General features: G+C 39.0%; 4 protein-coding genes across 6 annotated transcripts; 2 read left to right on the forward strand and 2 right to left on the reverse strand.

Annotated features, from left to right (window-relative positions):
- The first annotated feature begins 6452 nt into the window (after positions 1-6452).
- On the forward strand, positions 6453-30011 carry LRRN4 (leucine rich repeat neuronal 4). The gene is made up of 5 exons (XM_075204003.1): positions 6453-6570; positions 11414-12086; positions 12751-12955; positions 22745-22879; positions 25655-30011. The coding sequence occupies exons 2-5, from the start codon at positions 11453-11455 to the stop codon at positions 26832-26834; spliced, it is 2154 nt and encodes a 717-aa protein (XP_075060104.1). The 5' UTR covers positions 6453-6570; positions 11414-11452; the 3' UTR covers positions 26835-30011.
- Positions 30012-38304: 8293 nt separating this feature from the next.
- Positions 38305-49392, reverse strand: CRLS1 (cardiolipin synthase 1). The gene is made up of 7 exons (XM_075204004.1): positions 48845-49392; positions 47323-47460; positions 45260-45389; positions 44549-44634; positions 43575-43643; positions 40974-41065; positions 38305-39245 (listed from the first exon to the last, which is right to left on the reverse strand). The coding sequence occupies exons 1-7, from the start codon at positions 49172-49174 to the stop codon at positions 39158-39160; spliced, it is 933 nt and encodes a 310-aa protein (XP_075060105.1). The 5' UTR covers positions 49175-49392; the 3' UTR covers positions 38305-39157.
- A 3248-nt stretch (positions 49393-52640) lies between these two features.
- MCM8 (minichromosome maintenance 8 homologous recombination repair factor) lies at positions 52641-86234 on the reverse strand. 3 transcript variants are annotated; one of them, XM_075204007.1, is made up of 19 exons: positions 85819-86234; positions 83113-83302; positions 79400-79492; positions 77422-77504; positions 75631-75777; positions 74661-74764; positions 74386-74584; positions 73195-73280; positions 68454-68605; positions 66764-66962; positions 65141-65171; positions 63447-63587; positions 62000-62141; positions 60983-61178; positions 57990-58209; positions 57644-57853; positions 55341-55417; positions 53778-53853; positions 52641-52977 (listed from the first exon to the last, which is right to left on the reverse strand). In XM_075204007.1, exons 2-19 carry the CDS (start codon positions 83258-83260, stop codon positions 52885-52887), a joined length of 2397 nt encoding a protein of 798 aa, XP_075060108.1. In that variant the 5' UTR covers positions 83261-83302; positions 85819-86234; the 3' UTR covers positions 52641-52884. The 3 variants fall into 3 exon arrangements, with proteins under 3 accessions (XP_075060108.1, XP_075060107.1, XP_075060106.1); XM_075204006.1 differs by having other exon boundaries at positions 53778-53967; positions 83113-83297; positions 85819-86233; XM_075204005.1 differs by having other exon boundaries at positions 53778-53967; positions 85819-86233.
- TRMT6 (tRNA methyltransferase 6 non-catalytic subunit) lies at positions 85906-121471 on the forward strand. Its single transcript, XM_075204008.1, has 11 exons — positions 85906-86282; positions 94030-94154; positions 96555-96664; positions 100777-100868; positions 104998-105081; positions 106698-106822; positions 111838-112214; positions 116470-116555; positions 117195-117297; positions 119180-119266; positions 120066-121471. Exons 1-11 carry the CDS (start codon positions 86179-86181, stop codon positions 120231-120233), a joined length of 1461 nt encoding a protein of 486 aa, XP_075060109.1. The 5' UTR covers positions 85906-86178; the 3' UTR covers positions 120234-121471.
- Positions 121472-121896: the final 425 nt, after the last annotated feature.

Consider the following 121896-nt stretch of genomic DNA (forward strand, 5'->3'; position numbering starts at 1 on the left):
CGGCGCTTCCATTAGGCAACCTTAGGCAGTTGCCTAGGGCGCCGGGACCTGCAGGGCGCCGCTGTTTGCGGCAGAAGTGCAGCGGTGGCTGTTTTGTAGTGTTCTGGTTATTGCTCTTAAGATGCGCCCGGGCCGCCGCTCTCGCACATGATCACTGACAGTCAGTCAGTGATCATATGATCTGACTCTTCTCCATGTTCTCACACTGTCTGTCTGACAGACAGTGTGAGTAAAGTTATTTCCTGATGCCCCTCCCCTTCCAGCAGCCACTGCTCCGCTGGCAAATTATGTGGTAGAATTTCTCCTCTCCTCTCACCTCCTGTTGGACGTGACATAATCATCACATCCCAGCAGAGAGGAGCTGCTGTCTAAAGAAAAGTTAAAGGTAAGTGTTCCTGGTGTACAGGAGAGAGAGGGGAGTGGTAAGCTGCAGGGGAGGGGGACGCTGAGCTGGACGGAGACAGTGTGATACAGGGGGTGAGTGAGCTGGAGGAAGACATTGAGCTGGAGGGAGACACTGTGATACAGGGGGGGAGTGAGCTGGAGGGAGACACTGTGATACAGGGGGGGAGTGAGCTGGAGGAAGACATTGAGCTGAAGGGAGACACTGTGATATGGGGGGGGGAGTGAGCTAGAGGGAGACATTGAGCTGGAGGGAGACACTGTGATATGGGGGGGGGTGAGCTGGAGGGAGACATTGATCTGGAGGGAGACACTGATATGGGGGGGGGGTGAGCTGGAGGGAGACATTGTGATATGGGGGGGGAGTGTGCTGGAGGGAGACATTGAGCTGGAGGGAGACACTGTGACATGGGGGGGGTGAGCTGGAGGGAGACATTGTGATATGGGGGGGAGTGAGCTGGAGGGAGACATTGAGCTGGAGGGAGACACTGTGATATGGGGGGGGAGTGAGGTGGAGGGAGACATTGAGCTGGAGGGAGACACTGGGATATGGGGGGGGAGTGAGCTGGAGGGAGACATTGAGCTGGAGGGAGACACTGTGATATGGGGGGGGGAGTGAGCTGGAGGGAGACATTGATCTGGAGGGAGACACTAATATGGGGGGGGGGGTGAGCTGGAGGGAGACATTGAGCTGGAGGGAGACACTGTGTTACAGGAGGGGAGTGAGCTGGAGGAAGACATTGAGCTGGAGGGAGACACTGTGATATGGGGGGGAGTGAGCTGGAGGGAGACACTGTGATATGGGGGGGGAGTGAGCTGGAGGGAGACATTGAGCTGGAGGGAGACACTGTGATACAAGGGGGAGTGAGCTGGAGGAAGATATTGAGCTGGAGGGGGACACTGTGATATGGGGGGGTGAGTGAGCTGGAGGAAGACATTGAGCTGGAGGGAGACACTGGGATATGGGGGGGGGAGTGAAATGGAGGGGGACACTGTACTATGGGGGGACAGTGAGTTGGAAGGAGACACTGTGATACAAGGTGGGGCAATGAGCTAGAGGGGGGCAGTGTGATGCAGGGGGGACATTGAGATACAGGGGGGGGACATTGAGATGCAGGGGGGACAGTGCGTGATGCAACGCAGGGGCAGTAGTGTGATGTAAGGGGGGGCAGTAGTGTGATGCAAGGCAGGGGCAGTAGTGTGATGCACAGGACATATAAGTGTGATGAAGGGACATGTTAGGGCTGTCTATTCGGATTACTTGTCATTTCCCTTTGGACCAATAAAGGAAAGAAGATGCCCATTGCTTTTAACAAGTGCATAATACATAGACTAATTGTGTCAAGTTTTTTGGTCTGAAATCTAACACCTGGATACCTCCCCTCTAGAAATTCTGTGTCTGCAGTGAAGTCTGGACAGCGTTCTGCATCAAACATCACTGCATCTGGACTGCTGTAGGAGGTAAGGCTTATCTTTTTTTTTTTTTTTTTTTTGCAAACGTCAATTGTATCATGGTCTTGGAAGTGGGTACTTGATGTGTACGGGGAGGGTCGGCAGGTTGAAATTTTGCCTAGGGCGCCAAGAAACCTAGCACTGGCCCTGGCTCTGGGTCAGAGGAGATCATTTGGTTTATGATAACTCTGAGTCAGAGGAGATCATTGGGTTTATGATAACTCTGAGTCAGAGGAGATCATTGGGTTTATGATAGCTCTGGGTCCGAGGAGATCATTTGGTTTATGATAACTCTGAGTCAGAGGAGATCATTGGGTTTATGATAGCTCTGGGTCCGAGGAGATCATTTGGTTTATGATAACTCTGAGTCAGAGGAGATCATTGGGTTTATGAGAACTCGGATGAAAGTAAATTGTGATAGATTCGTTTAAGGGGGAAACCAAAGTCTCCCTGAGTAAGAGGGTCAGCTCTTCACAAAAACCCTTGGTGGTGGCATAATTGGAAAGGCAAAGATAGTGTGTGGGATAGATCAGGAGAGTTTTAATCATTTTTAAACAGACCAGATGGTTGCCTTTTTATTAACCCTTTGTCACACATACATCATGCAGACTCAGGTGAGTGCTGGATCGTGACAACTGTACTCAGCTGGCATCACACAGATGGGTTTGGACCATGTAGGGTCATTAAATGGGGTGTCCATGATTGGTTCTTTTCTTAAATATCAACCAATCTTTACCTGACAAACAGATCAGTAGGAAGATATGTCTTTGCCACCCTAAGCCCTATATATTCCCTATATATTTCTCTGTCATACCTGCTCTGACAATATGTCCTGAAGCTTAAAATGTGATGGATTTCATTAATTTAACTTTAAAACATATATGGTATTTGTTGCAGATTAAAGCCAGCACTGCTTATTTGATAAAAATGTGTTGATGGTTGATCTGATAATATTCTTTTTCCAGGAACGTAAAAACATGATCCTGCAGACCTATTTTGTGAGATAGGTCTACAGGCACAGTTCCAACAGCTTACTAGTTAATCCTCCAATTGCTACAGAACAGTATATTCTCTGTTGTGCATACTCATTTGTAACACTTCAGTATGATAACTGGGCTCACTAGGTGATTAGGGAAAGTGGGATGATTCAGTGAATACAGCCAAGAAACTTATTGGTACAAGAGTTATGTTATATTGCACAATAATTTTCCCATAGGACCATTACATTACTTGTTTACTGATATCATTAAGAGTTTAATTAAGGTGACCAGATAATATAGGGTATATAAATGTTTTTAAAAGTTTAATTAAATTCATGATGCCAGCATTTAAATATTTTCATTATAAAGCACTAAAAGAATAGTTATTTTAAAGGAGCACATTAATAAAATAATACACAATACACAGAACAATGTACTAAATCTCTATCTGCTATCTATCTCATATATATCTATGTATCTCATATATATATATATATATATATATATATCATATCTGTTAATCTATATTTCCGTCTCATATCTATCTCATATCTTTATATCTCATATTTATCTATGTCATATCTATCTCTCTCATATCTTTCTATCTCATATCTATGTCATATCTTTACATCTGTCTGTGTGTGTAAATAACTCTATGCAATTGTGACACCCAATTAGGCAATTTTATCTATCTAGCTATCTCATATCTATCTATCTTTTTAATTATATGTCTCATATCTATCTTTCTACCTATCCATATATCTCATACCTATATCATATCTATCTATCTCATATTTTTCTATCTCACATCTATCTATCTAGCTCATATCTATCTCTCTATCTATCTATCTAATTCTCTCATATCTATCTATCAACCTATCTATCTATCTATTTAATTATCTCATATCTATCTATCTATCTATCTATCTATCTATCTACTTGACATCTATCTATCTATCTATCTCATATCTATCTATCTGTCTATATGTCTATCTATCTATCTATCTATCTATCTATCTCATATCTATCTGTTTATTTATCCGTCTCTATCTATCTCATCTCTATCTATCTTATATCTAGCCTAGCCCTCAATTTTAACGAAATGAACCTAAAATATTCAAAAAACTAAGCCCCCCCCCCCTTCAGCATTGTGCCCTGGGTCGAACCCCTATCGCACAGCCGTAATTAAGGTGCTACCAATTAGGTCCTTTTAGACGTAATTAGCTTGCATGTGCCAAAAAAAGACAACACTGGGCTACATCTGTTCAGGATCCATCAGATATTTGTCAGGAAAGACAGTAAATGACTGTGTATGAGGTCGTCATCAAACAGCATTAGTGGTGGCCTGTCCGACCGAACAAACGGCTGGATCTGTCAGATTGACTCCACACCTGTATGTGTATGGCCAAATCTGACAGAGATCCAGCTACTCATCATCATCATCATCAGCAGCAGCAGCTATTTATATAGCACCACTGTGAGGCCAACAACTGATTGTTCCTGCATGAGCTCTGTGTTCTAATTGTCAAACTAAGCTTTAAAATAAGAACTGTGCAGGAGGAGAAAGAAGAAGAACTTTTTTATTTAATTTATTTACATTTATTTAGCGGGATAAGCTTGTGGTGCTGGTAGGGTGGGTCGCTTGGGTAGGGTGTTTTTGGGTTATAGCCATGTCCCTTGTGGTGCAAAATGTACATGTGGGCCCTTACAAAAAAATTCTAAAGGGCCCTCAGATGTTTATTTATGTCCCTGAAGCCACACCCACATTTCAAAATGACTTATAAAAACAAGGTTAAAAGTAGAAAATAGTCATAAAATATTTCACATTAATTATTTTTCTTTTTTTTCTTATTTCTTTTTCAACTGCAACTTTATTGATATTCTATGATGTTTGTTCCAGTTTAACAATACTAACCCCAGCCGAAAGTGACACAGGCTGATGACTAGTTGACATTAGGCAGAAGTTGTGAATACGTGCTGGAGGGTCAGTTGAGGGGAATGGTATGCACAAGAGTTATAGATGTAGCACAATAAGCTATAAATGGGCATAGCTAGAGCCATGTCTTTTAGACTTCTTTTTATTTTATTTACACTTTCATTTTATTTCCCATTTGTTCACCATTTCTTTTTAGCTTCAATGAAATAGAATGACCAGCATATAAGAGAGGGTCTCCTGAAATGTTGTCTTTAAAATCAGTATTGTTGTTAATAAGGTACCACAGATTCCATATTATGACAGATACAGACAATAACAGTGACATAAATATAATTACGCCTCAATGGATGGTCACGAGCTAGCAATAAAAGCATTAGTTAGCAGAGGATTCAGTTTTAAACATGACAACTAGGTTGTACGAGGGAGGCAGACATAAGGGGGATACTAAACCAATAAGACGTTTTCATGGTGTGGGGGTTTGTTACAAGTTCTTAAGTAACTAAGTAAGTGCATTAGTGAAATGGTCTTTGTCATTCCACAAAGCCCTTATCATTGGACTAATAAAGATAAGGGGAAATGATACAATGATCTGCACTTTAGCACCTGCTTTTAGAATCTATCCAAAATCCTTGGCCAGCCTGTGTTTCTCACTGTAGCCAAAATCACAAGACTTCCTAAAATATTTTTATTGCAAAGTTTTACAAATCCATGAATTCACTTTTAAATTTAGCTTAGTCATGCAATACTGGGCATCAAGTAAATATATATATATATATTAATGTAGGGATAAAAAAGAGCCAAATTATGTGATTTTAGCAAAAACAAATAGGGATTTTAGAAGGATATCGGGATCCAAAACCAAAACACATGAGGGCGGTTTTGCCAAAACCAAAACTCAAAGTTAATCCAGATCCAAAACCAAAGCACGGGAGTCAGTGAATATCTCTAATTAATGAATTAATTAATTAATTATATATATATTATATATAGATTTTATGTATAAATACATACATATATATATATATATATATATATATATATATATATATAAATTATATATGTATTTATACATAAAATATATATATATTATATATAATATAATATGTATATATATATATATATATATATATATATATATATATATTATATATACACATTATATTATATATATTTTATAAATATATATTATATAGATACTATATATTATATATATATATATATATATATATATATATATATATATATATATATATATATATAGTTAGTAGTCCCATGTGTTTTTATTACAGAGCCAAGTACTGTATATTTATTATATTTGCTTCACTTGACAGAAAGTGTGTAGTTCTGAAACGCTGTCTAATGCAATTGGCAAAAATACAATGGATCACCACATACTAACGTTCTTGATAGAACACAAAGTTCAGTATCTTGCCCTATAATACTGTAATCTGAGCTTCACAAGAACAACAATAACGGAGGGAGCTCCTGAGGAATTTTTAAAAAATACAAATTAAAAGCATGTGATACTTTTGGGGCTTTAAAAAAAACCATATAATTACTTTACACAATATAACACAAACCAATGTCCACGGTTCATAGTGATTAAAGGAAACAAAGACCTCCCACCGCATACCAAAGGCACCAGTGTCTGGACATAGGTGGGAGAGGGAGAAGGGAAAAGAATCACTATTTACAGAACCTTTTCCTCCACACCCCAGAATTATCGTCTGCAGAATTGTAAAGAAGAAGAAAGGAGATTCCTTCCCTCAGCGTCAAGAGCTGCTATCAGTATATTAACAGGTACTTTTTAAATCCAGATAAATTATGAGTGTCTTTTTCAATGTTGTTTATAAATCTATGATTGAATATATTCATATATCAAAGTTAATCTGCTTAATACTCAATCATTTTTAACATTTTTTTTCTTGTGCTGTAATATATTTTCATGCGCTGTGATCTTTTATTGCTATTATTTAGGGCTACTTGTATGTAATTACAGTTGCTAGTTAAGTATAATTGAGTGAGGGTGCAATTACATATTACAATGTATATGTATTGGAGGGACATCATTAAAGGTTGTGTGTAGGTGAGGAATAATTTCTATTTAATACATTTATATCACCTTGCTATATTACTGTTACTTAAGAGTGAATAATATTTGATAGTTTGGAACAACCTGTAGGTCTCCAGCTGTTGTTGTCAGAGACTATGTAAGACTGGTTAAGACTAAAGATCTAGTCATGGAAAAAGAAAACAAGTCTTAAAACCTAAAATATATACCCAAGCCTGAGAATGATTGCACAAATTCACACCTGGGTCTATTGTATCATCAAATAAATATGAAAATGTATTTATTCTGTAAAAACATATATAATTGAGCTTAACTGGTTATGTGATAATGTTTAAGACTGAAACAATGACGATACATCTTTAATAGTTAATTACATATTTTTTTATTTGCTATCCCTTTATAATAAGATTATGTCAAGGCAGAGGCAACAAAACATGCTTACCCAGTACGTCTGACCCCATTGTGCTGTTTGTTGCAAATCTGGTAACAGTATGAGATCTTTTTAATTGTGTGCAATGTAAACAAAAATACTCTTGGGGGTATATTTACTAAACTGCGGGTTTAAAAAAAGTGGAGATGTTGCCTATAGCAACCAATCACATTCTAGTTATCATTTATTTAACACATTCTACATAATGACAGCTAGAATCTGATTGGTTGCTATAGGCAACATCTCCACTTTTTCAAACACGCAGTTTAGTAAATATACCCCCTGGTCTGTCAGGTGACTTTAAGAGCACAAGCCATGCTTAGGGTATTTGGCAAAATACACAACATCTTCAGTATTTATCGTAAAAGAAGTATCTGCTACAAGACACTCTGTTAGTGTGGAAGATTATACAGGCTGGATGAGGACATTCATGATTATTGGTCAGTAATTAGATCACAGTTGCATCTATGCACATTAAAACTATTGTCTTTGATGTTCATAGCTGCAAATGTATGAAGTGTGTTCATGAAAGCTCCAACACACAGGTTGGTATTCTTCATAAAGGAGATGTCATCAATTTTCCAATTGATAATAAGATGATCTGTAATCAATAAGGCTCATTTACATTGAACAATAAAAGTGTAAACCTGCACTGCAAATGTTATTTTAACAAGTTATGTACCTACTTTTATGCAAATGGTTTTACAGGTAAGCGTATGCCTGTTTGTTAACACAGGTGCAAGAGTCTGCACAAGCAGATGAGATTAGTTGGGGCAGATGGGGGGGAAGGAAATTTCTAGCTGACTGCACCCACATGCTAAAATAAGATTTTGTTTTGCGGGATGATGTCATTTAAATGAGATAAAGATGACGAGAGAAAGGCACATATAGGGGGAGTTCTCTGCTTTGGTAGAGGACACTTTACTTTTTTTCTCCCTTAAAGGTTTTGTTTCTACCACCTCTGAGGTTGTTGAGATTCTCATACTATATTTTTAATAGGACACCATTTGAATCTTCCAGTTGTACGTAATTGGATTCTTATTTTTTACGGGAGGGCCCACAGCCTTTTTCTCCCTGCAAAGAGGCTTATTAGTATTATTACTATTATCATAGATATTAGCAATAATTGGATGCCGAATAAGCAAATTATTTCCCCAAGAACTGAGCTTTGTGGGACCCCAATAGATAGTGTAGAGGGGAGGATGTGCAAGAGGTAGAGGCATTAAATGAGTGGTTTGATAGGTAGTAAGTGATCTATGAAAGAACTGTGTCACAAAGGCCATTGGAGTGAAGGATGTGTAGAAGATGGTGATCAACAATGTCAAAAGCAGCAGAGAGATGAGTATAGAGGTTTTATCTTAGCCCCAATGATATTTGCTTATGAAATTATGATGAAAAATACCATAAATAAAACAGACTTCATTTTCTGTTTATACTGAACCATGCCCCATGGAATAAGATGGGTCTGAATAATATTTTTTAGAAGTAGTAGTAGTGGTATGAGTGGTAGAAGTAGTACTAGCAGTACTAGTGGGATGAGTGGTAGAAGTAGTAGTAACAGTAGTAGTGGGATGAGTGGTAGAAGCAGTAGTAGTGGGATGAGTGGTAGAAGCAGTAATAGTAGTAGTAGTGGTATGAGTGGTAGAAGTAGTAGTAGTGGTATGAGTGGTAGAAGTAGTACTAGCAGTACTAGTGGGATGAGTGGTAGAAGTAGTAGCAGCAGTAGTAGTGGGATGAGTGGTAGAAGAAGTAGTAGCAGTAGTAATGGGATGAGTGGTGGTGGTAGAAGTAGTAGCAGCAGTAGTAGTGGGATGAGTGGTAGAAGTAGTAGTAGCAGTAGTAGTGGGATGAGTGGTAGAAGTAGTAGTAGTAGCAGTGGTTGTGGGATGAGTGGTAGAAGTAGCAGTAGCAGTGGGATGAGTGGTAGAAGTTGTAGCAGCAGTAGTAGTGGGATGAGTGGTAGAAATAGTAGTAGTGGGATGAGTGGTAGAAGTAGCAGTAGTAGTGGGATGAGTGGTAGAAATAGTAGCAGCAGTAGTAGAGGGATGAGTGGTAGAAGTAGTAGCAGCAGTAGTAGTGGGATGAGTGGTAGAAGTAGTAGTAGCAGTAGTAGTGGGATGAGTGGTAGAAGTAGTAGTAGCAGTAGTAGTGGGATGAGTGGTAGAAATAGTAGTAGTGGGATGAGTGGTAGAAGTAGCAGTAGTAGTGGGATGAGTGGTAGAAATAGTAGCAGCAGTAAGTAGTGGGATGAGTGGTAGAAGTAGTAGTAGTAGTAGTAGTGGGATGAGTGGTAGAAGTAGTAGTAGCAGTAGTAGTGGGATGAGTGGTAGAAGTAGTAGTAGCAGTAGCAATGGGATAAGTGGTAGAAGTAGTAGTGGGATGAGTGGTGGTAGAAGTAGTAGCAGCAGTAGTAGTGGGATGAGTGGTAGAAGTAGTAGTAGCAGTAGTAGTGGGATGAGTGGTAGAAGTAGCAGTGGTAGTGGGATGAGTGGTAGAAGTAGTAGTAGCAGTAGTAGTGGGATGAGTGGTAGAAGTAGTAGTAGTAGTGGAATGAGTGGTAGAAGTAGTAGTAGCAGTAGTATTAGGATGAGTGGTAGAAGTAGTAGTAGTAGCAGCAGGAGTAATAGTAGAAGAAATAGTAGTAGACGGAGTAATAGTAGCAGTTATAGTAGTGGTAGAAGGAATAGTAGTAGTAGGAGTTGAAGGTGTAGTAGCAGTAGTAGTAACTGTAACAGGAGTAGTAGTAGTAGCAGCAGCAGTAGTAGTAGAAGCAGTATTAGTAGTAGCAGCAGTAGTAGTAGTAGTAGTAGTAGTAGTAGTAGTAGTAGCAGCAGTAGTACTGCCACCTAAATATTTGGACTACCAGAGATGTAAGTCTAGGCTTCCTTAACAGATGTGTAATTGTTTGCTTAGTGGACAATGTGAGCTGTAAAGGGGGTAAATGTTACCAAGCCTTTAGACTCTCCCGGGAGCCTTCTAGAGAGGACACATGCCTCCAATACGGGTGCCCCAAAACTTGAGAAGAAATACTACTGCTTTTTCTTTGTAACCTAATGTAATAAGTAATGTAATCGGAGAAAGTGAGTCTGTATTGAACCATTTCTGTATTTTGTACCCCTTATTACTGCAACCAACCTTCAGTGACAACCAGATAATTCGTCACTTTCATAGCTGTACTAGCAACCCTAAGAAACCTTCAGGTTCTGAAGTTAAACCCTATTATGATTCACAGATTATGTCAACTTCCCATTCTTTGCTACTTACCTGTAAAACTCAATAAAATGTTTACGCAAAAAAAAAGAAAGAAACCTTTAGGTTCTAGAATCATGAACCGGAAATGGAGATGTTTTCTGTAGGTGCCAGAGATACAAGAATAGAAGAATAACTGCAGAAATAACGAGTGAAGATTAGCACATGTGGAGGCAATTTTTTTTCTCTACCATGTATATGTGCGCTCAAGTAATGTTTCTCACTTTCAGTATGACTTCTCCATAACGTCAATCTTTATTGACTGTTCTCTATTCTAACAACAATTTTGACCTGGGTTCCTAACAGTAAAAGAAGTAATATTGTATATATTTCACACGTTGGTCCAATATGAAAATAAATGGAAATAATAAAAGCAATTTGTTGTGAAAATACAGTCAACTTTCTTGATCCACCTCTATATAAAGGCTTTTTTGTAATAATGTTTTATAACACACAGCTGGCAGCCATGACTGGCCCTTTGCTTATTCCCTCTCTGTCCTCTTTCTCCCATCATTCTAACCTATAGAGAGAGTCTGATGAGAAAATACAGTAATTACACCTGATGTAATAAAGGGTAGTTGAAGTGTGGGTCAGGAGGCTGTTTTATTTGCAGGTAGGGGAGGAGAAGGCGCTATCACAGACTGTACAGAAATATCTCTATACACATCTTTTACATGTATATATTTCTTTATAACTCCATTAAATAAAGCATCTAGAAAAATATTCAAAATGTCAGCAACAGTGCTTTAAATCACAGTTCAGCTGCAATTACAGTGCTGAAATCTGACAATTCACAAACATAATAAAAGTAAAGACTAAATAAATGTATTTGCTGTAACAAACTCCATCAATATTCTTATTTATGTATTTAAGTGTATTTATTTTTTTTGCAGGATAACACTTAACATTTATTAGCCAGATCTCAAAAGATAATGTTCCGCTTTTTGCTGGTTATAAGTCACGTGGGAATGTTAGAAGCACTACTCAATAGCACAGATCAAGCAGTGACTGTCTCCAAAAATCTAACAGATACAGAAAATGTTACTGAAACGATCTGTTGGAGACAATGCAATGAAACATGTCTTCTGCGCAATCAAAATCTTGAGAGGTTTCCAGCATGCTTGCCTAAGACTGTAGAAGTTTTGGATTTGGGCTTCAACAACTTAACAACAATTAGGGATGAAGATGTGGCTTACCTCACTGAGTTACGTGTGTTATCTTTATCACACAACCAAATCACAGAGATTCACTGGGGAAATCATGTACTGGCTGGTTTGGAGTCATTGGACCTTAGCCATAATCAATTATCAGTCGTTCCAAAGTGCATGATGTTGAAGAATGTCACATGGCTGTCCCTCGCTGGAAATCCAATATCACACATCTCTCCATTTGCCTTCTCTTGCTTTCCCAGCCTGGCATTTCTTAATTTATCTTCTACTTTCATTGGGAACAATTCATCTGAAGACATTGAGGACTCAGCATTTGCACTCAACATAACAGAAGCCAAGGAGGATTCATTAAAGTCACTGAAATCACTTGATCTAAGTGGCACCTATCTTACGAGAGGTAAGTCTTTCAGTGTTTTTAAGCTTCCATGCCAGATCTGATACATCTTCCGTCAAGATGTATAATATAAATAGTTGGTTGCACACACAATACTGTGGAATTTCTAGAGTTTGTAATACATTTTGGAGAACCTAATTTCAGTCTACAGATCCCTACAAGGTATTTTTCTCCAAGTCCTCTGATGTTGAACGCAATCTTCTGATAATCACCACATTTACGCGTTTCATGAGTTTAGGGACTTTTAATATACAAAACGATAAGTATAAAACTTAATTTTTATTACAAATATGAAACATGTCTGAAATCAATTATAATGTGAGTGCGTTTGTTACTTATTTGTATATAAAACACCATAGAAAACAGTTTGGGAACACAGCAGTTCACAAATTGTTTGACTGAGTAAACCACTTGTTACAAGTGCACAGATGGTGTGTTTATTTGCGGATATGAACTATAAAAATGAATCAATTAGTTTGACCATTTCTTTTCATCGATTAGTACAGGAGTTCCTGAAAAATATACTTTGCTCCCTTGCCATTTAGATGATCCAATTAAAAAAAGATAGTTGGTGAAATCTGTCATACTTCCCAAATAACAAAAAAATAATTTTTATTGTGTTTTGTAAGAAAATTTCTTACTTAGCAACAATTTCTATACATTTTAGTTAATCAGACGTGGACAAAAGATTTACCGAATCTGAAGAGGCTTCACCTCAGGAAGATGGTCAACATGGAACGTCTGGAGGATGAGCTGTTGAAATGGTTCCCAAAACTAGAACTTCTAAACTGCGCAGATTCCAGAGCACTCAGTTATGTCAGAACGGAGATATTTGAAAATGCAACACAACTGAAGTATCTTTATTTTCAAAAGTAAGTGTTTGTGACTAACACACAGTTTAGCTTGTTATACTTATTACTATATTGTAGTCAAATTTCTTTCTCTAACATCCAGGTCAAAATCCAATTACTGGATGTTTTTTACTTCTCTTGATTCCATAATGCTGTAAGACACCCATGTAACACTTTCTTTTTAAACCAAAGGTAGACTCTGTCACCACGATTGCTCAGTATCAATTAAACTATAGTTAAAAAAAACAATATATCAACCTATCCAGTTGTTACTGAGTTTAATTGACCTTTTTTATGTAGGTCTTCCCTTAAAGCCACAAATGTTAAAATCAGGTTATTTGGCGTGAGCCCCTTACTTCTGGATTTGTGCCAAATCTGCATGCATACGTGCATGGTCGAATTGAATAGGTCCAACTATTCAGCAATCAGGTCGAATGGCTGGAGACCATGACAGGGGAAAAAGCAGTATTTCTAGAGAGGGGTTTCCACACCACTCTGCCAGAGTAGGCAGGACCAGCATTCAAGGGGCGAGGCTATCATTTTAGACAGCGTTAGGCTGCTTTCCAACCCCTTGTCATCCCATTCAAATAGATGGTAATGCTGCATACACTACTGTTACGTGCAAGCAGCTGCCCTATCACAAGCAGTGCAGTGTTTAGCGGCACATATCTCCTCACTGTCCCTGCAGTCATTACATAGTACTAACTGAGTGGGACCAGAATCAGGACTTACTCCACCAGAACCAGGAGAGTTGGCAGATTGTCCTGCTCTTTTCTACCTGTTCTTGCAGATTTCTCTACCTGTTGCTGTTCATGCTCAGAAGCTGCTTGTTTGAATCCTGAAATGTTGAGACTCTGATTGGAAAAAGGAAATGAACATGAAATATGGAGAGCCTAGCAAGGAGTGAACACTCTACGGCTACCTCCTCTTCATCAGTATTAAATAGCATTCACATTTAATAAATAGACCTATATCCCCCCAACCAGCCCCAACTTTAAATTATTCGTAATTCAATTTAATAAATACACCTATTTCCCTCCTCCCTGACCTGACATTAAATCCATAGTATCCACATTTAAGAAATAAACCTATTTACTCCCAAGCAGCCCAGAAATTAAATAATTATTATTCACATTTAATAAATTGACCCCCATCTCCCCAAACTCAACCCTATGTTCCCAAAACATTGCACCTTTAAATATAAAGCCCCATCACCCAATTTTTACATAAGCCCCACCATTACCCCAGTGTTAAACTAAATAATACCCATCATCAATTAAATTATTAGCTCCCACCCACCATTAAATGATTAGCCACTCTCACCTTACCTTTAAACTTGTCCCTACTTGCGCTACATTGAAAGCACCTTCCCACCACACTTACATTAACAGCCATTCCCACCCTCCTACCACACTTACATTAACAGCCATTTCCCACCCACCCACCACACCTACATTGAAAGCACCTGCCCTGCCTCCCACCACATTTACATTAAAAGCCATTTCCCACCCTCCCACCACACCTACATTGAAAGCACCTGCCCTGCCTCCCACCACACTTACATTAAAAGCCATTTCCCACCCTCCCACCACACTTATTTTAAAAGCCTTTTCACACCCTCCCACTCCTACATTGAAAGACCCTTCCCCTGACAAACACCTTCTGCCGTGCAGTGCTGTACCTTGCTGTCTTCTCATATGCTGTCAGCGGGTTTTCACAAATCATGTTGTCGATCAATGTGCCAGTAAGGGAGAGCCGTTATCCAGATATATGAAACAAACTGTTACTCACATACTCAGGTGACCGCATAATTGTCATGTGATATAGATATATATATATATATATATATATATATATATATATATATATATATATATATATACTACTAAGGTTATCATCAGGAACATAACATGATATGAATCAGGATAAATATGAAAGAAATATGATACTTTGTAGTAGATTCTCTTCAAGATTGTGTGAATTACAATCTTTTTAATACACTATATATCTATTCTTTACAATTTTTCTCTATTCTGTTTTTGAATACAACATTACTTTGGATTAAATCAATTACAAGAATACTGTGGAATGTTAAATGATTGTTTTTTTTTTTTTAATTTATAAAATAAAATGTGAAAACTTTTTAACAATTGAATTATACAGCGCACTTATAGAAAAATAGTTATTTTCACTACATGCACTGGGGTTCCACCCCCCATAACTAGAGATGGTCACTGACCCCCGTGTTTTGGTTTTGGATTCGGTTTTGGATCTGGATTACCGTCGTGTTTTGGTTTTGGTTTTGGTTTTGCAAAACCGCCATTGCGTGTTTTGGTTTTGGTTTTGGTTTTGTTTGGTTTTGTTTTGCTATTTTTTGGGAAAATCCATGTTTTTGGGCCTAAATTAACCCAATTTAGTGCTCCAACTGTTTTAGAGACAAGTAATCTAATTGTTGAGGTAATAAATCATCCAAAAAAACAGTTTAATTCTTCGTTGGTAGGCCTATTCTACACACAAAACAGATTGTCTTCCTCTCCATCTATGCATATTGGCAATGCAGCCATCGTCTTTGAATGTATATTACACCCTACACTTATAGTTAAATATGTAAAGAAATGGAAAAAGCCAGTTTGGTTTCTGTCTCTCTAGGCCCCCCTCCACTTGTATAAAATACTAAAAAATTCAGCCATTATAGACTGTACAATATTAATTGACATGGAGAAAGACAGTTTGGGGTCACTCTGTCTCTCTAGGCCCCCCTCCACTTGTATAAAATACCAAAAAATTCAGCCATTATAGACTGTACAATATTAATTGACATGGAGAAAGCCAGTTTGGTTTCTGTCTCTCTAGGCCCCCCTCCACTTGTATAAAATACTAAAAAATTCAGCCATTATAGACTGTACAATATTATGAAAAATGGACAAAGCCAGTTTAGGGTCACTCTGTCTATGACACCCTACCCTTAAGGATAAATTGCCCTAACAGCAGCCTTTCAAGATGGTATGTGATATGGAAATGCCACAAGTCCCTTTCCTCTTTGGGGGTAGATTGCACCCTACACTTACATAGAAAGTTTTAAAAAGATGTTATCGGCATCATCTTCAGCTTCATCCTCACCCTCATCAGTGTGTACGTCATCATCACAGACTATCAATTCATCGCCGCTTGAATCCGCCATTAGAGAACAGTCAGTGCTTGGATGTCTTGGATGGTGAAGGCCTTCCTCGTGGAAGATGTAGTTCATTTTTATAAACATCATTTTCTCCACATTTTTGGGAAGTAACCTTCTACGGCGATCACTGACTAAGTTCCCTGCTGTGCTGAACACTCGTTCAGAGTACACACTGGAGGGTGGGCAGCTTAGGTATTGCAAAGCAAGTTTGTACATGGGTTTCCAAATGGCCTGCTTTTCTTCCCAGTAAGGAAAGGGACTGTCTGACATTTTCATATCAACTACCTCTTGAAAGTAATCCTCCACCATCCTTTGCATGTTTATACTCATATTGGATGGACTTATGGGCAAAGTGACACATTTTTTTGAAAAATCCTTCAAACCAGCCCAGATGTTAAATTGTTCTCGTCTGCCCCCTGTGTCTTCCCTGCTTCTTTTTTGGAAATTTAATTTTTTACGAGCAACAGCTTGAGAAAGTGAAGGAGGACACGTCGTCAAGCCGAGGCCCAGTTCAGCGGCCAACTTGCTGAGCAATAGCTCCTTGCAAAAGTTCACATCTCGCTCATTTACAAGTAAAGACTCAATGTAGGTTTTAAACCTTGGATCAAGCACAGTGGCCAAAACGTACTGATCCGAGTTCAAGATCTTAATAACTCGAGGATCATTGTGAAGCGAATTAAGTACTTGATCGACAAGGCCAACATACTTTGCTGAATTGCTTGCTTTCAGCTCCTCCTTCATTTTCTCAAGCTGCTTTTCCAATAGTCTAATTAAAGGAATGACTTGGCTCAAACTAGCAGAGTCTGCACTGACCTCACATGTCACAACTTCAAATGGTTTCAGCACCTTGCACAGCACTGAAAGGATTCCCCACTGTGCAAGAGTGAAATACATCCCCCCTCCTTTCCCAATGTCATGACTTGTGCAATATGCTTGGATGGCTTTGCGCTGTTCCTCCATCCTCTGAAGCATGTACAGGGTGGAATTCCACCGAGTTACCACCTCTTGCTTAAGTTGGTGGCAGGGCAAGTTAAACTGCTCTTGGAGCTGCTGTAATCTCCTACATGCTGTGGCTGAATGCCTGAAATGGCCTGAAATTTTACGGGCCACCGAAAGCATCTCCTGCACCTCACGGTTATTTCGTAGGAAGCTCTGCACCACCAAGTTGATGGTGTGAGCAAAACAGGGAATATGTTGGAAATCACCCAGCTGTAATGCTCGCACTATATTGTTGGCGTTATCTGAAATGACATACCCTGGGGAGAGTCCGAGTGGTATAAGCCATGCATCAATCACATCTCTCAGTTTGCGTAACAAATTGTCAGCCGTATGCCTGTTAGTGAAGCCGGTGATACAAAGAGTGGCCTGCCTGTGACAAATGTTACGTAGTGGTGTACATGCTGCTGCTGTTCCTGCTGGTGAAGGTGAATGACCAACCCAGTGGGCTGTCACAGTCATATAGTCTTTGGTTTGGCCACTTCCACTTGTCCACATATCTGTGGTTAAGTGAACAGTGGGCAGAATGGCATTTTTCAGCGCAATCTCTACATTTTTACACACTTTTTGGTATAGTTGTGGAATAGCTTTACGGGAGAAATGGTGTCGCGATGGAATTCTGTAACGCGGACACAAAACCTCAATTAACTGTGAAAAACCAGCTGCGTTTATTGTGGAGATTGGACGCAGATCTAACACTAACATTGCAGCCATGGCGTCTGTGATTCGCTTGGCGACTGGGTGACTGCTGTCATATTTGCTTCCCCTCGCAAATGATTGTTTCACAGTTAATTGCTGAAATGTAGGACTGCTCATTTTATTCACCTGCCTCTGGGATGACGATTCACCCCCAGCAGCAGCAACAGCAGCAGCAGGACTAACGCTTTCTTCAGAGGAATCAATAATAGTGCCGGAGTCATCCAGCCTTAAGTGGGATGCCGGGCTAACTCCGAGCGCTACTGAGGATATTGATGAGGATGGTGTGGTGGGTGTATTTTGTAGCCGTCGGTATGTCGGTGAGCGGAGGGTCTTAGCTGATGAGGGAGTGCTTGTATTCTTTTGGGAAGAACTTTCAGCTTTTCCCAACACTTTGCCATGAACTCTCGTTAAATGGCGTAACATAGACGAGGTTCCAAGATGGTTAAGGTCCCTCCCTCGACTGACTGTGGCTTCACATACACTACAAATGGCTATACAATTGTTGTCTGGATTTGGGTAGAAATAATTCCACACATAAGAAGTGGATTTTTTTGTTTTATGCCCAGGCATGACAATGGCCTTTTTCTTGTCACGTGCCAGAACTGCTGCCACTGGTGCAGGACTTACACAAACAACCTCATCCTCATCAACATCCTCATTAGCGCCCTCGTCGCCTACACAAATCTCCCCCTCATCCTCTTCTAATTCCAAAGTGGCATCCTCAATTTGGGTATCACCGGCTACACTCGGGCTATTAAGGCACACATCAGCAGAATGCTCACGATTAGACATCCCACTGTTGGATGGACTCTCCACAGGGATTGTTGTCATTTGTGAATCAGAGCAAATATTCTCCTGTAATGCCTCACTGGTATCTTGCAGCTCAGCTTTGACGCGTAACAGTAGTTGTGCACCAATTGTAGCCTGGGTAACTTTTTGGGATCTGCCACTAATAGCCAAAGGTGAAGGCCTCATTCTCTCTTTGCCACTGCGTGTGTAGAATGGCATGCTTGCAATTTTTTTTTTATCGTCACTTAACTTTTGCTCAGTTACACTTCTTTTTCGCTTCAATACAGTAAATTTTTTTTTGGTTTTTGTTTTTTGCACTAATTTGAAAACACTCTGTTGTTTGACATCGCCTTGGCCAGATGACGTACTGGGAACACTAACATCAGGACTGGTGACAGAACCTGGTTGCTCATTTAGATCATATGTGGACTGCTTTGAATCCATTCTGAGCGCAAACCACTGGGGAGTGCTAAAAATTATTGAGTAGATACTGCTGACAGATATGACTTTTGACAGCCAGAAATATTAATGCACAATTAGGGAGGACACCCCAAAAACACTGAGGAGTGCTAAAAATTATTGAGTAGATACTGCTGACAGATATGACTTTTGACAGCCAGAAATATTAATGCACAATTAGGGAGGACACCCCAAAAACACTGAGGAGTGCTAAAAATTATTGAGTAGATACTGCTGACAGATATGACTTTTGACAGCCAGAAATATTAATGCACAATTAGGGAGGACACCCCAAAAACACTGAGGAGTGCTAAAAATTATTGAGTAGATACTGCTGACAGATATGACTTTTGACAGCCAGAAATATTAATGCACAATTAGGGAGGACACCCCAAAAACACTGAGGTGTGCTACAAATTATTTAGTAGATACTGCTGACAGATATGACTTTTGACAGCCAGAAATATTAATGCACAATTAGGGAGGACACCCCAAAAACACTGAGGAGTGCTAAAAATTATTGAGTAGATACTGCTGACAGATATGACTTTTGACAGCCAGAAATATTAATGCACAATTAGGGAGGACACCCCAAAAACACTGAGGAGTGCTAAAAATTATTGAGTAGATACTGCTGACAGATATGACTTTTGACAGCCAGAAATATTAATGCACAATTAGGGAGGACACCCCAAAAACACTGAGGAGTGCTAAAAATTATTGAGTAGATACTGCTGACAGATATGACTTTTGACAGCCAGAAATATTAATGCACAATTAGGGAGGACACCCCAAAAACACTGAGGAGTGCTAAAAATTATTGAGTAGATACTGCTGACAGATATGACTTTTGACAGCCAGAAATATTAATGCACAATTAGGGAGGACACCCCAAAAACACTGAGGAGTGCTAAAAATTATTTAGTAGATACTGCTGACAGATATGACTTTTGACAGCCAGAAATATTAATGCACAATTAGGGAGGACACCCCAAAAACACTGAGGAGTGCTAAAAATTATTGAGTAGATACTGCTGACAGATATGACTTTTGACAGCCAGAAATATTAATGCACAATTAGGGAGGACACCCCAAAAACACTGAGGAGTGCTAAAAATTATTTAGTAGATACTGCTGACAGATATGACTTTTGACAGCCAGAAATATTAATGCACAATTAGGGAGGACACCCCAAAAACACTGAGGAGTGCTAAAAATTATTGAGTAGATACTGCTGACAGATATGACTTTTGACAGCCAGAAATATTAATGCACAATTAGGGAGGACACCCCAAAAACACTGAGGAGTGCTAAAAATTATTGAGTAGATACTGCTGACAGATATGACTTTTGACAGCCAGAAATATTAATGCACAATTAGGGAGGACACCCCAAAAACACTGAGGTGTGCTACAAATTATTTAGTAGATACTGCTGACAGATATGACTTTTGACAGCCAGAAATATTAATGCACAATTAGGGAGGACACCCCAAAAACACTGAGGAGTGCTAAAAATTATTGAGTAGATACTGCTGACAGATATGACTTTTGACAGCCAGAAATATTAATGCACAATTAGGGAGGACACCCCAAAAACACTGAGGAGTGCTAAAAATTATTGAGTAGATACTGCTGACAGATATGACTTTTGACAGCCAGAAATATTAATGCACAATTAGGGAGGACACCCCAAAAACACTGAGGAGTGCTAAAAATTATTGAGTAGATACTGCTGACAGATATGACTTTTGACAGCCAGAAATATTAATGCACAATTAGGGAGGACACCCCAAAAACACTGAGGAGTGCTAAAAATTATTGAGTAGATACTGCTGACAGATATGACTTTTGACAGCCAGAAATATTAATGCACAATTAGGGAGGACACCCCAAAAACACTGAGGTGTGCTACAAATTATTTAGTAGATACTGCTGACAGATATGACTTTTGACAGCCAGAAATATTAATGCACAATTAGGGAGGACACCCCAAAAACACTGAGGAGTGCTAAAAATTATTGAGTAGATACTGCTGACAGATATGACTTTTGACAGCCAGAAATATTAATGCACAATTAGGGAGGACACCCCAAAAACACTGAGGTGTGCTACAAATTATTTAGTAGATACTGCTGACAGATATGACTTTTGACAGCCAGAAATATTAATGCACAATTATGGGGGACACCCCAAAAGCGCTGGGGAGTGCCAAATATGAAGAAAAAATAATAAACCTCTATCCTCCTCTCTGCACTAGCGATTTTGGTTAGAGCAATTGCAAGAACAATATGGTATTCTCTGTCCCTGCTCTAATTAGCCTATGACTACACCCTGCTCTCTCCCTCTGTCAAATGGCGATGGATTGCTGTGGAGGCGTGTATTTATAAAGTTGAAGTATCGCGAGAACCGAGTCCCGAGATCCGACGACGTCACAATGACGTTCGGCCTCGATTTGGATTCGGAATGGGCGGGAGAGTACCGAGCTGCTCAGCTCGGTACTCGGATACCCAAAGTTCGGGTGGGTTCGGTTCTCGGAGAACCGGACCCGCCCATCTCTACCCATAACACTCACTTTATATAGAACCAATTTTTCTAAATAAGTTTCAAAAAAGGAGTGGAATCAGGTCACTCGCATTTGACATTATTCACTATAGGTTCTGTGGGGTTGTTCACCTTCCTATATATACTTTTTGGCGCCAGCTTTCTTTTGCTGAAACCCTATCCCCACAGTAAGTGGTAATCCATGCTGATAAGCATTAGGTGCCCTGAGCAAGAATTCTATTGGTTTAAAAATAAAAATAGTCCAATTAACAGTAGCTTTGTGAAGAGAAATGAAAAGGTGTTTACAACCCTTTCTTCCTGTTTTTAACAATCATTCACATAGACAAATAAATGTTCAATGACTCCAGCATGTTTGTATGTGGGGATGACTGCATGAGGGACCAGGAAATTAGTATGAAGAAATAGTGCAGTGTGACACCAAGCAGCAGATTCTCACAGTAGACATTCAGAAAGGAGCTATCAGTAGATCAAGGTGTTAACTTCTCTCTAATTTCATCATTGCTCAGGATAGATGGAACATTAGCTGCTATTAAATTACCCTTAGTCTCTCTCGATCTGTGTGTGTGTGTGTGTATGTTAGGGGATTTAGATTGTAAGCTCCAATGGGGCAGGGACTGATGTGAATGAGTTCTCTGTACAGCGCTGCGGAATCAGTGGCCCTATATAAATAAATAGATGATGATGATGATGATTGGATGACAGATGCTAATTACATACTTGATCTCAACAAACACTATGAATAGTACTGCAATGCTAGTTTCAATATGAGTTGCCTATTGGCATTATCCACTCAAGTGTCCTGTAAATCAAAGTAAGCCAGGCAGAACTGGCATGATCACTTGGATGCCCCAGGCAAGGTGTTCCGAGATGCCCCAAAGATTAGTATGGCCACATGAAATAAAGATAATAAAAATATAGATGTCCCATATAGCAAATCACTCCTAATTATGAGGTTTCTATCTCACAATCAAGTTAATTCTTAAGTAATTAAAATTGCTGTTACACATTTATTGTTGTTATACCTGTATAAATAGGATTTATATTACTGACCTATCTGTATACTTCGCATTTATTTAAAAAAAAAAAAATCTATATAAAAATAACTTCCTGCTTTTTTTTTATATGCAGCTGCAACCTGACAACATTATCCTCTTGGAACATCACGTCGGGTTCTTTAACTATTGACCTCCATGGCAATCCGTTAATCTGCTCTTGTGATCTTGACTGGCTGTGGTCAAACCATGTGAACATATCCCTGAACAGGTACTGTGAGAAGAGAGACATTTATGTATGAAAAGCAGGTGAAAAATGTCAAAAAAAGTATTTGCAAGATGTAAGAATATCACCCAGTTGTTGTGTGAGAAGTATAAAAAGGAGAGTGTAAAAAGTACTGTATATTTTGTATAATTTTAGGTTACATCAGCCATAGCTATCAAAGTACCAGACCTCTGCAGATTTGAGGCTTGTCTTCCACAGACCAATCCACAGTGATCCTCAGCTCTTTAACCTTAAGCTACAGACACATTTGGCCTGAATCTATATATAGTGGACAAACATAAAGCTTGTGGTCATCGATCCACTTTTTTTCAGCATTATGAAGCACAGTAAAAAATGGACATATTGCGGGAAAAATTTGCTGTGTGTGTAGCTCTACTCTTCCCTCACCATTACTCCTGAAACAAAGATGGTCAGAACAACAGATTAACAACCCTACCTAACTTGTCTATTTACAAGTCTTCTTGACAAATTAAATGGAAAAGGGAGATGTTAGATCTGCGCTTCCTGTCTCCTGCTGACATCTTGTCTTGAATTTTGTCTCCGCTCACAAAATGGCTGCCTCCACTGTGTGTAGTTGACAAACACACTTTATAATTTGATATTTCCTGGCACACATAATCTTACTTCTAGACTAGTAGGAGTATGTACAGTTGTAAGGTCCTTTGTAAACAATACATCATGTTTTGTGTTTTACTGGACATATATAAATTTATCAGGCAAAAAGGCATGCTAAATGTTTAGTACCATTACCACAGAAAACACTCCAATAAAAAAGTATATATATGAATATGTATATAAAGTATATCAAATATGTGCAATATTTGACCAATCATGGTAAATACTCCCAGAATATGACAGGTTCATTAAGACATCAGATCTACAGTTTGAATTGGCTTTGAGCTGCAGGTCTGGTGACCAATAACAATGCCAATATTTACATACAGTACTAGAGCCATTTAGTAATAGAACTAGGTGTTATTTAATTCATTGCACTGAGGAAAGCTATATGATATCACCTTTAGGCAATGCTTTATAAATAATAATTATCTGAAGGATGCAGTATAAACACCAGTTATAAATACAGATTATATTCCAATGATTTTTCTTACTAGCAAATGAAAGTTTAGAAATCACTTATTAATGTACTGTCCTCAGACAGAAGTTTTTATAATCCAGGAAAATTTGTCAGTGACAAGCAATACTCTAACTACAACTGTATTGCAGGGATGTATATTGCCTGCATTGGTGGTCAAATTAAATTTGTACAGCCAACTCACCATTAATTTATTCTCCTTCTTGTTACAACTTCTAAAAGTGAACAACTCATGCTTCCAAATAAAGTATGTACACACAGGTGTTTAAACTGAATTAACCTGCATGGATCTGGAACGCATGCACACAAACATGCATTTTACATACATATCAGATGAATTCTGCAATAATTTGCTACTATGATGGCACAGAGTTGGGGTCATGGATTCGATTCCAACCAAGGACTTATCTGTGTGGAGTTTATATGTTTTTCTCGTGTTTCCGTGAACTTACTGGTGAAAATGGACCTCGTATGTGTGATAGGGAATATAAACTGTAAGCTCCAATGGAGCAGGGACTCATTTGAATTATTACATATGAATTACATTACATGTGAATGATATTCTCTGGGCAGCGCTAAATAATATGGTGGCACTGTATAAATTAATAGTAATAATTCTACATGAACAGAGAGGAAGGATATACAGTATATAAAGATGGAGTGTAAGGATTTATTTATCTTTTATGTATATAGTGCACCTTATTAGGCAATGCTTTATGGAGAATGTTTAATCATTCACATAAGTCCCTGCCCCAGTGGAGCTTGCATTCTATTTTCCCTATTAGAAGAACCACACACATATACACAAACACTAGGGGCTAGATTTACTAAGCTGCGGGTTTGAAAAAGTGGGGATGTTGCCTATAGCAACCAATCAGATTCTATCTTTAATTTATTTAGTACAATCTACAAAATGACAGCTAGAATCTGATTGGTTGCTATAGGCCCCCAGTCCATTAACTCACTAGTATTTTTTGGAGTATGGGAGGAAACCCATGCAGACACAAGGAGAACATATAAACGCCACACAGAAAGTGCCCTGGTCAGAATCTAACCAATGGCCCCAGTGTCCTGACGCAGCAATGCTAACCAATGCGCCACTCTGGATGTGTAAGGCTAATTCTGTTTTAACTTTTTATGTATTCCACTCATCTCAAATATACATGGACCGCACCAAAAATACTTGTGAACAAACCCTTAACAGATTTTTACCACATCATATAATTGAGTTTTGAAAATATTTCTTCACAACAAATGGAAATGACTATTTAAAGAAATAATTGAAATAATTAATGATGATACATAAATAGAAAGACTAAAAGAGTAAACAAAGAGAATGATAAGCAGGACCCATTTTGGTACTGAGAGTGAAGAGAGACATTCAGGGCCTACAACACCTGAACAGCTGTTGGTTGGTGCAGATTGTGATTGCTTAAATAAGGATACATACATTAATGTGAGTCGTCTGGTCCGAAATCCAAAACATTTCTTTTGTATGCTAATTTCTGACACAGGAGCGGAGACAGAATTCAGGCTGAGAAATACAGTATGAGAGTGTCTATTGAACTTGACAAGTGATACTTCAGAACACTGACTATTACTGTAAAGTAATTTATGAATCTGTATTTTATTAAATCTAACGTGTCTTGTGTTGTTTTATCATTTAGAGCAAATGAAACTTTCTGCAGCAACCTTAAAGGAAATGTGCCAAACGTTTCATTATTACAGCTACATGAGCAGTGCTTAAATGAAACAGATAATGCAATCCAAGCTCTCAAGACCTCCAGTTCCACAATCATAAGTCCTAATACTACAGCGGGAACACTGAGTGAATCTTTGGAGACTACACTAACCCCAAATAAAGGACAAAAAGGTTTTCTCCCAGAAAGTGTTACAGTTTTTAAGACCACATCCGTTGACTCAAACTCTACAACCGCATCCTCTAAAATAGAAAGCGGATTTGTTACTCAGAAAACTAGCACAATAAGTCAACGTGATGTTATCTCTCTAGTTAGTACAGTTTCCATTGATAGTGTTGAAGCATCGTCAACTGAAAACAAGTATGCAAAAACATCTACATTAATGTCTACAGTGATGCCTTCTACAAAGTTCCTAAGTCAAACTAGTACCTCAAAAGCAGGATCTGGTCAGTCCATGCCAGAGAATGACAACTCCAATGAGGAACAGTCTGAAATTCCTCGAGAATACCCAGAGTATGACGAAGAAGAGACTCAACCAAAAAGTATGACAGAAAGCATAGCGATGAAAGCTTGTGACTATGACCATTGTAGACACCTGCAAATAGCTTGCTTTGAGCTTCAGCAATTGGAACCGTGCTTATGCCCTGGTCTTTCAGGAGAGGACACACTCCCAGATCCACCGTATTTACAAGAAGCGTCTGAGATAACAGAAACGTCAGCACAGATACGGTGGTGTTCCTCCAATTCTATAGTTGACAAGTACCAGCTTGTATATCAGCCTGAAGGAGGCAAAAACGAGACTGTCAATAATATTTACGTTACAATGAGACAATACACTCTTTACAACTTAGCACCATATACAACATATAAGGTATGTGTAGTGGGCTACAATAAGAAAGGACCCAGTGATTCAGTAAACACCTCCTTAAGATCGCCTTGTGCGGAATTTAAAACCAAACCAAGTAACATTCTTATACTTTCTATATTAAGTGCCTTAGGGGGGTTGTTTTTAGTGATTATTACAGTGCTCTCTGTGTACCTATACAAGACATGTAAAAATAACATGATTAATCAATACGATACGCATCTTGTATCCTATAAGAATCCTGCATTTGAATATCAGTTGACTATCCCATCATATCATTAAAAATGTGTTATTAAAGCCTGTCTGTAAACACTCCCTCCTAAACACACATCACTACACTGTTCTAAAAGATGCAAGAGGATAAGTGACTCAGGGGCCTATTGATCAACCTATAATCCCCTGAAAACTGCAATTTTCGTGGGATTAACACATAGAAATAGGAACAAGAAATAGTAACAGGGCTATTTATTGATAGAGGACTGCAGCAGATATCAGAGGAATTTGCTGCGGTCCTAGAATCTTCAATTGCAAATCCAGTCTGACAAAGGTGTCTATGGGGACTGCTGTTTTGTCCTACTTATCAAGCTCCAAAATTGGTAGCGAACGCCATTTGAAGATGGCCGTTATAACCCATGGGGAGGACATCGCAGGGGAGGGATCTTCACATCCCTCCTTTGCAGGCTTTGTGCACCCCCCATCCCAAATTCAGACATGCCACAGAAACCTGTAAGTAATGTGATTGCAATTGCGATCACTTTACGATAGATTATTCCCAGGGACAAGCTGTCTCTATCCAAGCTAATCAATTTTAATAAATTGACACATTAATTAATTTCTTATCATTTTGATAAGAAATTAAAATAAACGTGAGTAATTTGCGTTTGGTCATAAATAGACCTCCTCAATTACAAGACGCATTTGTGTAATGTACTTGATGTAATGTGTTCCTGCTCAGACCTTGTGACCACACGGAATGTTGGCCTTCCTGAATAATTTACTATTCTTCTCAACAAATCCAAATTATAATAATTTAATTAAAACAATTGCACAGGACAGCTACTAATAGTAATTCACAAACATACATATATGTATCAGATTCCATACATTGCCGGAAAATGAAGTATTTAACATTGATATATCAGATTAAAAGAGACCAATTGTCATTTATTTTAATGGGATTACCGACAGCAGTGTAGGCAACCTATCTCCCCCTCCCCCTGGATCTCACCTGTATCCTAAATATCGTCAGTTCTGATAAGCTGCTGACATTTTTACATATATAAGTGTGAATATTATTAGTAGCTCTTTTATATAAGCCAAGTTGTGCTGTACTTTAGACTTAGTGGTTCTTTAAACCAGAAGGACGGACGGTAGCAGATATGTTCATTTTTCACATTTCATAGTAAAGTCTATAGAGCTTATGTATTGGCATTGCATTTAGATACAACCAATCAGCATCTAGCTTTTATCTGTCTAGTGCGAGCAGCACAGTGAAAGTTCAGTATCTGCTATGGTTTCGTACAAATCCTGTACCTAAATGCAATCTAAGTAAATGAGTCCTTCTGGCCCAATGTTCATCCAACACAAGCAGGAATCTTGACGGTCTCTCACTGTGTACAGTGCTATTCTATATCTCTGCAGACATCAGAGAGTACACTGCTGAAGGATTAGAATGAGCTAATGAAACTATAAAATACATAGATTATAAAATCTGTATAATATAAATGTACCTTGGATAAGTAAGGATGTATGAAATCACAGATACAAAGCTATTTATGATAACTTTGTGAAATATTCTTATTTTCCATACTTTTTGTTGATAGACATTTTCATAAGACATTTACATAGCTCTTGCTGTTCACTCTAGACATGTGATGTCAGACAATATCCATACCTCCCAACATTTAGTATCCTGAAAGCGGGACAATATTAACCACGCCCCAGTTCTAAACAAACTTCGCCCAAAAATGAATATATTTGGAGACAACCCCACCCACTTTTCTATTAAGCCCTGTCCCTTTTGCTGCCGACAAATCAGGATGTCCCGCCAAAATCAGGACAGTTGGGAGGCGTGCAGTATCTCCATCAGAAAACAATACTATACAAACCATTAATTTACACTGTAAGCAACATGTCGCATGTCTGACCTCACAGTCCTATGTTTGAAGTATAAAACATGACTTATTGGTTGCTACAGTAGAAAACTACAAGAAACGGATATGTACTATCAGCAATTTCATAACAATTGTTATAAAGAGAGCTGTATGCTCAATGTCAATGCACAGGTAACACGTTTAGGGGGGAATTCAACTACCGTGTGCGGTGTCAAAACTATTACCGTTATTATGGTAGTTTTAACCCGGCTTTCTGCTCGCAGCTCAGGGAGCCGAGAGCAAAAAGTCGGTGTTGAAACTACCGTAATAACGGTAATAATGCACAGGGCGCGTTACTTAACGCGGCAATTGAATTTCCCCATTAGAATCATTTTTGAATTTTATAAAATTGTAATTCCATTTGGGAAGTATCTGAAACACCATGTATAGGACGATAAACGATGAGTCAGCGATCGCTCTTTGTAAGAACATATAAACCACATACTGTTGCATATACTCCTTCATTTTCATGTCCCCGGGCAGCTGCTGCTGTCACAAGGCAGACGTGTGCAATGTGTTACTTCAACTGGACATTATAATGATCCCTATCTTTGCATCTCTTTATTGTTAGAATAGGGTTAGGTAGTTAATTCTTAACTGAAAAAGATCAATTGTACATTATATGAAAAATACTTTTAATATTTCCAATAAGTGATCTACTACTAAGAACCAGACAAAGATGCACACACAAATGATATTGTATGATATTAGATTTATGATGTTAACACAGTGGTTCCCAAACTTTTGCAGTTCACAGCACCCTTAGAGTCTCCAAATTTTTTCAAGGCACCCCTCCAAAATAATTACTGAGCAGTCCTGTTTTAGAAGTAGTTGGGTCAAAAAATTGTAATAAGTATTTAGGTCACAACAAAAATACTTATTTAGTTGTATGCAAAAATGCCCCTCTGCATCCAGAGACACTGCCCCCTCTGCATCCAGGCACTCTGCCCCCTCCTCTGCCCTCTGTCACGCTATTCCCCCTCCTCTGCACTCTCTCACGCTGCCCCCTCTGCCCTCTGTCACGCTGTCCCCTCCTCTGCCCTCTGTCACCTCCTCTGCCCTCTGCCACGCTGTCCCCCTCCTCTACCCCCAGGCACGCTGCCCCCTCTGCAGCCCTCTGTCACGCTGCCCCATCTGCAGCCCTCTGTCACGCTGCCTCCCTCTGCTGCCCGCTGTCCCCCTCCGCTGTCACACTGTCCCCCTCTGCTGTCACACTGTCCCCCTCAGCTGCCACACTGTCCTTCTCCGCTGTCACACTGTCCCCCTCTGCTGTCACACTGTCCCCCTCCGCTGCCACCTGTCCCCCTCCGCTGCCACACTGTCCCCCTCCGCTGCCCGCTGTCCCCCTCCGCTGTCACACTGTCCCCCTCTGCTGTCACACTGTCCCCCTCTGCTGCCACCTGTCCCCCTCTGCTGCCACACTGTCCCCCTCTGCTGCCACACTGTCCCCCTCCGGTGCCACACTGTCCCCCTCCGGTACCACCATCCTTTTCACTCTGCCCCACGCCAGACATAAAAAAAAGAGAAGACAGAAACTTACCAATCAGCACGGCGTCGGGACCCAGCAGCCTCCTCTCTCCCGCAGCTGTCACTGAATATAGATGTCAGTGACAAGCTGCTGCGGGAAAGAGGAGGCTGCTGGGTCCCGGCGCCGCACTGATTGGTAAGTTTCTGTCCTCTCTTTTTTTTTTATGTCTTGCTCGCGGCACCCCAGTGACAGCGCCGCGGCACCCCTGGGAGCCGCGGCGCACACTTTGGGAACCGCCGTGTTAACACATAAAAATCTGAGAAACAATTATATAAAGCCATACAGATTCCTGTAGATACTGCACAGGTTGCGTTGGATACCTATGGGAGCTGTCTAAGGTTTTGAGGGGTCTATGCATCACTAAGATGCGGTACAGCTAAATATGCATCGCAGTGATGCATATTTACGTAAAGCCAAGATGCACCATGCCGGGGCTACACAAAGTGACCCCTATGATGTGATCTTTTTTTCCTGCTTACTGGCAGCTTAGCGCTGCCGGTGACAGGTGGAAGTACTGTGCGCATGCGTAGAGCACTTCCACTGTACGGGATTCTGCAAAGCCAGAGAGGCTTCAGCAGAATCCCATAGGAAATAAAAAGGTATACCTGTCCGTGCAATGCGGAGCTTATCAAAGCTTCATGCATTGCAGAACATCGCAGTTCCCACAGTAATCTATGGGGACTGCGATGCTGCACACTGTCAGCCTAAACGGAGGAGATTTCTATAAAATCTCCTCCGTTAGGCAGTTAATACGTAGCAAACTTACTTAAAAGATGCGGAAACAGCCGTTTCCGCATCTTTTAAGTAAGTTTTTGCTTGATGCATAGACCCCTGAGTGTTGTCATACAAGAACTCTCCACTCAACAGTAAAGGAAATAAGTTCTTTAATATTCCATAGTATCTGCCACCAGGAAAATGTTGCGAAAAGTTCTGCACAGTATTGAAGAAGTTTTACAGTGTTTAACTCGCTTGACAGATGTGGAAGCAGGAACTTGTTTGCTACAAGCCCTAAACGCTACATGCAGTTTTTTGAACAGCTATCACAGCAGAAAAATGTTTTCTGTGACATACTATAAGCGAAACCCATTAATTTAGATTGGACAGCAGATTAACAAAAAATACTGGAGGGAAAATGAGGCAATAAAAGCTCGTGAGACGCCAACCTTAATTCATTCTTAATAAATAACTAATGTCAGTATTTATAGCATTAACAAAACATTGGGATACAAAATAAAATTCCATAGAATTTATGTTTTATTTAATTACATACTAATGTAATTAGAGGAGAACAAAAGGAAAAAAAAGGTCAAATCTGAAACAAGAGATTGAATGCAGGCTCTACATGTGCATCACCCAGTTATGTATTATCCACTATGTATTTATTTTGATATTTTGTAAATAAATAATTTTGCATATTGCTGCAAATGTTGATGGCGATTGTCTTTATTAACCAAACGTATATATTGGTATTATTATAATTGACTGCATTTATTGTAAGTTTCCTAAAGGCTATAAATATATATATCAAATGTGTAATATACCTGTAGCGCATAGTGGTTAACCTAAGCAGCAGTAACAAATAAACAAAGCAGGAGATATTAAGATAAAGAAAAATAGTTTATTACATTAAAATACTTTGTTCACAGTAGTTTTTTTCAGATTTACACAAAACACTACTTTCATTAAGGAACAGCACTAGCAGAGTAGATGTACTAACAATTTTTTTTACTGTGTTTGAACAAAATTAGTTAAAGGTCCACTATAAAACTTTCCCTTAATTTATTTTTTTTAGCTGATGATGATGAATAAAAAGAAACTGATGTGGTTAAAACTAGAACAAGCTAGACTGCTAAACAAAATAAGTCTAATCCCAAAATGGTAAAATAGTCTAATACTGGGCCAGTACAAGAGTGACCTGGGAAAGTAATTAGGGGTGACAAAAACAGCATTCACAAAAGAAAGAAAATCCTTAATAATGTATTAAATAATGTACATGAATAGATATTACTTGTTTAACTCAGGAGGAAGTAGACATATGTTTAAACAAGCTTAAGATAGATAAATCCCGTAGCTCGAATGTGTTCTAAAGTAATAGCGTTTAGTAATAGATATACCACTATATTTATGGACTCTAAGTACTACATGACTGGAATAAGCAGATGTGGGACCAAAATCTGGTCTATAGACTGGTAAGGCCGACAGCAGTTACGGGTAAAATAAGAAAAATAATTCTAAGGGATGCTATTCAGAAGTATGTAATATTCATTCATGATATAATAGATAATAAATATATAACACTACATCAGAATGGGTTCATGAAAAACCGGTTATACCAAATAAATCTATTTTATGATGACGTAAGTTGCAAACTGTAACTGGATAATACAGTGGATGTAATGTATTTGTAATTTTGAAAAGCATTTCATACTGTCTCATGTAACAGATCAGTACATAAAATGAGAATGCTAGGACTAAACGGGGAAGTATGTATATTTCTAAATAACTGGCTTGGGGATAGAAAACAGAGGTTTGTTTTAAATGGGACACTAACTGGGTTAAAGTTATTAGTGGGGCACCACAGGGCTCAGTATTGGCCAACGTATTTGGAACGTTTATCAGGAAAATGTTAGATGAACTTTAAATGTATTGCCCATAGTATTTTGGGATGCATAAAGGGTGTAGATACATGGGATGCAAACATAATTTTAGTGCTGTATAAGGAACTTGTCAGACCACATCTATGTTTAGAAGGACATAACTTGACTGTTCAGAGGCAAGATTCCATATTAATTAGAGAATGGAGTAGTTCCATTATAAAGACTACACAAATTGGACTTGTTTACATCGAAAACACAACTCCAAGGTAAGCTATTGAAATGTATTCATGCGATCCGATTTAGATTCAGGCATTTAAGTTTCATACTATAAAAATATTGTTATGTTTATTATGACTGATGCTTTTGCATAATACATTGTTTTTATTATATATGTCCAATGCCACAGCTATTATTTTCTATTTTCCAACGAAAGTACATTAACAGAAGTTTACCTGTGCTCCTAGTATTCTTCTGTAGTAATGCCATACCCCGGACTGTGTAGATGACAGAGGAGTTACACTTTGACTGGACGTAAGATGAAAGGTCTTCCTGAAAGGGTAGTCAGACTATGAAACTCTTTATCTAGGGAGGTTGCGATGGCCAATTCATGTCATGAATTTAAAAATGGATTGGAAATATTTCATACAGGAAATGGTAACTATAGCTATGATTACCACTAGATACACACTACACTGTTTTCAGCCAATTATCGGGCCAATCAGATGATAAACGACTGATTGACTTGATATCACGGTAGTGTGTACCCTGGAACGATGAACGATCATCGATCCAAAGCACAGATTATCGTTTGAGCCGATTGGTCGTTCAGCTAGGAACAATGTCGGTCCAATTCTGCAGTGTGTATGCACTCTGTTATAATGCATTATTAGTATTGGTTGATCCCAATTGCCATTTAAGGAGTTACGAAAGATTTGTTTTTCCTACAGCGAAGATAAGTTGGCTGCCTTCTTGGGTTTTTGTTTTGCATTCCTCTGGATCAACACAACGAATCAACACTATACTTAAACTTGATGGACATCTAGTAGAGGTTTTTTTTTTAAGAAGTTTATTTATATTTTTGAACACAATGCAATAAAAGTAAAAACAACCAAACACATTGACCAAAGACCAGAATAATATACAGTGCGAGGAGGAGGCGAACTGAAATTACCAAGCAAGCTGCAAAACATTGCAGGAAAATAAACAGCTGGTGCTTGTACATAACTGGCAATGGTGGGAATGAAATACATACAGAAGTAAATAGAAAGAAGTATGCAACAGTATTTTTGAGGGGGATTGGTGGAATAAGAAGGAAGGGGTAATAGAGACCAAAGGCGGGGACCCCTGGCATCTACAGGGATACTATGGGAGAATAGGAACTAAAGGAAAAGGTCTGAGAGGTCCTGAGAAGAGCGTAGAGGGGCTATTATATTATAAATTATAAACCAGTCACATCAAATTTGGGGAAAATTGTGGGTCTTGTTATTCAAGTATGCAGTAATTTTTTCCATAATTACACCAAATGTTATTGAGAATATGTTGCCAGGAGGGAGGATCTGTACACTTCCATTGTTTTCCCGTTCGTCTTTTTTGTTACCTTTCAATGCAACAAGAGATCTATACAGATTAAGGACAGATTAATGAAACCTTCAATATTTCACACATTGAAAACCTGATTGTAATTAAACATATCACGAACATGCTAAACAAAATGGAATTTTCAAATACACCAGGGTTTATAAATATTATTATTACGTTTACAGCTCAGGAATAATGTATTGACAGTAATAATATCATATAATATGAATTATGCTGTTCTTCCTGTTGGACATGCTTATTATTAACATTTATATGATGTTTGTATGTTCTCCCCATATCTGCATGGATTTTCTCTGGGGGTTTCCACCCTCAGTGCAAAAAACACTCATAGCTTAATTTTTGACTTCAGATAAAAAAAATGGACACTGGGGCAGCACAGTGACTTAGTGGTTAGCACTTCTGCCTCACAGCACTGGGGTCATGAGTTCGATTCCCGACCATGGCCTTATATGTGTGGAGTATGTATGTTCTCCCCATGTTTGCGTGAGTTTCCTCCCACAATCCAGAAACATACTAGTAGGTTAATTGTCTGCTATCAAATTGACTCTAGTCTGTGTTTCTGTCTGTCTGTGTATGCTAGGGAACTTAGACTGTAAGCTCCAATTGGGCAGGGACTGATGTGAGTGCGTTCTCTGTACAGCGCTGCAGAATTAGTGGTGCTATATAAGTTAATGATGATGATGATGACACTAGTGTGTGCGTGTGTTCTAGGGATTTAGAATATAAGCTACAATGGGGCAGATACTGATTTAAATGATTATATGTCCTCTGTACAGCAGTGATGGGCAACCTGAAGCTTTGGGGGCTGCATTATCCTGAATCTCAGTAATACGTTAAAATGATATACTTAACAAAAGAAACATACCAGCAGGCATTTTAAACAAGTGTTACAAGTTATAACAGCACGGCGGCACTTTTGCCTCCCAGTACTGGGGTCATGAGTTTGATGGTAATTATAAGTATATTTGAAGAAGTCACCAAGACTTTTGGCAAATAGGTTTTAGAAGGTTCCAAAGAAAGCACTATTCCTGTGTATGTCCCAGGGTGAAGTCATGGTCACCGCTGAGAATCACTTGATTAAGGTGTTCTGAGAGTATGAGGAGACTTGGTTGACTGCAGAGAGGTTAAAGTGGTAAAGGAAGAATTACAGGTGATGGTCAGGAAAAGGTAAAGGAGTGTTAAAAGGAACCAGAAAACTGAACAAAGGTCAGGAGAACACAAGATCAAAGCAGTGGCCATCACAATGAGTAGGAGAGATGGCCCATCGGGGGGAGGCAGAGAGAGATTAGAGTTGTTTGAAGGCAGAAGGACAATGTGTATCATCAATCAGAATCCCTATCTGGAGGAAACAGGGGCAAGCACAGTCTTAGTTTTTGAAGGTCAAAGGGGTTTTACCATTTGGAATCGCATTTTGCTCCAATTCTCTCCTTTATTAGTACTTTGGTTGGGGTCTCTCACCAGGAAACCCAGTATTCATTGCAAATTAGTTACTATTTTACACATAAGATAAATACTGTCTATTTTTCATGTAGCACATAAATACTTTATTTCTACACTGAAATTTTAAGTTGATCTAGTGCAGTGTTGGCTAACCTGTGACACTCCAGGTGTTGTGAAACTACAAGTCCCAGCATGCTTTGCCAATATATAGCAGCTTATTGCTGGAAGGGTTTGCTGGGACTTGTAGTTTCACAACATCTGGAGTGTCACAGGTTAGCAAACACTGATCTAGTACATGCCCTACACCAACTATAAATCTGTGTCCACATTTTTTTTTTTTATGAAATACATTTTATTGAAGTTTTTCCAAAGTAGGAGGTACAGAAAGAGAGAAGGGATCAAATCCCAGCATTTAAGTACATTAAATATGGATACATTACAGATAAGTTCAAAATAACAGCACAAATATTTTGTATATATCAGTCTAGAGCAAAACCATGGGGATCTCTCATCACATTTAAATTTACCTCCCCCTCCAATGCAACATGGTTTTGCCAAGGTACAAAGAGACTATTTTGTTTTTTCTTTACATACCTTAATGCATCAGGCCCACTGCGTCTATTTTGCACATTTAATGACTAAGGGAAAACAAAAAACCCATGACATGCTTTTAAGGGAATGAACCAATCGCTGTAATGTTCCAAGTACTAGAATGTATTTGGGGCAATTTGTTAAATAATGGTATAGAAGTGCTGGAGTTGCCAAACAGAATCACCATTGTAGCAAATATACAATAATTAGAAATTGACCTGTGTGCAACACAGGCTCCTTTTTAGGGACGGTTCAGTTTTCTGCTTGCTGCAGCTTCAGACTGCTACAGTGCACCCGTCATGTGCCAAGTACTTCTACTATAGGAGGCCCGATGCTTGATCATACACTTTCGTAGGTGGGAGAACAGTGTCCCGCAGATCATTTTCTAATTATTGTGTTGAACAGCATCTATTGTCTGCGCACAGTGAGGAAGTCATTTTATGATCATCATCACCATAGGGAGTTACTATTTACCTCTTACTTATTGCAGATTACTACAATAATGTCAACTGCCTACTAAGGTATTTAAGTGAAAATAAAAGCACTTCTTGAAGTCCACTAAAAAAAAAAAAAATGAGAGAAAAGACTTGAAAGGCAAGAAGAGGGAAAGGAGGGCAGATAATAGTGAGACAGCGTAGATCACAGGGCTCAGAAGATTCAAATAGAGCGCATGGGGGAAGTGCACAATGTCCCGCCTGTTCCGTTATACATTTTCATCTTCACAAACGCTTTTCACAAGGTGCCGGCAAAGAAGTTTCACTACAATTAATATCAATAAGTTGATGAGTGTGCCTATGGATTAGATTGACTGGTATCTGTTCTTGGTGAGCAGGTCAGTCATTGGTGGTAGGTAATAGTTCTAGAACACAATGCTTATGTGAATTTGTTGCTCTGTCAATTTTTCTACTTACATTAACAGTCCAACAACTATACAATATACAGATCTGAGTAGGAGTAGCACCACTGAGGTGTAAAGAGCATCGAGAGAAGTTTATCCTCTCACACGACCATGCAGAACGGATAAACTGGCCCCAAGCTACCTATATGGGCCAATTGTCATGTGACGGCTGTTGCATTGCAATTGGCACAGTGTTCTTTTATTTCATTGTGTTTTTCTGTGTCAGGACTGAATACATTGCATGTATATTTCAGTTAAAGCCAAATTTCAGAAAATCATATAACTTTCACATTCAGATGTATTGATTCTCACATGTTCAAAAGGATGTCCATATGTGATATTCAATATATTAAACTCCTACACTGCATGCATGTATATTAATACTGGAGATTATAGCTGGTCATAAACACCATTTATTTGGTTTTCTAACAATCAATGACATTTTTATATAGTCAGATTAATATATAATTAGGGCATACACCTTGCAATAAGAAAACATTTAGATCAGATCAGTGGAAATGTAAAAATAATTTAAAATATTGATTTGAGAACAGAAATAATTTATAGTGTATATGAAACATAGGGCAGTTTTAGGATTAGACATTAATAGTACCATTACTTTACATACACTATTACTAATTAGTTTTAATTCCATCACTTTCAGATTAAAATTTTCCACCAAAAGTGGTCAGATTGAATTATTAACAAGCGATAGGATTGCATTGGTGTGTGTGTGTGTGTGTGTGTGGCCACTTTAGAAGCTTCATGTAAACTAACTTATTAGCCCTTCTCTATATGAGAATTTACATTGTGAGGCTATTAATATCTGAATCATCTATACAAGCAGTATTACACTTCAAAATGTGTTGTATACCAAAAACAAACAAGTAGCAGTGGAGAACATTAAACTTGTATTTAGCGATTCCCTAAAAACCCACTGACACTGTTGGATGGTAGACATTTTTATTTATTGATTTCAAATTCATAAATAGTTTGTTTAAAGGACTATGATTCTATTGCCAGAAATTAAGGGGAACTCCAGTAAAAATAGATTTTTAAGCCTGATCCCACTCCTCTAAATTAGTAGAACTGGAAAGTCATCTGTTATAGTCATCAAGGAGGAGGTATTCCCCAGTCTAGAACATCCGATGTTTGGGATATACTCACTCAGTTTCTGCAACAGACAATTATCAGAGTACGAAAACCGAATTGTTGTGTGAGATTATCAGACACAGTCTGACAGCACAAACTGTGGTCCTGACCAATTAATTTCTGTCTGACAACCTTATACAACACTGGTACCCTTGCAGTCCTACTATTTGGGGGCAGGAGTTTGAGGTTCAGGTATAAAAATATTTTCGTCAGGAGCGCCCCTTTAAAAAACCTCCAGATTTTAGGTTTCCTGATGCCCCTTGATATGGTGTTATTTCAATATCTTTCACATTATGTATACAAAAATCTCAATATATAATTAAAAAAAATAATCAAAAACTCCCTTTAAAACTGTAATATGAGCTCACATCCGGCCTGTCAAAAATTGATCAGATGTTGACGCTTCACGTTCCAGGTGATTTCTGCCAATGACTCCACCAACTCTTCTAAATCCACCATATTTATTATGCCAAAATTCAAATATTGAATATTAAGTGTATAAAAACATAATTAAACGTTGATCCACTTTAATCCAGTCCATGAGCCTTATTGTTAAACTTCACAGCTCACCAGCATCTAGTGAAATGTAATGAAGAGGAATCGTATCCTAGATGGATGTGATGGTGGCCAAGAGAATCCTGCAGGATTTATTTATTGTTCAAAACCTTAACTGTTTTTTGTCCATAATGATAATAACTATACCCTGAGGCAGCTGTAGAGAAAGCAGTGATACACCTGTGAAATAAAAAAATAAAAAGGTTTAACAATATATTGCTATTATTTAACATAAATCACTAAAATGTGAGACATCCAAGTCCATAATTCAAGCTATCACCGCCAGTCCTACAGATTTATTGTCACTTATAATTCCAGTCCAATATCCCAATGCTATACTTTAGCCTCAACTCACATTGGAAGTTATATTCCAAAGTGACAGATTTTCTACTTTTCTGTTCTTTCTACAGAAATTAGGAAAGGAATGCTGCAATTGCTTTTTGTAATTATTTCCTTTGTTAAAACAAAAGTCTGTGCATTTTGCTGAATGTATTAAATTTATTCAAAAGGGGACTTTCGCCAATTTCACACTTATAAAAAAGTTGTTTATTTTTAGTGGTATTTTATCTTTTTAATATTGATGTAAAAGTTGTTTTTATATTGTTTTGTTTAAGTTTTTGTATTAAAACATTTTTAGCTTTATACATTTAATTAATAACAGCTACATAGTAAAAACTAGTTTGTCATCTAGAACATAAAAAAATGATTCAATTAATATTTATGTGCATTTTGTAAGACTATATAGTGAAAAAAACCAAAACATGAATATTGCAGCTTGGATTTACAATAGCAATAAATTATTATATAACAATAGGAATATTATTAATGTTATAATTTTATTATCTGTGTATCTTAAAAAAAGAGTTATTGGGAGAGTCTTCAAAAACATATTTTTTTCTAAAGTTATACCATTACATTTTCACAAGTTTTTTGTTTGTTTTTTAATGTTGAATGTTCACAGCATGTTGTGATTTTTGTTCCTAGATTTGTCAAGAGTAGAAAATGTATTAATTACAAGGATTTACATAATATTGCTAAATACAATAACAATAATAATCTCGCTGTGCAAACTGAGTCTTCGTAAATGCACCGATTTATACAAGTAGACGCAGAAACAGTCGCTGCAAATGTCTGCTCCTCCCACAAACCTATAGACTCCGTGGAAATCTAGGAGCACCGATGCTCAGTAGAGAAGATCTTACTCTGTACCTCGGCCATTTTGAAAGGGTTTGTTTTTTTTCTTCAACATCATTTTGCAAAATATCCTCCACTTTAAGAAATTAAAACTTATGATGTCACTTCAGTTCCAGTCTGTTTTTCTCATAGTAAGACTGCACAATTCAATTCAGTAATATTACCTCAGTCCAGTCACGCTAACTGGTCACAATATTTTATAACTCCAGTCCCAGATCAAATTATCCATACATGCCCACTTTCCCAGAATGTCCGGGAGACTCCTGAATTCCGGGTAGGTCTCCCGGACTCACGAGAGAGCAGGCAATTCTCCCGCAACCTGCCCGTCAAGAGCATAAATGACACGTTTCGCATCATTTTGCCCTCCCCCTCACGTCGTGGAGCGTGGCCAAAATAATGCTCCGCCCCCTTTTATCCTCCCATCACACCCCCCTTCCAGGATCTCCCAGAGGGCAACAATAGCAAACTGGCAACTATGATATTATCTAACAATAATACGCCTTGATTCCATTCATATTATCTAATAATGAGACTTCATGATTTCAGTGACCAGTTATAGTATCCAATGGAAATGATTCATGATTCCAGTCTCTAGTCACATAATCCCAACACATTTTTTCTAAGGGTAAGTAGTCTAGTTTTTATTAAGTCAAAGCAATGTCTAAATCATTAAATTATATTGTATTTCAATTTAAAAACAGCTTGGTAACTCACCATAATACTTGAAGATAGACACTATCCACATAATTAAACACAGGAGCGGCTAGTGAAGCTGCCACCAATGTTAATTGAACTGCAGTGTTCATCTAAAAGAAAAAACAAAGGTGTACTTCTATTGAGAAAAACATACCACAAAGAAGAATGTACCATCCCCTTTATTTCTAAGCCATGCTTATTAAAACCTTGAGGGAACCATAAATATATAAACATATTTTACTGATGCAAAAAAAATGTTAAAGCAACCTTGGCAAAAAACTAAAATTGTAGCTTTATCGCTTCTTCTCCCCATCAAGTAGAACCGTGAGGACCTGTGATCTGTGACCATGCTATATGAGGGATACCCAATATTAGCTGCATGATCAGTGACTTCTCCCGCCAGAGAAGTATGAAATAATATTTATTTATAAAGAGCAAGCATATTCCGCAGTGCTTTACATTAGAGAAGAAACAGCAATGAAACAAGACTGGGTGTTGGTAGACAAAAAATTAAGAGGCAGGGAATTCCACATAGTGGAGGCAGCCTGAAAAAAGGCCTATAAGCGTGAGTAGGTGCTGGTAATGAGTGTGGATGAGAGGCACAGACAGAGGTCAAGTTGGGAGATATTTTGAGACAAGAGAAGAGATGTGTGTTGGTGCAGTTCTGTTAATGACTCTGAATGATAGTAGTAGTAGTATTTTATATTGGACGCAGTAAAATACAGGCAACCAATGGAGGACCTGATATAGCAGAGTAGCAAGAGAACTTTTTGAAAAAAGAAAGTTGCAATAGTCAAATGATGACAAGGAAAGAGTGGGTGCAGGATAGGAATGGAGAAGGTGGTTCCTTGGAGAAGAGGATACCACTTTATGTCAGATCTTATCCTTGAAGTGGAAAGCAAGATTTTGGGCACTGATAGTGGTTGGAGCGCTTGGTTTGGGGCATCACGCCCTGACACAAAAAAGCACAAAGATAATAAAGTGCTTGGATTTCAAACTTCTCTTACCTGTTCTAGGGCTGAAATTAACTGAACTGATTATTGATCAAGTGTCAGGGGAAATCTCATGAATTGCAAGGTTCCCTGCCGTGGTTCTGCTAGTTTTGGATACCGGGGCATTAAATTACAATTTTAGTTCTGGGGTGAATGTATTAAACTGCGGATTTTGCAAGTCGCCGATATTCTACAACTTTGCAGGGGAAATTTAAAACAGCAATATCTTTAGAGGCAAAACTATACTACTGCCGCTTTCCTCTGGAAAGTCTCGGCGACTTTCAAAATCCGCAGTTTAAAACATTTACCCCCTGAACTGGTTACATCTTTAATGGTGTGTGCACATAGATATCTTTAGGTTGATCTCTCCTCTACAGGTCTGAAGAGATAGATGAAATACCTCCACATATGTAGTTACAAGTAAAAAATATCACAGATGCAAAAGAAGTTTTTTTAAAGAATGGAAAATACAAGCTATGCATTTATGAAAACTCACTCTCAAGTGACACTTGGCTAGAAGTGACATTTAACTTTACGTGCAAGATGTGTAAGAATGGCAATAAACACATGTTTTTTTAATTAGGTTTCCAATTGTTAATATAAAGTAGGCAAACGGTATGCTAAATTCTGCTGACTTATTAAAGATAATTGACTGCAATGTGCTGAAACATATGTACAGGATTGTGAACGCTAAAGGTTGCAATCCCACCAGACAGCATGTGACAGCATGTTCATAGATGATTTGGGTTACAAATCAAACCAACCTTTTTTTTTTTTTTTTTTTTTTAATAAGAAAAATGAACAGGAGACAACTGAAATCAAGGCATTATTGTATTTAAAGTTACAAAGTGTTATTAGGGTTATTTGCAGCCATTGTTCAAAATATACAGGACATGGAACTCCTCTGTAACTTCTAATATTAGTCACAATTTATTTATTTATTAGTCACATTTTAAGAAATAAAATAAGAAACAAAACAATTGCACACAAAAAATAAATAAAAATCTACTTAACGAGACACACACACACACACACACACACACACATCATGAAGATATAGAAAAAGGGGGGAAAAATGAATTAATTTACTTTTGATTTTTGCATTCCCCTGCTGTCCCTCGCACACTACAACCCACCTTTCTGCTATAAAATGACATGCCCTGATCTCACCTGTTGCACTTACAGTAGAGAAGTACCTAGTGCTGCTGCTGATGTTATCGCAGTCGTCAGCCGACAATCAGAGATGTCACAATTTCCTCTGCACGCCTCATACTGGCTCTAGGTCCGGCAACTAAGCGACAGTCTGTGCAGTCTGACAGTGTGAGCCGGCGTGCCAGTCTCTGACAGGCAAAGTATGTGTACTATGTCATATATGTATCTCTTGTTCGTATTAAAACCTGTGTATTATAATGAATGTTTTATCTCCTACTTTAAATGGTTATGCGTATTAGAAGTAACCTTGGTTTCATAACCTATATAAAAGCACAACCAGCAGCCATGTGCTTATACGTGGTTTAGGAATTTCCACTAACTCATTTGGCTCAAGAAATTAATATTACCAGATTTGACCCTAAATTTATAAAAGGCAATCAGAACACTTTCATGCAATGGATAGATATATTCTTACCTTACTGATAAACGTTGGCTCTAACTGAGCGGTTGCATAGCAAGGGTTAAAATATTTACCAACTGTTCTCTAGAGAGCAAAAAAAATAATTAAAAAAAAATAGTAAAATGTTACTGAAAAACTTCTGCCGAGACAGATTCCTTTTACTTTTAATTATTACTTTCATATTTGAACATGGTTTGACCACCTAAAGCCGGAGGATTCTGAACACTTTCTACAGTTTCCCCCATTCCAGAGTAATGTAAGAAAGAGAATCTCCACCCATTATCCAGATTTGTAGCATGCAATATCTCCGCAAACAAATGAGAAAGATTGAAAACAGGACAGTTGAGCTTAGTGTATACCCTTTAGCTATAGTATTTAGTCATAATATTATTATTAATAATAGTGGGCCTGATTCATTAAGGATCTTAACTTAAGAAGCTTCTTATTTAAGTCTCCTGGACAAAACCATGTTACAATGCAAGGGGTGCAATTTAGCATTCTGTTTTGCACATAAGTTTAATACTAACTGTTTTTTCATGTAGCACACAAATATCAACTTTAAATTTCAGTGTACAAATAAGCTATCAAGTATTTGTGTGCTACATGAAAAAACAGTCAGTATTTAACTTATGTGCAAAACAGAATACTAATTTGCACCCCTTGCATTGTAACATGGTTTTGTCCAGGAGACTTAAATAAAAAGCTTCTTAAGTTAAGATCCTTAATGTATCAGGCCCACTATAATCAGTAGTATATAAACTTTTAAAATATTAAATAGTTTCATCCTGGCCTGAATGAAGAGGGCTTTAAGTTATTAAACGTGAGCAGTCACATAACAGTTAAATCCAATAACGTTACAAGCTATTCGACCAACTGCTTCCACTCTATACTGACAGGCTAATGCTGTTAAATACTATGAACGGAAAAAAGAGTCCAACACCTTTAATTTGTTCCTAAGCAAAGGCCTCAGACGGGAAAGATATACTCACTGGTGGTGGGAGGGTTTTATATCGGACGTAGAAGACAGCAGCAATCAAGGCAATGTCTCTCAAAATGATCATGACAGTTAGGGGAACTGGAAAACAAAAGAATGAATTATTTAAGCATCTTGTGGATGGGACATAAAAGTAAAAAAAAAATGATATATATTTTTACTTTTAGAATTATGGGCATCCTTCTGTTCCACCATTTAATCTCCTATTACTCACATTAGTCTACATCAGAATTACAGCAGATGTGGTCTAGTATCTATTTCACTTGCATTTAACTTCTACTTGTAAAACTATTTACAACAATTTTCAACAGATTATATTAGCAATTGCTCCTACATCATTGGCGATGAGTGTGTGTGTGTGTGTGTGAAACCACTTATCACCGCAAAACATTTCTGTTACCTAGGAGACGGCAAGACACTCAGAACTTCCTGCGTTCTTTAATGGTGACGGAAGATAAGTTCAACTTAACGACCTTTTAAAGGTATCAAATGGCAACAAGGGGACAGGGTAGATCGCATACTAAACAGATTTATTATAGTATAAACATTTACTTGATTTCATGTATTTTATTAAGTGTCAGAAACACTAAGGCATTAGCAAAATAAAAAAACAAAATAGTGGCGGACAACACATATGTCAAAGCTTATGTTCGACTAATCATATATATTTGGACCAGTAGAAAATAATGTGTTTGTATATTCTTACCTGGGATCAGACTTGCATATGTTAAACTGACATATAGGACACTGATAAGGATTTTATCTGCTAGTGGATCAAGTGCGCTTCCTAATGCTGACTTCTGATTGGCCCAATTCCGTGCAATATATCCATCCAACTAGAAGGAGAGAGGTAATTCATCATTATGAGAACCTAATATTGCCCATTATGAGCTCTGCAGTAACTTGCTTAGCATCTCTGCCAGCTGGCATTTATGCCAACATGTTCCCATGCCTTCTTTTTCCTAATGATTCCTTAATTCGTTTTTATAAGTTTTGTTATAGCAGACACTATCAGCTCACTTATCTAATACAGTGACATTTAACCTTTTTTAGCCATAAGATCCTAAGCATCAATGTGGAATTTGGTCTGGGACCCCAAAATAAAATATGCTGAATATCTGACAACCTTGTGATGGCAAAAACAGACTCTGGGACCCTAATTGGGGTCTGACCCACAAGGTTGCGCACCTCTGATTTAATACAGATGTTTCTTTATACACTCAACCACAAACGCATTTGCTGAATAAACAGGTGTTCTGCATATTTGGAAATTCATCATAAAATAAAGTTAAATAGATGTAAACATCCACTTAATGACAAAACTGTACTTGAAATAATAAAAATGGTAAATAAAAAAAAAGCAATCTAATTCTGTGTTTGAATGGAGCCACCAGCCCTTGAACAGTTAACCTAAATAAATATACAAACAAGAAAACCCATCACTTTCCAGGTACCAGTGAGTCTACTCTGGAAGTGCCATGGTTAACCTGTGCTTTTGATAATTTGCATATATAAAAGCATGTCTTTCACTCAAAGAGAAAACATACCAAATATCTTAGACTGGTATGCTTCATTCTTTTCTTCTATAAATGTTCACTACAAAAATATGGCCATATTCTGAAAAAAGAACCTTAATTATTAATAGTATCTTTAATTTATGTACATAGGACCAACATAGAACGTATACCTGTACAACAACAGAATTTCTTGGAAATTTCAATTTAAAAATAAAAACAAAATGTTTTTCTCAGATTGGTAAAATAAATTATTAGTATCTTTTAGTTATGTAAAGGTCCACAGTGTCCTACAATGAAATTAATCCAGACCAGTGGCCTTTATATGAGAAATTGTAAAATGCATATTTGGCTTTTAGGTTTATGTTTGGTTAATGAACTCCCTTCCTCACTGTGCGATTGTTTTGTCAATGTGCTTCTCTGTTAATATATTTATTATTACTTTCCATGTTTTGTATCCTGACGGTTCAGTGCTGCGGAATTTCTGGCGCCTTACAATTTAACGTTGATGAAGATTGCTTAGTAAAACAAAGTATTCTTTTTATTTACTTATTATCATTTATTTCTATAGAGCCACCATATTATACAGCACTGTACAGAGAATATTTAATCATCCACATTGGAGTTTACAGTCTAAATTCTCTACCACACAAGCACAGAACACACAAAGTCTACAGTCAATTAGCCTACTATGTTTTTGGGCACAGCACGACCTATACACTTCACACATTTAGAGCAGTGGTCGGAATCAAACCCATGACCCCAGCACCGTGATAGACAAACTCTACTCACTGTGCTGCACATCACTTTCCACTACAATTTGTCCACTAGGGAGCACGATTCCACCAGAGATATTAATTTATTTTATCTTATGTTGGCCAAGTGGACAGCAGAGGTGCTGCCACTCATGGATGAGGACCACTAAGCTCTAACTTCATCATTTTTCATCCCACCCACCCTGACCCCCACCCCCAATATACTGTGTCTTAATAAGTAGCCCTCCTGAGAAAACACTTTTACCCCTCTTTTGTGTCTTAACCTGGAGGGGGTTGGGTCACAATGTGGCAGCGCTCTTCTGTTGGGATCCAGCAGTAGTATTGTGAACTCAAAGAGCTAAACATTGTGGCTGTCATTATACCACGGCAGGAGTTCAGCATTCAAAAAACTTAAGACCCCTGTAGGTTTCACAGAAAAATTAAATAAATGTAAACTGACCAAATCGACCCTGTGATTACTATATAAACTGCTAACTCACCAAATCAGTTATTCCAGCAAGAGCAAAAATTCCAATTGCAATGTTAAAATCCTCCTTAACAACAAGGTAACCCAAAACGGGTGAAAGCCCAATCCTGGTCATGGACAGGAAATTTGGTATCGTCCATGGGTTTTCATACTGCAAAATACAAGGGACACAGATTTGAAATGTTTGAGACATAAGGGTATTCTGTTTAATTCATAATCCTCCCACAATTCAACAGTTTGCATCCTTATAGCAGGGATCCGGTGTTACATTATAAAAGGCAGGGTCAGATTCTTAAGGACTTAATTGACCGAGATTAGGCAAAGAGAGGCACACATAGCATTTCACTGTGTTAGGCACAATGAAGTCAAGAAAACATTTAAGGTTAGAGCACCATTAAAGCAGAAAGTTGTTTACTCCACTTTCCTTCCAAGAAAGCACTACCGGCCCTGCAAACCAAAATCAAGTTGAATATAGGAACTGAGTTTCATATAGAGGTGTTTTTGACAACACAATCTTTCCGGCATCAGTCTTGCAATCACTATCACTACTGTTCTGCTGGAAAGGAACCTGCACCTCCCATTATCTACAGTAACTATCAGTCTTAGCTTGTCTACATTCCCCTACTCACATCATGACACTGTCAATGTCACATCCTGCCCTGTCCTTACTATCATAATCACACCAGAGGGCAGGACAGGTCACCACAGTCATCTACCGAAATAAACTGTGCTGCTGAGAGCATTCTGATGCTCTGTTTGGCTATACCCACCTCAAAGCTGAGGGAATTTTGACAAGCAAAAATAATATCTGACCCTACTTAACCGCACCTTAAAAAGGAAATATAACATTCACTTGTGTGGATTGAAAGTTATTTCCAGTGCATGTACCACAACAAAAGTTCTGAAAATATATCTTTATAGCATAGTATGCTTATAGTTTTGCTTCAAAAAGATTTTGACACATTGATTTCCAAAGCAAGTTAGGTCATTTAACGGTTGTGATTTGGTTTATGTACATTACAAAGGACGAGGGCAGGTTTTAATTTTGCTTTTTTATTTCACAATTGTGTTTAGAAACAGACTGCTAATATAAGTGTTTCAGGGTACATCATATTGATTAGTAATATATTTAAAAACCAAAGTAGACTATGTTAATAAAATAAAACAAAAATAGTCAATATGTAGATCACTGGATCACCTGATGTGGAACTGCAAGTCCCAGCATGCTGTACTATCCTTCATGCCCATATTTTATTAGAATGTACCTGTGTGCTTATTGCTAGAGGTTGTATATACCACCTGTTGTCTAGTAACTATAAGAATACAATTAGGAACAACCCTTGTGGGGAGTAAAGTAATATATGTGACCCCATATCTCAGTAGTAGGAAGCAATAGTCAGTAATAGAAAGCTGGGGAGTGTGACCTTGTAATACAGCCAAGTCTCAGCCCTGTATAATACACACAACACATTATGGCAGTGTAAATAAATGAAGCTGGACAGGTGCAGAGAAGTTATGGCTGTCACCACCAGTACCAATGCAGAGAGCTGTTCTTTATCGGGGTCTCTCCTCTCCTGTCCTGTGCCCGAGGTCTCCTGGGCTCTCCCAGACTGCAGGCGGCTCCCCCCGCACGGCGGTCCGGCCGGGGGTCGCAGATGGTGTAAGAAGCGGCTCAGGTGAGCGGAGGGCGGAGTGCCGGACCCCGGCCGTCCTCTCCCAGGCCCTGCAATGTCCTGTACACCCAGCACGGTGCTCTCCACATGGCGGCTACGGGCCCAGACGTCGCGGCCTCTCAGTAGCCTGCGAGCCGGGCAGCCCAGTACATTCAGCGGGGAGCGGACCAGCAGAAGAGCCAGGACCGACATAGCGATCTACACCACGAATCCAGATCCAGGGGATCACCGCTCCCCATGCAGCCTACGTGCCCACACTCCCATTCCTGTCTTTACGACACAACTATGTATGTCTTACGGCATTAACCCATACAGGCCTGCCTGTCATACCAAGAACATATATGTACAGGCCAGCCTGTCATACCAAGAACACATATGTACAGCCTGGGAACTATGTGACAGGCCAGCCTGTTACTTGTTATATCATATGTACTATGATTTATACTGAGGAGGTATTCTGACTAACCTCTGTAATGCGCACTAGCAAAACAAAAACAACAACACAATACAAGTCTTTTTATATTAAATAGTATTTTTAATATTTTCTGCTTCTCAGTTGCGTTATTATAAATATTAAACCTGAATTATTACATATCCAGGGTAATCTTAGAAAACTACAATTAAACCTATCTAGTTCTCCAGAATATGGGGACAGAGTCATAACTTTGAATTTGAGTTCCTGGGGTGAGAAATAAACATGCCACCCACCTAGCCCTCAATTTTAACCAAATGAACCTATAATATTCATAAACTGTGCCCCCTTTCAGCATTGGGCCCTGGGCAGTCACCCCTATCGCACAGTACTAGTTACGACCCTGTATGGGGATAACAAATATATATGTACTTTTAATCAGGGTGATAGGGAGTTAAAGGTACAGAATTGGGGATGTGTTTCTAATATGGGGGAAAAAAAATGTGCAATTTTTTTTTAACCAGCCTCACTGTGATTAGGGGCCTAGATATGAATGGCCTCATTACCCCCCGTTAATTATCATCACTTCTTGCAACAATAATGGACATTACGTGGCCATTTTTAAAAAAAATCATCCTGGGACAGCGAATCCGATAGGATGTCCCCGCGATGTCTTTAACAATAACTCCTTAGGTCACACTTGCACTGAGCCACTTTTATTTGTTAATGGAGGGGAGAGCATGAAAGCTGCTGGAGAGTGATCTTCTGCAGTCTTCTCCATTGAGAATCATGGGGACTGCGATTGAATGTGAAACTTAGCCTAATGTAGGAGATATCTATATTTCCTGAGTTTTACTTTTTTTAAATAGCTGACATACTTAAATATGCCTAAACCATACAGAGACAACCATTTCCACATGGTTTGAGGCTTATTAAATAGTCATGTAAATGAGAAAAAACATTGAGTTTGTGAGTAATCTCATTACATTTAGCACCCAAAGAAACAATATAACATGCCTGTGTTTATTTCATTGAGCGTTTTTTGGCAATAATCACCTAAGATCACTTGCAAATCACTTATTCCATAAAATTCTAAGTTCATGTTATGGTCTTAAATTGCAGCATTGCATGGCTAAGATCATCTCTCCAGCGACTAAAAATCACTTGTATAGCGGAAAACTTAGGATACAGCAGGGGTTGGCAACCTTCTTCTATAAATGTGCCAGCTAAAATCTAGTCAAGTCCAGGTGTGCCAGTTGTGTGTGTATATATATGTCTTATTTTATGATGCTAATATCATATTATTAATAGTAATGGGACCAACAAATAAACGTTGTGCCATACAGTAGTGTCCCCAATTGTTACCATGTCTCATAATTGTGCCCCAATTTATACCATGCCTCACAATTTTGCCCCCGATTCATAGTATGCCACATAGTTGTGGCCCAATACATTGTATGTCACAAAGCTGTGCCCTAATAAATAGTATGCCACATAATTGTGCCCTCAATACACTAAATGCCACTTACACATGCCCCCCAATACATAGTATGCCACTTACACTTGCCCCAATACATAGTATGCCACTTACACTTGCCTCCAATACATAGTATGCCACTTGCCACCAATACATGTTATGCCACTTGCACTTGCCACCAATACATGTTATGCCACTTGCACTTGCCACCAATACATGTTATGCCACTTGCACTTGCCACCAATACATGGTATGCCACTTGCACTTGCCACCAATACATGGTATGCCACTTGCCCCCAATACATAGTATGCCACTTGCACTTTCCCCCAATACATGGTATGCCACTTGCCCCCAATACATGGTATGCCACTTGCACTTACCCCCAATACATGGTATGCCACTTGCACTTGCCCCCAATACATAGTATGGCACTTGCCACCAATACATGGTATGTCACTTACCTTTGGAGTCTTCCATTCCACTGCTGGGAGCTGCTGCACTAAAGCAGCCTATGATGGCCGAAACTAAGCTGCTGCGCATGTGCAGCAGTTCCATTTTGGCCATCCTCAGCTGCTTTAGTGAACCAGCTACGGAGCGTCTGCGTGACGCGTATTTTTATTAGAAGCCAGTCAACTTACCACTATGAGTTTTTTGACTGAGGGTGGAAACCAGAGCACCCAGAGGAGACCAGGGGGTAAATGTATTAATCTCCGGATTCTTCAACTCCCGCGAGTTCGCCGTCTTCGGCGCTTAAATTTAAAGCGGCGCTGCCTTGTAAAGGGAAGTTTCCCTTTACAAAACAGCACCGCTTTAAATTTAAGCGCCGAAGACGCCGAACTAGCGGGAGTTGAAGAATCCGGAGATTAATACATTTACCCCCAGGAGGGGGCAGAGGAAGGACATACAAACCACCACACATATAGTGCCCTGGTTGGAATTGAACCTATGGTCCCAGTGCAGTGAGACAGATGTGTTTCCAGTGTGGCTTCTATGGGCTTAAATCACAGTGAAGGATGGTAATTTTATGGACCACTATTCTCTATAGCAACTGAAGGACAATCAATGTCCTGTTCTCATGTTTGGATGGCCAAAAAAAATATATATAAATTTCGTCACAATATACTTTATATATTTTAGTACAGATGATGTTATAGCTTACCATACCACTCCTAAGTTAATGCTCTCCTTGTAACGATGATAGAAAGGTTCTCCTTGCAAGTGGATTTATACAGATACCATAAAAAAATGTTTGTCATTTGCAACAAAAACAAGATATTTATGTCTGCCTCACTTCAAGAAGTTACATATTTAAAGTAAATCACACTACAAACCATAAAATATGGCCATGCATCTAAAAAGGTTGTAAATATGTTTTAATCTGAGGACAATTACCTACGGGATTTGAGGCACTTCTCCTTGTAGTGCTGTGGGGCAGTAGCACATTTTATACCTTAAGGCTACAAACTTTCTGTGTATAAGTGTAAATGTCACAGTTAAGTTCCTATAATCATATGATGTCAGAATTCGAACACTAGGCAAAGGGGCAGATCAGGAGAGAAAGTGTCACGACTGTTGCTAAATTTGGTGCAAAAGCAGTGAAAAGAACACTTTCATATTAAAAGTGGCAAAACACTTTTATACAATGTACCATATTGCACTGTAATGTAACAACATATAATTTTAACATTGTATTAAAGTACAATTTGTCCTAACAACATTGCAAAATAAAATAAACACAAGCAAAACACAGTTTATATATTTTTGTTCCACAATATATTAACTGTATATAATACATACATTAAGAAAATGCGAACATAACATTGTAAATACATTACACCAGCTCAAATCTGTAGATCACTAGAGTCGCTTACAGTAGCAGAACATTGCTACATGAATACATTCAGGATTTATATTTACAGATATTTAGAAACATTATATTGCAGCTGAGCAGCTTTGAGTAGTTAATACTTCATATCCGAATGAATATGGTGGAGCAGATATATAAAATCATCCTACATAGTTTGGAGTTGATAAACTTTGGGTCCTTTCTTTAGGAGATAACCTTGGTCGTTCAGTGAGCCCACAAAACTTTCAAAGTCTGAAACCTGAAAGGAAAAGAAAGGATGTTGAAAGTATAAACTTTGTTTTATACAGAGGTGCAACTGACAGCACAACTATTCTAAAATGTGGTCAAATACTGCTCCTTCCATTATGTACAAGTCTATGGTGTATTATTACTAAACTCTTGGGTTTGAAAAAGTGCAGATGTTGCCTGTAGCAACCAATCAGACTCTAGTTATCAATTATTTAGTACATTCTACAAGATGACAGCTAGAACCTGATTGGTTGCTATAGGCAACATCTCCCCTTGTTCAAACCCACAGTTTAGTGAATATACCCCTATGACTTTTAGACTCCACATCATGACACTAAATGACATGCAGCCCTGCTCTCACTAGCATAATCACATGTGTGGACTGCTCACTGCCTCCCATAAGATCAGCACACTCATCTCCATCTCCTGCTGTGAGCATTTTGATGATCTGATTGGCTACATGCTGTTCTATCTCCGCCCACTTCAAAATAAAGGACACCCCAGGTAAGCAGGAATAAAATATTGTATACAATAAAATGATCAGTCCCTGGTCAAACACACCTTACAAATTAATCAGAAATAAATTAAATATGATAAACATGATAATACCATCTTGCCAATAAGAAAAAAGTATTTTTGTAGGTTTAAGGCTATCAGCTGGAATTTGTAGCAGTGTCATATTTTTTCAATTATTTTATTTGCTGTCCATCCTATTGGTGATCGATAGCTTTGTTTCTCATTTTGCATAACATTTTTCATGATTACCTATTTCAGTACACAATACTGTATTATACTGATGTAACGATCTACCTGTATCTGCACTTCCTTCGCAATCTGCCGTAGCTGTTGATACTCAAACAGATTGTTGTAGGTTCTTTCGGCAATTCTGTTAAGAGTGGAAACAAATTTTTTTGCTTGTGATCGATTACTCATTCCTGAACCATGCTGAGATCTATTGAAATCCAGGTTCCCAAACTCATCTGAGTAAGTTCCAAGCATGCTGGAGAACATAAAAAAGCAGGTGTTGGTTTACTCTGTCCTTCAAGTCTGCTGCCATGGGGTCATCCTCAACTCTTCCCTCTCCAAACCTCACATTCATTCCTTATCCAAATCCTACTGCATCCAACTCCGGAATATGTCTAAGATCTGGGTTCTCTCACCACGGAAGCTACCAAAACTTTTATTTACTCCATTATTATCTCTCATCTTGATTACTGTAACCTTCTCCTCACTGGCCTACCCAACTCCCACCTTGCCCCTCTTTAGTCTAGCGTCTACTCTCCAGGGTTTCAACTGTGCCCTTAAAACTGATCTATTCAAGCTCTCCTACTAACTCCTTGGCCCGGCTATCCCATCCACTACCCAACTCAATGCCACCTTATTTATGTCTTCCCCTGTTATTTAGGATGTAAGCTCTCACGAGCAGGGCCCTTGCCTCGTGATCTCGTACTATTGCATCTCTGTACCTCTTGGCCTGCTTCACTTGCCCTGTTTTCTTGGGCCTAAGTCTACTTCACATTGGACGTTACTATTACTCTCAAATAACTTGATCTGATATACTAAGCTGTCTGTGTGTAATTTGTTAATTATTAGATATCTGGTCTTTCTACTATTGCAGATTTTTTTATAATGTATTATGGATCATTGTATATTGCATACTACTGTAAATTTGATGTACGGCGATGCTGACTATTTTGTGGCGCCTTATAAATAAAAGATAATAATAATAGAATCCTCCCAATCCATCACCCAGGCCTCCAAACCCTGTAGAATTTTTGAAAAGTGACAGGGGTTCAGACTGGGTGTTAGGTCACAGCTGATATGACATGCAGTGCCCCAATACTCAGCTTCATTCACTTTACAAATTCTCCTGGCATTGCAGCCTGGAGAATACACAGGACAGGTGAACGTCAGTGGTGAGTATCTGGCAAATGGTAAGATTCTACAGTGAGGGACCACTGTGATTCTACAGCACTAGTAGGGGTAATATCTATATATAATCTATGATAGGGCTACACTGTAGGTCTAAATCGCATGAGTTCGCTTGTATAAAAATACACTTGTCACCTATGAGACCTGCTACATCGGCTAAACCCTCCTGTAATTACAGCAGCAGATCTTCTAGGGACCAGCTGTAAAATTTTGCTGACTATGCGATTTTGTCCTGCTGTTGCGAGTGCATCCAAATCCCCCTCATAGCCAAGCCCTTATCACCACACTGAACCAAAGAACTTTTTATTGTTCTATATAATTGTGCAATATAAGACTAAAGGATTGTCAGACGGACAAATAGCCTAAAGTAAAATCAAAACAAATTAAATACGTTGAAGTGTGGAAATTAAAAAGTAAAGATTTTAAATTAGAGCCAATCACCTGTACTTCATTATTTCAACAACATCTTCAGCATCTTCTTTGGTGGCCTCCTCCCGGAGCTCCAGTTTGGCACGGGCCTGGTTAAAAATACAAAACTTTTAAATTCAGTAAACAAAAAAACAAAACAAAAGAATACTACTTGAATAAATATATAACTGTTTAGGTAAATTCAGACAAGAAATGGACCAGTCATAACATGCGTTCAAAGGAGGAAAATAATTAACACTGTACAGTGACATCATTTTTTGTGCAGTCAACATTTTATCTTATCTAATATATAAATACAGTAATAAAAGTAATAGGAAAGAAATTACAAACCAATGCAGTTTTCTCCCAGTGTAAACCTATGCTGCAAGAGTGCACACACAAAATACAGAAGTATTGAGTGCACTCACTTCCCACAAACAATGATATACAGATATTTACTAATTAGTAAATAATAGAATATAATCGGTAACAAAATAAAATGAGTGCTATGTTAAAGACCAATGTTAATTATTGAAATACTAATTCCCAACGAAACAAGGCTGAAAAATTAGTTCTAGACAAAAATAAAACTAACCAATCACTTTCTCATAGACATATTATTTGTGTATAGTTTGGGTAACTCATAAATTGTGAAAATAGTGAGCATATGACTTATGTGATACTTAAAAATGGGCATCGCTATTTTAACTTCGCCTTTATGTCATTGTATGTTATTTGTCTGCCTTATGATTCCCACATTGCACAGCGCTGTGTAATCAGTTTTATAAAAAAAAAGATAATAAAGATCATTATGCCTCTCTTTGAAGCATCTTTGCTGTCAAGGTTTTACCCCTATGTAAGAACATACCTCCTACAATGTGCCAATGTAATTCATAAACACTATGGGCCTAATTCATTAAGTAAAGTAAGGCAAAAAAAAGGAGTACATTTTCTCCTGGACAAACCATGTTACAATGCAAGGGGTGCAAATTAGTTTATTATTTTGCACACAAGTTACATACTGGGTTTTTTTTTCATCTAGCACACAAATACTTGAAAGCTTTATGCTTACAATGAAATTTAAAGTTGATCTAGGACATGCCCTATCCCAACTGTAAATCTGCCATCACATTTTAAATTTACCTCCTTTTCTTCCAATGCATCATGGTTTTGCCAAGGTGCAAAGTTACTCATTTTTTTGGCTCAACTTTGCTTAATGAATCGGGCCCTATGTCTTTAAAATGCCCAGCCACAGTAGCTTATTTAAAGGTTTTATTTTCTGAAAGGCAGAAATCTGCCCTCTCTATTCCCAGGGAGTATATTCTAATGTAAAAGTGATGTTCATTCAGACTGAACATAACAGCTCTGCTAATTGGATTTATAACCATAAAACAATAGATTCATAAGGCCTGAATACCAATTTCAATTTCCAGTGCTTTCTCTGAAGTGATTTCCTTTGTTTTAGATTCATAGGGGGGAATTCAATTGGCCGAGTTACTGTAGAAAGTAACGCGGGGGGTTGATTTTACCGTAATAACAGTAAGTTTTTGCGGCGCTAATCTGGGGGGGAATTGAATTCCCCCCCATAGGGTTAACTGTATATTTATTTTTCAGATTTCTAAGTTGCATTATAGATGGCAGTTTGGTATTATTGTTAGCAGTCACTCAGTTAATGCTATTGCACTTTTTGAATAAAAAAAAAAAAGATGTGTTCCTCACTAACTTCTCTGCTCTATGAACTTGTGCTTATCATATAAATATGTATACTGTAATATCATATAAAGATAGTGTGCATGTCTATTACGTTGTACTGATGCCATATTTTGTTGCCAATATTTGTGATTTAAGTAGTTTCCGTATCACTGGTTATGACTTGCAAAAGAAGGATTTACTCCGAAATGTCTCCTTTAACTGTGTTTTTTTATATTAATAAGTGAAGGATGATTGTTCACTACATATGGGAGGGATGTTGTTGGTTCATTGTTTGGATCTAATGAAGCCTTGCAGCGAGTGTATTTCATATGTTTGAACATACACGACCAAGTAAATAACCCCAAGCACACAGTAATTCAAACAAAGCAGTTTACTGATAGAAGTCAATGACTTCCACAAAAATATGGTATATATTAAAAACGACAGGCATGGAGTATTTCCATGGCTGATCTGGGAACCCACAAGTATATGTAGAACTTTTCTGTAAACTCGGTATTTGCCCAGTAAACTAGTATTATTCTCGTACTAATAGATCCTCTGTGTAGAATCCCCAGATATATAATTATATGGGAAACTGTTTCCTAGCAGTTAATTAGAAAGCAATGTTTTACATGTTTCTGTACCTCTGTTAGTCGGATTAAAGACTCCAGCTGTCTGGTAGTTATAGGAGTACTGTCTATACCCTGCTTCTGTTTTCTGAGTTCCAGGTAGAAGTTCTGGAGAACCTGAGCGGCATCCAGAGAGAGCTTTGGCTGAGCATACTGGCGAGCGTACCCTATGTACTTTCGTAACAGCTGGTGTGGTATGGCATCAAAATGTTCCCCTGGTCGGATCTACAATAAATCAGAGCAGTTGTTAGATCTACAATGTAACAATATGTACACTACATGTAACAGATCAACGTACGTTACAGAAAAGAATATCCTGCACCTTTCATATGATTAAATAGTGAATAAAAAGTAAAAATACCTTTAATCTCTCTCTTAAAGGCCTCTCAGAGGGCACTTCGAGGATAGATGTGTTGGAGTCCTGAGAGTCTAAACGGGAAATATTTGCACTGCGTATAATTTCCTTTGAGCCAGCCCTCATAGCCATCACATGCTCCGAAAGCAGATGATCATGGTCTTCATTGGGGGTATCGAGCAGGATGAACACCAAGTCAAATCGTGACAGCAAGGCGCTTCCCATTCTGGAAGGAGAAACAATAAATATTGTGTTGAATGTGCAGTGTCTTCTTTTATCATTTTTAGTCTATCCACAAATCTTTGCCTCTGACTAATGAAAAGATTGTTTGTGTTCTCTGATTGGATGTCCGCAGTTCCAGTACAACCAGGGGCTGCCATTCGAACCCCCAAACCAACTAACAGCAATGTTTATTCATCTCTCTTCCTGGTAGCAGGTGGAGACTTTTCTAGGGTTCCTGGTGTGAAGGCAGTCACAGTTTATACTACTGCAAATCTGACTTGGGATATTAATTTTCTTATTATTTAGAAACCATATGAACCACGATTAATGTAAACTGTTAGAATGTGATCTTCTCTTTTATTACATGTGACACAAAATGATATATGAAAATACAGACCAATCAAATGTCATCTTTATATCACTCTGGATGTCCTGGTTTTCTGTTTAAGTAGAATAAGAGCCCCAGGTTCGTGCCTCTGCCTCCCCTCCCCATCTTTAGTCTATACGGCACCATTTGATTTTAACCTCTAGATGTCACTGTTGTCATGCTTTGCTGTACCACAAGCAGACACTGAAGAGGGCATAATGTTCAAACATGTACTGTCATCAAGACATAATAGTAATACATTGTCAAGCGATGTATCGTTGGTGTCTTTTTAAACCAGCCAACTATCAAGCATCCATGTTACAGCAGTTTATCAGCATTACATTGTGTTACTGTGTATACAGTTAACAGACTGGAGTCTGTTTGCTTTTACAGCCCTTGTATACAATTATGATTACCTAATTCAATAAGAGGCCCTCTAATGTTATCAAAAAGTTGTTGGGACACCTTCTGGGGTTATTTAGATTTCTTGTATTGAAGCCCATTATTAACTTACTCCAGGCACGTGTTTTCATAAATGCTCATACCTACTGGCTTTGCTAACGCATGTAAACATGTCTGTTTTTAGTGTTACCATAGCAAGTGGCATTATAAAAATGCAGCAGCGTTTTTCAGAATGCTACTTGTTACATTATTTGCCTTTTATGGCATCAGGAATCCAACAGTGATCTCTACTGTGCTAGTAAAAACTCCAGTGGATATGAGGCCTTTTTATATTTAAGATACAATAACTGAACATAGAATACAAAATTGGAAAAGTGTGAATTTATTTGACCATTGATGAATAATACTAGTTATGTCAGTGAGGGGCAACATGAAAGAAGTGTAGGTTCTTCAAGGGAGCCGCACGAAGGAGGGAGAGTAAAGTGCACTCCCTCCTCCTCCGGTTAGGTCACATGACTTCCATTGCACAGTACAGAGGTCACCCGACTTCCCCTGCACTGTAGAGGTCACGTGACGTGTAAGTCGGCTGCCCCCGTTTTGATAAGATAAGAAGCTGGTTGGGTGGTAGGGGGTGCTGCCCACCGCCGATTTATATCCTTAATAATCATCAGGTCATTGACTGAACATAGCCTTCACAGATATGTGGGTGGATTCCTAGTGTGTGGTTATAATATAGCAACGTATATTAAATGACAAAGAGACATTTATGAAAACTGCTCCCCTGGTAACTATAAAAGGTGGTATTGCCCGTAGCATCTGATTTAAGTTGTGATTTTTCTAGTGCAATTTAGAAACTAAAATTTTAACATCTGATTGGTTGCTCTGTATTACAACTACTTTCCTTGAATTAATTATTGAACAGTTTTCATAAATGTCCTAATTTTTGCTAACTCAAGAAGATATAGAGGAACATACAGAGCCTGATCATGTTCAGACATAAGTCCCTTTAAGTGCCGTATCCTAAGTGAAATAGCTCTGCGCATGTTCAGGAAGCGGCCATAGGCCAATGAACATAATTGCATGCAAATGACACATGACGACTGCCTATGACTTGAGTGGTGGAATATCGGATAAATGAACGCCATGTACAGTAAGGGTGTGTCGATGCAGGTGTGGTTGATTCAACTCCTGTGTTTGTCATAAGTTTGCCTATTTTCAGCCGTGTCACTTGCACCAGCTATAAGTGCCGACTAAAGTGATGACTGGCTCAGCATAGTCTTTAATCTTTAAAAATTACACATATGTGTGCCACTAGATAGCACCGAACATGTGTATGCAAGAAAGACTGACTATATAAATGCATTGTATGTATAGAATGCATTAAAAGCTTCTTGACTTATATATTTAATTTGAAGAAAAAAAATTTATATTTTTGAAAAAATTCATATTTTATTAATTATATACTGTAAAAAGTTGTTCATTTATATTAGAATTTTATGTGTGTGATGTGACTTTTATTGAACAGATGCTTGTGCGTATACTGCAGTCTGTTGTGTGTATTGACATGCAGCAAGTAACGTTTAGGCAGAGAGTACTTAACCCAGATTCAAATGAAAATGTATTTTGAGATACCTTTGGAGTTGAATACTACGGTCAGAACTACGCACAAGGTCTGTGCTCCAGTTTATAACGTAAGTTGCTTGCTAGTTGCGTCCGAGTATGAATCAGGCCTTAGATTGTACGCTCCCTTGAGCAGGGACATCTCTCCTCCTGTTTCCACCACTTCTAACTCTGGTCTCCAGCTACCTAGCCCTCCTCCTCGAGGACCCTCTGCCCTCCGACCCCTCTCACTTCTCTCCTCATCCCTATGGGGGTCTCCCTGTCATCAAAATAAACCGTGTTTCCAGTTGTACATACTGCCCTCATCATTTGCTCAAAGCAATCTGAAATCATTTAGATATGGCTGCGGCTGAAGTGCTCCTCCTCACCCTATTACCCAGCTACTTACTTTAAATTCTCTGAAACAGTCTTGCCCTTGTTGTAGTGTCCCCCCACTGGGTTAGCAGCAGCAATTATGGACGTCCTGGCTGGTAAACTGCAGACAATCCCAGCCTTGGCAAGACTAATGCTCTGTTGCTCCATAGCTTCCAGTAGAGCCTGGTGCTGATTACCCATCTTATCAAATTCATCTATTCCACATATACCTATATGTAAAACACAAGAACGTATACAGAATGAAGGAGGACACAATATAATAAAGCATATACTTTCCTGACTTACTTTATTATTCATAAATGCATTAGGGACATAAGACTTGCTGTATAAAACCAGAATTTCTAACACGTGTACTGTACATTAACAGCTATATATTGTGAGCTCAACAAAAAGTGAAATAAAATAACAGCCATAGAATCAAACTGTACAGTGCCCTAGTGGTCAAATGAAAATGACAATGACAGAATACTTGGATCCCATTACTAAGCAATAGTTAAGCACAAATTGTCTCCCGGACATAGAGGTACCTTTATTTTATTTGTCAAACAGCTCTAGAAAACATGTAGGGCCTGATTCTTTAAGGAATGTAAGGAAAAAACAGGAGTAAGTTTTCTCCTGAACAAACCATGTTGCAATACAAGGGGTACAAATTAGTTTATTACTTGATACTACTGGTTGTTTTTTCATGTTGCACACAATTATTTGATAGCCTTATTTGTACACTGAAATTTAAAGTTGATCTAGAACATGCATTACCCCAACTATAAATCTGCCATCACATTTTAAATTTACCTCCCCTCCAAAACAACATGGTTTTGCCAAGGTGCAAAGTTACTCCTTTTTTTTGCTTTCCTTTCCTTAATGAATCAGGCCTGTAATGTTCAAGTAATAAATAATATGCCAGTAAATCGACCCATAAAATATGTTTTATTTGTATTAATCTTCCAGGATGCCGGATTTACAGATAATAGAAGCTATACCTGTATAAATAATTTGCTTTAAATTTGTATCCATAGAAAAACATTTATACCTTGATCTCCCAAAACAAGTGCTCCGGCTTCCAAACCAAAATCTCCAGTCGCGCTGTCTCTGGATAGAGTTACTGTCAGTCCAGAAGTTGTAGTGGTATTTCCACATACATAGATACCACGGGGGGCTACATTACACACTGCCTGCAAACACACAAGGTTTCTATTTGTGATATGACAACACAAGATTCAGTGTTTTCTATGTCTATGTAAATATGTCTAATGTTGGCCACACATGTGCAGACCTAACTGGGCAGTTTTAGTTCTTTTCTACTACATTGGTGTGTCGTTTCAATGTGTGTGCCAAACAATGGTTTCATTCGACAAAAATCTGATCTGAAATCCTGACTATCCAGTGACCATCATAGTTGACCAGAAAGAGCAGTTCTCTGGCCTTAAGCACAAATGACTGGATAGATCCATGTGTGGTCAAACTGACCATGTATCCAGTTTCTCATTGCTAGTGAAGAACATCCAGACTGTACTATATTTCAGCATGAGCTTGGCACCAATAACAGACAAAGATGACAGAAATCCAGTGTTCAAAAATGGGCACAGATGTCACATCTAAGGTTAATTGCAGTGCCTCATATTCAATGAATAAAGTGCATACCAATGGCCACATGTTTAGTGTTGTCTTTCGAATGATCTTATTGCAAAGTGAAGTAGATCTGCTATAAATTAAGTATATCTGTTGTAAGTGACGGGGATCTGCCAGAAGTGACGGGGATCTGCCAGAAGTGACGGGGATCTGCCAGAAGTGACGGGGATCTGCTAGAAGTGACGGGGATCTGCTAGAAGTGACGGGGATCTGCTAGAAGTGACGGGGATCTGCTAGAAGTGACGGGGATCTGCCAGAAGTGACGGGGATTTGCCAGAAGTGACGGGGATCTGCCAGAAGTGACGGGGATCTGCCAGAAGTGACGGGGATCTGCTAGAAGTGACGGGGATCTGCTAGAAGTGACGGGGATCTGCTAGAAGTGACGGGGAAACCAGATTAATAGCAAGCAGAGATTGTGTTTTTATTATGAATATTTTGTAACAATTTAACTAATAAAATCAATCTCTACTGAGTATGCAAAACGTATGGCACTTTCTTTGATACTATGGTGCGAAAAGGTGCTACAACAAAAAGTAGGAAATAAAGTCAGTATCATTCACTCATTTCTAAAAGCACAAATATATATTCTTCTTTCTACTTTAGCTCCACTCCAGCTCAAAGTCAATGACCAATGTCCTTAATATGTTGTGTTCTTTCTGTAAATTATGATAACAAGTAACGATGGGGAGGCGGACCCTATTGGCTGCATAAGAATGCAACATTTGTGAAGACTCATTGTGTGAAGTGCTGGTCACTTCAATGCAGGTCTGGACAAACTTCTCCAAAAGCTCAGAGCTAGGGACAAAATCGGTGAGTCACAAAAAAACTCAAATGAAATTTATCTATACCTGCAACATCTGACTTTTCCCTAAGCCAGGATCTCCAACCACAAGTATATGAGGATCTCCACGAATTGGAATCCTGTTTTTGTCATCCACAAATTTTTGGCAGCCTCCAAAAAGTGCAAGTGACAGTCCAGCTTTTACCACCTAAAAGAAAAATAGTATTGTACTATTTTACCGTAGAAGAAATTGACATTAACTTTGTTCCTAGCTCACAAAATAAGACCAACAGTTTCAAAATACTTGTACCATACAAAATATTTTTGTAACAAGAAGCTTATTCTATGCACAATTTTTTATAAATCAAACTATTTAAAATTCTGTAATAACTCAGGGTAGACAAGTAAAAGTAACAGACAGACTTAGCCTAAGCAAGTATTAATGATATAGGCAAAATAACTTGCGATATCCTGTTATTCCTCTTCACCTAGCAATGGATATTTCCCATAAAATCTATTTATTATGTGTTTCTTAAAGCTTTGGCATTTTATCATGTTATATTCCAGGGAATCATGGATTGGCAACATATGTATTATTCAATATTAATTGTTTTTAATGAAGGAAACCTATTTGCCAGTTGAAAAATGTAGTTCCATAAAGGCATAGACAAGTTTGAACAAGACACAGTGATCTTGTCGCTGAAATAGGTGAAAAATAAAAATATACGTTTTGCGTATGAGTTAGAAAAAAACATTGAGTAAGAAAAATCAGCAATACCGCAATACCTACCAAGAGGCAATCTTAGGTTGTATACAGTTAAATCTCACCGATTTTTCTATTTTACCAAATGAAGCCAATGAGTTGACATTGGACACAATGTTTAAATTTGCAATGATAAGTACACACAATCAGATATGAATATTCTAAATTATGAAAAATTAAAGTAATTTCTAAATCAAACATATATTTCAAAATACAGGTATGGAATCTGTTATCTGGAGTTTCTGTTAGTTTGGGTTTTTCTCTATTTAATTTGAACCACTTTGCCCAAAATACATTAAAAAAAATGAACCTTTTTCCTTGCACTGTCCCTGACATTTCCTTTTTTATTAAATTGTTTAGCAGTGCTTCTCACAGTGCTGCAGGAGGAGCTGCTCATTAATCACGTCTGCGTCTATGACTGTCAGAGCTGCAATACTTACTTTTTTCTTCAGGTTTTCGGAATATTGTGGATAATGGATAGCTAGATAAAATATCAGATCAGTATACAAACTATATAATCCTTCGAGACACAGCCTGGCTTCTCCTAGTACATCTCTGCATAATCCATTGGGGCCCTCTCCAAAAGAGAGAAACTTGGTGGTATATAGGATGCTTGAAGGGGCCAGGTTGTCACGTACGAGTTGTTTTGTGCAAGAGATCTTTTATCCAGGATGCCTGATTTGGGGGCTTTCCAGAATTATTTTTTTTTGTGTCATTTTGAGCAACAGGTTTAAAATTTACTAGATGCCATTTAACTTCCTCCTTTCTCACCGTTTTAACAGATACCTTCACTTTCTCATTAAACTGTTCATCAGCACTCCTCACAGTGCCATCATGTCTGTGTACATGACATTACCACCAAGCTGCAGCAATTATTTACTTTATAGATAATGGATTTCCAGATAACAGATCCCATAGTTGCACCTTATTTTATTTTCCGTTGAGGAGGGGAGCATTTCACATTGAGGAATATATATATATGTATAATTACAACTTACCTCATGTCCATATATTGTAGGGCAAAGGGAGCTAAAATAATAGGAAAAAAAAATAAACAGAAGTCATTGAGACTCTCTTAAATAAAGAACAATGACTTCCCTACCTCTCACTTTCTTCAAAGTATTTGCATAGAAAATATTGTAACGCATATTAAGTATAAGAGACAGCAGAAGTTAATCAGGAAATACAAGAAACAATATACGTTTTTATAGCGGATTTGCTATAGAGGGGGCTAGTTCTTACTTTTTCTTGAAACACATTTGTATAATTCTGTGAAACTACACAATGAACAGTAAATGTAAATATATTTATGCTAAAAAACACCTTTTTAATTTTACTACTTTTCATCTTTTAAATATAAAACGTTTTTTTAAATAGGCAGCTATGTATACTATTATACAAAGTTCTTTCCCCTTAGCATGTACAACACATTATAACCCAAACTAAAGCCTCCCCATGACTCTCTTAAATCTGATTTAAGCCAATATATATTATGTATATGTATATGTATATGTATATATATATATATATATATATATATATATATATATATATATGCGACAAAGCAATAGGCCTCAGTGGGAACATATGCCACTGAGTTTAAAAATATTATTTTCAGTTATTTCTGCTTTCATAATAAGAGGAGTATTATTACAAAGTACAATAGTTCTGATTTATCTGTATTTACTCAGCTTTCAACCTCTTGTAAAAACTAAATTCTAACAGGGACATTAAATGTTCAGGACGTGTATTATGCAAACATGAAGATCCATAACATGGCTGAGCAGCTTAGGTTAAAAGTATTTTGTCCTTAGAGCTATTTAATTAATCCTGTAGTGGCTTGTTCCCAAAAACATGTAAATATACTTAATACAAGTGAGTAATTCCAAGTGTTTCATTCAGTTCTGCTTTACGTATTGATCACCATGCCTATGTGCTGTCCTGCCATTGTGGTACATATGTAATCCGGAAGCAGTATGTATACAGAAAGCGCTATACACAGTACCTGAACACTAAAATCATCTAAAAACAATAACATAGCTTTCAGTAATTTGCAGTACACAGGAAACTTACTTGATCTAAAGTAACCCCCCCCCCCCCAATAATATAGTCCAATTTTGTCCACTTAATAAGGAAAAACATTTTGTCACCAAAACTACTTGAACCTTCTGGAGAAACAAAGGACTGGTTAGAATGAAGGAAGGGTGGTCCTATAGTTACAGTAGTAGACATTTTACCTCTTTCCACCAGGCCCACTTCCATCTAGTCCCAGAAGCTCACAAAAGGTTGTGCAACGTGTTGTATGGGAGCCGTTCCCAAAAGTGTAGTGGAGGCATGCACCTAAGTATGTGCTAGATGTGCAGAAGTAAAAGGAGTGAGGGTCTGCCCCCGCGCCTCCCCCATTTGTAAATGACATTCACTGCGCTCCTATTTGTATGAATCTAGCTCTATTATTAGACACTTCATTGATTTGCATCATCAGCAAAGTATCTAATCTGTCAGTATAGACAATAAAGCCAGAATGTACAGCCAAATGTTACTAAGTGGGCAATAGGGACACAATTCATTAATGCCAAATCACAACCAGAAGCCATAATGGTAGCAGTAACAAACACACCTACTTGACTATTAATTTGAAGAGATTTTCTTGAGCTTGGATCTCCTGAATAGCATAGAGGTCTTTTAAAGAGAAGTCCATAGACGTCCCGTGGCTGCCATCCCCGTCTGTGTCTTTACCCCTGTTGCCTTTGCTGTTACTCACAGAATTTGCCTCAATGTACAGCAGGAACATGCATTTATTGGTTTTGTTTTTAAACCCTCCTGTACATAGGAAATATAACAGATAAGTACAGCTTGTAGCTCCATCTATGTAAGTGGCTTAATATACAATGCACATAAAAAAAAAACATTAAAACCACTGGGTTGTCCGTTTTGTTTTAAAATTGTGTGAAAAATAAAACTCATTGGGTGACTGGTGCACAAGTACAAAAATTGGGGTTTGGGTCCACACTCCCCAATTACGGGGTAACTAAAACGAATGCTGCCTTAGGGGTGGTGGGATAGCAAAAGGAAGTTGTGTCGTGAACATAGGGAACTTACAGTTATTTATAGGGATGAATCATAACTGAAGTGTTGTAAATATGTTATATCAAATGAATCCATTGATAAGTTTAGTTAAAGTGTAAAATGTGAAGACAGAGAGTCTGATGTAAATGTGGTATTTGATGGCTCTGCACATTCCAGTGTGAGAAGATAGGAGTGTTACCTGGGGCAGCTTTAAAAAGCCCCTGCAGTGATATATAGCCTGGTTGTGACACCTGAATAGACATTAAGGTACCGCTCAGCATGTGGTCTGGCTCAAAGAGGCCATGTGCTGACATAGGCTATATGTAATATAGACAAAAAGAATTCAGTTTTAAAATATGCCACTTAAAATCAATAAAAATAGTGATCAACCACATATTCCTCAATAGCATGATGAAGAGCAGCTCATATGTTGAATTAAGAATTCCGCCCCACAGAGAAATGAAGGAAATGAGTGTAAGCTCTGCGAATACACTGTATTTACTCGTGTTTGATATCAAGAGATGGACAGATTCATAAAGGATTTATTAATTAAAAAAAACACTCAAGGATGTTACTGTTAGACCTATTTATTTTCTTCACCCATTTGCACCAAGGGGAGACATTTTTTCTATACTGCTGCACAAGTGTTGTAATCCATAGCAACCAGATTGTCATTTATTTTCAATGCAGTTGCTAAAATGAAAGCAACCATTTGAGCGGTTGCTATGATATACAGCTCCTGACTTCCATTTTCATAAAAGCCCTCGACTGTTCCCAAAGGCACCGTTCACACAGCATGAATATTTCATGTATTCCTCAGTGTTCAAAAGAAGAAATGGATATTCTTTTCAATTATTTTTACCAACACCATCCTCTAAACTTAGTAGCAATTTGGCCATTGGCGAGTCCTTTTCCAGGTTTCCAATATATCCCTTTTATTTCTGACACATGTATAATCAAGGTGTGCCAGTAGCTAAAAGGGTGAGTTGGCAAAGAACCGCCAGACATTAAGGCATGGAGATGTTTTCAGCCTCCCGCAGATGGCTACATGCTATTGAGAGAGTGCTGGATGAAAAGCTTCACCTGATCAGCTCTGTATGCCAAGATTTTATAGATTTTCATCCTTCAATATCAAGCTAGTGAGGAATTTTGATATAAAAAAAACAAAACAAAAAAAACCTATAATGTATATAAAAGAAATACAAAAATATTTTACATGTATGAAGCCACAAAGGTGGCACATACCATCTTTAACGTTAGACACTTTAACAATTCCATTGATTGTCACCATATCTCCGGGGACACAACTGTCCACTAAATCCTGAATCAGTTCACACTCAACTGTTCTTGGAATTCTACCAGTTTCTCGCTGATCATCAGACATCAACTCTTGGACTCTGTAACGGCAAGCACAATCATATAACAGATTACATAGCTTACAGCAAAACTATGGTTGATGCCAAAGACATTATTAAATAAAAATAATATTTTCATTGATAATATAACAATTCCTGAGAATAAAAAAGTGTGTCTAATTACCTTTTAATCATTTATCAAGTGGAGATGTCTCAATACTCCAAATGAAAAATAGAAAACTTTTATATCTTCTTCATTGCAGTGATACACAAAACAAAAACATTACTTTCTCTTTTCTACCATTGGGGAAAACTGCAAGACATTGGGGTCTAGTAGTGGGTGTAGGAGTCTAGGCACTTATCAACTTCTTTGGTCTTCACTCTCCTCTCCTACTATTCCCCTCCTCTCCTGTGGATACCTCAGTTTTTTTTAAGTGCCTAGGAGATAGGAACACTTCTGTATAGGCTCCTACCTATACTTGTATTAGTTGTAGGATTTTCATGTTTTTATTTTACTTACCTTTACAGGTGCAGCGCAGGGATCAAACTCAAGACCCAGAGGAGTGAATAAGACTGCAGCTCTGTTCACTCTGGGTTCCAGCACAGGTAAGCAGCAGTCTGGTCTCTGTTACCTGGCACCTCTGCCGGCAGCCTGTCCATCCCCTAGATTAACGAGCAACAGGGGGACATAATGTAAGTCTGCCATAGAGGCAGCATTTATTTTCAGGCACCATAGTGCAAGGACACACATTGTAAGTTGCTAGTCGGGCAGGAGTAAAGCTGTAGCAGCCTCTCCTTCCCACCCGACGGACCTGCCAGCATGCCCCCCCCCCCCTTTCCCCTAGAGAACGGGGACAGTGATCGCGCTCATTAAGAGGCGATCCGCTCGCTAAGAGCACACGCAGCCTGGGCACTTTACTCTGCATTGGTGCATACTCTCTCCCCTTTCTGAGCTTCCAGGCGCAGACTGCGCCCATTCTAGATACTGCAATTGCTGTTTGCCAGACAAAGAAACCAGTGATTCAGGAGGGCAGCCATTTTTTGGGAGGGCTCTAGGAAGGACGTCCTCCCTACTTCCTGGTGCGGAAGGGGCCATCTTTCATTATGAAACACGGAGATTGTCGTGCTGCACGCAGTTCCTCTGCTCTGCCTCTCCTCTACTGGTATTGTTGCAGCTTTATTGTAATTGTTGACAATCCATTGCATTACTTTACTAGGCTGTTTACACTATCAGGACTATTATTCAGTGTCTTGGGATTGGTGTATTTACTAGGATTTACCTGGTATTGTAACCTGGCAAGATCCTTTTCTTCTTTGTAGTCAGACTTTAGTTCTCAGACTTTACTAAATGTTAAAATACAAACTTCTACAGTGTATATTGCTCACAGCTTCACACAGGGCCAAGAGAATAATTTCCAATGCATCTCAGGGCCACGGTCAGGATTCTGACCATTCCTCAGAGAAAGGTGAAGCAGACTTTGATCTGCAGGAGGATGACTCACTCAGTTCAGCAGATTCCTCCCCGCCTAGAATGTAGATAACCTTATTCTTGGTATCAGACATTCTTTAGGTTTTGCTGAACCCGAGCCCATGGCCCTTTCAGGGTTCTCCCTGTTTAAGAAAACTAAAGAGCAAGTACCATCCTCTCAGATGATGGAGATGGTATCTGACGCATGTCAAAGGCCAAAAAAGCAGTTTATGATGCCGGGTAAATATAGATCTTGTTACCCGCTTCCGCCAGAAAACTCCATTAAATGGGAAGCTTCCCCTAGGGTGGACACCCTGTGGCACTATTGTCTTCCTCTTCGGCTATTCCGACTCAGGAGCAGGTTCACTAAGGAATAAGAAGTGTGGTCAGACCCTCCGTTCAGTTTACATTGCGGTAGGCAGTATGTTGGAGACCTCTTCAGATTCAGTCAGACAATGCCATGGCATATTTAAATCACCAAGGGGGAACTCGCAGTGTAGGGGCCATGCGGGAAACAGCCAAGATCATGGTATGGGTGGAGCGCCACGTTCCCCAGATATCAGCCGTTTACATTTCAGGCGTGGAGAATTGGGAGGCTGACTTCCTCAGCAGGCAGAGGGTTCACCCGGCTGAATGGTCTCTCAACAAGTGGGTCTTCGCCTTCCTAGTGGAACATTGGGGCATGCTAAGAAATCGATCTCATGGCATCCAGACTAAACCATCAACTGCCCCTGTACTGTTCAAAGTTTCGAGACCCTTAAGCACTTTTCAAGGATGCCATTACAGTTCCATGGCACTTCCGGCTAGTGTACCCGTTTCCCCCGATAACCATGCTTTCGCGGGTACTAAAAAAGTTAAAAAGAGAGCGGGTCCCCACCATTCTGGTAGCTCCCCATTGGCCACGCATGGTTTTCAGACATTCTGAAACTGGTAACGGATCCCCCCTTCCATCTGCCAATGCAACCGGATCTTCTCGTTCAAGGTCCTCTTCTCTGCCACGATTTAGATTGGCTAACTTTAATGACGTGGCTATTGAGACATTAATTCTCAAGGTCAGGGTTTTTTTTCACCAGAGGATATTGGTACTCTGATCAAGGCCAGGAAATTGTCCTCTTAAGCCATATATTATCGAGTCTGGAATACATATATTCTTTGGTGTGAGGGCCAGGGTTTCCACACATCCAGCTGTAGTCTCCCTAGACTGTTAGCCTTCCTGCAGGCCGGCCTAGATAATGGGCTTCGTCTGGGGTCTCTTAAGGTTCAGGTCTCGGCGCTGTTCATTTATTTTCAGCAGAAGCTGGCGGTCGTCAGGGATGTTCAGACCTTTTTGCAGGGGGTCCTTCATGTGCAGCCCCCCCTTTGTTCATCCAGCAAAGCCTTTGGACCTCAACCTGGTGCTTAATGCGCTAATACATACGCCATTTGAACCTCTAGATTCAGTGTATTTACGACATCTCACTTGGAAGACGGTATTCCTCTTAGCGATCTCGTCAGCTCGTAGAGTGTCTGAATTAGCAGCGCTCTGCTGCACCTCTCCATTCCTGATTTTTCACGAGAATAGAGCGGCCCTTCGCACCAAACCCTCTTTTGTTTCAAAGCTTGTGTCCAGGTTCCATTTAAATCAAGAGATTGTGGTCCCAGCTTTCCATCCTACGCCTTCCCCGCGTTCCCTCTACTTCAAGGGATGATTTAATGTTTCTGATTGTGGTTCGTGCTCTTTGGTGTTATGTATATGCACGGCCTCGGTTCGTAGATCCGAGGCCGTGTTTTGTTCTATACGATGCTCAGAAGCGGGGTTGACCAGCTTCAAACAGTCTCTTGCCCGCTGGATCACTTCCACTATTAGACTGGCCTATGCTCGGGCATATCTGCCTGTCCCGATATTGTTGAAGGCTCATTCTACCAGAGCTGTTGGCGCTTTTTGGGCGGCGCGTCATGGGGCTTCCGCAGAGCGGCTACATGGTCATCTGCCCATACATTCTCGAAATTCTACAGATTGCAGGGCTTTGCATCCTCTGATGCAAGCTTTGGGCGCAAGGTATTGCGTGCAGTCGTTCCAGAGCATTCCCTCCCTCCCTTAGAGGCAGCTTTGGTATGTCCCCAATGTCTCACAGTGTCTCCCAATGGTAGGAAAGAGAAAAGAAGATTTTTACTTACCATAAAATCGATTTCTCTTACTCCATTGGGGGACACTGCGCACCCTCCCTTGCTCTGTAAATAGTTCTGTTGTGTGAATTGTTATGCTTATGCTCTTTGCCGTATGGGGCTCCCCTTTCCTCATAAGGTTGGTTAGTCAAAACTGAGGTATCCACAGGGGATGAGGGGCATAGTAGGGGAGGAGAGTGAAAATCAAAGAAGTAAATAAGTGTCTAAACTGCTACACCCACTACTATACCCCCCAATGTCTCGCAGTGTCCCCCAATGTCTCGCAGTGTCCCCCAATGTCTCGCAGTGTCCCCCAATGGAGTAAGAGAAATCGATTTTGTGGTGAGTAAAAATCTTCTTTTTTGTTAAGTGAAAGTAAAATAAAAATAGGTTTATTTGGAAGCAGAGGGCTGGGTTATGTTTATAAAAATAGAAAACCATTAAAATTAGGATAATTTAGTTTGCGTCAGCAGTGGAACAAATCATGACACACAGTGAAGAACACTCTTTAGTTACCTTCATAGAAACAAAATATGAATGGGATATTAAGCAAAGAAATACCAAATATACAATGCAAGTATCCTAACAATAGATAAGAATGGATGCTTTGCATTTAAAAGCGGCTATATTGTTTTCATCGATGAACAGAAAAAACACCTGGATGATTCAATAGAGCTCACTTAATAAACACCATGAACTCTGTACATTTGGAAATAATTGTATTATCGCAATATCTTTCAAATGGAAATACTGGTTGATATCTGCTTTTATGATTGAAGAAGCCACTCTGTATAAGTCTGAGATACAAGTGAGGCCACATTATAGGAGACAGGCAGTAAAATACGTATATGATGATGACTAACAGCTGTATTGTTCCAATGCTTTTATTACTGTACTTTGATCTCTGTAAGCCTTCATAAAGAACAGACATGTACAAAGATAGAAAATCTACGCAAAACAGATGAAGAACACCTATTAATACTCTGCTGTAGATCTGTATAAACCACTATCTACTTACTTGATGGTCTGCCAGTCCACGGTCACCGTTAGCGGAGAACCTCGATTTGCTGTAAATGAACGCCCCCGGCATTCTGGTACTGGACACTGAAACACCAAATCCTTGATATTATTCTCACTGTTACTTTATTACAGCAACTGTCACAATGAAACACACTGATCTACAACTTAAACTGGTTTAAGCCACTTACCCACTGCCGTCAAAAAGTTTATATAAAGTTTTTATGAACCTATTATTTCCAATGGCCCCATACCCACTTGTGCCTGCGTCTTCTGGACAAATGAACGTATTGGGGTCATTGGAGTATCATCCACCGTCACTTCCCCCATCTCAAATGAAATCGCTGGTCACTATCATATGTCAAACGGGATTCTGATTGACATTCGGTGTTAGTAGCATTTTAGGTAATGGGTAACCAGCCTAACAGTAGCATTTCTAATATATATATATATATATATATATATATATATATATATATATATATATATATATATATATATATATTAGTAATGCTACTGTTAGGCTGGTATGTTTCCCTTTAATTTACCTTGAATGCCCTATACAATAATTCGATATTTGAATTGTTTGTGTGTATAAATATAAATGATGACTGATTTATTGTTTGCCAAATACAGTGCAAACACTTTCTATAGCAAAAGTGCAATGTACAGTAAATTGTCACAATCAATTTTTAGGTTAGCCAGGGGAATGAAATAGAGAAAAATAAAATAATAAATTAGTGATAATTTCTATTTAAGGCAAAAATACATATTTTCTCAGTATGGGAGAAAACATTTTTGAGTTGGGTTCTTTTCTTTTTATTTTAACCTAAACAGACATGCAGAACTTTCAAGCATCCTGCCCCACCCCCCTGAACCTTAAAAATACTTCATCTTAATAACAGTTACTGAAAAGGGAAGTGACTTGATAAACTGTTGATTTATTACTAAAACATGACAAATACAGGAGTTCAGAAACACTTTACTAACACAAGTGAAATGATTGGAGATAACCTCTGCAGTCAGTTAATTTAGGAGATGATGTACCAATAGTTTTACTTTCCTTTTCTCAGAAGATGGGCGGGTGGGCTGCGTGGGGTTCATATTGGACTAAGACTGATTCACTGTCAACTACTTTGTTTGTTTGTTTTTTAAAATAGCTTGTGTAGAGTAAACTGAGACACGACATTACCTTTGTTGGAATGGTGTACTTCCCATCTGGAAGGGGAAGGCTCTGTACATCACCACACATGTTGCATAAAAAGGCCATTTTGTTGCATAGTGGTTTAATGTTACTGACTCGAACCACTGTGCCGCGTAGAGCAACATATTTTCCATACAAATTGGCCCGGAGGTTTTTTAGAGGGGTCAGCGGCTCATAATTGTACACCCTAAGAAAGAGTAACACAGAATGAATATCACACGGAGTATAGTACTTATTATACATTGTAGGAAGTATGTAAGTACCTAGCATGTATGTTCGGCACATTGACTATGGGAGCCTCCTCTAAGGGCAGGCCTTCCTGCTCCTGTAATTCCACTGCATGTCTCTCAAGGTCCTTGGTTAACACCTGCAAGCATAATAGAAGCATATATAACCTGATATAGGTATCGGTTACTGATAAATATTGCTTGGGAATACAGGAAAACTAGGTTGACTGATAAACATGTCTTTATATCCAGTATTATAACACAGTGGCGAAGTGATTAGCACTTCTGCCTCACAGCGCTGGGGTCATGAGTTCAATTCCCAACCATGGCCTTATCTATGAGGAGTTTGTATGTTCTCCCTGTGTTTGCGTGGGTTTCCTCCGGGTGCTCCGGTTTCCTCCCACACTCCAAAAACATACCGGTAGGTTGATTGGCTGCTGTCAAAATTGACCCTAGTCTGTCTCTCTGTCTCTCTGTCTGTGTGTGTGTGTGTGTGTGTGTGTGTGTGTGTGTGTGTGTATTTAGACTGTAAGCTCCAATGGGGCAAAGACTGATGTGAGCGAGTTCTCTGTACAGCGCTGCGGAATCAGTGGCGCTATATAAATAAATGGTGATGATGATGAGTTATGTGCTGTCCACAATGCATTAGTATTTGCAAATAAAGTCTGTCCATTTGCCAAGAAACCCAATGAGAGAAAAGTGAAAGTGAAGGGGAAATGCTCTCCCCTGGCATATGGTAGCAATTGAACGCTAACACATTTGTAGCACAAGAATTCTAGTATCCAAAATGCCCATCTCACACCACCTGCAGGGATTACCAAGTGCACTGACCTATGCCAAGTAGAGCACAACAAGGTGTTTATGTAGACCTGGTACACTAAAATGTACATTATAATTTAGAAACTATCCATAAAGGCATGATCAGCATTGTTTTGCAGTACAACTTCAATGTTAAACTTTAATTGCCAGTAGGCGAATATAGTCATAGTAAGGTAGTTACACTCACCTGGTGTATTGCTAGCCCCATACAATCAAATATCTTTTCAGGCATCTCTCTCAGCTCAGTAGAGAGGGGAACAGATGCCATAAGTTCATTATCTTGCAGGAGTTCCTTATAGTCCACAAGTATGCTGCCTTTTCTTTCAATTTCATCCTGTGAAAAAGAGCAGGTTTACTTCTGCCTTAAAATGAATAAGTACAGTACACTAAAGACACAGATTAATTCATGTTTCAACCACAAATGAACATATACTTGATAATAGGAATTTAATGGTATGCAGTACTGCCACTGGAATCCATTTATGAAGCTCGCCAGACATGGCGCACACCTAGATGGTCTTTTCAGTGCACTGCAAGGTGTTCGCTCACTAGAAGTGCACATAGGTTTCTGAGGAGGCTGAATAATCTGAAAAGGTGCATTGTGCAAAAATGAAAATGTGACATCAAAGTCTAACCACCTTAGTACTACCCAGGGCCGTAATTAGGGCTGTGTGACAGGGGCGACCGCCCAGGGCGCAACGCTATAGGGAGGCGCAATTTAGAAATATTTTAGGTTCATTTGGTTAAAAATGAGGGCTAGGGGGGCGGCATTTGTCTTTCTCGCCCCAGGCACTAGAATTCTAAGTTACGGCTCTGGTACTACCCTTTAAATATACCAAACTTTTCTCTTATCATACCAAAATACTGCTTAGTTTAACCTCAATTATGGCTTAAAAAAGTCAGTGGAAATAATGTGTCTAATATTGAATATGTGGGGTTTTGTGTGTGGGTGCAACCTTCTGACCCCCCCCCCCCCCTCATTTCTCGTGCCCACCCCCCCCCTCCTCATTTACACTTGATTTTTGGATCCATATCATATGGAGGAGATGGAGGGACATGGACACCACTGACCACTATATTATAAGCTCATGTGATGTCTACGGTCGCCTGTTGTTGTTGTTATTATTTTGTGCTATATGTTTTATTCTACCTAAATGAATACTTCCAATTTTCTTATGTGACATGCCAATATATCTCTATTACCACTAGACTCACTTCTACACGCCCATCAAATCAGTGTCACAACTTATAACTTTTTAGGCTGATCTTCATTAATCTTATGACATGAAGATCTAAATATATATAAAGTGAGTGAACATTGATCACCAAAGTTTGTAAACAAGATATTGTTCAAACATCTGTAGCACATTCATGTCATTGGATATATCTTGATTGGATACTGTTTGTCAGATACCACTATGTAATTGGAAAGTTTTCTAATAAAAATTGTTATAATAAAAAAAAAAAAAAGTCAGTGAGGGGACATTAGAACTGGCACTTCCGTGTTTTTTAGGTTTTTTTTGTATCCTATCGAAAATATACGATGAGACCCCGATCTGTCGCATCTCTGGTGCAAAATTCAGGTCTCTATGCAGAATGGAAATGGCTGTGCTCCTCTCACACACCATGGAATGCTCCTACTAATGCACCCTCTCTAAACCTTTATCTCACTCATCAAAATGATTTTTGCTCTGCGAAACAAGGAGCAACATATTCATCACTTAGCAAGGGAAGCCTTTACTGTAGCCAATTTCTGCTCCTCTGTAAATGTTGCAATCTTGCTCCACAAAACCACGCTCTTTAGAGGAAACCTAGTTGCACTTATGCAAATCGAGATGCACTGCCAAAAAAGAGGATTTTGCACTAGTCATGGTGGTTCTGTTTCAATAAACTAATAAAAATTAGCAATAATGTAGTTTGTGTTAAAGAGATGTGAACACAGAGTTCTGAAAAGGAAGATAAACCAAGGTTTACTTACCTTATCATACAATTCTATGTGCTTTATAAAGAACTTCTCAAAGGCTTGAACTTTCATCACAAACGGAGAATTGTCGCTGTAAGCTAATATACAATGTAAAGAGTAAAATTGTGCATTGTTAACTATAAGAATTTAAGCTTTATGTAACACTCAACTTTAGTATATGAAACATGTTCTTATCATATTGAAATTTAGAAAATATGTGCTACAGCACACAGTGATTGTGCGTCCAGTTTGGTGTATGGGTAAAAACGCCCATTTAACCAAGTCTGGCATATAACTGAATTTCTACCTGCATTAATAGAATATCCCTTGCAGTAAGCAATTTGGTGGTATAGAGCCAGTACTGTATTTTATTTGACAAGACTCTTATTTTATATTCATGTATGGTGTCCTAGTTATAACTATATATAAAGGGGCACAAAACAGGATAAGAAAAACATGTGTCCTGAGTCTAGTTATATTTGAGGGAGCATATGTACGACATAGCAATGTTGCTTGGACACAGCTAATTTTACAATGGGGCAATAGTTCATTAAAGAAAGAACTGAGCTCTGCTTAGATCATAGTCCCAAATATGGGACAGTAGAATATCAATTCCACTAGGGATAAAAAAAAACCTGAAGTGTGTCTCCCCAGTGTTCTACAGCCACGTTTCATACACTGGAAATTCTACAACTTTGACAAGTTAGTTTACCAGTCACATCAGTAACACGATTGGCGACCTCAAAAGGTGTCAACTTTTAAAAATAAACTTAATCCTTTTTTGTGTTTTGTGAATATGTTTTTCCATTTTCGAAATGACATCAACATAAAATAGGTGGATAAATATGAACCCGGTTGTGAGGCTAAATTTAGGCGATAAATAAAAGGTCTACAAAAATAGGGTTCCAGTCGTCAAATGCCATCGAAACTTTTTCCAAAACTTATATGCGAGTACAATATTACCAGACGTGTTACACAAAAATAAAAATTCCAATTCTATCCTATCATATTGCCTGTCAGGTGCCGTCCCCGCTGCTCTTCCGCTTGGCGGAGACGGACGCCCTGTTGCATAGTAACAGGGAAGCCGCGCCCCCAGCTCCGTCTGGCGCATGCACCCAGGTCCGTCCCGTTGCTATTATCGGCACTCTGCGTGCCTGAATCAGCCCTCCAATCCCTGCTCCTATTTAAACCTGGCTCTGGCGCCATTAGGGTGCCAGAGTAACAGGTTTCTGCCTATAGCTATCCTGTGAGTGTTTTCACTGTTGTGACCCGGCTTCCTTGACCATCCTCCTGTGTATCTGCTCTCCTGCTGTGACCAGGCTTGTCGACCATCCTGCTATCTGCAAGTCCTACTTTGTTCCTGCGACCTTGGCTTGTTTGACTACCCTCCTGGATTCTCCTTTTGTACCTTGCATCCCGATTTGCTTGACCCGGACCGTCTGACCCTTCTCTCACTACACTGGCAACTGGCTAATAGGACCGCAACCTGCGTGCCCTGTGCAGCGAATTACAACTGGAATACAAACAAGACCAAGGGATGTTCTTAATACGAACACATTTCTCTTCTCTTCATCTGACAATCCCAACAATACATTCAGCCTGATCAGCTCATGTGTATTCAGCTGCACAAAGCACAATCCTTACAAGAGGCCTACCAGATTTAAAGATAAACTGTGGTTAATGTAACCTTTTCTTCCAGAGATTAATATCCCATTTGACAGTGTCAGGGTTAAACACATGACCGGTATCAGATCTATTCTATATGTTGTTGGTGTTTTTTCCCTGACTTCTGACACCAGTAATCATGAGCACAAATTGAAAAATGCGGCTCTGTAAAATGTATTTGATGAAACACAGAGGAGGAATATAGACAGAGGATGATGGATAGCGCACTGAAAATAAAGGAATCTAGATGGCATCAGTGCTCCCTATCCTTCATCATATGGTAATGTGTGAGCTATTACTTGTACATCTCTCACGTTGCACACTGTACCTTCAGAGAAGTAAAGCTTCCAGCCCTTGTACGGAATGTACTTATCCAGCGTAGTCTGGGTTAATCGAGGCCTAGCACAGGCATCAGAAAAACCTGGAAAATTAGTTATTGTTCATATCGTTTCATTTATATTGAAGAATTTTGGAAATACTGCATCTTATATACTAAAATGTATTTTAGCATAGGAACAAGATCACAATTTATCATACAAAACAGCGACATAAACCATGTGTGATAAGCAGTAGACTTGAAGCAAGATCTAAAGAAGGGCTTAAAAGATAATTCCATCCACACAAGAAAATTCAGTTTTGGGAGGAATATCAAGTTTTGCGTCATCCCAAAAAATTACTGATTTGGGGTCCGGCGATCACAGGGTCCGGTCGGTCTCCCGTCATCTTCAGCATACCCGGCGTTACTCTGCTGGCTTTAGTCTGCTCAGAGCAGGCAGTGTAAACCTTGGGATTGTATTACACTAGAGCCGATATACTCTATACATATAAGCAATGTTCCTGGGCCTGTTATATGCCACGTACAAAGCACCTGTATGCCAATACCTTTAGGTTCAAAAGGGGATGATGTTCTGGAGTAAGTTAAATTACAGGACAAGGAAAACTATGGTAGGGCAAAAGCTTAATTATCAATGAAATTCACTTTTACCTATGTCAAACTGTGTTATTTACAAGCTGTGGTCATATGGATCAGTAATCAGTGAGGCCATCAGTTTTCAATGATTTTTAATGCTGTACTGTTAAAACATAGAACCATGCAAAGACTTCACAGCTAATCATATGTGCAAATTAACCCTAAATCTACCATAGAAAGTTTGGGAAAAAAATATTATTTTACAGAGAAAGTACAAGATGCTGAGAGCAAGCTACGGAGTGGTGCAATACATCCACTGTGCGCTCAGCTAAAGTTTGAGATTAGCGTAAAAAGAGTTCCGATACAACAAACACTTTAGTTGGACTGTTCCACAATAGGGATTTTCTGATACTGACAAATAATGACATACATATCAATGACAAGGCAGCACAGATAGGCCCAGTGTAGGTGATACTGATGTGTTTGCAAAGTTAGCTACCATCAGTTTTCATGGTGCTTCTGACAAGGGCCTGAGTATCTCACTGTATTCAATCTTTAACACTTGCTTGATTTAACACTATGCAAAGTTCATAATTCAACTTGTTCTAGATGGAGTTTTAAAATGATGCAGATTATGCATTTTAAAGTCCGGACAAATTCCATTTGCTATATCAACAAAAATATACACACTAGCAGCTGGACCAGATCCAGGGACCAAACACAATACCATATATACTATTTTATATCTTTTTTGATTTTGTTTTTTATTTGTATCTATGCACACTAATTTAATATGACAAAGGAGAATTATAACTCTTGATCTATTGTTTTAGTATTGCAATCATGCAATTTTTTTTTTTTTTTTAAATATCAATAAAGTTATTTGACAAAACGCGTTGGTAACAGGCTACACTAAGGTGTTTTGATCTATTCAGGCTTCCATACTAGCAGGAAGTAGTATGCGTTCCACTTGTTTTCCAGGAACCTCCAGACAGAGGAGGTCACACCGAGTGAATGTTGAGTGAATACTGAAGAATCTATCTTTCAGAGGAGCACCATTAACGGGCAAAACAGCAGGAAACAACCAGGAGGACCAAGTACAATGCATACTCAGGGAAAAAATAGGGTAAGAACTCCTACTTCATTTTCACTGCTGAGTGCCATACAAACACATCAAAGGAGCATAAACATGTTTTTATTGTGTGTCATGTGGATATTGTAATATGTGTGCATAGATCTATTACTACTGATATAGTGTCCCGTGCGCTTATTATTTGATAATTGAATACCATTGCCAATACCAACCTGCAGTGACTTCCTGTCTGTACCAGGTGCAAGACCTTACAGCCTGGACAAGAGGAAGCTTTAATAAATGTGTTCGGAACTCACTGTGGGATGATGAAGCATGAAACTATGCGATTCCCCCCTTCTCTGCTTACAGTGTCCCTAGCTACTAATAGCAACTACTGTGTTTGGTATGACATTGTACTGAAAACTACTAATGGCTTAAGGCAATCCAAGCAGAGCCTAGGGAGAGGCATTAGGCATCTGGTAATATAGCCTGACCACTCCAGGCACATGCTGGGCACCACAGGTGGGCAAAGCTGCCAGGAACAACAAGCTGGGTGGTTAACAGGAGGATAAATGTGTTCCTGCTGAAACAAAGCGGACATAGGTTGGTAAATGTAATGGTCACTGCAGGCACATGTGGCTAAATATAGTAGCCATTTGCAGGTACCAAACAGGTTCTGCTGGATAAATCTGTGTGACACTACAATTACATGATTGCCAAATATGTTGTGTAATGCAAATACATGCTGAGCACTGCTGGATACAGGTCACGCTTTGCTGGTTCATTCTGGGCATGCTGAGTTGATGTATTAGGCATTGCCAATACATGCTGGGCACTACTGATATATTCTAAACAGTACTGGGATCATTTGTCGGGCACTGCTGCATCATGCCAGGTAAGTTTATAGGACACAACCACCCATAACAATTTTGCACATTACACAGTGTGCACCAACATTTTCTTTCATACACAACTGTTGGCTCCTAAACTCATTTTCCAACACTGTCTTGCTATGTTATACAAAATTGTCACGCGTGGCTTACATGAATGTGTATTTCAATAAAACACATTTGGAATGATCAGCACCCAAATTCTAAACAAACACATTTGATAGATAAATATGAATTTATTTCCAATATTGTAAGTACTGGAAAAGAAACATTTCCATAGCACAATTTTGTAGAATATATCTGTACTAAATTACATGTAGATTTATTTTTTTCCATCGTTAGTTTACATTATTTATCACTAATTTGTGTTCTATGTTGGCCCAGCATTCAATACACAATTTAAACTACTGGCAAAGTACATTAAAAATCCTGGAATTCATAGAAAACAATCTATGAGCCATTACAACTATTATAGATCAAACTAAGTAATGAGTATACTAGGCTTCTAGTAAAATGACAGACTAGGTTACGCCTATCTTTCAAACCATGTGGCCATGAAGTGACACTTGTCAACGCACTCTATTATTTAAAGATATCCGCGTCATTATGAGACGGTAGCTCTATATACATATGTAGCACGGCCGCTAAACTGTCCCTAATTTTTAGAGATAGTCCAAGGTTTTAAATATTTGTCTACTGAAGATTGTGTTCCTAATATTATCCCTGTGGTTTTGTTTTTTTTAATATTAACCAACTTCTGAGTATTAACCCTTTCACTGCTAATGCTGCTCCATCTCTGCTTCAAGGTAGCTAAGGACACATACAGTCTGCCATGACTTCCTGCAGCTGCGACTATAGTATGGTCATGTCTGAGCGCTAGATGCAGACGCCTATAAATGGAAATCTTCTTCAGCAGTCTCTAGAACACATATTTTAATTAAACTTACATAAGGCTCAGTTTGAATTTAATTAGTATGCTTCAAATTTTATCTTCATATAAATCTAAACATAATTAGCCTTTGTAAATTATTTCAGTAGGTAAAAAGTCTTGTGGGATCCATTACAAGGTACAATTATATTCAATTTTAAATAAAATGCTTTTTTGTGGGGGGGGGTTTTTTTTTTTTTGTTTTTTTTTTAAATCCTTGTTTTCAAGATTTTTCACTTACTTGATGGATTAGGAACAGTATTTTTGTTCCAGTTTCCACTCTGTCCGCTTCTGTTGCCTCTCTGCTTCCAGGGGCGACCTCTCCATCCCCCTGAATATTGATTTCCTCCTCCGCCACCTCTCCATCCTCCTCTCCAGGTCTGACTCATTCCATAATGTTATCTATGACTCACACACAAGAAAATACTGCTCTTTTTAAATAAAAAGGCAGAAGAGAAGAAAAGATAAATGAATGTGCTGCACAAGGACGATTCAGTCCTGTTAGCAGGTTGAAACTTTTATGTACTCCTTATTACATGCAATATTAAAGTCAATGAACACACAGGCTTACGTTAACTGTAAAGAACTAATGTTGTTTCAGGTAGTATGTATAGTTTACTGACATCGTTTCATGGTCAGGGCAGTGCAGATTGTGGGTCTTCCCTGTGTCATTATCAAGTTATAAGGCTCTAGTATTTATGGCATAGTGATCATATTACCCATCATGCTTTAGAAAAAGTTTGACAGCACTGTCATACAAAGCAGCTAGACAAATTCCAGATTTCAGGGTACAAATTCAAGATTCTGGATAGATCACCCCTTACAAACTAGAATTACATTTTGCTATTCAACATTATAACAAATCTACCCACATCATACTACCCAAGGGTGGGACAGTGTGTACCAAAATTTTGCAATGGGGCTTCGCAATGTTGATCAAGCCTCCCAGGCCCCATGCTCTGCAGATTGGGGGCTTCTTTTTAGCATGATGGACAGGTGCATGCACAGCAGAGGCATCTTCTGTGAGAGGCTCTGTTCTTTTGAGAGCACCTTTGGGCCCCAAAGCAACCACACCCGCTGTAGTTACGCCACTTATACTACCAATTTATTTTTAAAAAGAAAATATTTTTTTAATGAAAACTATAATGCAGAGACAGATTCAGAAACATACATACGTAGTTTAAAGTGAAGCAAAAAGCCCACAAAACTATTTAGATTTGCTGTAGAAAGGGTGCAATATGCACTCTGGTCTTGTCCGCAATAATTTTGGACATGGTCCATTACAATGGTCTCACTTGTAAAATGGGCAAATCAGTCTGGCTACATAATTGCCTGGTGTGGCCATTTGAAAGCTGCATTGCATATTTAAATGTCAGAGATCCTCCACCTGGATATATATTTTACACCTTGCTATATTAAAATAGTTTGCATTAAAAATATACAGCACCCAACCTACATCTATTGTATATGTATTGTCTGTGTGTTTAGCTGCTGTAAATTGCCACCTCATTATATTATTGTTGTGTTTTCTGTCAGTATGTTTGTTGTGCATGATACAGAAGCACCAAAAATTATACTTTTTTGTACTCCTTATATAAGCACTGTGACTGGATGGGCTTATTTCTTATTATTTATGTTGGTAGAAGAAGGATAAAAGAATGTCCTTCCTGCACAGTTTATCTGGGTTTCTTTCTCACCGTCAGTAACCGACTGTTACTGATCATTCCTACTGGTGTCACCTGCAACTAGCCGACTTGAGAATGCCAACTACGCAATAGATGTAGCAGAATTTGGCTGCCACTGGTTTATTAGTACTAGTGATCACCCAGAAGTACAGTTGGAATAATAACATAACATGGTCAAACAGGGCTTTTTTTTATACAGATTCTGACACACGTTGGCAGGTGGTAACAAAGTCCCCTTCCAAGCTGGCACCACAATGTCTGATGTATTACAATGAATGTTTTCCATCAGAATATAATATATTCTCTAATCTTGCATTTAACTTTACAAAATTCACATCAATCTGTGAGTTCCTAAATTACTTGCTGGTTGCATTATTCAGACAGGTTCTAAGATACAGAATGAATAAACTACATAGGAGAGAAAGGTAACGACCTGCTGTGCATTCAGACTAAAAAGATATGTTGGTCACTTCTGAGATGAAAAGACTTAATTAGCATGATGAGAACTTACAAAAACAAATTTCCTCCTAAAGAAATCAATACATTTCCAATACAGAAATACAACACAATATCAAAAATCAGTAGATTTGCAAATATATATAGCGGCACTCTGCGCCCCTAATTTAAATAAACATCTACAATAAGTTATTTCCACATGATCCAGCCACAAGCAGTATGGGTAGTTATATAGTAGACCCTTCTCTAGCTAAAAGCCTCTGTTTAACGATTAATAAACAACAGTAATTTATGGTTCTCAAGTTTCCAAACAGTGACATACGTATCCACAGTTACCACGATTATTTTGTTCCTGACACGGCAGTGTTAAAATGTTGTAATGTAATATAATGCAATACGAAGGATGAAATACAACAAATTGTTTAATTTGTTAACTTGTTTAATTATAATTATATTAAGTGGTTGTAGGGGAAACTTAGAGGAGGTGGTATAGAATATGTAAGTGAATGGAATTTGATAGTTTTACAATAAAGACAGTGGCGGCATGTCATACCACTATATACCAGCCCACTTCCACCACTGATTACTTAAGATCCCTTGGTGACATTTCACTTATTTTCTAGAGTTTTGATATCACAAATGCACAACACACAAATGTGTCCTGGCACACTGGTTGGAACCCATTGTGGTAAATAAACAAGTGACCTCAATAATAAACTTTTAGTGCTATACAAATAAAACAATCTAAACAAAGCACCATTGGTTACATAGTGGATGTAGATAATAGTGGGAAACTTCCACCTTACCTTCCACTAAGTTCTCCAGTTCTAGTTTAGCGCCCATGTGACGTCACTTCCGGGAGCTGTCCTGGTCGCCATAGCAACGCGGCCTTGTTTACATCAGATTATTCTACCTATACCCTAAATACATTCGTTTTAAGGTTACAGTAACCACGGCGACTTATTATCAGTGTCAGGCACTCGGAGTAGGGTCAGATAGGTAACATGAGGACGGTATAATGAGAACCGAGGTGTCAGGATGTTTGATATTCTCTACGATCGACTCCTCTGGCCTGGCACTGGGAACCCCGGAAGTAGTGTGCGCGTGTCACACGTGGGGTGTGCGGGTGTGAGAGCGGAGACTGAGTCGTGCTGTCTGTAGTCACCATGGCGGATTCCGTGACTGCCCCTGGCCAACTGATCAACGACGGCGACTACGTGGTGCTGAAGAGAGAGGAGGTGTTCAAAGCTGTCCAAGTGCAGAGGAGGAAGTGAGTCCCTGCAGAGTCTCCTCTGCCAGCAACATACTTGTTAATGTTACAGTAGCAGAACCTCAGTATAGGAGATTAGCAAACACCATTCACATCATAGGTTAACACAGCTCTGTGCCCTCTTCTTTTTTGGCTAAGATTCTTTCTAAATCTTTATTTCGTGTTTCACTTTCATACTAGTCCCACCAATGATTCCAAAGTGTTTTACTCCTGAGCTCATCACAATAATATTCACCCAATGTATTACTATCTTTCAGTGATTTAAGAATACACTTTAGAATATGACTTGTACACTTTAGCATAAACAGAGCAGCATATATCATTTTAATGTCTTTGTTTACAAAAAAACAAAACATGTTTATCTCAAATAACTGAGAGATGCAGTAAACTAAATCTTTCGCCTGCAGTGTAAATTCTTTGGTCAAATTTAGCATAGCAAGTAACACAATAAGAATGTAGTTTGATTGAAATGTACAACCAAAAAATGCAGTATGGTAGATGCACTATGGCAAAAAGATCCAGTTTTGAATACCTACCAAATACAGTACATAACAGCCCTATACCAACATCTGTGGTGCCATGTCCAACCAGAATACTGAGCCTCAAGTCAGGACCCCTCTGTTGCTTATACTCTATTTTGGTGGCAGCAATATTAATAGGACAGGCCTGGCCAACCTGTGGATTCTGAGGTATTGTGAAACTACAAGTCCCAGCATAACCTGCCCGCTATGAACTGGCAAAGCATGCTGTGGTTTGTAGTTTCACAACACCTGGAGAGCCACAGGTTGCCCCGGTCTATAATAAGGAACATCCTGTGCTAATCTTGGCTGCAACACCAGTGTTTTATTTAATTTTACTGTTTAGTTTTAGTTAATTCTGTTCAACTGACGTTCACTATAAGCAGTGTAACCATCTATTTCATTTGAAATCTGGGTCTTTTTTTGTTTTTCAATTGATGACTGAGCTTACTGTGTGATGAGCTCCCTTACCTGGGATTCAGTTGAAGCAATGCCAAATCGTCTTGTATCGGATCCTTAGATGATTTTGTCTATTTCCTAAGAGCTTAATCTATCCTATCACCATGTTATTGGCCTCATTTTAAAGTCCATTTATATGTAATGATATCTAAATATTGTGATTTATTTTCAAAACAACATCTAACTTATCCAAACCAGCCCAGAATTAATGGATTGTTATTGACTTAGGAACAATAGACGCTTTAGCTTTTTTCAGTTTTTAGTGCATGCTGCAATTTTTTGTGGCCGAGTGGAAATGGAGCTTTTGTTTTGTCGTCTCAGTTCAGTTCCCAATGTATAAATATGCACAATATTGTATGACACTCTTTAATACACTTGAAAATGCTCATGTTGACAATAGTGACTAATACCCCTTTCTCACCAAAATCCCCGGTCAGACATGGGATAATGAACACGCTTTCAACCCGTGTTGCTACTTTGGTCCTGGGTATATCCCTGGTTGCTGTTTTTCACACTGGACCTGTGTCTGCCCTGCATTTTCAAGTTGTCATTAAAAGAGGACAGCACAGACTCGTGTAGATGACATAGCAGAGTCAAATGAACTGCTTTTAACAGAACCTGGGTAGGATAACCTGGGAATACCTTTCATAGCGCAGCGTATTCGGCTCCAACACAGGAATAACCCTGGTCACAGCCAGGGTTGCATGACCCGGGTTGACTCATTCATACCGACACACTAACTGGGTTATTCCTGGGTCCACGCCTCGGTATGAAAGGTGGTATTAGTAACTTCAAACTCACACCTACTAACTCTTTAGGGTCAGTACCTTTATTCATTTCAAATTTTCTGTTTTAGTTTTAAAATACTATTCGGTTTAGCTTACATTTAATCTTGAGTGAGGGGACTGTCTTTGTAACATTTCACTTTTCTGTGTTTGTAGATTTTTATTACATTGGTTGAAGTTCACCTAGAAATGCAACTTTTCCATAGAACTGCAGCCAGAGGTGTAAAATATCTCCCACTAAAAGTATAGGGCGAAACTGAAAAAAAATATAGTCATTCTGCAGAAAGTAAAAGACTGCGTCCCCTCCCACAAAGCATAAATGTGGCCTCTCCGTCCCTTTGTCTTACTTAAATCTAGCTCCACAAATAAAATTGAATTTTTGTATGTTGGTGCAAAAGTAGGTGAATTTAAGTGCCTGTTCTATGCTCAAATAGTAACACTTCTGAACAGATTCCGTAACGTGATTTAAACATTTGTATACTCACAGATGTCGATATTGCATTTAAATTTGTGCATAGCCTCATCAAAGAGCAATTGTGCTGTAGTTTTGCACTTTTGCAGTTCATAATTAACAGTGACTTTGTGAAGATGGCAGGGTAGGATGGTCAACTCAAATACTCCACTATTATGAGAGGTTACCCCAGGTAGCCTGGAGAAACAATTGCCAAGCAGGGTACTGTTATATACCCTCTAAGTTAGCATGTATCTTCTGAGGTTTAGAAGGAAGGGCTTCTGCACATGCATACACACATCCACACATTCTTTACCTCCGCAATGCAGAAAGAGGAATATGTGGGGTAGTATCATTTAAACCAGAATGTGCCAAATCATGGCGTAAAGCTTTTAGTACCAGAGGTTTCATGTCTGATAGACCATAATTTTGACAGCGAAGCTGGTTTGCATCATGTGTCTAATATTTTCTGTTTACTGTGTGCCAGAAGATTCATCCTTGCCTTCAGTTTCCTCTGTGTCAGCCCTCTAGTGCAGTGATGGACAACTATCGGTGGTCTCATGTGCGGCTGGCCATTGCCTTTAATTTTGTAAAGAAAAAACTGCCCTAGTGTGACCTCTGCATCCCCACACCACGCATCTCAAAATGCCCCCACATGCCTGTCAAACCACCCATCGCCATAAAATGCCCTCAAATGCCACACACACTCCTTCACTTACCCCCACATGCCCCTTGGACCTCCTCACATGTCCCTAATCTAGTAACCTTTAGGGGTTACTAGATTAGGGAGAAGGGTGTTTTTATTTATTCTCCGCAGCATAAAAAAAAAAAAAAATTCTCCCGCTTTTTACGACAATAGCTACCGTTTTGAGTTAGTGCAGCGGGGAAAATCGTGCAATTCAATTGAAAGAGGGAACACTGCCCCCTCGAGGTAAACATTGTGTTTGCGAGATTTTAGGGGAGTGAAGGGGAGTTTTAACGCTGTCATGTATAACACAAAAAAAAAGGTTAACCCCCCCCCCCCCCCCCCTTAAAGTCTCAGAGAGGGAAAAGATCCCAATAAAAAGACCATAGACTTTCACACTTCTCATGTGGGTCAAAATCTTGATTTGATCAATTGTTTGACACATTCTGGTTTAAATATTTTACTGCATATATCCCTTTTTTTTTCTGATATTGTGTAAATAAAGAAGTGTATGTTTAATTTTGTGTAATCTTGGGGTTTTTTTTGTTTCCTTCTGTGCTCAAATTTTAAAAAATGCAAAAAAGTACTCACTTTTGCTTATTAATATATGTAGCCATTCCTGTAAAATGTCAGTGCTTTCAGTGAGCAATGATATCATCACTTGCATTGGGATGCTTAGTGATGTCATTTGGCTCATTGTGAAAGTGTTCCGTGCTGGAACACACAACAGTCAGTGATGGCAAAACATCTTGTTATGAGAAGCACTTCTTAATTCAAGTAACTTGTTTTGTTTCGCATTGGTATGAATCCTACTGTAAATTAAAAAGTATATTCGCAATTGTTGCATCCCATAACATTTATAAAAGCACTCATATATGGTCACGGAAAGCCTTAGTGACTTTTAATATTCTTATGTTTCACAGTAGAAGGTACATTATTCTCTGTATCATTTGCTCAGAAAAAGTAGAAAAACAAACTATTGACAGGCAGAAAAACTAATAGAAGGGTTTTTGTTTTTTTTTAGAACAAAACAATATTTTTTGTTCAATTTGTTTGTTTTTTAATATCGCCAAAGGAACAAAGATTGTATTTGGGTAAAAACCTACACTCACAGCATAGCCAGTTTTTATTATACTGACTAGCCCGTTTGTCGCATCTCTACAGTGATTCTGAAGCCAGTTATGGGGGTTATGAATTTGTGTTACAAATTGATACTTTTATTTGTATCACTGAATATCTTAATAGTATAATACAGTTAGTAGTATGTAACATTTTTATTTTGTATTATTTTCTTTTGTCTTTCTCTCCCTGAGTTCAGAAGTGACAGTGATTGTATTTGATCATATATAATATTTCTACTAGATGAATATAGCATATTTCTCTAGCAGTTTGGAGCAACAGGTCTAATTTTCTCTGAAGTGGAACCATCATTATATATTGTAACTCTTTTCATATTCTGCCTTTTATTTCAAGCCAATTATGTGTTTCTTGCTCTGTCGGGCCAAATTATTTGCTAAAACACTTTCTACAAACAGTATTACAATAAAGATTTTTATATATCCTAGATTTTTTTATCTTTTCTAAGTAAAAGCAGACCATCCTGGTATATATACAGATAGTGGGCCAATAAAATAAGAACTCCAATTTAAAGTCACTTAATACGACATGGGGTCAATGCGGACTGAATGGGCCGTGGTGTTGAGTCTGCCAGAATCAGGAATTGTGCAGCAGGGATGCAGCATAATTCATCCACAAGATGGGAACTCCGCTGATCCCAGCTTGATTTTGGTGGAAAACAGTCTTAGAATTTCCTAGAAATGCTTGATTGGCTTCAGATCTGGTGACTGAGAATGTCATGACGTTTAGATATTGTCGGTGCCATGCATATCAAACCAGTAGGTGACCACATGTTCTTCCTGGTAGACACCCTGCCTGTCAAGAAAACAAAATGCTGTCACATGGAGTAAAGATGATCGCTTGTTAGTGATTAGCATTGACCTTGCCTTCTAAAGAAATGACTGCACCTAAACCATGCCAGGAAAATGCGCCCCGCAAAATGATGGGACCCCCAGAAACATTGGGAAACAAATTGTGAGGATTGTAGAGTGCTGCATGTGCCCTTATCCGTTTGTGAAGAACATGGTGACGGATGAGTCATCTGAACATATCACCTTCCTCCACCACTGTTCTATTCCCTGTGCTCTTTGTATGGCTGAACTTGCAAAATTGCATTGCTAGATGTTATAATCGGTGTATGCACTGCAATCCGACTGTGATCTCCAGCTCTGTGGAGTTCTCATTGTGCTGTTATGATAAAGTTGGCTACTTGCACCACAGGTTAAAATGTGTTGTCAATTGATCTGCAGTTTCTCTCCTGTTTTGACTTGCACTTCAAATGAATACACTGATATTGCAATCCTGCAGTATGCACTTCTGCCTGCTGAACTCCTCTAATGAGAGTCCTTTCTCTTAGCGGTTCATGCTGACATCATTGTTTGGGAAATATTAGCAAGTTGGGTTTTCTCCGTCATTGATGCTTGTGCCAAACACACCCTTACAATCACCACATAGTCACTGAGGTCTCCCCTTGTAGCTGGAATTATAGGCACCCAGGGCAGTCTGGTATTTGTATACATTACCAATGTTGGATGTTATTTGATAATTAACTCATGGAAGCACTTGCTTTCAGTATGCGTCTTGTCCCTGTTGTACCCTGGTGTTTCAATTCTTCTGGGCACTCCTTGCATGTTTAGGGTTAATTGAGAAAAATAAACATTTTGCAATTTACTGAAAACTTAAGACACTGGGCAAATATTCAGTCATCTAAGTGTAAATATGGGTAAAGCTGTTTCCTGAAGGCAAAACTATTTTGAATCCATGATATCATTGCCTTATCTGCCAGGAGAGCAGATATTTTCTGTAAGCCTCCTCCGTATGGCATCTGCATGCCTCTCAACAGTATTGAACAAGTGTTATTAGCATTATTAGGTCATGTTCTGCGTGAAGTGCCTGCAGCCCATTCAGTGATTTCTCTTACTTTTTGCGTTTGTTTAACATTTTATCCCAGCTTCCCTTTTAGAAAGTGCCTGTTTTTAATAATCATGCTACAATTACATTTATATCTATAATCCATCGCTGATCGTCACAACTGTGATCTCTACACTGCAGGGTTCTAGCTGCAAACTTATAGTTGATGTTGAACAGAGTGCCCTGGTGACAATTTCGCCAATTTAAATTATGTTCTCTTGCACTGCCGACCTGTGCAGTTAGGATATATTATCCGAAATACACTCTTGGACCTTGTACACATAGGTTATATATGTACACCAAAAATAATACTATACTAAGCCTAATGTAAACACACACTTTTTGATATGTGTTCAGAAGCATTAAATATACTTTTAAATAGTACTGAGCACTAAGCAACTGCTTAGCAAGTGCATTTCAGAATGTTTTATCACATGAATGCTGTAGGTACGTTGAGATGCATTCTTAGCATGTTATGAAGGCACTGTGAATGTTTTGTCTATAGGGCAACTAGTGTGTGTGTGAACCTGTATGTACCAAGGCAAGTGGGAGCAAGTTGTGAAACAGGAGGCATGTTCTAAAAAAATGTTTCATTCTTATATTTATAGCAGTTGTGGGTGGGAAGTATTTTCCAATTATGTGGCCAGGAATTGAGTTGCTGGGAAACAGCTCTTCCAGCCTCCCGCATTTTTTATATATATATATATATATATTACACACAAAATCAAATGTTCTTGTCACTGCTTTCCACTATGCTATCTATTTGTAACAGGTCATGTGAACGTTATGTATTGTTTTATTATTGTTTTATTGGATTGTAGATTGTAAGTTATGTTCTCCTTTGACATCATAACTAGTCCAAGGGCCAGGTAGCCTATGAGCCTACAAAATTACCACTGCCCCTAACTAGTCATGTTTATTGAACTCAATCAACCACCACCCTGGCTCTTAGTGTCTGTAATACAATATCAGCAGCATTTAGTGTAGAATAGAGAAGCATCACAAACTGTTACAAAGAATTTAGACAATAAGGCAGGAAGGATAAAGACCACCTGCAGCCCTAGGGCCACTTTTTGCCCATCACGTCTCTGAAGTCTTCCAGGTGCAGAATCCATAATTTTAAAGTCTTAAGATGTTACAGTTGCAGCATTTGATGGTGATTCTAGGTGTCCGCTTCCTGCCATTTGTTTCTGATTATAATGTGTTATAAAATGATGGCATATTATATTAGTTATAATGTAACATGCATTTATAATATAGTAGGGCTCTACAAAATCTGGATGCCAAGGCAGTGAAAACATACACCCTGGTGCCCCATGCCCCTGCGTACCTCCCGTCTCGGACGCAGGTTTATCACTGCATGTTTTTTCCGTTGTTTCTAAGTTATGGAGAAATTCGTCGGGCCCTGTAATACAGCACATGATAATCAGCGCAAGTGTCAGAGAAGTGTAGGAAAGTCCCTCTGTGGCTGTAATCATTACAGTTTATGTACAGGATTTGGGAGCAGTACAGAGCCAGGGATAATGTCCAGTCGTAGATAGGGGTCACAAGGCAAGTATGGCTTCTAACGATGATTAAAATGAGCAGGATAGGGAAAATTTAAGTGTAAACCCGTTTAACACCTTTACTCAAGTGCTAATAAACGCTACAGTGGTGCTTTGCTTTTCCACCATATTGGTGCTAAATGACTCCCCAAATGACAATTAAAGATGTTTATTCCTTTACTATACATTGTCTCTATTTCTCTTTCGTGCAGTCTGTTAGGTGCGCTAGTATACAAAATGTTTTGTAAGTCCGATAATTGTGTGCTTTTTATTTACAGAAAAGTAATATTTGAAAAACAGTGGATATTTTTGGACAATACAATCGGTAAAACTTATGGCACAATGTTCGAGATAACGGGAGGTGGAAATCTTCAGCCTAAGAGAAATGAAGTAGCTGCTGCAGGTACAGCCGGGGCCTTTCTTATTGTCTTTACCATGAGTGGTTATTGTAGCCTGAGTTGAGTATCTGAAGGAATGGGTGGAGAGGGTCAGAAATCTGGAGGTGAATTATGAGATGTGGGTTGGTAGTAGCATGATTGGAAAGGAACTGATCAGTTGGAGCTGGCTGTGAATGAATCTGATTGGGATGAGCATATCGAGATGAGGATTGGGTGGAGTAGATAACATAGACAGCTTGGAGAGGTGCGGACTGGGAGGAGCCTGCTGGGGAGAGGTGCGGACCGGGCGCAGCCTGCTGGGGAGAGGTGCGGACCGGGAGGAGCCTGCTGGGGAGAGGTGCGGACCGGGAGGAGCCTGCTGGGGAGAGGTGCGGACCGGGAGGAGCCTGCTGGGGAGAGGTGCGGACCGGGAGGAGCCTGCTGGGGAGAGGTGCGGACCGGGAGGAGCCTGCTGGGGAGAGGTGCGGACCGGGAGGAGCCTGCTGGGGAGAGGTGCGGACCGGGAGGAGCCTGCTGGGGAGAGGTGCGGACCGGGAGGAGCCTGCTGGGGAGAGGTGCGGACCGGGAGCAGCCTGCTGGGGAGAGGTGCGGACCGGGAGCAGCCTGCTGGGGAGAGGTGCGGACCGGGAGCAGCCTGCTGGGGAGAGGTGCGGACCGGGAGCAGCCTGCTGGGGAGAGGTGCGGACCGGGAGCAGCCTGCTGGGGAGAGGTGCGGACCGGGAGGAGCCTGCTGGGGAGAGGTGCGGACCGGGAGGAGCCTGCTGGGGAGAGGTGCGGACCGGGAGGAGCCTGCTGGGGAGAGGTGCGGACCGGGAGGAGCCTGCTGGGGAGAGGTGCGGACCGGGAGGAGCCTGCTGGGGAGAGGTGCGGACCTGGAGGAGCCTGCTGGGGAGAGGTGCGGACCGGGAGGAGCCTGCTGGGGAGAGGTGCGGACCGGGAGGAGCCTGCTGGGGAGAGGTGCGGACCGGGAGGAGCCTGCTGGGGAGAGGTGCGGACCGGGAGGAGCCTGCTGGGGAGAGGTGCGGACCGGGAGGAGCCTGCTGGGGAGAGGTGCGGACCGGGAGCAGCCTGCTGGGGAGAGGTGCGGACCGGGAGCAGCCTGCTGGGGAGAGGTGCGGACCGGGAGCAGCCTGCTGGGGAGAGGTGCGGACCGGGAGCAGCCTGCTGGGGAGAGGTGCGGACCGGGAGCAGCCTGCTGGGGAGAGGTGCGGACCGGGAGGAGCCTGCTGGGGAGAGGTGCGGACCGGGAGGAGCCTGCTGGGGAGAGGTGCGGACCGGGAGGAGCCTGCTGGGGAGAGGTGCGGACCGGGAGGAGCCTGCTGGGGAGAGGTGCGGACCGGGAGGAGCCTGCTGGGGAGAGGTGCGGACCGGGAGGAGCCTGCTGGGGAGAGGTGCGGACCTGGAGGAGCCTGCTGGGGAGAGGTGCGGACCGGGAGGAGCCTGCTGGGGAGAGGTGCGGACCGGGAGGAGCCTGCTGGGGAGAGGTGCGGACCGGGAGGAGCCTGCTGGGGAGAGGTGCGGACCGGGAGGAGCCTGCTGGGGAGAGGTGCGGACCGGGAGGAGCCTGCTGGGGAGAGGTGCGGACCGGGAGGAGCCTGCTGGGGAGAGGTGCGGACCGGGAGGAGCCTGCTGGGGAGAGGTGCGGACCGGGAGGAGCCTGCTGGGGAGAGGTGCGGACCGGGAGGAGCCTGCTGGGGAGAGGTGCGGACCGGGAGGAGCCTGCTGGGGAGAGGTGCGGACCGGGAGGAGCCTGCTGGGGAGAGGTGCGGACCGGGAGGAGCCTGCTGGGGAGAGGTGCGGACCGGGAGGAGCCCGCTGGGGTGGGAGAGGCACATCATGGGGTGACCAATGCTGAAGGTAGAGTAAAAGTTAATTTTGCTCTCCAAAAATAAATAATTAAACACTTTTTTTTTTGTAAGTTTTTGTTGAAATATTACACTTTAATCAACCAGTGTGTCTTGTGAGTGTGTGCCACTTGATCTTATTATACATAACATTATTACTGTTGTCAGTGGTTTAAGTTGCTTCCTGTACTTAGTGACTGGATAGCTCTATTGTTTGGATTCCTAACACTCACAACTACAAGTTAAAGCATAATCTACATTTTATTCAGCACAGGAGAAATAATACAGACATAAATGCATTAAGTATTAAACTGTGATCTTTCATGGTTCCTGTGAGCATATGACTGGTGAGAGGATGTGTAATCTTTCAGCTTGTGCTGTTACTGCCTTACTTAGACAGATTCTCCTCTTCATCCAACATTATTACACCCAGAGCATTCAGAGTCCTGAGCTCAACCTTCGAAGTGAATAACTGCTTGGTGCACTAGAAGATAACATACATAAAATATACATGGGTTTTTCATTCTCCTGCTTTAAAAATTAATTTTCCTTTTTCCATAGAGCCTAAGGAAGCAGGTGCTGATAACCGTAACATAGTTGATGATGGCAAATCGCAGAAGTTAACTAGAGACGACATTGAAGCATTGAAGGAAAAAGGCATTAAAGGCCAGGTTAGATAATTTTCTCTGCTTTAACAGTCACATAAACTAATTCTGTTTTCATATTTCTTTTGCATATTGTAATCTCGGCCAGTATCAGGCATTTTACCCCAGATCGCAGTGTGTGTCTTCAAAATGACATGATGCCAAATCATAATTCTATTAAAACCAGTAGGTTTATTATCAGGTGGCGGAAAATGCTGTCAAACGATGACCGCTATCAGCCTGTTTTATGAGGTCCTCTTCCGACAGCGCCTATGGGCAGCAATGATGCCGTAACTGATCTAATCTCACGACCCGAGAGACTGAATTGTCAGCGTTTGGCCAAAGCCAACCTATGTAGAAAGAAAGTGAGGAATAGCACTAATATACTGTAAGGAACAATACGATTCACCCTCTACAACAAAGAATCTAGGATAATCCATTCATGCAGCACATTCTCGATCTTAAACCTGAGCTGTGCCATAATTTATTCTCCCTATAGTATAAAGTATTAAAATTAATTTACTGAAAGTGAAGCATCATTACATAGAATTCTGCACTTGAGCATATTGTTCCTTCCTTGTTAATAACTTATTTTAAAGCACTATTCTTCTAGAGAACATCTCTGCAGAGTCCTGCTGAAACAGAGATATTGTATCATTATCTAGCCCTGGAGACTTACTTCTGTCACATATAGATAATAGAAGGCAAGATTTATTTTTATTCTTATCCATACTTTTCATTAGTTGTCTCATCATTCCAGTATTGTTGCATGTTGTTTTATATTGGATATTCACTATATATGAATCAAACCACGATAGTACAGCAAGCATATCGAGTTATATGTATTTATAATGCATTAAAATGAGAAGTAGCACCAAGAGAGATAATAAATGAATCGGCCCCTAAGGGATTTATTTATTAAACTGCGGGTTTGAAAGTGAAGATGTTGCCTATAGCAACCGGTCAGATTCTAGCTGTCATTTTCATAGAGCTGTTGTAGATAACATTACTTATTCTTTATATTTTCATAACCCCAACAATGTCTCCTTTACTTCTGTTGAAACTGCACCCATCTACACCCACTCTCGCTGCTCTTTCATGCCTTAAAGCTTCATTATCTCTTCCACCTATGAGAAAGATTTTACTAACATGCCTGTACCCTGCAGGCTGCTACATGCAGCTGGTTTCCGCTGTGCTCATCTGCTCCTTTTACTGCCCTGGGGTGGTGCGGTAAGTGGTGGGAACAGGATGACCAACCACAGGCTGATACTGTATTATAGACTCCTGCATGCAGCAGCCCCTGTGGCTCCGGCTAGGAGGGAGGAGCACTTTTGTAAAATTTTTACATTGGTGGTAGTTCAGCATTAAACCATTCTCTGACTGCTTCATACCTCTGCAACTCCATCATTCTTGACCTGCATTAAACGTTGTCATCAGACTTCAAAACTGAACTGAAATGCTAGTTTCCAGATCCATAGCTTTATTGCAAAACCAATAATGTCTGCAATTCCTTCAGATGCCTCCTTTTAAATACTTTTTTTTTTTTTTCACCCACCCATCTGTTACTGTATGCCCCCATCTACCTAATTAGACCATAAGTCCATTGGGCCCCAGGACCTCTTTAATATTGTATTTTGAGAACTTTAACTCTCTGTTCTTCCTCAGATTGCGCTTTATACTAAGAGCTGGGCAAGTTTTGAAGCACCATGCGAAACCAAGTACACATACAAGATTCCATTTGTAGATTTTACAATACTAAATTGTAGTTAACCTTGATACGTGAAATATTTCTGTACGATTCTGCATCATTTCCGTCTTGCTATGAGACTCTTAGTAGCTGCAATGTCCTTATCCTGTTGCCCCTAGGATACCAGGGCTTATAAGAGTTTTCCATTCTCTGAGCAAACATTCTTTTGTGCAAGCTGACAGGCGTGAAACATCCTGATAATTGTTATCCTTGTGAAAACAAAAGGTTAATTGACTATGACTTCCAGCAGTCCTTTGCTGAAACAAATGAAGTGTTTCTACCAATACAAGGTGTCTTCCATTGTGTGCTGTCAGCGGCGTTGTCTGCACTCTAATATAATTACTGTGGCGAGAGCGCGTTGGGATCAACAAACCTTTCTAAAGAAATAAATGTTTTTAGTTTCTAGTGCTAAGTTGTGAAGATGAAAAATACTGCAGAGTAATTTTTCCAGCAGTTATTGTTCACAATGAAACGCCACGTTTATATTTTAACCATAGGCACCAGGCATTTTCCGTATTTTATTTTTTCTCTTGTGTGTTTTTTTTTTTTTACTCTACTTCCCCTCCACTGATCCATTGCTTATCTTCTATGCACAGACGGGGTATGCTTCATAAATATACATAATCCAGCTTTCTCGAGAGTGCGTTGGACACTCCAGATTGTAACATAATAACTTTGCCTATTTCATTTTATTACAATGCTACTGTGGCTGGGTTAAGTACAAACTGTGTTTTAGACGCACCGTACAACTGGTTGTGGTTCGTGCTGCTGCACAACTGATTCAAGCAGACAGCAGTGTTGTAAGTGCCCCTCCCCTGTATACGTTCCTTCTGTTTATGTAGTACAGATGTACGTTTTAAAAATGCACAAAGCAAAATTCTGACATTACTTGCACCAGGTGCTAGAAGACATGACTCAATGTTTTGAGAACAAAGCTTAACATAAACTTAGTGAGGTTACCATTTTTGTATGTTTACTACTTTTAGAAAATTCACAGTATATTTAGAGTAAGTAAATCCATTATATATTAAAGGCTGTGTAAAACTGAACAGAATAATATACAAAAAATAACTAGCGTGGTTATAGTAAACTACTTTCAACATATGTAACAAGTTGCAACGACAGGAGGGAGATGTGAGGAGACCGTTTTTTAGATCCGAAGTTCACTAGGTTACCCAGCCCCCCTTAGGTTCGGAAATCACACAGGCAAGGAGGAGAACGAAAGTAACAATGCCGGCTTTACTTTTCTTACAGTAAAACAGAATATATAACTGCACACTTTATCCAATAGGTCAGCAGATCGCCAGAGTTAATAGGAGTCCCAGAAAGGTTCCCCAACACCTTATCCACGCAAAAGCTCCACAGGCAGTGGAGTCTGTCACCAGAAGGTCCAGGGAGTCTTGGTATATTGCTATTCCTGGCCGCTTGGCCAACTCTCCACCAGTGTGGTGGGGCTCTGGGTAACAGTCTCCCCACTCCTGTGGGCGCACCAATTTACCCAGAACCTGGCGAGTATCTCCTCTTGAAGTGAGGTAATAACAGGCCCCAACATGGAGCAACAGCCTGCTTCCCCAGGTACAGCGATGATCACCGGGTCTGCTGGTAGAGAACAAGAACTCAACACCAGTCAGCCCTGCACCTTCCAGGAATCAATCCTCAGAATGTATACCCCCTCCCCCCTGGACTGGCTCCTTATATCCATGGTCAAATTCCCATCGTGTTTTCTCCTCCACATGTAATCCCCTGGCTATCTCCTTAAACATTCGTGGGTGCTGGGCCAGGAGGTTGGAGTGCGACTGGAGAAGAACTGGCCTTCCATAGTGGCTCCCGTGCTATTTCCTTGCTTGGGCCAGTCCTGTGGAAGACAATGGGTGAAGCGTATCATTCACGACCTCTAGATCTTGGATAACACACAGTCCCTCCTGAAATTAACGCCTTCCACACTTTTCTGTCAGGGCTTCCAGCTGTCCCTTCCTTGTTACTCCCCCATGTGTCCACAATAAGTTCTCCCCCCTGTCCGCCTGGTGCAATTTAAGAACTGGTCCTGGGGTGACAGTCCATGTAATCCCTGTTGATTGTCAGGCCAGTGGGAGATGTTATCCTGGCCGTGTGGCCCAGTTTCAACACGGGATGTATTTCTCTAATACAGACTTGCATCTTGGCTGTCTTGCTTTATGAAATGTTTTGTTCATGATTCCCACATGGGTGCAGCCCCAGTGATGTCACAGTAGCTCAAATAACTGCAGTCTTAACTTTTTGAATGGTTACAAAACCCTTAACTGTCTGTAATGGAGTGGGGAGGTAGTACTTTTTTATTTAAGAGCTACAATAGCATGTCAGATTAACGCAGAGGTATGCATTTTATGTTCATTTTCATATTGTTTTGTTTTAGGAGATTGTTCAGCAACTTATAGAGAACAGTACAACCTTTCGAGACAAGACAGAATTTGCACAAGAGAAGTATATAAAGAAAAAGAAGAAAAAGTAAGTTATTTGAACACCCAGCTGTAATTCCACAGTGGAGCGTTACTGAATGATTGTTACTTGAACTGTAATTTTACTGTTTTAGATATTTTCCACAGACACTTCATTGCAGAAGCCAATTAAACCCACCATTTAGTTTTTGCCATATGTTTGGGCAGGGAATAGTCTGTGGGAGTTGTGAAAAAAAAAGTTCACCCCTTTTAATTGAAGTGTAACTCTCTTCTTGTTATAAAAGTATATACTTATTTTAAGTTTTTATTCAGTAACTGGTTACAGATTACTTAGAACTGTTTTATTTTTTGTAAATATATGTTTTTAATTTCTTCAAAGTGCTTTGTAGTCCAGGACAGATTACTTGGCAATGAATTAAATCTAAATTCTCTTGTCCGCATCCACCTGACCTAAATACATAATGTGTTTTAATAAAGAAAGGTTATTTTTTCTGTTTCATGCAGTTTGTTGAATTTCATATCCTGCCCTTTGTATTATATTTTATGTATGAGGAAGCATTTTACGTTTGTGTACCATTGTTTCACTATTGATCACTACCGATCCAGCAGGAAATGAATAGTTCTCCGACTATTTCTTTCAATCCCTGTGCCCTAGGAGGTCGATCCTCTTTAAACCTCCCTCCCAGTCTGCCAGAAAAATATATTCAGAGACACTGTTATGAACAGTGACCTGTGACTTTTATTGAGACTGAATTGTCTCCGCTGTACAAATGTCTGGGTTATTTGAGAGCTATATTAAACAGTAAAGAGACACACTTATAGCCAGTAGAAAAAAAAAAAGGCTAACAAAATTGCCTAGTATTTGTAAATAAAACGTAGACACGCATTTTCCAATATAAGATATGAGCCTCTTCACTTCTGCTAATGGGATGGTCCTAGCTAAACAGGGAGTACCCTTGTTGGTTCATATATTTGTGATTTTAATTGAGAGGTAATTTACCATGAGGTACAACAAGCTTCCAAAAAGCAGGCTTTACCGGGACACGCACTGATTGACTGCTACTAACGTCATGCAGGACTCGCATGACAACAATACTGGAAATGGAAGTTGCTCAGTCAATTTATAACATCAGGTGCATGAAAGTGAGGGAGGGGCTCATTAGCACCTGTTGCTAGTTATACGTGTATTGAGCAGCTTCCATTTTGTGTACTATATTAAGTAGTCGTGCAAATGGCCTTTAAAAATGATAACCAGTTCAGCCTCTGTCCATGGTTTGTTTTTTTTTTTGCTTCAGTATGTTCTCTACTGATTGGACCAATATTTAACCCTCTACATTTACCTGTCACTGGTGATCTTCATAGCAGCCCGAGGTCATATTGATGTTTTGAAAACAATACTATGAATAAAAGGTGCTGCCGTGTTCTTTTTTTTAAAAAAACAAAAAGTTATGTTGTTTTTTATTTTCAAGACTATTATTATTACTATTTTTATTATTATTAATAATAATAAACTTTACGCAACAGATATCATGTAAAATAGTCCACAGCCAGTGACATCCACATGTAGAGTACACAGTCATGTACTGCCATGATTAATTGTTTTTAGAGGCGCTGTGCAGTTCCGATATCATCAAGGTGCCTCATATGATACTTGAAGAGACATACAAGAAATATGCATGTCTAGGCCATATATTAAATAAAATCTGGAAACTGTGAGCGGTGTGGTAAATAAGATTTTTCAGCTAGATTGCTTGGAATATAGTTATATTATCTTGCTAATATTCTTAAACGGTTTGTGTCACTTGCATAACTTTTCTAATAAGACACTTCTCATCTTTTTACATTGGAGAGATGCATTCATCAGGCCTATCTGTTCTCTAATGGAACTTATTGTTGATACACTATTTTTCTTCCCTACCCCCCCCCCCCCCCACCACCCAAAGGTGCGCCATGAAGAGTTGGCTCATGTTCTCCTCCAAACTCCACATTGCGAGCGTTTCACCAAATAATAAGCTACAGATTAAGATGAGATTTATACTTTGAAACCAGATATTCACAAACACAGAGTAGTGATCTCTGAAGGACATTGAAAACTCTAATCTAGTGAACCATTCTCTCAGGGGAGAGGACTTCCAGCAAATGGGTAGCAGCGCCATAACTGGTTGGTTCAGGTGTTTCAGAAGGGATTTCTTATATCTGAAAATCGGCATATATATCCGATGGAGGAGCCTGAACTCTGCTCCCCACCCATAATGTCAGCCATTGTTTTTATGATTGTGTGCCAGAAAGTGATGATCCGAGGACACTCCGCCAAGTGTAGAAAAAGGTTTCCAGTTCAGAGCTACATCTCCAGCATGTGCTAGGTACCCCAAGAATCATCTTGTCCAGTTGACTTGGGCCAAAATCTTTGACCACTGAGGTTCAGAAATTGATATTTTAAGGTATTTCTCCCAGGCCTCCATATAGCCATTCAGCTCTGAAACTAGATTTTTCAACCTGGATTTTATAAATGTTTGAGATCATATGTCAATTGTACAGCGCTACAGAATTTGCTGGTGCTATATAAATAAATGTTAATGATGGTATGTTTAGGATACCATACACAGAGGCTTTCAAAAGGACAATGTTCCCACCCCAAGGCTTACCTAAATAGTGTCTTATTTGAAAGTATAGTATATCCAGTGGTCTGAAATATAGATTTTATAGACTTTTAGTATATTTTACATTGTATTTACATGTACAAATATGTATAGATATAAATGAATATAGAACGTAATACTACTTTAAACTTCTTTAAGCCTCTCAGACAAATATTAACACTAGTGGTTAGGTCGTCATCTCATGTAATATTGATATTGCATACGTCAGAGAGAAGCCCTTTCATTGACTGTTATTTTCACATCCCTATTATGTAGGACACACAATAAAAAACGGATGATATTATCTTAGGATTTAATTAGCTGTTCACCATTAGCAAGAACCTACTATATAAAACCTCGAAAAAGACAAAAGCTTTCATAAAATATGTAGTTCTAATGTAACTAAAACGTAAAAGGGACTGATAGGATGTACTCCCTCTAGAATGTAAGCGCTCACAGGCAGGATCCTCTCTACACTACGTCTTATGTCTGTCTACCCCATGACGTCTTAAGCTGAATTGTTTGTGACATGCGGATTTAGTACTTATGTTTGTCCTACCTGTAATAGCTCGAGCATTACTCATACTTGGGATTTTTACCACATGTCTGTTATTGTATTTGATTGCATTTGTTACTATGTTTATTTATATTGATTTATTTGTTATGTTGTAGTCATATGAATGCAATGGTTGCCTATTGTTATAGGAGCTTATCTTTATAGATCTGGGAGATTTTTTCACTTGAATTTTTGATCCTACTTCTACCACCAATTAGTCACTGACTTTGAGACTGTAAGGTGTCTCTTACTGTTTGTAATGGGGCTGGGAGGGGATACGCCATCGCTTCTTACTTTATAAATAATGGTCAGACTAAGTTTTAACAGGTCATATACAAAAGAAAACAACTTTTATTTTTGTTGAAGGATGTTAATGGGCAATAAAAGAACTTCAGTTAAACAAGTCATAGAAAGAAACATAATTGTTAACCATTTACAGTTTATAATTGTATTTGCACCAAAAATTTTGAGTCTTTAATAAATATTAATGGTCACATGAATGAACATCACATTCAAATGAGAGTACCGAAGAATTGTTTGTAACACATCCTCACAACCATGACCAATTATTTTCCTTACAGGCTATGCTCACTGACACTTGTATATTTCCAGTGTCACTACATGCCAGATGTTTGTAGGTCTAGTCGGTGTTTACTAGTCCTCAGTAGGCGTTTCTCAAAGAATACAACATGATTTGTATTTCAAAATATTAATATGGATTAATAAAATAATTTTACAGGGCAATACATGATTGACTTCTGACAATAACATGTTTATAACCTATTAACGGCAGTAAATTATTAAATATCGTAACATAAACCTAAATAATATATCTTTGGAATTTCCATTCAATGGGCAATTCTTTAGAGAAAAATTAAATAAATTATACTGTAATAACGTTATTTTTTTTATTATTGTTTGTACACCTTTATAACATGTAAACTTTCACTACGAACTAACCTTTCAGATGTTTCAATCTACAGGTATGAGTCGCACATTACAATTTTACGTCCGTCAACTCGTATTCTTGCCATGATGTATTATGCAAGGGAACCCGGGAAAATCTGGTAAGGGCTATTGTTTATGTTACAATTATTTTGAAATGACTTGCGTTATACTAATTGGTCCATCCGTCAATTTGGATTTTATATTAGGTCCCCCACTTGTAAGTGCTACGGAATTTGCTGGAGCTATATAAATAAATGATGATGGATAAATATTCCTTGCAAAGCTTTTAGAATGACATTTTCATAATGTAATTGAGCCCATTTTGAAGCTAGTTTGTGTGCATGGGTCTACCATGAGGCAGCTTGTTTAGGAAGTAGGATCTGGAGGGAATTTTGCAAATTGGGGGTTTATCTCTTGGTAATAAATCCAGTACTGAATAAAGAAAGAAGAATTGTTTTTTTTTTTTTTTTAAAGGAATAAGGAGGGAACATCTTTTTTAGTTATCAAATTGGTTAAATCCACCCGTGCTTATATGTAGTCACATTTGTGTTTTCTTAGCTCTGTTATAATATTTATAGTAGACTTTAGTTTTTGTTTGTGCTCTTGACACAATTTAATTTACCTTGCAAGCGTTTCGGCAAAGTCACTGAGCATCTAGGCACTATTCAGTGGTATTATTCTGGTAACTGACAACATAGGTTGGATCTCTCCTGTACTCATCTGTACATTAGGTGCAAAAAAAGTTTTTAAGATGGCAAAATAAATGTAAAAATAAAAATCCACTTACAGTTCCCCTTCTTCCTCCAGTAACTTCCACACAGCACAAAAACACTGTGTTGGTTGGAGTCCGACACAAATGGCTTTGGCATGTCCTCAAGCAATATTGTGTTTAATGACATTTCAATTAATTCAGCCACAAATCTACCAAGAAGACAACTTATCAACTATGTGGAAGTACCCCTCCACTGGGGGACAATATGTAACTATTGGAATTGTTGAAAAATATATTGTTTTTTCTTATTTTTTTGTATTTTATTCTCTTCTATCCATAATGTTACCAAAAAAAAGCCCTGTCTTTCCCAAATGTGTTGCTTGTTTACAACAGATTTGACCATTTTGTTGGCTCAACTAATATTCATGACGTAACCTATCAATTCACTAGGGACTATTGCCTCTTGGTTGTATTTATTAGTGAATTGATAGGCCCTGACTGTCTCCATTGAGCGTAGGCAATGATATTGTTATACATATTCACTGATCAGGGGCACAGATTGCTGTAGCACAGTGATAGGTGTAAATTTACACTTTGACCAATCCATATTACGCTGCAGGGGGGTGTTGTGCACACGTAACATGAGCAGACAGATTTAGAGTTCGGAGCTGGGGCATCCTAGCTCAGCCTTATATTGCAGTGCTAAAATCAAGCTGCCCTGTACTTGTGTGCTGTACGCAAACAGCAGTCAGTATATTTCCTGTGTTGGGGGAAAAAAAATAAGACCCACTAGTCAGTGTGACGGCTCCAACTAGCAATAGATGCTTAAAAATATGAATGTGGCACAACCATTATGGTTGTAAATCCTTACTTCTGGTATCTAATATGTAGGTAGAGGTAAAATCATTAAAAATGTTAAAATATCGCCAAACATTTATTTAAATACTACACACCAATATAAAAAAAACAAATTGTGCTTTTCCTTTGCCAAAGAAACATGTTGATTCTCTTTTGTCTTGCCAGCCAGCTCCGATATGATACATTGGCCCAGATGCTCACATTAGGAAATATTCATGCGGGGAGTAAAGTGATCGTCATGGAAACATGTGCTGGCTTAGTGTTGGGATCAGTCATGGAGCGCATGGGAGGTAAGACTGTAAAGCTATATATATATATATATATATGTAATTGAAACATATTTGGATGGATACAGCAAGTACTTGAATTTAGTGTCTAATAGTAATTTCTAGCTGAGGGGTTGGGGGGAAAGAGCCAGTGGATGTGAATTTGGGGACATATACATATTTTTGCAGTATGCTGCTAAAAAGACATGTTTTTAATCCACCCACCCATTTTTGGCATAAGAGAAGCTGCATGGACAGTAATAAGGACTTTTAATTGCTATCAATAGTAGCTCCATTTAGTCATCACTCACAACTCTCCCTCCTACTCTCTCCCAGGTCGTCCCTCACCTGCATATATCACCTTATGGTTATAGACTCTTAGAACAAATAAACATGTTTTGAGTTAGTGTTGCCTGTATTAATAACTCATTTTAAAGCACACTGTATCTTCATTCATTGTCTGCACTAAAATGGCCAATGATACTGGGTGGAACAGTTATTTTTTTTGTTTTTTTTTAATGATATTATACTTGCAAGTATGTGATTGTATCTTGCACGTGCAATAGTTCTTTCCAGTAGAATTTGGTCTAAGCCACCAAGAGAATAACACACACAATTGTTTTGAGCCATTGAACTTCGCAAGAGCTGACAGTTTACAACATGCAGTGCAGCTAGCAAAAATAGGAATCCTAAAAAATCTCAAGGGAGTTACTCCTAATGTATCCTAATGTGACATGACCTCATCTAATACAGACACAGACACAGGCACAGGAGCAGGTAATGTAATTAGGGCACAGACTCGCTGAAATAAAAACGCCGGAGCTCATTGCAATTTTTATTTGGTTACAGATTTAGATGAGGAAATAAGGAATCTTCTCAGCACAAGAAGATACATCTTAAATAAAAGAATGTTGGCACAAACTAAATATCATGTAAGAGATTTACCCACCACAGTGGGGCATAGCTGATAGCAGCAGTCGTGTTTCTGAGCTCACACCAACAGCTTGCCTCTGGTGGGTGATGTCCCAGGATCCGGGATTCTTACCTAAGGCTCTTTCCCGCCTATCCATTCTCTGGCTTGTAAACCAGACTTTGCCCTGGGGCATCTATACACCTGGTTTCATGCACTCCTTAACTGGCAGTATTGCGTGGCACTATTCGGGGAGCACCTTTCTAGATCAATGACACCAGCCCCCCAACCAATGCTCCCTGAGACTCAATCTACTCCCAATCCTTCAACGCAGCTTCTCCATCTGCGGACTGCCCTCTACTCACCCCTCTGCTCACCAGTACCTCTATACGTCCCTGCCAAGGTCTGACTTTATATATATATATATATATATATATATATATATATATATATATATATATATATATATATATATATATATATATATATATATATATATATATATATATATATATATATATATATATATATACACACACACCATTTTGTCCTTCTCGTCCTGTCTTCTTAGATCTTACTAAGCCATTGGATTTACCACCCAATCTAAAGACAAGGCTACTGCCTTGTGTGTATGTGTGTATATATATATATATATATATATATAATTTATAGAAACGTTACTTTGAGCCTTTCAGAAAGTGTTAACAATAGTGGTTGGGGATGCCATTGTCTGGTGTAATATTGTTAGTGCCTACGTCAGAGGGAAGCACTTTCATTGACTGCTATTTTCGGATCCCTGTTGTGCAGGACACAATAGAATAACAGGTGCATTTAGCTTAGGATGTAATTATCTACTCACCATTAGCAGAGAATCCTATACAAAACATTGAAAAGCTTCCATAAAATATGTAATCCTAATGTAAGTAAAATACAAGTCACTGATGAGGTGTACTGGTCTGTTTCTTCTTAAAGGGTAATTGTCACTGTTTTAACATGGACATTGTGAGTGCGCTGTGATGCAAGTTGAGTACAGAAGTATAACATTGTGACATACAGACACCGGAAGAAAACCTAGGTGTCAGATTGGACCTTTAACTTTACTTGACCATGTATGTTTGTGGGGAGAGTTTCTACCTTCAGAAGACTTGGATGTATTAACTTGTATGTACCCACATTCACTTGTACTGTTTATGTATATTTCAATATTTTTTTCTGTGCTTTTCAGACATATTTATATATTTTGACAGGGAGAGTTTCTTTTGTTACATAGTTACAACACTGCTCGTTTTTGACCTCTATGCAGATAACTGTTTTTCTTTTCTTTTGTCATAAAAGGACAAAAAATAAACAGATAACAGTACCTGATAATATAAAGACATTGCTAAATAAGCACAGAAAGCTGCTGCAGAGGGGGTCCTGTTTTGTTAAAGCTGCAGCTGTGAATGAATATACAAACCAGTCATATGATCAGAAAGTAGCAGGCCCTTTAAACGCCTTTTGTGGTGGTGGTTTTACAAACGGTGAGAGAGGAGCCTTTGTAATTAGTTTTGTTTCTTCCCAAAGCTACATTTATTAAGTTTGTCTCTGAATAGTATAATAAAAAACATTTAGTGTAAAGTGATTGAACAAGACATAGCATGCTGCACCTTAGGCGGCATCATTATAGAAGACCAGTGGGAATGATCATGATATTTGAGCATACCTTCATTTATACATATATACAACAGTATGCAGATGTAATCATTTTTAAGATTTAATGTAAAACATTAAACCTAGGGAAAACATGCATAAACTATCTGGAAATGAAGTGACTTGATTATATACCGTAATCAATCATGAAGTCAGTCTCTGATATTCAGAAGACTCGCTACATGTCTGTTTTTGCAGCTTGTTTATGTAGTGTAATCCATCCATGCAAAACATTCAGTAGGAGAGAGGCTGAGCACTCATCAGATCTGCCAAATACAAGCAGGGCGGTCTACAGATTGTAGTGGTGCTAGCATAGAGCTTATAATTACACAAGGCAAGTCTAAGGTATCGGGAGTCCTCTCTCTATTCACCACTAGGTGACCTTAGCATAGGGGGTTCATTGATTTTCTCTGCTGAACAGACCGCTGTGCACAACGTTTTCTACAAATACCGTTAATGATCAGCCGTATGCATTATATCAATAAACCCTGTGGTCATTTAGCTCTGTTATAGTGTTGTATGAGTCCCCACCACAACTACCAGGAGACTATTCCATAGATTGTCCTGTCTGTGGAAAAAAAATATATATATTTCTTGTGTTTCAGTCTTTTCCCTCCAATTTCAAAATGTGTCTCCTTGTTCCAGAAATCAACTAGTTTTTTGTTTTTTTTTAATAAAAGAATTCCTAAACCCTATTAACCATTAGATATTTTTGTGTGTATATATCATATCGCCTCTGTCCCTTCTCTCCTCCTAAGCTGTACAGCTCTTTAAGTCTTTCCTGATACGTTGTGTTATGCAGCCCACACACCATTTTGGGAGGCCTTCTCTGGATCTCTTCTATGTTGTTAAGTTCTTTTTGGAGATACAGCTTCCAGAACCGCACAGGTCTCATCGGTGATCAGTAAAGTGGCAATATAACTATCTTGCGTTTTTCTGAAAGTATTCCACTAGCTTGTCCCACTGCTTGACCACACAGCTTGCGTACCTTCATGTTATGACAACCTGCAGCTTTCCAGGGGTTGTGGAAGTACAAGCCCCAGCATGCTTTGCCAGCCCCTTAAATTGCTTATGTACAATAATTTCCTTTTCATTGTGTTTTCTAGACACATTTTTGCTACTACATTATGGTCTCTTTCCACCTGGCAAAATGTAGTATTGAGAAGTAAATGTTATAGGCCAATGGAATGGTGGATACATTAAATTCCATGAAAAGGACTTGTTCTCAATAGTAGCTCTCTTTCAAAAAAGCAGATTTTGCTTTCTTTACAAAGAAAAAATATTTTCTGGAAATTTACTATTGTCAAATTCAAGATATTAGAGACCTAGCATGTGAATGTATCTCCTGTCTCCAGACTAATGAATAATGAAGGAATGACTTGACATACACATGGTACCTCTCTAATACTTCTCTCCTCCACTGTTACTGCAACTCTTGTGGTCTATCTGGAATTTATTATTTTACAATGCCTTCAGCCTTATTCTCTTGTTGCAAGTTGTACTAGCTTTTTAAAAATGTTATGAAAACTAGTTGTAAGAGCAGGAATTGCTTATTGGTACCATAGTTGAATGGCAGTATTACTCACTCAATTGGCCATGCAATGTCAAGGGGTGAAAAGTAATGCACAGGAACAGTTGTGCCAAGTTAGCTTCCATTCCTCTTGGCCCTACAAGAGGCTTAATGCCTCCGCTTCCACAATATGGACCCCAATCTCACATTAAATGCCGTGTCTCTAAAGCAGCACTTATGACCACTTGAAAGCCTGTTAAATGTAGAAAGAACTTTTGTAATTGCCATTTAGTTCCTATTCCTAAAGTTAAAATGAATGTCGGCTTTCTCTGTCTGCAACTGAAATGTGTGGTGACTTTTTGTCTCTTTTTCCGTCCTCCTTGTATAGTATGCCACTGGCATTAATGAAGGGTTGCTAGCCAAGATGCAAGTTGTCCTGTCTCCTATGCACATGCCTGTGAGCTGAACCAATGTGCAGCCTATCAAATTGCGAGGAACCAGTGACATCACTTAGGCACCTCCTGACTAATACTCACTAGGCATGCATAATATATTCATGAGATAATAGTTCCTAGTGAATTGATGAGCTATGTTGTCATTGATTTCTGCCTCTATTGTGTCTAGGCGACAGGCCCACATGAAAGGAATATAGAACTAAAAAGGTATATTTCTCAGAGTAGGTATTTATGGAATAAGTTGCTAGCATGGTATTTGTAGTGTTAACAATATTTTATTGATTTAAAACATTTCATGGTACCACATCCACTGGAAATGAACACATCCAGAAGCCAAAGATAGTTTCATTATGTCCAAATTTCTTTCATAAATTTCAATAATTGAAATCTAAGACTAGTTTATACCTGGTATTTATTTTTCTCACGAACTATGATAAATTGAGGCTTATAGTTTGTGGTTTGTTTTTTGTCCAAGGATATGGATCTGTTATTCAGATGTACCCTGGTAGTGGACCTGTCAGAGCCGCAACGGATTGCTTTGGATTTCCAAAGTCCTTCTACAAAACCCTTTATGAGTTTCCCCTCGGTAAAGTTGAGAGTCTGATCTCTGGGACATTCTCCCATCGTGCTGCTCCTCCTGAGCAGGACACTGCACCAGCTGATGAAGAAAGCAGTGGGTCAACAAATGAAAAGCAGGAACTCCCTCAAGATGTTGATGAGGACTCCTGTCCCACCACAGAATCTGAAACGGCCATGGAGTCCAACCAGCCAGAGAACCAGGAGGGGATGGAAGTTTGTGGTGAGGATTTCGTGAACCACGAAAGGGGTCAGAATCCTGAAAAGAAACTCATAGTAAGTACCTAGTTACACAATTTTCACTTGTTTCATCATAAATACATTGACTCCTTAAATGTTACCCTATAAGTTACTCTTTGGCAGAGTAACCAAATAACTGACAGATTTTTATTGTCTTCTGTGCCTAAAGATCTCATTGTTACAGTAAAATGCCCCTGTATTTTATCAGTGAAGACAGCTATTTGGTTGACTGGACCAATATTTAAGATAATGCAGCCTTTTTATTCATCAGGGACTAGTGACATCACTTGGGTATGAAGGGCTGGAAATGCAACCTGTTATTTAACCAGCAGCTAGTAACATCAGAGAGGTACAGCCACCAGAATGGCTGCTTCTACGCTGCGTAGCCGAGGAGCGCACTTTAACCCTCTATATGCCGGTCCTCCAATAGATAATCTTCGTGACAACTGCACTCTAGGTGGTAAGAATATCAAATAGCGATTTTTTTATTTTTTTTATTTTATTTTTTTTTTAATTATTTTTTTTCAACTCGCCGATATCCGTCGACTTTTCATTGGTGAATTTAAAGCGACAATGGTTTTAAAGGCAAAACTTGACTTTAAAGCTATTGTAAAAATCGTTATTTGATACATTTACCCCTAGGAGTTAAATATCAAGAGACTCAGTCTTCTCTTTCAGAAATTTAAAAAAAATAACTTCCATTAATGCTATTTTGAATTTTATATTTATCTGTAATTCTTTATGATCCGCAGTATAACATTGCCTATGTAAAAGACAAGTTCGACCATTGAAGGTTTATTGCAATTTTTTGAAAATTGTTCTCTTTTTCTTTCTGTTTCTGAAAGGCTTTTTTTGTCTTTTCATCTGTCTGCTCAAAGAATGAGAGAGGCATTTTGTAAAATTAAATCTAGTGAATGCTTCAATTGCTATTAGGAAGATGAAAGAAGTTCCATTTGCTGAAGGAATGATTGGAGGAGATTGCTGTTCCTTCATGTTATAAATTGGACTGCTGCTGTGTTTCTTATGTTTAAATTAATCTTTTTCTCCATCTGCCATTGGAGGGACATATGTGGGTTGTTGTCTACCTTTGCAGACAGGGAATTGGGGAAAAAAAACAACAGACTCCTCCTTCCTGCAAATTCTATGCTTCCCTAGTCCTCAGTATTTTTTCCAACATCCTGCAGAAAATGTGGGCACTAATTTTACATTTTATCTAATTTTAGAGAGCCCCAGCTCTCCCCTGGAGCATTGCAGAGGGGGTTTGTCTTTTACTCTATCCACGGACTCCCATTGTGCGACTCATTCATGCCACCCCCTCTGTCCATGGCCACGTGGACCCTGGGTCAGCTAGCGTGAAAAAGGGGTCATTTTCCGCTGCAGGGAAGGTTGAGTCTTGGCCATACCCATTATCAACAGCCCCGATGCCTCTTTGGAGTTCTGGACTCATTGGGGGGGGTGGGGAGATTTCATTACCTGAGCGCACCGTAGTGCATTCCAAATAACTGTGAGAAAGAACAGCTTTATTCTGTGCCAGTGCTACAGCTTGCTTCCTCTGTTGTTCAAGTTGCCTCCATACTTGTTTCAGCCTGCCACAGAAACCCGCATTGAAATCTGTTTGGGATCATTCATTGGTCCAGCCTTCTCAGGTAATACAGTGCTGCCAGACAACAAAGATGGCCTCCTGCTTTCCCAGGATCATCCCCTTGTACGGGAAGAGTTTTAACCTTTGCTCTCTATAGATTGACTCGTGGATGACAAGTAGGAGGCCTTCTTTGTTACCTGGCACCACTCTCTCCCAAGTTTTTCCTCGCATATCATTATCCCCCTTTATATTTGATTGTCCGATCCAAACAATGTAATCCAAAGTAGAAAATAGATTTATTCCTTACTATCTAATTTTAGCAAATTTCGGACACAACGTGGCTAGTCCCAGCATCAAGCTTCAAATAGAACAATCTGCACCTAGGTTATAAAATGCCTTCACTGCCTTTAGGAAGCAAAGGTAGGAGTGGCTACAGATGTATACATCACAATTCACAGTCTTACTGGTCTAAGGATATAACATTGTAAGAACACTACATCTGATTGTTGGAACTCCTTCCTTCTTATGGGACGTCTGTCTGTTCTACATAGCCTAATGTGCTCAGTCCCACGTGCATCCATCATTTTAGTTACATTTGCTAATATAAACAGTCCATGTTAGTATACATTTTATTCTTGTTACACTCACGGCTATTATTTTACACAATATAAAGCTGTTGAAGTAATGCACAATATGTAATAACTTAGATTAACTTCATTCACAAGAGTGTATCCAACTTTAACACTTCCATTGTGCTTCTGGGGCTCTATTTTGAAACTATGCTTTGACAGTGTTGCTTCCCCAAGTAAAGTTTGCGCACTCTAGGATATAATGTCTCCCATTTCTTTGCCAGTCGCACATTACCATCTATTACTGTATAAAGGTGGTGGGGGCTATGGTCTTCCTCATCAAGGGTCTGGCAGAGGTCCTCTTCCCATTTCTATCACAGAGTTTGGAAATCCGATCTGACCTTCTATGAGGAACTGAGCTTTTTCATCCAAAGTGTTTTATATCTCCCTTTTCTTCCAGAGGGCCCTGAAAACGAGCCTGGCTCTGAGTTTTCTCGCAGGTTTCTGGTTATTAAGGACTTGCTTGATGCTCCTTCGTTCTGTTCCTTTCGCAACTGGTAGGCCATTTTTCTTCAAGCTATTGTTTTGGCTAGGTGGTTTCATCCTCCTTAACAAACAACCAGCTCAATTCCTTCCCAGCACCCTCTGACACCCTTTCTTCATTTGATCCCACAAATGAAGATTCTACTCTAATCTTATCTTCGTACTGTATCACCTGTCCTCTTGATACTGTACCCTCACAAATCCATAGATCTCCGTAGATCTGTCTCCTGTGCTCAACCCATCCTAAAATCAGTAAGCTCTCAGTTTCTACTGGTATCTTTCCGGCATTATTCAAGCACGCAGTGATTACTCCTATTCTGAGAAGACAACATTCTGACTCAAACTCTTTCCTTTCTTTCCTCATACAACCTATTGGATCCTCTTCAGTCAGGCTTTTGTTTTCACCACTTCAAAGACAGTGTTGACCAAGGTTGTCAATGATTTGATCACAGCTAAATCATAAGGCCAATACGCTCTTCTAATTCTCCTGGAACTTCCTGCTGTATTTGACACTGTTGACCACTCTCTTCTCATACAAACACTACTATTTACAATCAAGCTGCTTCAAGAAACTGTCCTATCCAGGTTCTCATCCTACCTATCTAACGGCTCTTTCAATGTTTGGTTCTCTGGATCCACCTCTGCTCCGCTTCCTTTATCAGTTGGAGTACCACAAGGCTCAGTCCTAGGTCCTCTGCTATTCTCTATCTACACCACTTCTCTTGGAAAACTAATAAGCTCCTTTGGATTTCAGTATCATCTCTATGCGGATGATACACAGTTTATCTATCCTCTCCTGATCTTTCACCAACTGTGTTGTCTCGCGTTACTGACTGTCTTTCTGCAATTTCATTTTGGATGTCCTCTCTCCATCTCAAACTCAATCTTTCAAAGACAGAGTAAATAATATTCCCACCTGCCAACAGAAGTTGGGTTGGGACCTGTTGAATCCACTGCAGCCCCCATCCCCCCACTCTACTCTGAAAAGAGCACTTATGGTAGTACCTCCACTGCTACCATCTACACAAGGATTTCTCATACTTTAGCAGGTAGTTGGTTTAAAAAAAAAAAGTAAAGTAGTTTGTTTATACTTCCCCACCCCCACCCCCTTCCCAATAATTGTAACACTTCTGATTCATTTTGTTTGTTTTATTATTGATAAACACATTTAATGTTATATTTAACAGACTGACGTAAACCTTGGGATACACATAACATTGAGTCTACGGATAGTAGAGGCAGCCGTTTTGTGGGTTGTGCCATCATTCATGAGAATCCGTTGATTAGAAAGCAGTAACTCTTACATTGTTGGGCATGAAGTGCCCTAGTGGTTTCGCTGGTACCTGTGAATTGATGAGCTGTATTCTTGTGATACGTTTACTGGTGCCACTGTGTGTTTTTGATGGCTTAGCCTTAACGTTGGCTGCCGGCATTTGTGACGCTACTTGTCGTAAAAATGTATTTGATCATTGACTGTAATGGAGTCAAAGAGAGAGCATGACTGCGTTTCAATATAACCTGCGTTTCAGGATAACCTTCTATTATTAGCTTCATGTTTAGTTTAGTAGTGTTGACAAATTCTACATGTTTCCTGCAGGCCATAGAAAAAAGGCGTAAACAAGATGAGAGGAGAAAGAGAGAGTCAGAAGCTGCAATATTGTTGCAAGACAGAAATGCTGATGGGTGAGTAATTTACCAGTCTGAGTGTGCTTCCTTTGTAAGACATAGTTTGGGGCAGAATCAAGATTCCAAAATGTTACTTACATGAGCTGACATTCTGGAGCTTAGAATTGTTGTTTCCAGAGAAAATATATTTTTCTCTCAAAAAAGTAAATGCCGCTAGCTTTCTGCACTCCGTATTTAAGTGATTGGTCATGTAGAGAGAATGATGCCGTTGGGAGTGAGGCCACATATAGCCATTTCCCTGTAGTTCGAATGGTTTCCTTCAGGTTCGCTTGGTTTATAAATCAGAAATATATTATTAATGTTACTTATTTCCAATGATGTATTTTTTGCTTAGTGTACTATGTCCTGCAACTGACCTTCATAATTAATCTTTGAGGAGACCAAACTATTGGTTATCCACCGCTGTTTCAAAATGAATAAGGTAATCATGAAATTAATCTCCCAAGAGATATTCAACAAGATTAATTCATCAACTACTGACCTAGGATCATGATGATGAGTCAATTCATATTAATTATGACATTCTCCAAAGGTTACTACCATATGCAACATGTCTACAAACCAATATTTTTATAACAGCTGGCTATATTGTATATTTATTTCACTTGTTTTTTTTGCAATCTTTGTTCATTACAGGTTAATTATTGCTTCACGGTTCCATCCTACACCTCTGCTTCTTACTTTGCTAGAATTTATTGCTCCATCTAGACCTTTTGTTGTCTACTGTCAGTATAAGGAGGTGCGTACATTTAATACATTTCATCTTGTGCCACTCTGAAAACTTGATCTCAGTTTGAAGTCTATTTTTTGTTTTTTAAATTCATAGGTTAATAGAAAATATTATGTGCATTGATTAATGTGCTTGTGTCTATACAGTCTGACAAATAAGGTCATTTTCTCAGTTTACAACATCATATTTTACACAATATTATTTTGCATTAGTCATTTAAATTATTCTCAGTAGTTAAAACCCTGCTTTAAAAAGAGCAGTTCTGAGAATTTGTGAGCTGCTTTTAGTTTTTAAAGGATCAATCCATTTTCAATCTAAAATACATTAGTAAGACAACAGATTTTCCTTGTGATTTTTGCCATAACACTATATTTACATTGATGACAGTTTTGCTTTAGACTTTTAAGTGAGCTTGAGTCTGGGGAAAAAAGTGACGATTTAGGAGGGGTTAGACTAACCTGTAGCTAACAGAGTATTAGAATGTTAACAACATGGAATATGTCATCACAAACATTCCAGAAATAACTAAACTGGATGTGCGTTCAGACACATCTGCCTACACATGGTGCACAGAGTAACCTTAGCTGTTGGAGATGTATTTAGTCTTGTGGAGGAGGCTATATAATTGTGTTATATATCACTGTGATATCTCTTTTTATAGTCCGTGCTAAACTGAGCGTTAACTATTGCACATGATAAGTTATATAGCTACATAATTTATATAGCTGCATTTCAACAAGATATGTTAATTAATATTCCACAAACCGTTGTGATAGTAGGAATTGTAGAAAGTCTACTTGTATGTATTCCTTGAGTATTTTTACAACATTTAGATCTATGGATGGGTAAAATTATATTGATTTCAATGAGCCATTTGGTAAGAATATAAGAACTAGAGGGGCATGTGACTATAAATGTTAATCTGTGGCTACTAGTGTTTGTCATTTGTGCCTTTCTTAAGATTCTGGAGCCAGAAAAACACAGCTAGGCTTTGCCACTTTTGGGTCTAAATAATTATTTTCTTTTGTTTATTCCCTTTATGGTTGAGATTTTCAATTGACTGTGAACCACCTGGTACTAAACCTTCCGTGTGTTTGAAATCACCTAGGAGTCATATTATAAGTCTTTTATAAACCAACACAGTTTTAATTGCGTTCAGAAACAAAAGCAGATACCTTGGTAGCTTTTGGATACAAATTATCATGTACAGTTAAAAATGCCACTGAGGCATATTGTTTACAGAAATTATACAGGGTGAATGGTTTTATGTGGGGTATAGGGAATTGAGTTTATCCACACAGACTTATACAACACACAAAATAGGGTCATTTAGAAAAGCGTTAAAAAAGAGAAGTGTTAGAGATATATGTTGAGTACATGGTACTCTTTGTAATGCTGTGGTACGTAGGTAAGGATACTAGCCCATGGGTACAAAATATACATTAAACATTAGGGGGCATATCTAATTGTTAGCGTTACACTCAAAAGTAACGCGACGCGCACTATTATCGTCATTACGGTAATAGTGCGCGTAAATACCGTTATTACGGTACCTTTCACGCTGGATTTCAGCTCGCAGCTCCCTGAGCCGGCTTTGTATTACGGTAATAATGGTAATACTTTTAACACCACGGGGAATTCAAACAATTCAATATGCCCCTAGGTGTAGGATATGTACGTACGATGCCCATAGGACCCTTAAGTTGTATTCACTCTCTTGCACAACCTCATTATCTTCTACATAACAGAAGTTAATTGTTGATGACATCTCCTCATTAAGGTTTTTCCTCTTTGGCAAATACTTTGAAGTGTCACTTACTCAACTCGCTTGGAGTTAATCTTGCATCTGTCAGCATCCAATCTATCTTCATAGAATGTATTTTTTCCCCAGCCTCTACTTGAATGTTACACGAAACTTAGAGAAAAAGGCGGTGTCATTAATCTCAAGCTTTCTGAAACCTGGCTGAGGAATTACCAGGTAACTTTATGTTTCTAATAATATGACGATGCTTCACATAGGTCACTGTGTCTCCGGTGAAAATACATATACAGCAGAGCAGTTGGCGCAAATCAATTGACTGTTTAATTACATGAGATAAAGGGATCCAAAACTTAGAATTCCATGGTCAACTGAAAGTGATTTGTATGGGGGTCATTTTTTGTATTGTTTGACGTTCTAGGTATCGCTCACATTTCAATTCTTTTATTTTTTTTATATATATTCCTTACACCATTGTTTATCCAAATCCAGTTACTGACTGACACATTGTAAAAGATCCGTAGGTGTTACTTGTGATACTATAAGACCTGGAAAACATGTTCTGTTAGGGGTCCATGAGGACAAGATTTGGGAAACCCTGCTTTAAACTGTATCTGTGTACTGCACACGGTAAGCCAGATATTTCTTGAATTGAATCAATATTCAGCCTATCGATTCATTAGAAATTAAGGAACATTGAGCATGAGGCACAAAGTAGATCATTCCTCTGTGCTATCACTAGTTCCTAGTGAATGAATAGGCTGCATTATAATGAATACTGGTTTAAACTACACCTCTAGACTTCTTTAACATTGGAATTCATGAGGTGAAGACCTTCAAAGATCATTTTAGAAGTACAGAAGGACGATGGCTCCTGATGCCAATATTTACTATAACTAGTAGTTTGAAATATGTTCTGAACTGTTTTGTCACAGAAATGGAGGAAGTGGACAATATCTAATCGCATTCGACTCATGTTTACATGTCCCTCTATGCTGACTACACCGCTATATTTTAGGTCTTGCCAGACAGAAGCCACCCGAAGCTGGTGATGAGCAGTGGAGGAGGATACATACTTCATGGTATCACTGTAGTCAGAGACACAGTAAAGTCCAACAGTAGCTGTCCAGAAAGCACAGAAGAACCAGCGGCAAAAAAATTAAAAGTTACAGAACTTGAAAGTTAATATTTTTTTTTTTTTTCAATGTCACATGACCAAAATTCAACCAATAGCTTGCTCAACACAGAACCAACATTTTGTTTTGTTTTTTGTTTTGTACATTTTGCATCTTTAGTTTATTACTTGTAAAAGAGTATTTGTATCTCTACTAAGCTTCATTTTAAAGGGACAATTCTAAAATACATATCAATCATGTATGAAATAAAATCGAATTGCCTGTAAGCATTTATCAGTATAAGATTTAAAGGAGCAAACTCCATGGAAAAAATTGTACGTCTCTATTTTCCCCCCAAAGAGTGCAACGATAGAACTGCAATGCCTGAAAGTTCCATGGTTCAGATACTCGCACCCCCAGCACTCATCCTGCAGGCTGGACAAGTCCAGAGAATAACCCCATCTGCATTAGAAAGAGCTTATTATTTCTTCTGTCCTGGTATATTACACAAAGCTGCTTTATGTATTTAGTCGTGTCCAATGCCAATAGCACAACACAGCTGTGGAATATCCCAAGACAGCGAAAGTAAACAACTTTCCCTAATGATATAGATACATAACTGAAATACACAGACAGGTGAAAGAATAGGCTTTGTAAAAAGTAAAACTAACAAACTTCTGAAAGAGGAAACACCATTTAACATGTTCATAATGGGACTTTCTGCTCTACAACGATTTCTTAAGCATAAAGAAATTATTTACCCTATGTTCTAAGTTCAGTGATCCAATAATTGCATACTTGCCTACTTTTTATACATAGCCCGCCTGCCCGGTTCCCCCTTTGGAGAACCTGGAGGGGAAGGTACAAAGGGTAATTGCTTAGGAACATAGTAAAGGTTTCACCACCAGCTGTGCAATGACACAATTTGTGTCATTGACTAGTTGTGACGCGTTTCACAGTCTCGCTTGGGCAGGATCCTGAGTCTCCTGGTCAGTCTTGAGAGAGTAGGCAAGTACGATTCATTGTTTGTTCAGTTCTAAATAGTTATTTATAAACATCAAAAAAGTAAGATTGGTGAGCACAAACTTGACATTCATGTGAGCTGGACAAGTTCCTCATATATTTAATATAGATCACAAATTAATCAGAGTGGGTGTGTATGACAAGTGTATAAAGTCTACCTGCAATTTATTTATTTTATTTTTATTTCATCTAAATTTTCAGTTTATTCTGTTTTGTAACTTAAAAAAAAATAGACATTCATCCATTTTTCATAACTTCAGCAAGAATAAAAATTTGCAAAAAAGTACAGTGTGTTTCTTGACTAAACACAGTAGCGGCAGACATTTGGTGTAGCAATTATTGTTACTTTCTTGAAGGAAGCAAAGTAATAGTTAATGTAATTGAATGCTTTTATTATATATTTGTATTGCTTGTCCTCTTTAATGAATTACCAGGAGTGTGAGGTTTTCACAGTATAGTTTTCAGCTGCAGTGAAACAAGGCTGAAAAATAAATCGTATGGACTCAAAGTTTGTTAGGGTTTTAGCACTGCTTTATGTGAGTATAACTATTTTTTAAGGTCTTAAATTCTTACAAACCCACAGAATATTCTACAATACAGTCTCTCTTAATTGAGTGAAATGCCAGTATAGATGGCAGCAAAGTATGTCAGAATCACATGTAAATATATCATGTATGTAATATATTAAGTATGAGATGTTACACCATTGGC

Source organism: Mixophyes fleayi, chromosome 3, assembly GCF_038048845.1.
Source record: "Mixophyes fleayi isolate aMixFle1 chromosome 3, aMixFle1.hap1, whole genome shotgun sequence".
Classification (NCBI taxonomy): Eukaryota; Metazoa; Chordata; class Amphibia; order Anura; family Limnodynastidae; genus Mixophyes; species Mixophyes fleayi.

Excerpts from the sequence above, each read along its gene's own strand:
- MCM8 (XM_075204006.1), bottom strand. The coding sequence starts at position 83,260 with ATGAGTCAGACCTGGAGAGGAGGATGGAGAGGTGGCGGAGGAGGAAAT. Across the intron at positions 68,606-73,194 it reads GTGGACTGGCAGACCATCAA|AGTCCAAGAGTTGATGTCTG; the intron begins GTAAGTAGATAG and ends TTGCCGTTACAG. Across the intron at positions 55,418-57,643 it reads CTTTAATCCGACTAACAGAG|GCCCGTGCCAAACTGGAGCT; the intron begins GTACAGAAACAT and ends ATTTTTAACCAG.
- LRRN4 (XM_075204003.1), top strand. The coding sequence starts at position 11,453 with ATGTTCCGCTTTTTGCTGGTTATAAGTCACGTGGGAATGTTAGAAGCA. Across the intron at positions 12,087-12,750 it reads TGGCACCTATCTTACGAGAG|TTAATCAGACGTGGACAAAA; the intron begins GTAAGTCTTTCA and ends TATACATTTTAG. Across the intron at positions 22,880-25,654 it reads GTGAACATATCCCTGAACAG|AGCAAATGAAACTTTCTGCA; the intron begins GTACTGTGAGAA and ends TTTATCATTTAG.
- TRMT6 (XM_075204008.1), top strand. The coding sequence starts at position 86,179 with ATGGCGGATTCCGTGACTGCCCCTGGCCAACTGATCAACGACGGCGAC. Across the intron at positions 105,082-106,697 it reads AGGGAACCCGGGAAAATCTG|CCAGCTCCGATATGATACAT; the intron begins GTAAGGGCTATT and ends TTGTCTTGCCAG. Across the intron at positions 112,215-116,469 it reads ATCCTGAAAAGAAACTCATA|GCCATAGAAAAAAGGCGTAA; the intron begins GTAAGTACCTAG and ends TGTTTCCTGCAG.
- CRLS1 (XM_075204004.1), bottom strand. The coding sequence starts at position 49,174 with ATGTCGGTCCTGGCTCTTCTGCTGGTCCGCTCCCCGCTGAATGTACTG. Across the intron at positions 47,461-48,844 it reads AAGAACAGCTCTCTGCATTG|TATGAAAACCCATGGACGAT; the intron begins GTACTGGTGGTG and ends TGTATTTTGCAG. Across the intron at positions 44,635-45,259 it reads ATATGCAAGTCTGATCCCAG|TTCCCCTAACTGTCATGATC; the intron begins GTAAGAATATAC and ends TTTGTTTTCCAG.